Here is a 120,884-nt window from a genome sequence, read left to right as displayed (position 1 = left end):
CTGTTGTGATTATATAAACCATATAGCTCATTAGAGAGAACAAAAGGTACAAGAAATCGTGGATTGACAAAAGAACAGGTGTATTTGTATGTCCTTAGACTGTACTATGCAATTGTAGACCATTCTGAAGGTGCAGTACTGCAAGAAATCTATGAATATGCATCTGATAAAATTCCTGTCTGTAGCTTTGACTTCATTTTGCATTTTAAAATATATCTACACCTGTGATGGCTCAGGTGTAGGTTGCTGAGAAGATGAAGTTATGCTTCAGCACAATCATGTGACATGACTAATTACATCCCAATTTTTCTTCCATCTGAAACTTCCCTAGAAGCAGGGAATAGAACCAACCCCTTCACCAGGCACCATCTTGTTTTTATTATTATCCTAAAGAATCAGAAGAAACAGCATCTTACTAATCTATGTGATTAGCAATAAGGGTTGTTCTTCATTAATTCTCCATAGACAACATACATTCAGTATTCTTAAGAGCAAGTTATGGGTACAGAGTTAAGCCTAACAAGCCCTAGCACTGTTAAAAGCATGAATGATTTCTTTCCCTGCAGATATACAATAAATTACTCATTTATTAAGGAAACAGGAAATGACACCTGTAAACAAAAGTTAATGTATAATGAATAAGGAATGTAATCACATAAAACAACTACTCTACAGCTCTCCCTGCTACGAGTATTAAGATTTATGTATCATTACACTCAGAGAGCAATGATTTTAAGGAGAACAAAAGCACCCAGAAGTCACCATGCAATATGCAGAGACCATAATGAGAAAATAAGCAATTTCAAGTTAAGATTAAGAAAAAGCCCAAATACATTTTAAATAGACAACATTTATTGGAGGAAAAATGAAATGCTGAAGCTTTATTCAGCTTTATGATGCTATAGGTGAAGCATTCCCATTAGAGAAGGCCTTGTTTGAAAGGAGAAAACATCTTGGCTCTCATATAAGTAGCAGCATTAACAGATGTTGTCTGTGATTTTCTTGCCTTCCCTTCTCTTATCTCAGGCTGTGGCAGAATGCTTAAGAGGCAGCTTCCCTGAAGACAACTGTCTGGACCAGTATCTGAAAATTAATGCATTATGGCACATTTTTCTCAGTAATAATTAAAGCTATTGAGAACATCTCATTGCAGCTTCAGAATATTAACATGAAAATTAGTTATCTCAACTTACAAAATGCTGTCACTAACTGACTGGCAGCAGGAAGACATCTGTAAAATGGGGATGCATCTATAAACCAAGAACTGAACTCTTTCCCCTCTGAACATCAACAGAATAAAGTTAATTTGAGTTGATTATTTCAAGATAAGTAACCATGCAAAGACTAAGTGAACTGCCTTCTACTTGTTAAAGTATGACTTGATTTCATTTCTTTTTTTACTAAATAACAATTCACTGATCAAGTTCTCAAGCCAGGTTTTCTAAAACAGCACAAGTCCGGTATTTTCCATTAATTAATGTCTTTTACAGTGCCTACTGTATCTAAATGCACAGCTGGACAAGCATTTCCTGACAAAACCTCCTGCCCTCAAAGCATGAAGTCCACTGTCTGATCAACACCTCTTATGTGATCAGAATTCATTCAGTCTTTTCTTCTAAGTGTGTGGAATTGACCTCTTTGCACTTGGAGATTATGCATCTACAAAATCTTCTTCTGTCCTGCTGTAGTGCAGTAACTGGTCTTCTAATCCAAACGTATCTATCAGCTGAGTGAGACTCACTTTCTTGCCATCTGCAGAAAAGGCTGCCTGCAGTTTATACAGCATCAGCTGGGTACTGCTTCTCCATTTCACTATCAAGGCCTGCAGTTCAGACAGGTTGTTCTGAAATTGGGACAAACCAAAAGAAAGGTTATCATCTGCTGAAAATATGTGGGGGTGGGTTGATACACTGCTGATCTATGTTTATAAAAAGCCTTAAACTCAGACAATATACAAACACCACACACACAAAATGTGAGTCAGTACTCCTGGTTAAACAGGAGGATTACACTATAAGTTCAAACGATTTAGAAGTGCTTTTTCGGAGGTTCACCTCACCTTAGAGCGGTACATCTTCACAAGTTTGAGCCTTCGCAGCAGTTCTTCCTTCTCTTGCACTTGTTTCACCAGCCTTACTTTTTCTTCCAGCGACTGCTGCTGACTAAGATCAGCCTGTAGCACGTGAGCATTCTCTGCTGATCCAGAGAGATCACTTTCCTGTAAGGGACTTTTTAAACATGTATGTCCAGTGCTGTTTCTTTCCAGGTTTTCAGAACCATCCTGTAATCTGGGACAATCTGTATTTGTCCTTGGCAGGCATCCTTTGTCATCATCAGCAGAGTTTTTCTCCTCAGTGTCTATCTTGAGCCGCTTTGCCACTGTAAAATTAGCGTTAAACGAACGTCTTGTTTTCCTTAATCGCTCCCTCAGAGCTGCGCTCATTGGCTACAAAATAAAGAACAAAAACCCCAGAAGGATTAGAAGTCTTTAATCTCTGAGCAAATGTCAAAGAACTACAGAACTTAGTTGTAAATTATATCAAATGTCATGTATGTAAAGTTCATTGTAAAGCCAGACGTCCCACTTCTCCCTATAGCTTTTGCTAACTTCCTTTCACATGTGTTTGCAAACACAAATGCAAGACATGGGGAGACAGACCTCCACATTGACGAGGAACAAATCCTGTGTTCCATACTGAGATGAACCTACTCATCTAGTCTTCCTGCAGAAGATACACGGTATATTTCAACTTACATTTATTCCATCAAGTTCAATTTTCCCTCTGATTTAATGGAGATATGGGCAGGGAGAGGTTTTTTTGTCGTTGCATCCCACCACACATAACACACTTTCTCTAACAGCACTAGTATAAAACATCTGTATTCTACTTGAGAGTATTAGAAGTGATCTGTATAATTTTGACTTGTTCATGCTTTAAGATCCTTCAGCAATAAGCAGCTTAAGGGACTCTCTTTCTTGAACCATTTTATTTTTTTGAAAGTTAATCTGTGTCTCACATTTTTACCTGTGAAAATATACTAATATATGGGCAAAACGGATTAGTTAAGTAACACTTGCTAACTAGCCTTATTCAGCCAAGGTCTGGATGCTAAAGGTGGCAGCATCACTGTAACTCATGCTAGGATGAATTCCACGGTGGAGCTCAGCGTTACAGAGAACATACGAATTGGAAGCAGTGTAATTTGTTCAAGTGCAAGCAGAAGTCTCAGAAAGTCATTCTGCATACACAGCAACACATAAAACTGGGACCTGAAAAAAGCCAAGAAGATCTAACAACAACAAACAAAACCAATGGCATTTTTTGTACACTTCTCCATCACTTTGTATTCACAGCTAATACCTGCTTATGCAGCGCAAAGTATACCAATCACATGCCTTACCTGGACAACTTCATAACTATAGGTATAAGCTACCTATCTTTAGCCTTCCAGTGTCTCAGTGACTTCCAGCTATTTGATGATTTCACAACCATTTACAAGCACTTTTGTTGCTATGAAGAGTCACATTACTGGAAAAGCAAATAAGTTTTCATACCTGTTTCCCTGAGCCAGTCCCCTGTGGAGCTGCTGTCCCAGAATCCTTTGGAGTAGCACACAAAGCTGTCGATTTTTCAAGCACTGGTTCTTCCATTTTGAGATGGACAGCAGTTTCTGTTAAAAGATTGAATGAATTTTCACTTGATCATAATAAGCTGCATAGCTGCACAAATCAGTAAAAAGCTCTTATAAGAAATACTAATTTTCTAATTAACTTCAAAAATACATCTGCATTAATTACACAACTGTTTCATGAGCTAAGTATCATCTTGCTTTGAGAATGGCTTTTCTTCAACAGGAGGAACGACACTGCTAACTGGTATGAAGTATCTTACTACTAACTTTGTATGTTATTTTTCCCTCACTCATAAAGGTCTTTGGATTTTCTTAAAAATAGGAAAAATATTATAATACTTTTTTTTTTTTTCTATCTGATATCCTTCATGTGTTAAAAAGGAGCAAGCCAACTTAGGAAGCAATCAGACCCATTATAATATGTCTGCAAATCCAAGGTCAGATCCTGCAACATCAAACTAATAAAAAAAAAAAAAAGCTCACTCCAAGCAAACTATTTCTTAACATGACTGACCCTTACTGCTCATCTAACTCCAAGGAATAATCCTTACTAAACCAGGTTATGAAGCAACAGTACTTTAATTTAACTGCATTCCAAATTCTGATGAAAGTACTGTTGGGACCAACAAGTTTTTTATAATCTATAGTTATAAACAATCTTCTCTATAAAACAAAGTAATTGGGTACCCATGTCTGTGGAAGAATCCACTTGCATTTGATCCTTCTGGGGATGCTGCTTTAAAAAGTAATTACGCACAGAACCAGAACTTTAGATTAAAAGTAAGCTTCCCCAGTTAGCTCAGAAAAGCACCTTAATTAAAATGTTAAGTCATACCTCCCAGCATGTACCAACTTCAATTTGGATTTGGCAATGTTTAACTTAGATTGGCCCTTGTGATCCACCTGCTAATGACCAAAATGCAGCTGGAAAATAGTCAGCTATGCCTCTGTTTACCTGTAAATTGCAATTACCATTTCAAAACAGAAGCCTCTTTAAAACAAAATATCCTGCAAACAAATGACCATGCAACCCAAGACTGGCATAAGGGGATTTCTTGTCAGAAATGAGCCATACCAAAGCTTCAGAAGGCCACAGCCTTACTAACTCAGCAACCGTGGTCTTCCTGGCTCTGTACCAAAAGACAGGTCCTCATTTGTCTTTCACATCAAAATTCCCCCCTAGTTGTTCTAAACTCAACATGGGTGTTTTAGCAATCTGTAAATTAAACGGGAAGCCCACAGCACCCATCAAGCACAGCTCAAGTTATTACTGTATTTCCTGATGCAAGCAAAGAGCATAGAAAGCTACATCACACCTACACATACATCTCACAAATCCGTAATAAATCTTACCAAACAGCTAAATAATTTCAAGCCCAAGAGCCAGCCTCAACAAACTCACTGCACTCTTTCAAAATAAACCCTGTGACTCTCCGCATTTACCTTCCAATGTGGATTACTTGTCTTCAAATGACTGCAGTACTTTTCCCAATGGTTCCCTAACGGCGTTACTTTAACTCTGGCAGCACATTCACACGGGTCACCCGCACCCAAGATCTCAGCCGAAGAATCCCCTCACATTGTCAAGCAGTGACACGGTTCATCACACAGAAAAATAACTCTGTCCAGCAAGTCAGGAGAACTGGGGCCAGGAAGGGACGAGTCAATTTGGGACTTTCAGTATTTGCTTAATTTTGCACTTCGGGCGAGTCCCTGATGCTCCGTGCCTCGGTTTGCCTGCCCCTCACCACGCTGCCGAACAGCATTCACCCCTTTTACGTTCTCCTCTCACCAACCGAGGGCTCGGTCAGGACTGCGGCCCAGCTAGTTTTCCACGCAGGGAAGCAGCGAGAAGGCTGGGGTGCCGGTAAGCAGAGCCACGGATCCGGGGAGCCCTTTCCGAGGCTTCGGGCCCCAGAGACACAGCTGCTCGAAAGCCGCGGAGCGCGGGGAGGCCCCTCACGGAGCCCCTGGGAGCCAGCTGCGCCGCGACCCGGCGCGGGGGTCAAGGGAGGAAACAGCCCTAGGGGACCCCCGACCCCCTTCCCCCTCTCCCACTCCAACACCGCGAAGCATTGGGGGCAGAACCCACCCCTCAGGCGCCGGGGAAGGAAAAGGGCCCGAGCACTGCAAACCGGGCGCTTCAATCTCCCGCTTCCGGGGGAAAGGGGTGGGCCGAGCGCGCGTCGGCAGCGCGACTGCGCGTTCGGCGTGTGGCACGGAGCCGACACAGGCAGCTCTGGGCCTGCGCTTAGCGGGAGGCGGTGTGGGGTGGGCAGTAGCCGCGGGGTGGGACGCCGGTGTCTGCTTATCTTGGCCAGGCCTGCAGGACCTCCATTACACGGCATCTCTGGGACCCTCATTCCCCCCTTTATAGCAGCTGGGCTCGCAAAGCCACACCATGTCCCTCAGGCCAGCATGGGCCCGCCACCCTTGGGCCGGAGTCTTACCCCGGGGCCAGGTGTGTGTCGCTGCGAGTGTCCCTGTGCCAGGGAGGGGAACTCCAGCCTCAGCATAGAGTGCTCCCCGATGTAAGGGGCAGGGCAGGCCCAGGCACAGCTAAGGGAACCACAACTCTCCGTCTCAAGCCGCTCGTTCTGTTACCTCAGGCACTGCCCTTGCACACGAGGAAAAGGGAGAAAGGCACTGGGAGAAGTGTGATCTGAACAGCGCTGTCTTGGTTGTGAGGGAAAGAAGAAGTGAAAATGAAGAAACTTGACTGGAAAAATCAAGTAGATGGTGACTGTGACAAGGAGCAGCCCCAACTGTAGTTGCAGGCCTGCATTTCAGAGCCGAATTGGAGTGCCCTGGTACTCAGAGGCGCTGCTGAAGCAAGCGTGATTTTCCCATCTTTATTAACCAACTTCCCCTACGGGCTGCAGACCTGGTTTCCCCGTTTGGATTGACGTTTCTCAAAGCTGATTTGTACAAAATTTATTTCCAATATAACTGTCAGGACTGAGAAAACAAGCCATGTTGGAGCCATAACAGCGATAGGTCCCAGCCCACAGAGATGGTGTATCAGTGGTTCTTCCAGCTCTGCCCACAGAGACACTGCTCCATGCTGTGCAGAGGCCTTGCACAGCTGTGCTGAGTGGTGCACCCATATGGAATATATGCACCTGCATGCTCTGTCTGGATCACACTCTTAATTTGTGTAGCAGAAATGCATTAATTTCCTGCCTGGCTCTTCCTCACAATCACAGATGAGGGGGCTCAATTTTCTCTTTGCCTTGTATAACTCCTGTCTATAGTGAGACAAGATGCACTCCTGTCCTGAGAGGTGAGTAAACACTGAGTGTAGGTGTGATAATATGTTAATACTTGCTGTGCTTTTGACTGTAAGTACACATAGATTCACTCACTTCAAATAGAATTTCACAGCAACCTTTTTTCTCTCCTGTGGTAAAAAGGATTTAAACGTTCAAAGCCCACCTAGAACAAGTCACTTGTTTGGAAAACCTGGGGCATTTAGATTACTCCTTGTATAGAACTTGACTATGGCTGAAATTGATTCAAAATAGTGTTCTCAGTAGCAAATGTGGGAAGTTAGATTATGTGACTAAATTGTATGATCTTTTATAACTATCTAGCAAAAAACCCCCTTACGCAGTACCTCACCTATTAAGGCAGTTTGGAGGCAATTTTTTAAACCTTCTCCCATCTTTTTATTATTTTTTAATACCTGCAGCTAATTTCTTTAATATGTTAAAAGTGGACTCCAGAGTAAAAGTGTGAATAGAACTGCTGCTGCAAATGTGTCGAGTGGGTTGGATCTCAGATACACTGGAACTTAGAGATGGCGTGTCTCCGAGTTCACAACATAATTCCTTCTGTCTTAAGGATGGTCCCTGCTTTAAGTTACTCATGCTTTGCTGTACAGACATGTTAGCAGTTGAATTGCAAAAGAACAACAGAAAGTTTTGAGATTTTTAGATCGTTTGCCAGCTGAGATTCCAGGACGATTTTACAGGAACATAACACACGAAAAAGTCATCCTGTGCGTTGCCATTGCTACTTTACTAGAGCAACGCCCATGTGCCCCACCCCAGGTGAGGATTACAGTCTGCTTGAGACACTGAAGATAGAATGGTTCTACACCTTAGGTTTATGAGTTTAATATACTACACATAGGGTAGAGAAAAGGAAATACTACTGTTGGTATTCACGGATGGGTAATCACTCTAGGAAGAAATCTTGTTACAGGTTGGAAGTGTTTAGCTGTGTTTACCACGTTTACCTATGGGTTTACTTGGTGTTTACACATAGTACTGCAAAAGCATGACTTGTACAGGTCTGGCAGGAGACTGCTAACAGAGCTGGGAGCTAGTGTCTTCAATCACTGTGACTATCAGGTACCTCTACTGCAGAAACCCAATAGTGATGGATTTCATCTGCAACTTAATGACAGCAAGTGGGAATCAAACTAAAACCTTCCTCTGAAGGAAGGTGCACATCTGTTTCCCTTGAGGAAAAGAGGTTGTCCAAGTGTTTTGGGTACTGGCTTGTTTATGGCACATTGTAGAGCATTTCTCACACTGTTCAGTTAAGATCACAGGTACGTGCACACAGGTGGCAAGTTCGTTGCAATCGTCTGTTTTAAGAATTACAGTGCTATTGTTTGATTCTCTTTTTTTAATTCCTTTTGTGATCAGAGTAGTTTGGGTGGGTAAAATAAAGGTAAAAAAAATCATAGCCAATTGTGCCCTTGGTAATAAAATTACTGAGCTCTATTTGCCCAAGGAGTTGCTCCCCTTCAGAGAAACTTGTTTCCCCAAGGAACCAGAAGGAAAATGTCCCTCCTAGTTTTATTTTATTTGGTGTTTCTGTGATGACATTTTAATGACTGAATCTTTTTTTATTATTCATTTTACAGCAGTTTGTGTGCACCATTGAAAGATATTCTCTGTGTATTGTCTTTTTTATTATTCTTACGTTACCAGGAGAGCACCAGGGCTCACACATCAGCACTGATGGGACAAGAACATGTTTTATTTCCCTATAGGCAGCATCAGTAGTAGCAAAGCCAAAGTGGAGTGTAATAGTGAAGGATACTGACTTTGGGGTTAGAGACTCTAGTTTGACCTTTATGGGTTCTTCTCTTCCAAAGTGCCAGGAGCATCACAAAACTTGCATTTAGCTGCTTGCTGGGCACAACAGCCAAGTCTTTTCTCTCTAAGCATTGCGGATGAGTAACTGAGATGTTAGTCAAGATACCAATTCTTAAGGCACATACACATTACCCCCTTCTTTCATTTTTCTGAAATCTGTTGATCTTGTTTAGAGCCAAATGATGTTTCCTGACGCATGAAGTACACTCTGAGCTGCCTGCATATTCTCTCCTGCCTGAGGCAAGAGGGTGGAGTGTTTTTATGTTCCCAACCACTAACTGCTGCAGAAATTTTTAAAATCCTACCCACTTCAGCATGGGCCTGGGGCTGTGTTTTTGCTGGCTGCAATTCACTTCTCAGACAAATGTTCTGACTTGCTTTTAGCCATGTAAATATATCAAGGGAAGGGCTTTATGGACCAGATACCTGCAGTAAAACCAGTTTGTGACAACAGAACCTGTCCTTGGGAGATAGATTCTACTCTCATAATGGGGCGAATGTCCAGTAATTCTAGTGAAGTCACTGGAATGACATCAGTGTGAAGCTGAAGTAAAATTTTGTTGCTTTTTCTATTTTACATCTGGGGTTTGCTTAGACTATCCCGTTTTTTACTTAAATTTTTAAGGTACCTGTCTTGAAAAGGAAAACTGGCATAATTTATTGTAGCTGAGAGGCACTGCAATTTGCCATGAAAAGATAATGTGAGAGCCAGCTGAGATGAGCTTCCTAGTTCTTGCTGCTGCATGTGTAAATAACCAAGTGGGCGAGGCACGGTGCTAATAAAAGGGAATGGCATAAGACTGTCTCTTATTTTTGTGTCTGTTTGTGGGATTTTCTCTGACATAGTCATGACAAAAATTACAGTTTGAAGTCTTTATGAGACTGTCGGAGACAAAAGAAACAATAAACACTTTTAGTGTTTTTTGTCTTTGCTGGAGAACTGAGTGATCATTATTTCAAGAAAATTCAAGCCTTTTAAATCTCAGCCCTTGCCCAAACTAGTCCCTGATACAGCTTTTGTCATTTGTGATGGTCAGAGATTGGTTTTATGTTAAAGGTATTGGGATTGTGGTGGAGCTTGAGGAGTTGTTTCAGTTTCACACATAATACAAAAGTTAATTTCTTGCTGTGCGTATGTAACACTTGCATTTGTCAGTGCTGCTGAAGTTGGTGAAGCTGAGAAAGTGGACATGGTTTATTTGCTAGTGCAGATGAGCTAGTTTGAGGGCAATTACCCATAGTCTGTTGGCCTTGGGGAGACTCAGCAGATTAAACTGGGATACAAAACAAGTCATCCAGTGAGCAGGTAAGCACAGATGGACAAGCACGTCTTACCTTCTTCCTGTGCTCCTGGGGGCTTAACTGTTTCTCTGAATGTAGACATGAGTTAGAAGTGTCCATCACAACTTCAGCAGCATCACTGGTTATCATTTTGTTTTAGAATGGATAACCATTCTACTGAGCACACCTCCTTCCCTACCACACTGCAGCTGCAGCAAGCAGAATTTAAAAAAAAAACAAACACTTCTTCCCTGCTATTAAGGAACAAATTAGGTCATTTACCTGAGGCTAGTGAAAGCCTTATAAAGTAAAAATTTAGAGGCCTTTTCCTAAGGATTAAATATGTATGTGGTGGTCATGGGTGTTTTTAGACTCTGGGATACTGATGACAATAGTCACATCTCAAGGGCTGAGATTTCGGTGTTGGGCAGTGTTGCCAGGCAGTGACCATACTTTCATTGCAAACCATGTTCACAAGTTCATACACTCAAGTGAGAGCTGGCTTAAAGCTCTCCCCTGCTTTCCTGGTCATACAGTTAGTTTTAAGTAGTTCTGATGTGGGGGATATGGCTGTGTGTTATTTGTGCAAACAGAATGACGTGTCTAAGCACAGCTTACTCAGGTTTGCAAATTTTCACCAAGAATTGTGAACAGGTACAAAACTCACTTTAAGATAAAGGTTGAAGCAAATTTTTTGAAAGTGATAAGACATAAGTTACTCACAGGTGATGGAAATTCAATAAATACTTGTTTATAACTCCTACTTTCAGAATACTCAGCTACAGGGAAAGCCACAAGAATATGTTCTGTGCCATTTCCTTTAGCAAGTAAAATGTGCAGTGAAGCTTTTCACTTCCCCTTATTTCTTGAGTAAAATATGCTGTTTGTGCCAGTTATGGCTCATTTAAAAATTGATATTTCAGTGTTTGTGAGCTGTGTTGCTTTCGTTCCAGTTATTTCCAAAGTAATTGCAGGGCAGATTTTCTATTCACTTTCATGCCTGAAATAACTGTATTTTGCATCCTTTCCCTATATACTTGTACAGAAAGAGCTTTACTGGTGAGGGTGTAACTTTTTCTTACAACCCCAGTGGGTTGAAGTGATTATTCTTACGTTATTTTTACTGCTGTCATGCTGCCTTACTGCAGAAGGGCAGCTTAGTCCTCGTGACATTTGAAGTCATTGAGAAAGTTCCTGCTGAACTGAAGAGAAGCAGAACTATGCTGTCCTAATGGAAGTTGCTAGAAGTGTGGCATATGGAGCGAGCTAATGGTATGATTTCATGTGGTGCTGAGATACTGGAATTGCAGCTGACTGTATTAGCATAAGTGTTTCACACTGTGTTTAATGTGTGAGATGGCAACCAGTCTCCCCCTCAGCCCATTAAAGAAGCTGTATTTTGGGTGAAGAACATTTCTCTTAAATGGAGTCTGGGAATGCTGAGCTGATGCTAAGAGAAGGAAGAAAATTCTTTGGTGAACCAGGTTAGCAAGTGTCCCACTTTAACTGGGGACAGTTTCCCACCAGTAGCCCACCTAGATTTAAGGTTGTGTCCTGCCATCAGTGACCTCCATTGCATACATCAGTAGTCACTGAACAAGCTGTCCTCATCATCTTCTTTGACAGCCATGCCATCCCATTTAAAGTAACACTCCTCTAACTGAAAATCTCTTTGTACTTTCACAGCTGAAAGAGTTATTCTGTTTTTGATGTTTTAAAGTTTAGTGCATTTTTTCCTTCAGTTAATTACAAGTGGTTTATGGGTAGCATATGCCAGAATAAGCTATTTCGTCACTGTTAAATACCCGGTGGTAACACAACACATGGGTATGCATTGACAAGTTTTCTCTTGAAAGACTCCACCAGAGTTAGATCAGCAGATAGATCATGCTGGAATTTTAGCTAGCATATACCTTGCTGCCTCTTGAGCTTGTGAAACTGGGAATGACTAACCTCTAAATTGTCCACATCGATGCCTGGATGGGAAGCCCTACGTGGGATTCATTTTTCTAGGATCACCAGTGCATGTATGGGTGCACCCTACTTAATCATGTATGATACAAAGAGTAGTCAAGAATATCATCATCTATTCCTTGCAGCTTATTTTGCTTGGTGACAACTTTCTTTTCCATTCCAGTGAGAGATTCTGACTCAGAATTTTTTTTTCTTTGGAGCACAATTCTCTCTTTGTAATGTCCAGCCTAGAAACTGTTAAACTACCTCTGGTTTAATGCTTCCTTGTCCTAAGCTTTTCTCTCAAACCTAGATACTTTCTCACAAATACTGCTATAATGCCAGAACTACTATTACTTTGCATTACCTGTTAGTGTGCCTGGCTGTAACTGCTGATTTTCTGAAGGTGTCTAAAAAAATAAGACAGCAGGCAGAGGTTGGAAATGGCAGAGAGGCAGATCTCCAGACAGAATGTTTGTGTGTGTACCTGAACCTGTAGCTGGTAGGTCTTGGTTTTTGCTGTTGCCTCTCAAGGAGTTTCAGGTTACACTTAGAATAAATAACAGCTTTCCTCATGGATTTCCAGCTTCTCAGGTGCATCTTGCAGGTGAGAAGTACAAATATGTTTCCGCCAACACTAGTGAAATGCTGGAAGTTGATGCTGGTCTGCAACATCAGAGTCAATGCGTATCACTGCTGGGAAAACTGCAAATTGAATCTGCCCTTTCTGCTTAGACAGTGTCCCTGAGTTCTGCCAGTCTCACTATTTCAGGTGTAGTATGCACTTTTAACAGTCAAGCCTGCAGTCTAATTTTGACACCAGCCAACCTGAGATACAGCTCTCTGGAGAGTCCAACAGGCAGTAGAGAAGTTGAAAGGAATTTGAGAAGCTAAAGAACTCATGCTTTCCTTTTGTCATGAACCTGAGTCCACCAAAGATATGTCAGATTTCAGAAGCAGGCCAGAGTGGTGAAGTTGTTATGGGATGCAGTCTTAAAACTTGGGTGGGTCACTGGAAGCACAGGAGCAATGCCATCAAGGAAGAACAGAACAGTAAGGATGTGATTCATGTATATATATGTATTACCTAGAAACGAGAAGCCATAGAAGTAAGCCTATGTGCAGGAACAGATATGGTGAGGTTGCTATGACTTATCATCCAAATGTGGACTTTCAAACCCCATGCTCTGAAATCACTGTGATAAACTCTATTGCTGCTATTCATTGTTGCCTCACTTACTTTTGAAATGGCAAATCTCCAAGGGCCAATTTCATCTTATCTTAGCTGATTTCTTTGGAATTGATGATTTTATATCAACAATTAATTTCTTTTGATTCATTTTTAAGAGTTTTTTCCATCTGCATAATTTGAGTGGAAGAAAGGTAGGAAAAGTAGGATGAGATTAAATGCTCCTCAGGTGCTTTCTTTGTGGGAAACAGATGTGGGAGATGCAGCCTTCTTAAGTGTCTTGGACTATTAAAGCCATTACTAAATTGAATGCAAGTACAATCTAAGAGTCTCTTTACACTTATGTCCCACAGATGGAGCCCTGTTTGAACTGATGCTATAAGTGATTACACTATGATGTAATGTTCAGCATCTCGGGCAGAGGAATCCTGAGAGTTGTTCACCAAATCAGGAAGCTCTTTCATGAAGAGATGGGTATGTGTCCAAATCAGAGCGTCGTCAGGATATATTCCACAAATGAACATTGACTCAGTTTTCCCACTGATGTCTTAAAAAAATAATTGAAAGGACACTCCTAGCACTTTCTTTCTAATTCTCTAAAATCCTGCTCACAGTTGTCTCTAGCAGTTCCTGAACACTTGGCACAGAAATATTTTGTGACTGTTTCTCTTGCGTACAAGTATAAAACTGACGGTTCTCTTGTATTTGATCATAGCTTGTTTCTTGCTAAATTGTTTATATGTTGGGAGCTGTACATCCCAATTTTTTATCATACACTTACTTGTATTGCTTCTAGAAGCTGCTACTCTTTCACTAATTTGTTGTTCAGTTGTGCAGACACTGCGTTTGTTTTAGCTAAAGCAGAAGGATTCTGCTGACAAGGCAAATAGCTACAGTAAAGTAAACAAAACAAAACAGAAGTACGAGCCTGTAATTCTAACAGCCCCTTTAACTCCAACCAAACTATAGTTCACTGCCCTCCCTCCTGTGAGCTGATTGATGTTGACTCTGGCAATCGAACAGCCTCTGTTTCCATTCCATCTTCTTCCCACTTGGGCTCTGTCTCCCTGACTCTTCATTATGATATTTTGTGTGCGTGTATCAGCTTGTTGATGTCTTTGTTTTGCTTGACTGCATATGCTTCATGTGCATTGGCTGCCACAGATGCTACATTTTGTGTAATCTAATGGAGGGGAACAAACCTCTTTATTGATGAGGATGGGGATGTATATGTGTATCAGTGTCTCAGTGAGCATTAGGTACCAAACATGACTGTTTATTGGCAAAAGAATTTGCTTCTAGACATATTAAGAACACCAGTTTCCAATGCACACTGTTCATGCCTGCACTGTTAAGGGAATGCCTTATGAAACTCTAAGTAAACACTGCCTGTTGGTCAGGTAGATGAGGTTCACAGCAATTTGGCACTGGTTGTCCTTCGCCAGCAAAATATGGGAGTTTTTACCTGCAGTTACAAGTTTGAAGACATTTGCAAAACTGCCAGATTGTTACTATCAACAGAGTAATTAACTGAAGTGTCATGCAATTAAACTAGACCAGTGTGTGTTTGACAGCCTTGGGCAACGCTAGGAATGAGGTCCCTAGTTCAGCACAGTACTTAAATGTGCGTGTAGCTTTAGGGATGTGGGTAGTGCCCGTGAAGGCTGGTGGTAGTTCTCAGTGATCAGAGGTCTAGAAAACTTGATGTCTGAGTAAAGCTGCGGTAACAGGGAAAGCTTAGTCTGTGGTTGAAAACCCTAATGACACATATGACAGCAGCATTCAAATACAAAAATGGTGGTGGCAAGAAAGGAGGTATGTTACACTGAGAATGGAAGAGAGGAAATGATCCTCAGCTGAAGTAGGAGATACTTGGTTTGGAACTTGAAGACACTTTCTAATAGGAAGTATGGTGAGATACAGACCAGGTCACCTGAGGAGGATCTGAAACCTCATGGAAAGTTTTACAATTCTATTAAATAAAAACGTATCAAGAATAATTAGGGTGGAGCTGGGTCTTGGGACAAAGAGATTTGCAAGATACCTAAATGAAGGCCTCTTCAGCCTTATTTTCAACAGTTGTGTCATTTCATGTACCTAAAATTGCACATGTACATCAAAAAAAATGTATAAAGACTCAGAGTCCTTTATAGGGTAAGGCAAATATTATTCTGTCAGAAGGGGGAGCAATGGATCGATGTTCTTAGTGGGCTTCCTGTGGGTACCTCATCTTTCAAAAAAAACCCCCGGGGATTCAGTGAACTCTGTGTAATGAACTCCAGCAAATATATTTGCTAGTGAGGGTTCTTCACTTCAGATCACCACCTACCTATACAGTGTTTGCTGTCGTGCCATCGTACCTAAGAGCGATTTTCTTAGTATAGATTTTTTATATTTGTGTGTGTGTGTAAATATTTTGTTCTGAACTCATTAGTTTACAATGGAAACTAGAAACAGCTTTAGGCATTGTGGTTACAAAGGCTTAAGCTGACAACTTTAATCAAGTATGTTATTAAAGTAGAATCCAAAGAGCAGTTCTTTTGCAGGCACTAAGTAAGGAAGGCAGCCACCATAACATGCATCTGGCAACCCTGTGATAATGAGAAGTATATCCAGAAAGATCCATGACAGCAGGAACATCTGAAATATGCAACATATGGAGTAAGGATAAGCCCAGGGTGCCTTGATTTTAATAAGAGAAGGCTGTGTGTTATCACAGGTCTCACAAGCTGAACTTCTGATGGAAGCAAATTAATGAGAATCTGAATTGCTGTGAAATGAAAAGTTTGAATAACAAGTAGGGATCCAGCCAGTCATCTTGCTGAGAAGTGGTGACACACAACAGACCTGGCTTTTGTGCTTTGGCTAAGAAATGGGATGTTTCAAGCAGAGACATGAAAGTAGAGATGGGCACGGTCAGAAGGTTCAGAGCCAAGTCAGAAAAACTGCCAGAAACTGGAAGCAGAGGCGACTTAAATAGTTTGGATCCAAGTTTTGACTGTTCACTTGCAAACATCTTACTTAGAACTATTTTTAAAAAATAATCTGCTAGTCTGAAGTCAGTGTTTCAGTGCTGGTACAAGCAAGGCACTGAGCATCAAAGCTTCTTTTTTCCCCAGGGTTCTGCCCTACTGGATGAGCAGCTGGAGCACAATGTTCTTGCCATCATGCCACCATTTCTTCTTTCACTTTTGATTTTAAATTCCTTCTTGGCACTGGAGAAAAGCTGGTTGGTAAAATGAGATTCTCTTGCAGACAACGTTATTTGAAGGAGTGATAAAATCACCGATGGCCATTAATGGGGAGCAAGGAGTAAAAGAGTAACCCTGATCTTAGGAACCAGATTACATGGAGGCTTTCCCAGTAAAGCCAGGTACTGCTCATTATCTTTCTCTGAATAGTCCTTATTTATATCTTTGCTGTTACAGGCATTGAGACTGAAATTGTAATAACTCACCTTTTTCAAAACTGGTGAGCTATTCCAGGAGAAACCCCATTGTGCAAGGCTGTGCGACCCCATCCACTTTAGGATCATCTCTTCCTTGTAGCCATTGGGATAAACGTGTGAAAGAAGTCAGTAGTTAAATGATGGTGCATTCCTGCCTGGCTCCATAGAAATATGACTCCTGCTGAAAATAACTTCCCAATCAGCTGTGCATGTACTGGAGAGCTGGGCCTACAGTTGTCACCTTCACATTGTTATTTTGTTTGTAACAATGAGTTACGGATCAGTTAGATGACTTGTGATAGATGCAGCAACTTGGGACGTCTGGGTTCTCACTGTGCAAAAACTAACTGTAACTGTCATGCATGAAAGAGCTGCATGATCTCTATAGGTGTTACCATTTTTATTACTACACCACCACCAGTAAACGTGGGTAGGTATTCCACAGCCTGCATTGTACCTCTGTGCTCTTTGAAATAATATCGAAGGGCCACAGACCCACACTGATCTGTTCTCTTCTGGGTCACAAATCTTCTCTTTGTTTATGCTTCAGCAAACAGCTTTTGGTTGGAATTAGCATACCACTTCTGGTTTTGTGTGGCAAAAGTGTGCCTGGCTAGATATTCGCTTGCAGAAGCATAAGCTCTAATGAAAAGTGAGGCTTGGAGAGGTGTGAGGGAATGGGAGCATAAAGAAAATAACCATGAATGTTGCTGAATATGTTTTTTAAACCACATAAGAAGAAAGCTGCAAACTAAAAGATGTTCTAGATTAAAGAACACCAAGGGCCATAAACCAGATTGAAAACCACTTGTTAATGAGCTGCCAGCTATGACTTTTGACATCTATATTACTGCTCAAATACTTACTCTCATTCTAACGACTGATAAATTTTGTGTCTCTAACAGCTCTGTAACTCCAGTCACAGTTTCCAACTTTTACTTATGTCCATTCATAATTAACTTAGAGCCAAGGCAAAAAAGAATATGTGGGGACTGGTTAATTTAACCTTTTTATCTGGTGGGTTTGTTGTTTTTTTTTTTTCTGAAGAGAAGTGTTGAGTCTATGTGGTGACTGTTCACTATGGGTCTGTCTTTTGTTCTGTCTCTGGGAATGTATGGTCAGGAAGTCTGTGCCAGGGTGTCACGTGTAGATGTGAACCTTGATCATGATTGCTGAAATGCTGGCATATCAAAAGGGAAGTACACAAATGTTATATTTAATTTCAGCACAAGATACAGAGGAAAGGCACTGTGAAAGAGATAAATAATGAGTATTAATAAAAATCCATATATTACAACAGAATTTGAGAAAGACAGACCTTGTACCTTTTGACAAGATCTCAAAAAAAAAAAAAAAAAATCCCCATGTGGAACAAAGTTGGGTCTTTATTTCAGTCTGTGGCAGCTTCCTCACAAACCAAGACCTCTACTACCTCCAGGATTACGACCACAAGGCAGGATACATACTGTACACACTTTACTCTCTACAAACAATTTCAGTGACCAGGTTGAGCTAAGAAAGACCACTATGCTTTCTGCAGACCTGATAAAAAGGCATCTTTCTGGAAACAACTAGTTCACCTTGAAAGTCAGAGTAAAAGTATGTTCCAGACAATGACACGTAAGCCTTGCCTGTTGAAAGAGATCTTTGCAGACTGTGACTCAGCTTCAGATCTGCTGAACAGCATCACTCCTTTAATGCCTGGTTTTGATGTGTTCTTGTGGACAAGGGTTGCTTATCATGCCCAGCTATGGCATTTGTAGCTTTTATTACTCATGACACATAGTTTAAAACTTACTGACTGGTTCTGTATAGTACATCTGGACTCTATGATCTTGAAGGTCTTTTCCAATGAAAACCATTCTGTGATTATCTTTGAAGGACTGAAGGTCTGCTGTAGTCCTTCAGTCCATTCCATTTCCTAAGAAATTTCTTGATGAATTTTCAATGGCTTAAGACTTTCATCATATGAATTAAAGACATATAATATAGGAGGAGAAAGATACACTACTGGTGTGCCAGCGATTTAGAATCTGTGACCAAATCCCTCACAGTCTAATTTGATGTCTTCCACTGTGAACCTCCCATCCCACTGTTGAGGACAAAAGCATTTGCCCAGCCTTCAGATCTGTAGAGTGAAGCTTCTGGATGCAGTATTGAAATTTGGATGTGAGCTTCTGGATTGTATGTTTTCTTCAAGGTGAAATAAAAATGAAGTATATTTCTTACCCTCTGACGTATTCTCCCTCATCCTTGCCATAGGCCCTGTGTGCAGGATAGAATGTAGCAGCTTTGAACTTTGTTGTAGCCTCTTTGCTTACTGAAAAGACCATTTTTAAAAAAGACTGCTTTAGAACTGTTGTATCATTCTTTTATTCTGGACTCAGCTTTTTATTGGTGCCGTAAATGACATACTTCTTATTTGCTATAATCCAGTTCTACTTTTATCAGTATTTACTGAGGTGAAGGGATCCTGAGATATACATGAGGGGTGAGTTGGCAAAGGTGTATGGAGTGGCCTACAAACACATTTCTAAATTGACACTGTACCCAGTGTACTAGCTGACATTTCTGGATAAAATTATATTTCTTCTGTCATTAATAAGTGCTTATCAAAACAGGTGTTATGCACAACTTACCCTCTCAGTGTAGATCTGATGATATATTTGCTTTCCTCAAGGGGGTAAATGTCCTTCCAGCAGAACTCAGTAAACGTGCCTGGGATTTCTGGAAAAATGGTCTGGAAAGCTAAAAATATCAGCACTTGAAAATTAAAGCTTCAGGTATTAAATCAGGGAGTAGAAAAAAAAAGCACTGTATTTACAGAGTGGAACTGCTGATTTAGCTTAGAGTAGCACAGGTGAAATGAATAGACCAGGGAAAGGTTCTGAATTTCAGAAGCTTCACTGTCACAGCTCACAGAACTCTGCTGCCAGTCACGTGAATTGAAGTAACTCCTGTGGCCGCAGAATGTAGGAATTAACAAATTCCCACAGCTACTTGCTAGAAAGAGAAGATGAGGAAATTTTGTGAAAAGAGTAGAAAAGGATCAGTTAATATCTCTCTTGAAGAGGGTGCTTGGCAGCTCATGAAGAAAGTACGAGATAAAAACATGATGGAGAATGTTTCCAAAGATGAGACAACTCTGAAGAAGTATTACAGCTCTCAGAGAGATTAACTGATTCTTTACTTCAGTAACTTTTATAGTGTGAGAGAAAAGAGTCTCCAAGGCAGTTTCCACCTGAGAACATGGACGAAGCTTCTTGCTGCCACGTGAGGTGCGTTCTGGAGAACAGTTTTACCAAGAGTCATGTCCCATCTTGTGCTTGCAGTCCTGCAGGAGATCAGCAGTCTTCTGGCCATGTATACTGGATAATAATATTTTATGCCTCTGGAATGTATCCTCTAATAAAGGAGTGCCGGGGTGCCATTTAAATTGGGGCTTTGCAAGCCTGCACATGGCAGGTGAGGCTGTGTGCCCCAGGAAAAGCAGGTGCCGCATGACAGCAGCCAGAAAGAAGGATTCAAGCCTTTCTAAGGATGATTTCAGCAAATAAACAGAGATAGAAATAGGGAGAAATAGGGAGAAAGTGTTTCACGTGCCTTCTTGACACAAACAGTTACAGCAAGTGGTATGATGTTGCCTTCAGAACCAAAATAATGCTCAGATGGCTCTGCTATAGTGTGTGGTGTTAGTCCAGATCTAAACAAACACAACAGAAACAAGCACAGTCCAAATCCAGCTATACACTAGTGGTAACCAGTACCTTGATTTAAAACTCTTTTGCAATACTTAGATGAGCATATGATTGGAAATTGGTTTATGGTTGTGAAGCACACAGAAGAAGCTGATATAAGCTGAAATACCCATCCCTGATAATACCACCAATCTTGACTGTGATAAATGCCAATTCATGATAAATCCCCAGTAAACACTGGCAATAAACAGGGCTCACAGCAGAGCACAGTGCCATAGAGGAAATGCCTTAGTAGCCCAGCTGGGACTTTTCATTCTGTTTACTTTGGCAGTGGAAGGCAGCACCACCCTGAAATGCTTGAGAGCCTAATCACAGGAAGTACCTTCCCAGCAGAGGAGGAGGAGGATCATGTTGACAGGGACCATCTCTGGGAGAGAAGTCTTGTAGAGCTCTGTAGTCTGCCATTCAAAGCCTGACTCAGGAGATTTGCTGAATGGCCTCAGTCTTCATCATGCATGGGCTGCAGGGGATACTCAGAACCTCCCAGTATATACAGAGCACCACTGTTCTAACATGTTTGACCAAACCCACTTTTTTTCCCCTTGGAAACATCGCTACCTACGCTTGACAATTCCCTGCAGGTTCTTACTATTTTAAAGGAAGCATTTTCTCAAAGCCCTTTCAGCCCAGGACAGACTGATCACAGAGTTAGAGAGAACAACGTGAAAATCACAGGTATAACAGAGTATACAGGTGTTTGCATATTCCAAGTGAATATATTCACCACAAAAAAATTGGAATGTCTTGATTTCAGTTTCATGTGGATGTCAGGCTGAGGGGAGGCTCTTACCCCAGTATCTGCTATATCATTTGGTCTCAGGGGAGTTCAGTATGAGTACAGAAACTCAGAACCAAGTTACTACTCTTGAGTCTTAGCTATGTGAACCTGTCAGAGTGAATGAAAAATCGTGTTTTGTGGGATGTGTATTCTTAAAATGTTTATATTTGCCTGTTAAAGGAGTGGAAGTATGGTTTTATGCTTTCACCTCCCTATACTGCAGAGTGATCCAAGAAAAATGTTGTGGGGACAATGTCCAAGTGTAATCACACTTCAGATCTGGAAAATCAGCTGTCATATGCTTATCTTGTAATTTCTGGGTTCAGAATGTACCAGCCTCATTTAGCAGTAACTACAGCTTGAAAAAGTTAGCAAAGAGGGTTCACAAATGTGATCTATTTAAGCAAGAATTTTTGGAAGAAATGCATGGCTTGCTTTGTTTAATTCTTAGTGAGAGAGATTTTGATTTTAAATTATAAAAGTAAAAAAGAAATGTTGAAACAATGTTCTAAACAGCTTTGATTTTTTTTAAAAAAACAAACTAAGCAGAACACACACAAATACCCAAACATTTACTTTGGGAAAATGTGTATTCCCAGTGATTTCTTTTACTGCCCTGGAAAAAAAAGAGGAAAGGGACAAAAAGAACTTCCCCCTTTTTTTGTCATTTTCAAATTTTGTTGAAAACAAATATTTTTTCTTTTTTTTTTTTTATAAAAGTGTTGTGAAAAACAAAACTGAGAATTTTCAGCCTGCTAATGATTTTTCTCCATCATTTATTTTTTTCTGTTGTAAACAATGGAGAGAGTATGCTGATTCTGGATGTGGCTTTTCCCTCTCTCCTACCTGCCATATGCTCTTGAGGAACACCCCATCCCTCTTTAAGCCATACAAAATCTGCACTGATGTTGCTGGAATACAAATCCAGGTTTTCCTTGTTGTATTCAATGCCCTTTTGTTTTCTATTTGGAACTTACAGCAAAGGCAGTCTCATGATCAACATACACGTATGCACAGACGCGTGGACAAGCACAGGCACACCATCCAGAGACTGCAAAAAGCCTTTTGTGTGCAAACATAAAAATGGAAAAGTTCAAACATTTGATTTGTCTATTTTCTAAAAATGTTTTTCCCTTTCCTAAAGTGACAGGGTGGCATGCAATATAGGTGGGGAACAGTGAAGCTATGTCTTAACAAAACAGACAGAGTTTGAATCATCATTTACTTTCTATCCTGAATGCAAAATTGCTAGGTACTTTCCATGTGCTAGGAATGATCCCTGGAGAAGGGATCAGACCATACATAGTAAACTTGTCCTGCATGTTCTGTGCTTTTAACATGTTTTCTCTGATCTAATATAATAGTTTCCAGCCTTTTTCATCTTTTGCCGACTTGTAAAGATTTTCAGTGGGAGGGGAAAATCCCTCCATTGCAGACTGAAATAAATTTGCAGTATACCACTTTTACTTACCACATGTTCCTCAGAAAACCCGTGGTTGAAAATGGTGGGTGAAATGTACTTCATCACCTCAAGGCTGAGGATAAACCTGCCACAGCCATTAAGTCATTGACTTTCGCTCCACGTCCTTGGATTTATCTTGGTCTAGGAGTCATTGTGTCAACACAGCATTTAGGACAACCCAAGTTCTGGAGAAGATACACTGCAAAATGCTTTGCATATTGGTTAGAAAAATTTCTAGGCATGACTACTAGGCATTTTGGGATAGGTGAAAAATAGTGACACCTGCTTCTACTTAACTGTGCACACCAGATCCATTCGGACTGCAGAAACGAAGGGTGTTGGCCACTGCTGATGCTCTTGGCCTGCCCCCCATCTGCTCTGGAGCTCAGAGTAATGCTCTCTCTTAGCACAAGCTTGTGTGTAAACAGTGTGGGTAATGAGGAAATCTTTCATGAAAGCCAAGTGGGATCCTAACAATACAGATACAACTAGAGAGCTTGGGGATGGGATACAGAAGAGGAAGCACAAACAGTATAGAGGCAGTTGCAGTACAGCTTCTCCCTGCAGCAACAGTCCCTGCAGCGAACCCCTGTGCTCAGGCTGGTTCCTTGGGCTGGGTAAGAGCTATGGGCTTTATGTACAGTCTTGTGTTTACTTTCATTCTCTGTGCCCAGGTACTTGCAGGAATGTTTTTGCCCTATGTACAAACACCTGAATGATATAGCATCAGTGGCACTTTTGTTCCTAAAATCTCCTGAAAATCCTCTCAGGGCTGTGAAATATTCCTTGATTCAAATATGACCCTTTGAAATTTAGCAGGGAAAAATACTTGCAGGGAAGGAAATGTATGGAATTAGAAAAGGGGAGAGCAAAAGAAAACTGCTTTTGGAGCCCTTTCAGTCACCCTTCCATGTGTTTCCCATCCTGCTAACGAGAATCCCTCTCCCTGTATAGGAGGGGAGTTGCTGCAAGCTGTAGTACAGCTGGGCAGAGATTTTCCATCAGGACTTTTTTTGCCAATGTATGTTTTGAATGTTCTGTCAAGATGGCAGACAGAAACCAGGCTTATTTGCCAACATTTTCTGAGGCACATCTCCAAGGCAAGTGTTGTCTCCAGCTTTTGTCGTGTATGCACTGTTGCATTGCTATTCTCTGTGTGTTGCTTTTTGGAATGGTGCTTAAACTTGCAGGCTTTGGACTGGCAGCAGGTAGAGCAGGTTGAATTGTTTGTTTGCAGTACTAATTGCTTGGAATTTTTACCACTTATAAGGTTGGCGAGCAACTCACAAATTAAATCTTGTTTTCTTTGAGGCTGCCAGAAAGGCTTTATTTGCATGCTGCCAGTTCTTGGTAAATAGTTTGCTTTGACTTCTCTCCATTATTTATATTGGCAGCACCGCAGTCAGGTCATCTGGCACTGGTTGTGTCCCTCTGCTGCCTGGCTGACAAACATTTGATGTGTGAGGTTAGCAAATAATGCATTTTCTGGTGTGTATTTTTTGTCTAAAAGGTATTGGTGCTAAAACTGTTTTATGGGTTCACAGGTGGGCTTGCAAACAGTCAGTAGTTTTCTAAAAGCTAGGCAATTATTTGATCCTGTGAATCAGACTTTGCATAAGTAGAATTCTTAAGGACTTGTTTCCTTTGTCTTTGACCAAGCAGATTGGGCAGTGGGCTGGTTGTGAGTAACAAGCAACATCAAGCAAGCTGGTTCCACCTCATAGCTCTGCTGATGTACACAGCTTGTGTAACAGGCAATTCTTACCTAGAGGACAAAGTGAAAGGGATTATTCATCACACCAGCATTGGGAAGGAGAGGAGTCTTAGTTTAAAATCACAGGATACTCCTTGGAGTAGCAGTGATCTGGACCATCTCCTTCACGGCTCTCTTCCCTGGCAGAGGCTGAGGTTTGCTAGACAGCTGGGGCAATTGCTATGGGTGAGGGTAGAGAGAAGAGGAGCTGGTCACCTTTGCAAACAGGTCTGTTAACATCCCTACTTTGATGCTATTAGAGGTGAGTCTGATGTGGGTGATGACTCCTGGCTCTGCAGCCAACTCCTGCTGTGCAGACTGACCTGTAGAAGATGTAAAGTGTGCCCAAGCACCAATTTGCGTAAAAGGCTGTGCAGAGGACAAGGAGGCTTTAAAAGGTCATAGGTGTGTTTTGATTGGATCTGTCTGCCACTAAAACTTACCTTATCAGGAGCAGTACCAGGCACGTGTTCATCCCTGGCCTTGGGCTGCTGTTATTAGTAACTATGAGGCAGTTTTATTGCAGAACACAAAGAAAGCATCACTAGGGCCCTAGTGTCTGTAGAGGCTTGTCTCTGACCAGAGGTAGACAGCTGTCTACAGGTGCTGAAGAGTCCCTCTGCTCCTGCCTGAGATCAGCAAGCCCAAGTCTTCAGTCACTTCCTCCCAGTCTCATCTGTCACCAGAATAGCCCAGGGTCTCCTCTCTGGACCAGCACAGTTTGTCCTGCACTATTATGGATTAGTGTTTTATAATGCTCCATATGCCTATATAGCTTTGTTATTATTATTGCTATTTATTATTTGCACTGTGATAACCCTTAGAGGCTGCAGCAAACCTCCTGCTACATAAAGCCAGGAGAGAGAAAAGGCAGTTCTTATTGTACAACTTTTATATTAATGGATACAAACAGCCAAGACGTCTTCTCCTCAACAATGAAGTCTCTTGGTACCTGGCAGATTGAGTTACTAATATTTTTTTGCATCCTGACATTACACACCTCCCAGCACCCCAAAAGCAGTGATCAGTTCCCCACAAGGCTTTTATTCATGCCTGAGGTTACTCACAGTGAGTTTCCCAAGTGATGTGCAAACCATGGACTCGGGGCATTGAGTAAAGGGAGTGACTAAGGAGGCTCTGGTTGGTTCAGTAGCTGCCTGGTTCCATTGTGTAGAACCAAGGCACAGAGGTAACTGCAGTTGCTACCCAGAAATAGGTGTGGTTTCTTCTTCCCTGTGCAAATCATCCTTGCATGGGCCTGCAGTATTCTAATCAGCTTCTTGGCTGATTCACTAGCCATATAATTAATGTGTCAATATAGCCAGTGTACACCTTTATCCTGTGCTCCACAGCTCCCTTTGGAGTTGAAGATAACAAGTTATCACTTGGCTGTTTCTAAACCATGAACACACCTTAAGCTGCTAGAGGATGGCTATAACAAAGCCAGCTGGTTTAGCTTTGAGACTCTTATCTTTGGGATCCCCTTGCTGAGTGAGAAGTGAATCAGATGTGCTGTAGCACAAGCCCCTTCCAGGTGCAGTAAATGTGAGGGCACTGCCTCATCCTCAACTTTTTCAGTGCCACCGTCAGTTGCTGTAAACTTGTGGAGCATCTTTCATCAGAGAAAAAGGTTCTGTCTTCAGCTATGATTTGATCTCCATAGCTGCCAGACTGAGACATCAGTTGAAAGCTCAAAGTTTATGTGGCTGCTTCTTGTGATGGAAACAGGGAAAGCAGCAAACTCTGCATCTGGTGGAACATTCCTAGGTACACCCAGACGCAGTGTGACATTACAGACCTGTGGATTGGTGTGAATCTACAGACTTCACCTTCTACAAGCAAAACTGACCAGGGCAGATGAGGGGAATGGGAGAGTGGTCATTGCTACCTTCAAGAGAAGCTCAGACTACCTCCCCTGCTCTAACCACAAGTCCAGACACCACTACTGTTACTGCAGAAGTGGCAGCTGATGACCTGAAGCTGGGTCTGTTGCATCCATTGCATTGCCACAGCTAGACACCTGACTCTGTGGCTCTGGATACCTGAGACAATCACTAATTTCAGAAGAAGGTCAGGACTTCTCTAAATTATATCTTGATATTGACACTTGCCTGCTAGGAAGTGAATGAACCAAGCAGCATGTATCATCAGGCAGCATCTTCAACTTCACCTTCACCTAAAATTCCTCTTTTAAATGCATAGTCAGTTGTTGTCATGATGGGATTTATTTTCAGTTTCCTTTCAAGCCACCACTTTGTCATACACAGACCCCCACCCCACTACCACCTTTTTCTTTCTAATAAGAAATTGGTAAAATAACTCATGAAGAGACACTCCATGAACGCTTTGTTCTCAAGAAACATGAAACCAGTATCTTTCTCACTAAAAACATTGTAGGGATTAAAACACTGTAATTTCCTTATTTTATCAAAATTGTGATGGCTGCCTTTTGTTTTTATATATATATAAATATGAAGAAAGCTGGTAGACAAAGGTAAAAGTGGGAGAAAATTCTTCCAGTCCTGAGGACATTATCTTTCAATGTAAGTTCCCAGTGAGGTCTGTGAGCCATTCCAGTGGGAGTCTGTCATACTGGTGGCTTTTACAGACCTAGAATAGCCCAGTGCATTCAGGACTGTTTTTTCTTGGGCAACTTCTTTCTGTGAGCAGCCAGGGTACATCTGAAGTGCGCAGCTGTGGATTGAGCTGGAAGGACATGTGAAATTAGGTTCCCAAAGTGCGGGTTTAAAGTGCACTTGATAATAAGAGGAAGAGTGATGTGTCATGTTCAAAGAGCACCAAGATCAAAAAGCTAAGGCCACTTTTAGCCTTTTGGTCAGGGCTTAAGCCAAGTGCAGTCTGGCCAGGTCCCAGGCTGAGGTCTACATCTCGTAATGGTTTAATTACCACAAGCATCTTGTTTAGGCAAATAAATGCCTTTTAATTAGCATTCAGAAGGCAAAGTCATAGCTGTTTCCTCTATGAAGGGAGGAAATGATGCCTCATAAATATCTGTCTGATTAATGACAAACACAAGTTCCAGGATTTAGGAGATCCATCGATGGATTCTGCAGAAGTCTTGATCCCCATCAACAAGCACGGGGCGTAGCCTTTGGAGTGGCAGAGTAGTAGTGCTGTGTAGCAGTCATGCCCCTACACACCTTTGGAAATTCCCAGTATGGGACTTAAAAGAATAGAATGTGATCTTGTCAGTGCACAGCTGCAATCCCTCAAAAGGTCCTGGGTAAACATATGTATGAAGCACCAAGTTCTTTCCCATTCAGTGGTATGAATCTGTCAAAGTTGATGTAGGATGAGAGACTCCAAGGTGAATTCTGATTCTTGTAAGGAAGCACAGGGCACCAAATGGCACTGTCGTGCTCAGTGGGAGGAAAATCTTCACACAAGATACAGTTAAGCTGTGAAAATCTTTACTGTAGGACACTGCATATACTATAATGTTGTACTGATTCAAAAACTAATTGGACATATTAATGAACAAAATCCATCAAGGAGTGACTGCACTGCTGCTGCCTTTGACGAGCCTTCCCAGCACTGTTAATATGGGCCACGGTGAGACACAAGGCTGTGGGCTAGGTGGAGTTTTGCTTTGACAGGCAGTGGCTGTTCTGCTCCAGTTCCCATTCAGTGTGAAGTCTATGGGTTGTATCATGAAAGACATTTTGTTCCTTTTGGTGGGGTTTTTTTTATTAATAGTTCTCTCTTCTGAGTGGAGCATAAATATCCAGGGGATTGGCAAGCCAGTTCGGACCACTGACTGGAGCAGTTCTCACCAGTGTGGACTACCTGGGAGTTTAGCCCTGGTATTGCAAGCAGCAGAATACACTTAGCCTGCAGCCAGCTTTCCAGATGCATCAGTGGGGCCTGTGTAACTTTCTGTAAGAAAATGACAAAACAGATCTCTGATCATGTATCAAGAAGCATGACCAGAAGGGTTCATTTTTGCTGCCCTAAGCCTTCACACATTTGTCTGGGATCTAAACAGTTAATCTACCTGGGCAAATAGGTAGGAGCTTTTTTGCTTTCAATAAAATGTGATTCCTGCAGGCAGATCTTTTTTTTCCAATGAGTGTCAGATAATTGGGAGGGTAGGGTGAGGCAGGAAACCACGACACGCCTTTGTTGGGACTTGTTTAAGAGCAGGGGAATAGAAAAGCAGAAGGGTGAGAATAAAACAGGTTCAATAAAGAAGACGTGAACATTTTTGGATGATCACTCAGATTCTGCACACCTCTGAAAGGGCATGATATAAAGTGTAGGGGGCAAATTTTGGTAGAAAGGAAACTGTTGAGGAGAAAAAACAGATTTTCAGTTCAGTAACCAAAGCACTCCAGGTAAGTTACATTACTTTAAAAAGGGGGGGAGGGGGGGATGGGAAGTATCCTGTGTTTTCTCTTTCCAGCTGCTTGCAGAACAAGGCTGTGTTCCCAGGCAGAATAGAGGAGGTGTTACATTTTTCTATGGGGAATACAATGTAAAAATAATATTGTGCAGGAGCTGGGTCCTTCTGCTTTTGTGTTTGGCGGTGAATACATCTCTCTTAAGTGAGTATCAAGTGAGAGGAGTGTACCTGCTGGGAGATAAGGAATGTGAAGCCACGCTCTGGGTACATTTTTAATGCATTTTGTGAAGCTGCTGTGCAGATAGATAAAGTTTAGCTGAATTTTCTCTGTTCTGTAAGGGTACCAGCATGATGAAATGCAGATCATCTGTTGTCTGTTTTTTAAACTGAGCTTATTTGAAACGTGCTGGAGGAATAAGGGTTGTAAATTGAAGCTTCAGATGGTGGGTGTAGGGTGTAATATTAAGGAATTGATCTCTAGTTCTGAAAATGCCTAGAACTACCTGTGAGTGGAAGTTTGTGTTTCTGCAGGCAAGCTTTGCTTTGTCTCAGGTGGGTTTGTTTATCAGCAGTGACTCACTGATTATGGACTTTGGGTCACATGTTCATTGTAGATTAGGAGGCACTGGAAGGTGTTTCTGAAGCCTTGTCACAGTAAGGCGGAGAAGGAGAATTTGAGAATCATAAGGTAAAGATCTGTCTTCTTTTTCTGTCTTTGGTCTGATCTGTAGAGTGACTTTGGGAAAGTTGCTTGTCTTTGTGTGACTGATTTCTACATCTGTGAAATGGTGACAGCAGCACTCTCCTGTTCTACAAACATTTTCTGTATAAACCCAGATGGTTTATTTCCCTTTCTGTGCCAGAGGTGAGAAGCTTGTGCAGGTCAGAACAACCTTGCTTTGGCCTGCATCTCTTTGGGTAGCACAAGTAGGCACAGCGAGGACACATTTTTGAAAGGAAGGCACCTGGCAGTGTGGAATGAAGTCTGGGCAGTGCTCGTGCTTGTGTTCTGGGAAAAGAGCAGAAGCTGGTATCAAAGAAGCTAGGACAGGTAGTGGGCAGAGCAGACTTTGGTTCCTAGGCTTCAGTTGAACATCTTCTATTGAAACAAGATGATCTTTAAGGTCCCCTTCCAACCTAAACCATTTTATGATTCTATGAGCTGAACTGCTTACCTGACACTAGGCTAATTGCTGTGACTCTACAAAATGAGCAGATTTGGAAGCATGGTTTGATTGATTCAATTCTGACTGTTGGTTTTGGTAGGCTAACTGCTTTTGAAGCAGAGTGAGAAGGTCAGATTCCTTTATTGTGGGGTAAAAGAGAGAGAAGGGGCCATTTTTGAACCAGTTCTCTTAGTCCCAGGACAGTGGCACCTGAAAGGCTTGATTAAGAGGAACCTGAGAGACATTTGATATGATGGGATACATGGCATTTGCTTTTAATAGTCAGTGACATGTTATGGAGGCATGTAATGAGTTTCAGAGTATTTGTGATCAAAGGGTACCACTGACATCAAATATTATTAATCTCAGCACCTGCTGGTGCCTCTTTCTCCTATCGGAGTATATCACAGCAGGAGCCTTATTAATGGAGGAAGGAGAGCGCAGAAAGGATGTGCTGTGAGAGTGTAACAGCATTCTGACAGGAAAACTGGAAGGACATTGTGAAGGAATAAAAGAATCTGAAACATGTCTGCTTTCATTTTTTCCATTGAAATATGTCTTTGTGGCTATTCCGCTCCCCTTTAAAAAATGTCTGTAATAAGCTTTCTTACCATTGCACACAGTACCTAACTTCTAAAATAATGAGGGGTTTGAATGACTCATCTCAGACTGGTTTAGCATCCTTGCCAGATGGGCTATCCCTGCCCATCCACTGCACTCAGGTGCAGTGGGGTACAGGATGCACACTGCAGTGTCCAGCTTGCCTGGAAAGAAAGCACAGATCTAAGCACGCCTTGCAAAGCTGGGCAGCTATTACTGTCATGTTTTCAGTGCTGTATAAAGCTCCCTGGTTTTGTGGGAGCCAGAAGCTCATTACATACCCTGTGTATGTTAAAGCAACCATAGGGTTGCCCTGTTTTATGGTGCATGTACTGTTTGTGATTCCACAAGTTCCTGCTTGTTGCACAGAGATAATTGCAGGTGGCTTCTCTGATTCAACAGCGCCATTGCTTTGCCACAGACATAGCCCACAGCAATGTCTTAGTGAATCCAGATAGGAGCTGGTGAAATGAGTCAGTCCTGGCAGGCAACGGAATCGAGCTCAACCAGCCTGCTGGAGCCTGGGCTGACTTGTGTGTTCAGATGGGAAACACGTGTGCAACATTGATCAGAATGCACCATGTTCCAGGGCTGGGCAGTGGCATGTGTGGCTCCAAACATGTGGTTTAACCTCTTCTTGGGTTTTTTTTTTATGTGTTGGTATCAGAAGCAGATTTTCCTTTATCAAGGAAAGACAAAAATGCGTAAGGTGCATTCACTCCACAGTGGTGCTGGCCTCTTTCAGCATCCATAACTAGCAGTGTTTTCCATTGGCAGAAAAGTAGTGGAGTTCTGGGACTGCAAAGCAGTAGGAAAGCAGTTTCCAAATATAAAGCAATGTTCCCTACCAAAACACTGGCAAAGTCAACAGCACTGTAATCCAGACTGCTTCTTCCAGCATCTGCTTTTAGGGAAAGATCTTGAAAGATGCTTCCACTGTTGAAGCAATAATGAAGAGTAGCAGAGATACTGCCTTTCCTTGGAGTCAATGACCAGGAACCCTTCCATTGCAGGGGACTCTCATCCTCCTGGAGGAGGAACTCTGCCAATGCATATAGCTCTGGGCTCACATGTACCTTGGGATCATTGTCCTGGATAATCCCTTTGAAATCCCCAGTGTTAGCAAGCACTGTAAGGGTTGGATGATAGCCTGCTGCCAAGGTTGTGTAAGGACTTGGATGCGGCCTCAGAAACCCTGTTTACAGGGCTGTTTGGCCAAGCTCAGTGTCTGAGGTGCAGAGAGTAAGGGCTATGGGCACTGTGGGTGTCCTCTGCAAAGTTCAGCTGAGACTGGGATAGGAGGCTGAAGTGTTTTGACTGATTGTATGCCTTCTACTCTGAAATTGTTCCTGTCCAGCTCTGGGAATAGCAGGAGCTGTTCAAAGGCAGATCTGAATGTGAACTTCAGATACTCCTGCAGATTCTCTGCTGCATCCTGCCTCCTGTCATTATTTATACATGGGCAGATAAATGTAACAGCAAGGGAGCTACTTGGTAGACACTTTAGAGCAGGGTAGGTCAAACCATGAAGATCAAACTCGAATGGTAGCCGAGTTGAAGGGTTTTGAGTTCTGCCTCATCAAAAACTTGGAAGGAATTTTGTCCAAAGGTTTTTTATAGATTCATCCTGTTAAGTGTGTAGGTTTTGGGACATCTGGGCCTTCAGTTTTAAGGAGGAATCTTCAAATGACGTGGAGAGTTTTGGCCTGTTACCACCTTGTATGCAAATTAAAAACTCTTACTTCTCATTGTTTATGGCTGCACAAGATGAAATGGTCTTAGAGTACTGAACAACTGTATATTCTATTCTAACAGAAGTGTTTTCTCTTCTAGCTCATGTTTCCTTTCCATAATCATGTTTCTTTGAGGTAGTCCTGCCTTGACCAGAGAGGGATCAAAGTCATGAAGAAGAGTATACACAGCATTCACAACAGTGATTCCAATGCTGTGTAGACTGGCCTGAGCTGGCGTTAAATTAGATCCGTGTCCACAGCCATTGACAGTACCTACAAACCATCTCTGCTCTGCCTGTAATGCAAGATAAAGCATTTCCTACCTTAAATTCCTTGCTGCCAAAAATAGCTAGTTTAAACATACCTCCAGTGTTTTTCTGCTTCACTGGAGTCAGAGCTGTGGCTTTAGTGTCAGTGTACCCTGAGAATGCACAGTATTACTATTGAAAGCACAGCAGTGTCTCTGCTTAGGTTTTTCTGGGAGTGCTGGCATAGTGTAGGTATCTTTCTCCTGCAACTGCTTGCATTTCTAATCCTGTACTGTCGAGTCCTGCCCAAAACAGATGTGTGGGAGTGGTATTTGGATCCTGTGGTTTTGATTAAGCCTTTATAGGGGCACAGCTGGAGATCATAGTAGAGTGCCACAAAGTTTGGATATAAATCCAGGTCTAAACTTCTCCAGCACTTGGTGGATTTGCTTCAGTTGCCCCTATTTTGCCTGTTGGCTTTACAACCCCTCCTGCTGTTTCAGCCCTGCTGCACTGTGCAGCATGCAGTTTTGTAGGCAAGTGGTGCTGGTGTATTAGCAATACTCACACAGTTCTGGAAAGGCACTGTAACCTCCCTGGCATAGGTAGCTTCCAGGCAGTCTCGTTCCCAGCTGAAGGGAGAAAGGTGGTGGGACTTGTGGGGAGCTGTTGTCATCTGCCACTAATCAAGGAGCTGAGTGCGGTCTCTCTGCTTTCCCTGCAGGTGGCAATGGTATGGATCCTGTAACAAAGAAAACGAGGCAAGATGGATCAGAAGTTACTGAAAGACGTAAGGAGAACATTTGTTATTTTTACATCACCCAGCAGAAATCACACATTTTATTTTTACATCACACATCCCAAAAAAGTGCATGTCCAGTTTGGTAAGAGATTGAATGCTGACTAGAGGTCCAGAACTAAATTCTGCACCTGACCCTGGTCTCTCTGTTAAAGTCAGAATAAGGAATAGAACGGGCCAGACGTTTAGAGACATGTAGCATGACCTGATTGTTTAACCACCTATGATTGTCCAGTGGTTAGCCTTTCTAGCCAGTAGTGCAGACGTTTAGAGTCTCCTTCTACCTCTGATATCAGTGACCTGCATGGTCTAGAAAATGTTTTTAGATGCCTTTTTTGCCATGTGTAGAACAGAGGGTAAGTTTCCTGCTGGCATAATGGGAATTAGCTGTTAAGAAGCTGGTAAGAGGTCTGTTGAGGGGCTTTGCTGTTACAGCAATGGCTGTGGTTCACAAGAGCCCAGAAATAATAATATTTCTGTGTTTTACAGGGATTTCATACAGAAAAACAGTCTTTAATGGCAGTAATGTTCTGCATAACTGTAGTTAGAAAGGCCTGCAAACAACATGCAGCATTGTGTGCTCATGAGACTGCAGACCCCAGGCAGTGTGGTCTTAAGGGAGTTTTCTTTATTCTATTGTCTTTGAATGAGTCATGTTCTTCCACGAACAATAAGTAGAACCACCACAAATAATGATCTTGTTTGGCTATGTTAACGTGCCATTATTTCTGCCCCCTTTTCTTTCCTCAGTTATTACAGAGACTGTAACCACAAGACTGACGTCCTTACCACCCAGTAAGTAATTGTCAGTCATCACGTTACTTCTGTGCAGTGTCTGTGCCCCTCTGTGCTGTTTGACTGTGTCATTTCCATAAATCCCTGGGTACAGCAGGTCTCAATGCAGAAAGACTTGCACCCAAAGAAAGGCTACTTTCAGAAATGCCTCTCCCAAAATACTTGTCAGTGGAGAGAAGGAGCAGTATGTGAGAAGCCATCTGCATATTGTCAGAAATGGAGCCACACAGTCCACTAAGACTGGTAGGCCACTCTCCAAAGGCTTAACCTCAGATACAGGGTCTCCAGTGGTTGCTGTTTCTTGACATCAAGGATCAAAAGTGATGGGTTTGCAGGCTCCACTATTGGGGCTGCAGTGTGTTCCCCTGTCATCTTACCCAGCTGACAATAGTGAGCGAGTCTTTTTGGGTAATATCAGGTGATATGAGTGATTTGTATCTCTATGCAACAAGTAGGGAAGAATCCTCCATGCTCTTTATACCACCATATTCTTGATTAGCTGGTTGCAGCAGGATTGGAAAGGAATCACATCATATCATTTATGATGAGGGTTAACAGGAGTATCCTTCTGTTCAGATATGGAGTAAAACTTGACTACAAACCTGCTGGGTTTGCAGTGTGAATGCTTCTTCTGGTCTGCCAAGACACTTCTCTGCAGTTCTGATATGTTGTTAAACTTAGACCTATCCTTGCAATTGAGTGTGAGAACAGCTTTGGGTACCCCCTGTCTTGTATTGCAGTGTCCTCATTCTTTCCATCTTTCATCCTGAGAAAATCTCTTATTTTGTGCTCATCTCTTCCAGAAGGAGGAAGCAGCAGTGGGCTCAAAACATCATCCCACACTGGAGGGAGCGGAGTGGAAAAGAGATCTTACACCCATAGCAGCAGCTATGTGACTTCAAGTAAGGAATGAAGATATTGCACAGTGAGGAAACAGAGCAAAGGCAGCATAAATGGTCTAGGGTGAGATTCAGGGCAGGGAAGTAGGATAAAACCAGAGGTAAGGAAAACAGGGTTTATGAAAGTTGAAGTGGCAAATACTCAAAGCAAAGATATTCCTTTCCTGAAGCTGGGTGTGAGCATGGGTGAGTAAATGGCAAAATTCCTGTTTCACACAAGGAAAACTTGATTTCAGGGGAACAACAAAAAATGCCATTTCCAAGTGCTGAACCAATATGTGCTATCTACTCCATAAAATGGGGTTCTTCTCTAACAACATTCCTTGCCCAGCTTTTAGATTGTCATAGCAAAGTTTTCTGAAGAATTAGTTTCCTAAACCAGGTTTTTGGCACACCTCTCTTCTTGTCCCCATTGGGACAGAGTGTAGTCCTTGTAGAAAATATTCTCCATGCTCCAAATGAGCTGACAAATCAAAGGGAGTGGAGTGCAGTTTGGAAGCTCAACAAAATTAACAATACACAGTAGATCTGACAGACACCTCCATACCAATTAAAGGCCAGAGTGGAATCACTTTGCCTGAGGGCAGATGCAAACTAACTCCAGTGAAGATGTAGGTCTAGTTGTCTGGACTGGCACCAGTCTGAGAACTGAAGCCAGCCGTGCAATCTGGGATGACTCTTCAGGATTTGCAGTCATCCTTCTATTTCTTTTCAGTATGTGAAGAGAAAAGAATCTGAACTTCACAGATAACGAGTTCTTGAAGTATCACAGAGCATTTTCTAATCTGTGCTTTCCCACTCTGCTTACAGAGTGCTTCCAACAGAGGCCTACTTGTCACAGTTCTATCTGCTGAACTAAGTGAAAAAGTTACTGAACAAAGCAGGTCCTTTTAAATGGGAAAGTCAGCAGGAATACACTCTGTTGAGATCACAATGGGACACCCTTTTTGCAGTGATGGGTAAACAATATCTAGCCTGATCCTGCTGATCAGTGTGGATATGTTGTACTTTATCTCAGGGCTCCCTTTTTGCTGTACTCAATACTCCAGCATTAGGTTTCTTACAAGAGTATGAACACTGAGCAATTACGAATGCTCAGTTCTTTTTCCACAGCACTGGTGTGAATTAGGAAGGGAAAAATATGACAGCCACTAATAACCTCCAGGCTGTCTGAGGCCTGATGCACACTGCTGTCCCTTATCTCATGAACTACATCCGTCAGCATTTTGAGCTTGGTTTCACAATCTATTATAATAATCTAATCTATGATAATAATCTAATATATTATTACTCATACTAAGGGAAGATGGCTCATTTATCCCCCTGGGCCCTTGCTATCATGTGTATCATTTGTTTTGAAACCACAAATATAGCCAATACTCCTCCCCACACTGAATGCTGGGGACAGTCAGAGTTATACCCAGTGTGGTTCTTGCCCATCTCTAGTTGTGTGGTACCACTGCAAATTTGTCCAGCTCAGAAGACAGTGACATAAAGTACCAAGGGCACCTAGGGTATGCAACTGGGGCATGTCTAATTTGCTGAGGGCATTTTGTTTTACCTCTAGGTGGAAGTGGTAGACTGAATTCATCCTCATCATCTGGCTACAGACAAACCCAGTCTCCCAGTTCTACTCTCACCAAATCACCTGGCTCAACATTTGAAAGAAAAGCCTGTGTTAACCGCCATGCTACGTACGAAGGTACCACAGAACATGCCACAGAAAGGAGGCAACATGTTGTGCACTCCAAGGTTGTGTTAATGCAGGATTGACCCACATAGCACAAGAATTCCATGGCAGTTTTGCTAGGGAATAAGGCATCAGGGACACATGCTAATAATTAAGTCCTATTTATAGTAATGCTCATTCCTGAAAGGAATTGTGGCATATTGAAGGACATTAGTGGCTCTTTCAAGTAATCCTGAATAGTGCTTTCTTTTATTTTCTTTTTTTTAAATGGAATGTTTGTTGCCCACTGGGATTAGACAGTTACCAAGAAGATGTGTTTTGAAAGCTTTTAATGATCTAGTGCTAATTATTAATGAATACCTTTCTGTTCTTTGCAGGGAGCTCCAGTGCCAACTCTTCTCCTGAGATTCCCAGAAAAGAATTTGGTATGTTCTTTTTAGAGCTGTTCCTCTGAACAGTATGGCAAGGTCACCTGAGTTGGTGACTATGGTGGCATTTTGCGCATTGCTGTGTCTTGCTGTACCTGTGCTGCTTCCTGGGCCGCCAGTGCAGCTGGCTGGAGTTTGGAGGACTTATTTGGAACTTACATCAACAGCTGACAGCAGGGTCTTTAGTTGATGTATATTCAAACAGAGGGTGTATACCATATATCTGCTACTCTCAGCTGGTTTTGTGACACTCCCTATATGGCACAGGACATGGGCAGGAGAACATAGGCATGGGATGCTTCATAACATTTCCCCCCTCCCCTCTGCCGCAACTGGTAGAACAGCTCAAAGGAAGAAAGTCCTTTAGGATTTTGAGCCTTTGCTAGATATACTTTTCCAGTGGCTTCTTTGTAGGCTTCAACATGTTTATATGGAAAAATGTACTGGCCATCAAATGATATATTTACACTGAACATTGTCAGCAGGTATGAGCTTGCCCTGCCCAAACTGTGAGCTGGCTATTATACTCGGTGCACATAGTGGAACAACATGATCAGGCTGTCTTTCTGGCTCAGACAGGAGGCAGGGGTTCACAGCATCTGACTCAGTTGGTGGGGTAAACAGGCCTGTTAGCTTCCTTTTGGCCTATTGAAATGGGAGGTCATCATCTGTGGACAACATTTATGTGTGCAAAAAGAAACAATAAATGCTAAAGGTGATTGGTTAATACACCTTATGGTCTAAAAGTAACCTGGTAAAAATTCTTAAGGGTTCACTTCCTCCCAACTGTGCCCAAAGTTTACTGTTTGAATCTGAGCACTCTGAGCAAGATCTATGTGCTCATTGTTAGGGATGTCACAGGCAGTGAAGTCTAATAATCCTTTTCTCTCATTGCTGTTCATAGCATCTGCCACCACGAGAGGAAGAAGCCAAAGTCGAGGTGAGTGATACTGTTCTTTTAGAAGCCTCTCTCATTTTCTTCTGTATGATTCAGGGTATATTAAATGGACCTTTCCTTAGCTGGAATCAGCTAGTTTAAGTGTTGAGCAGTCAGATGAGGTATGTGGATTTATACCACTGCAGATGTGAACCATTTATCTGTAAGCAATTGCTTAAACAAGCTTGGTTTAAAAATTGGCCCTAGTGAAAGTCATGGTGGTTTGAACTACCATAAACTCAGTCCATCCATGCTCTGTGACCCACCTCTGACATATTCACAGTAATTATATTCATGTTCTGTCTAATGTGATCTATCTTACAAGCCATAAGGCCATACCCTGAAATGAACCCAGGCTGGTAGTGAGGAGATGGTGAGGAAATTATGGACTTGCTGTGGGCTGTTCAGCCAGCTCACTGTAAAAAGCTCTGCATTGTTTAAATCTTTCAACTCTTCTAATAATTTATTAACAGCATTGGGCAAAGAAGGATCATATTGTTCTTGAAGAGAACAGTTGCTTGAAGAGGAAACTATAATGTAACTTTATCCAAGTTAATTTTAGCAGTGGATATAAATCAATATGTGTTCTTGCACCCCCCTCATGGAAAGTTAGCAATTATTCTACCTCAGCTCTTCAGTCTCCTCTAGCACAGCACATACCTGGGCTCCCAGCAGAACTAGGCCGTACATAATAAAACCAGAGAATAAGCTCCAGCTTCTCCCATTAGTTCAGAAAATAATTCCAATCCATCAGCTTCTCCACACGAATGCCAAAGTTAGTGTTTCTTTTATGGTGTATGCACTGTCAGATTTCATCTTAAGGGCCATGTATCACATGTCCTGGCTGGCCAGTTTGCTTCTGGGTAGCAAGCTTAAAGGCTTGCCCCAACTAAATTGCATTAACTTAATAGTTTCTTGTGCTGGACAGTAAAAGTCAGTAATAAAATCAGGTGTCTGGTGAGAATGTTGTCTTACAACTGGCCTGGTTACATTCAGTGACCAAAAGAGAAGTCAGTAGGTTGTAAGCGACAAAGTCCTACAGCCTGCTGTAGAGATGACAGTGTGAGTTTCATCCAAGAAGTAATATGGAGAGCTTCTTTTGGCTCTCTAGGTTTTTGTCCAGAAGGAAGATGGTAATGATGATGATGATGATAATGATTTGATGGTGGTGGTGATGATGATGGTTATAATAATAGTAATAATAATAATAATAGGGAAAATCAGTGTGATTGAAGATGCATAATTAGGCCTTCTGTCTGTCTGGCAGTAACAGTGCTATTGAGTTCAACAGAGGCCCTGAATGAGTAAAATTAAAAGTAGCAAAATGAGACCCCAAAACAAAATGTCATCCACACCAATTTACAACCAATTCATGCGGGCCATGAGTGCTGCTCAGATCAAGTAGCAAGGCAGAAAGATGAAACATAGAATGCAAAGAGGAAGGAATTCACTTCATCCTAAAGATTCATTCCCAGTCCAGGACACAAATGCATCTCACTCCATATTCATGATCTGCTTTTTATCTTCCCAGAGAGTGAAATACGAGTCCGGCTGCAGAGTGCATCTCCCTCTGGCAGATGTAAGTGACATGGCTTTTATTCCAGGGGGATCAGGCATAAGATAGAGGGTGTTGCTGCTCTGGGCACGTCTGCAGTCTCTAGGACCCAATCTTCATGATGACAGGCAGCAGCATGTCTTTCTTTTTTTTTTTTTTTTTCCTGTTAAAAGCATTCATTTGTCTCCCCTTTCTGAATAAGGAAGCACGCTGTGGCTTAGATAGTGGTTTTGCAAGAATGTAGTTGTAATTAGTCCCAGAATGAGGCCCTGAAGCTTTGTTATTAAGTAAGTGGCACCCCCAGAAGGCCCTTCCTGAAAGTACAACTTCATAGACACAGGTAAATTCCACTGAAAAGTTTAGCCAGGTCAAGATTACAGATCAATGAAACAATGGCTTTGTGTAACTCTGGACACTTGTTTTTCCTGCCAGGGACAGAGCTGGATGATGTGAAACGTTTACTGAAAGGAAGTCGATCAGCCAGCTGCAGCCCTACTCGATCACCGTCAAGTACACTCCCGATACCGAAAAAGGCTGTGGTGGAGACGAAGATGGTTACTGAGAGCTCTCAATCAGGTACTTGGCAGATGACAGCTAGCAATGCTGGAGCTACTCTGAACTTTATTTGCCATAAAAATACACAGTTGCTAAGAATATCTGAGTAAGATTACATGGTCTATGTCTCAGACAGTGGTGGCAATACAGAAAAAAGGTCAGAATACTGGAGGGCTGTCCAGATGTTGCCCTAACAAGAGCCCTCTGGGATAGCTTCCTAGCAACTTCTCTCATTTCTGTAAAAATAAGCCAGTTCCTGCTGCCACCAGCTTTAATTTAGAGGTGCTTCTAGCAGAGACAGAGCTGTAAGCAAATGTGTCTTAGAGTGATTTGATCTCTTATCTCCAAGCAAGATAGAGATAGCACTGAAGACAGCATTTGGGTCAGTATTTGATGTATTGGTCTCACCATGTGGTTCAGAGATCACTAGAATTGGATAATAGTAGAAGCAGTACTTAAAATACAATAACCAGCTTTTATCATTTAGAAGCCTTACTACAGTGCTTGAGGCAGTGGTATTCACATTCACTCCACTGTCCTCCACCAGTATGTAGGAACAAGCAATACCCTTTTTCTTGCACATGGCTCAAATCCTGTCTAAAATGGGAATTTTAGTCCACTACACTAGTGAACAAATCAGAGTCACATGTGGGAAGCAGAAGTCACACATCCCATGGCTCATCATGATTTATTATGAGAAGTTTTTATTCTGATATTATAGCATCTGCAGTCAATGAAATCGCTTCAATGTGTTTTGTTCATGCTATCAGGTCAATCTTTATTCCATTGATTAAAATTCAGGTGATCTGTAATCAGTGTGCATTTGAGATCGATTACACCATGTTAATCTAGAGTCATTGTGTTGACTTCGCAAGGGTAATTGAAATTTAAGGCAGATTAAGTTGTTTGCCATGTAAACCTGCAGTGCATGCTAAGGCACAAGCCTGGTCTCATTGAAAACCACTTCTGTTTGATTTGTTCTTTACAGTGTCGGGGACGTATGATACAACCATTCTGAATACCGCCCTCCCTTCATACATGTGGTCTTCCACTTTGCCTGCTGGGTCTTCCCTTGGTGGATACCATAACAGCTCTTCCTTGATCAATGCTATGTCTCACTCTACGGGATCAGGTATGCTCCTTGGACCACCTAGGCTTGAAGGAAACTGGGTCAACAGCAGTGCTTCTAAAATGATGGAAGAATTCAAATGGCAGGGGATATGCTTGAATTTCTTCTGGTTTTCTGTAACTTGGTGTTCTCTGCTTCTACAGTGACTGTATTTGAAGATCCTTCTTTAGATCCTACTTTGTGAGGATCTGTTGTCCTGACTGTAGCTATCAAAAGTAGTTTTAGACTCTATTTAACATTGGATTATCCTGGCCCATTGTAAGAAGAACTGGGCCTAACCCTTCACTTATACACTGAAGATGTAATCAATTACTGTTGGGTGTGATTATACCTTGAAAGACGCACATTTAAATGTCAGGGATGCTGCATTTCCCAGCTGCAGAGAAAAAAAAGAGCAGTCTTTATGATAGCACGCTGTTAAAAGCTTTGCTTTCTCAGGCTGTCTGATGATTGCAATTTGTCTGGAGTAGGATTTTCTCACCTTTGTCAGTTCAGTAAAGGAGTTGTTTGGTGTCACAATTTTCAAGATTTTTCCTGTGTGTAATTATTGTACCTGTTCATTGACTGCATTTCCAAGTGACTCCAATTTAAGACTGTGCAGCTGACCTTCGGGAGCTGGATTTCTGGTACCACAGAGGTAGTGACATTTCACTTTCTCGTTTTGCAGTTTTTGGTGTTCCAAATAACCTGGCTCCCAGCAGTCACACTCTGAATGCAGGCCTGAGCACTTCCTCTACAGGTCAGATTTTTCTCTTTTTCACACTTTCATGGCACCTCAGTCCATGTACAATGAGATAATACCTATATCACTCTGTTTCTCCTCTCAGTGTCAGCAGCTTGTCTGCACACCCCAGTTATTCTTTGGTTACGGTGGATTTATTCTGAGTTGGCCCTGTATAGCTGATGTTAGCTCCTGGCCATTTTTACCTGTGAGGCAGGGAAAACTAGAGATTTTCCAAGGAGAATAATTTGTCTTTTGAATGACACCTGTTAGGCCAGCCCATTTCTGCCCTAGAACAACTCAGGGTAATGCCTTAAAAACTAAACGAATGTGTCCTAGTCCATAAAGCCCTACTGCTCCTCTGTCAGTTTTCCCTGCAGTTTCCCTTTCTTCACCTGTCTTACGATTTCTGTCAGACTCTCATCAGTGTCACCAAACCACTTCTCTTCCTTTCACAGTCATATGCACTGTGTCTACACAGCACAGTGCCATCATGCAGGGTCTCTGAATGGGTCTGCAGAGAGAGCAGGGTGTATGAGATCAGTCTGTACACTGCACTAATATGGCCACACTGATGCTGGCAGGCAAAAGTGCTGCATTCCAAGCTGTTTGTTTCTCTCTGAACAGTACTTTGACACATATTGTGTGCAGTTCTCTCTTTAATTTTTCCCTCAGCCAGACCAAGCCAGTTTTCTAAATTTACCCTTTCCCCACGTGTCCCACTGCAGAAATTTCCTTGTGTCTTATAGAAGTGGCCTCCCAATCTAACTTGGGATAATGTTTTAACATGGTCACCATTATTGTCCTGGGCCAACAATAACTTATACAGGAAAGTAATCTAAGGAGAAAAGCATTTCTGTTCAAAGATGTTCCTAACAAAAGGCTTTAGATCTGTGATGCCTCCAGTTGTCTGGTGAAATTTATTGGGAGAATTCATCATTATTATTCTTATTGGTTTGGGTTTGGTTTTAGCTGGAATACCACCTGCACTGCAGGACTTCTATGACCACCTATTGCAATGATTTCCTTTGCAGTGTTTGGAGTTCAAAACAACCTGTCTCCAAGCTCTTCAGCCCTGAACCAGAATGCTACTGCAGCCTCCGCAGGTCAGCAACAATTTAAGCCTAGAGAAAGTGTGAGGGTCCCAGTATGTGCTGCTTTCTCCCACCTTTTCTGTAGTGACTAGAAAGTTCACATTGACAGAGGCTCCTTTGTTACCTCCTTCTGTGGAGCAGTGTGGTATGAGTCAATATTGTGGACCATTTCCTCTGCTTTGAATGCGCAGGAGAAGCCCACAGTGCCTTTGTAAGCACTAGAGATTTGCTTGCTGGAGAAGCCCTTGCTTCTTTGAGTTGTCATAGGTACCCTGAATGAGAAAAGATTTTTTTAAAATGGTGTGGATCTCAAGGTTGGTGTGTGGGTAGCCTGTTATCCTTCATCTCTTTCATTATCAAATTTCCTCATTGCAGCATACGGGATGAAGAACACTTCTCAGAGCAACACCATGGCAAGTACTGGTGTGTCTGCCTCAGCAGGTGAGTGTGTCATTCACAGTTGTTTAGGCATGGCCTTGTACAAGCATACCATCATAAAAATGAGTCAGAGATTGAACCAGCTGACTGTCACCAACACCTGGCTTCTCAGGAGCATGATTTGTCACCAGCCAAGTATCCTACCAGCAAATTTCTGAAAAGAATGCAAATCAGCCAGAAGCTAAGAAGGAGCAAATGAGCTGGTCTGATTCAGATCTCTTCCACTTTGTGGTAACTTGGATGATTTAATTGCAACTGTTTCTGCTCAACAGGCAGGTAACTGGATAGAAGATCACATATGTGAAATTGTGCTTCATCTGAAGCCAAAACATTTGCAAGATTGCTCTTAAACATAGTTTTGCAGTGGTACCAGCCTCAACCACTCTACATCAAGGAATTGGCTTATACTTGGTCAGATGTATTTATTTTAATGGGGGAAGCCAAGGTTTCTACAGGCTTTTCATTCTTCCTTTTTTTTTTTTTCAGCTTTTTCTCCAGTTCTAAGAGCTATAAATCAGTCTCTATTTTTTTTAATGTAAGGGAAGCCAGGTTTCTTTTGTAATGCAAGGACTCCTAAAAATAAGGCTGAAAAGTAGATATAAATACCACATAAGTTATACTAACATTTCTAATACAGGTTTGTGCCAGAGTAATGGAATAATACCATTCTGGTTATCTTGATTTTTCAGTGTTGTGTCAATTTGCAAATCCAGGTTTGTACACCATTCCAGGCATACCTGGTAGTGCTTAATGGCAGAAGGGTGACCACACTGGTGTGTTTTATCCTTGTTTGGCCTGTGCCCAGCCTCAGTAAACCTACATTTCATTGCCTCATAACCATGCCTGGCTCCAAAGGGTATGGAATGCTTTGGGCTTGACAGAGTAGATCTGCTAAAGGTGCTCCTCAGCTTGACCTGTGCTGGCTCTAATGTCCTTTGAATGTGACCTGTGCTGGCTCTAATGTCCTTTGAATGTCTCTTTCAGACTGAGTTTCTGTGATTCTGTAGTGTGTTTGAGAGCAAAGAGGTCATTAAGCAAGTAAATTTTATATGTGGTTGAATTTCAGATGTTCTCCTTTTCTGGTAGCAGCTGCTCCCCTGCTGGTAAAATGCACATCTCTAAAGAAATCTAATGACACAGAAAGTTCTCTTCCCCACTTCAGTGAACAGTGGGTCTCTTACTGGGTATTTTGTAGTAGTGGTTACCCTGATCACAATGGAACTAGAGATTTTAATGAAGGAAAGTGTTGTGGCTTGTAGTTATGACTCAGGAGCCCACACTCATCAACTCATCTTTCCCATCTTTTACCACTACTCCAGGTGGAACCGTTTCAAGCTCCCAGGGAGATGAAGTTCTGCGCAAAGACTGCAAGTTCCTGCTGCTGGAGAAGGAAAATGCCCAACCAAAGAAGGAGATGGAGCTCTTGATCATGACAAAGGACAGTGGCAAAGTCTTTAATGCCTCTACCACTGGGCTTAGTGGAGGTAACATCTCTTGTTTGGGACATGTGGATATTCTGAGAGCAAAGAAATGGACACTGTCACAGGGGAGTTGGTTGTTCAGGACAATACACTAGACTCACCCCCCTGCAAGCCAAACAAGAAGCTCTGGCAGACAGTTAGCCTTTAACCATGCCAGCTGCACTCTAGGCCTAGCTTTTGCATTTGAAGCTCAAGAGTGTGCTTTGGATTATTTCAAAAATCTTTGAAAGCAAAAAAAAAAAATAGATCTGGTTTAAACAGACAGAGCTATTGTGTCTTCACAGTAAAAAACATGTCTTTTGCCAATGAGAGAAGATAGGCCTGTTGAACTTCTAGTGTAATGGTGCTTAATCATATTTGTTCACAATCCTTTGTAGAAGACACCTTGAAGAAAGAGAAGCAGGGATTTTCCTCCTCTTATGCTACAGATACCAGCCTAAAATCAGATGCAAATGGTAAGAGTTTGTCCCTGTGGAAATGCAGTAGAACTTTGTTCTTCTGCCTCCGTTACTACCCTCACCTTGCAAGCCCATAGTCTAACTTTCATCATGCTCAGAAAGTCTGCTAAAACCTCTCTACTCTTGTTAAAACAGGAGGACTGAAATCTGCACCAGCAAGGGACAAAGCAACGTATGCAGGTAAGTGATGCAGTTCAGACTTTCACCAAAGCACAGTGGACAACAAAGATATTGTTCTTGAGTGGCATGAGAGATCTCAGTGCAGTGACTTCAGATGGAGGGAATGTTCAGGAGGCTACTCTGTAATGGGCAGAGCACATGCCAGAGGAACTGGTACCACAGATTTGATTGTGGATGACTGGATAGGTTGGGTATTCTTTTATGCTGGAGAAAATGGGATAGCTGACAGCACAGCACCATCCTGCTCCTGGGACAGATTATTGGACATGAGAGGGCTCAGGCAGACCATGCATGGCTATTGCTGTCATTTATCGCTCAACTGTACAAAAAATTCATCCCAAGGGAATCGTGTTTTTCATATTTTAAAATGCATTTAGAAGAGCATTGTCCCCCTTGGAATTCCCATTGGGAATGCTGTTTCCAGCTTCTGCAGGGGCTAGAATCACACCCACCTTGTGGAGTGTAATTCTATGTAAAAATTTTTCTCCAGAGCCCTTTGTATAATAGATAAGACTTTGATGTCTTTAGCCGAACTAATTCTTGGCTCTGAAGTCAAGGAACTCTTCGTTAACCAGGAGACTGCTCCTCCTCTCTTCCAGAAATAAGAAATGGTGATATGGGGGGTGCAATCGGATCAGCACCATCCTGTGGTCCCTGTGGTTCCTGCTGTAGCTGGTGGAAATGGCTCCTGGGTTTGCTTCTGACCTGGTTACTTCTTCTTGGATTGCTTTTTGGACTAATTGCTCTGGGTAAGAAATAACTGGGGGACAAAATGTTCAATGGGATGGAAAGACAAACAGAGGGTGTAAGGTGGGAAAGAGGCCAAGTACCAGAGATATCAAGGCAGAGAACTGAGGAGGAGTGTATTCACCTCCTGATGGCTGTCACAAAGATATTGCAAATGGACAGAAAGAATGAGTAAAGAATATAAACTTTGACAAGGACTTACACAGTCTTGGGGTAGGAAACCTCCTGAGTTCTTGCTTCTGAGAGACTAACAGATTCCAAAGTTGTAATTTAAACTCCAGATATCTGTGCTAGAAAAAAAAGATACAAAGAACAACCCTGCAAAATTCAGTGGCCATAGCTGGCTGATGCAGTGTTGCCTTGTCCCTGCTATTAGGAGTAGTCATTTAGGGCACGTGTCTGTGGCAGCCTGTTCCTACCTCTTTCCTTTGACCTTCCAGCTGAAGAAGTGAGAAAGCTGAAATCTCGTGTGGAAGACCTGGAAAAACTCAATGGTGGCCTCCTGGCAATTAACCAAGGGAATTCAAAAATAGAAAAGGATGTTTCAAGAGTGGACTTTCTTCATGGCATTTCACCCTCCTCAACCTTCCCATATGAAAATGAAGAGTCAGTTTGGCTGATGGTGAAGAGCAGGCTGAACAAGGAAATGGAACGAGGTGAGCAGAGTCAATGTCTGTGATGCTGCATGAGACCAGGTTGTGTAAAGGGGAGTGGGAGGGTTTGATTGCCCTTTTTAAGCTTAAAGACCAGGACTTTTAGAGTATAGTGAAGTCTGTCAAAAGTAGTGCCCTCACCTGTCCTCAAAGATAGTCTCAGAGTGCTGCCACTAACACTGGTGGTACATCCCTTAAAGCCAACAGAAAAGGGAGAAGAAGGGAGGTTGTGGAAATGCCATGCTATGCCAGGATTTATCATGTTTTCTGTAGCAAGTGAGTTTTCCATTTTGAAAGAACTACACAGAAAAATGAATGCACTACTTATTTCTCATGCTACTTTTGTTAGCAAGGGAAAGATTATTTGCTACTCTTTAGCGGATGATGGAAATAAGTGAAGAGAGAACCCTGCATTCTCCCAGCTTCAGAAGTTTCATGGATTTGCAAATTTGCTGAGGAAACTGTACTTCCAAACCATGCTATGCTTCATAGCCTGTGCAGCCTGCACCCTCAAAATCCAAATAGAAGGATCCTTCTGTTTGAAATGAGTAGATACTCTGTTGTGTAATGGAGTCTAACAGCCTCTTTGCTTCGTGTTACAGGCTACTTCAGAGGTGAAAGAGGGGAACCTGGTGAGAAAGGTACAGCCATATAGTCCTTCTCTTCCTCTGTCCTATTCCTTGGCTCTGGAGGTACACAAGTTTGGGTAGATGTTGCCACAAAGGGGTAATTAGTAGTGAGAAACGTGAAGCTGGTTGATGCTTCAACAAGAAGAATGTAAAGCTAGCTTGATACTTAAGCTGCAGAGGTCCCAATCCTGAACCGAACCAGTACAGGAGTCCCAGTCCTGCATTGTGCCAATGTGACAGGCCAGATGATGTTTGCAGATATTGTCAGATATTGCACTGCTCAAGGTGTCCCCATTCACTCAAAACTTCTTTCATTGAACATGGAAGAGCAACTAGAAAAACAAAATGAAGTATCTCCAGGGTCTCCCCCAATTTTTTTTTCTCTTTTCCTAGGTGACATGGGAATGCAAGGTCCCAGAGGTGAGTCTGGAGTTACCTGCTTTCTCAGGCAGATTGGCAGCTTGTCACAGAGACTGGATTCTTGTTACTTCAGAAATTAGAGAAGCTGATGTATTCTGTAGTTCAGATATTGTTCTGATGGTTGGGGTTTTTTGCTCTGGCAAAGACAGTTTTAAAATTCACAGTAGAAGAGATAACACATCTCACTTTGAATCTAGAAACACCTTTCACCTGAATGAAATTAATTCCTGAAGCTCAGCTCTACCTGTTTTAATCAGAAAGTGCTTCAGAGGATTTTGTATGGTGTAAAGGATTCAATCCATTGTGTAAACACAAGGGAACGAACGGGACATTGCTGGAGAGGGTAGAACTTGTAAACATGCCAAGAACATAAACTCCTTTTTATGAGGATGGAGGGTGGGGGTGAGGACTGGCCTAAGTATCAAACAAGGAAGACCTATTCCCCACTGACTGTATTTTTTTTCTTCCTACAGGAGAGCGAGGACTTCCTGGCGTCCCAGGTGGGCAGTAGTACACTCACTCCCCCTTTCAGGGAGGACATTTAGTGACATTACACAAGAACAAATTTTGCACCCCGATCCCAGCTCGAGGTGGTTCTCTAAAACAGTCAATATTTAGCAGAGAGATGAAGTCACATGATTAATACCTTGGTGCTGAGCTACAGACACAGGTCGGAGGCTTGGTAACAAGAAAGGCCTCAGCCTGATGTCTACTTAGTTGAACGTGCCTAATTTGAGGGTGTGAAGATTCCAGCCTGCCTTTGAAAGAGGCCCACAGCTGCACAAATACTTGGTCCAACTTCCTTGTGCTCTTACATGTATTCTGTTCTTCTATAGCAATCCCTGTTCAAGCACTCGCCTTCCAAGCAATGTATTCTTTACCCCAGCTGATAAATCCTTCCAGGCTTCAGGTTCCCAGGTTCCCCTAATCTGCACGTTGTTCTTTCATAGGCAAGGGCTCTGAACATTAGTTGTGTCTTTCTTCCCAGGCATACCTGGCCCGATTGGGCACCAAGGACCAGAAGGACCGAAAGGACAGAAGGGCAGCATGGGTAAGCATCTCTGTCAGTGCTGTGAGTCACAACTGACTGACACATGGCATGGGAATACAGACACCAGGTTGGTGTGACTATTACCTTCCCCCATGGAGGTGGCCATGGATCTTCTTGCTTAAGGGCTCACTTAAAGACACCTTCTTTTACAAGGCATTTGTTTCCTATAGGTGATCCTGGTATGGAAGGTCCCATGGGACAAAGAGGTCGAGAAGGGCTACCAGGGCCTCGAGGGGAGCCTGGACCACCTGGATTTGGAGAAAAAGGAGATAGAGGTAGGAATTAGGTGACCCATTCTTGCATAAAGCAGAGATGGACAAAACCTAGAGTTTGTTCCCAGTTTATAAAACAACTCAGTCATAGAATTTGATTTGATTATTCAAATCCAAATTTCTTTTTAGACATTTCCTGGCACAGACAAATCTCTCCTAAAAGATTTTTTTATTGCTGAATTTACAGGGGTTGTTTTGTTTTGCCAGGTCTCACTGCCAGGTCTCACTGTCAGGTTTGAATTTGTCAGAACCAAAACCACCTTGTATCAAGGTCATCTTCTTCCCTGTCATCTAAGTCACCAAATCTGGGGGATTTGTCTTGCTTATCCTAAAACCCAGTGAGATGGGATTTTCTTTTTTTTCTTGGAAAGTCTGTTCTTATTTGGGTGTTTTGAGCACCAGATTATTCATGACACATGCCAGAGAAAGAATAACAGAAGGTGGCATAATGGAAAACTGGGATCACAATCGTATTTTACACTATTTATTCATGTTTTTATTCTGCAGGTGGTATTGGTGAGCCAGGTCCTCCAGGGCCACCTGGTCCCCCAGGTTCTGCTGGCCTTAAAGGTAAATATGAAGATGGACAGACAGAGCCTACCACACCAGTTAGGAGTAAATGAGCACTCCAGCTTTTCTGTTTCACTTTGTTGCACTGCAGTAGACAGAAAAGTGAAGAAATAGTCTTCATTTTAGATAAAATTTACTGTGGTAGGTGTACACAGCCTTTACAGCAGTAATTTTTTTTCAAGATTTTTAATGACAGTGGGGATTGGCAGAGGTTTCTCAAAACACCAATCTTTAAGATGTGTGATGTTTCCAGTTGTTTTTTCTCTGCTTTCAGAAATAATAAGGTAAACTCTGTATCCTTAACAGGCTTGTAACATAGTTACAGCTCTACAGTCCATTTAAGTGGGATAAAAATTGCACTATAAAAAATGAGCCCCACCTGAAGCACAGATCCCAGTGTCTCAGCCAAGATGGAAGGCTTGAGTCTCTCTACCTTTCTTTAGGGAAAATGACTTCCTCTATTTGACAAGCTCAAAGTTGTGTAGACTTGTTGTCCTGGTTTTTGACAATGCTGGTGATGCAATTCTTCTAGTGGCTGGGGGGAATTCTGATCTGCTAAACACCTATTGGGTTGTGGATGCTGTTGGGCAAACTGAAAAAGATTAATTAATTTTCTAATTGTTATGTTACTGTCATTATTCACAGGTCTGATGGGTTCCCCAGGCCCACAAGGTCCTCCAGGTGAGTGTTGCATTCCTTTGCTGTGGCATCTAAAGACTGGAGAAAACAAGAGTGTGACATCTCATAGTTTCTTCAGTGATGCATAACAGTGAGTGGGATGGATTAAATCCCCCATGTCATTTTTCTGTAGGTCCTCCTGGTCTACAAGGATTTAGAGGAGAAGCAGGTCTCCCAGGTGCTAAAGGTAAACTCCTCTTCCCCTGGCAATTACAGCAGCACCAACTGATGGGCTTTTCTAGGACTGCTCTGAGGAGCAGACTTGGTCTGAGCATGTAGCATTTCTAGGGGCAAAGAAAAACATGAAACTAAGGAAGGGGAAGGATGAACTAGACTTACTTAGAGATTGCAAGCAAATATTAAGAAATACAGGAGTCACAAAGGTGGTTGAGCAGTATAGGTAAGGAAACATGGTTGGATGGATGGAGCTGTATTGAAGGAAAGGAATTTCCAGTTTGAATTTGTCTGATATCAGGGTACCTGTATTATCCCCTATGATTTTCTTCGATGCATGAAATTCCTTTCTCTTCTGACTTGTTATTATTCTTCAATCATACATATATCTTTCAGGTGAGAAAGGAGCTGCTGGAGCCCCTGGACCCAAAGGTATGTTGATCAGTTAACTGTCTTCTGTAGATATTTTCTTTAGATTCCTTTAGATGTGGATACTGTCTGTGGGTAATTAGCCTTTCTTTGGCTTTTTCTTCTGTGCTCTTGTCAGAAAGCAGACTTTATTTTCTCTGACAGAAACATTTTACAAGAAAGAATCTCACAAAATCCTTTCCTTTTTTGTACCACAGGTGATCAGGGTGAGAAGGGTTCTCGTGGAATGACAGGTCAGTGGATCCTTTTCCTGGAGCAACAACCATATAATATACACCAGCACTGAATTTTCAATTAACAGTGTAGCCCAGCCAATCCCAATTAGTTTTCTGAAGAAGTAATCATGTTATTGCATATAAAAAATTTATTTTTCTGCTCAAGTTTTAAACAAATAGATCCCATTCTTCATTCTAGTAATCTTGGTAGTGATCTTTGTATTTAGCTTCTGGGAAATTCTCCCACACATGCCCTGTATTCACTTGAGCTTTTCTAATGCCTAGAGAGAGTTGTGAATCGTGAGACCTGAACATCCTGACAGTGCCATCAATACCAAATATTGCTGACAGCCATAAATTGTGCCTTCAACAAGATTTGCTTGATTCATATTTGTACCTTTTTGCTACAGGTGAACAAGGTGCAAGAGGAATGCCTGGTGCTCCAGGAGAGCCAGGTCCTAAAGGACCTGCAGGTGGGTATCAGAAAACAGTTGTGCTTATATGTGGGACAGTGTGACCTGAAGTCATACTGGTTGTGATCCTAGGTCTTTTCTCTAAATAGCCAAGATGAGTCTGTATACTCAGAGAAGATTACCATTAAGTTTCAAGTGAACTTTATCAGGATCTTCAGTAACTTTAGCCAAGGTTTCTTTCAGGTGCAACATGATGAAAAATTTAAAAATACTCTCTTGTGTTGAGGGCTGTGCTCTGCTTAGTAGGACAGGGCAACTGTGCTACTGTTTCAGTGGTCGCTAACAAACTCTTTTCTTTGGACAGGACAAGCTGGCCGTGATGGACAGCCAGGTGAAAAAGGTAAAGGATTCCTTTGAGGTAGAAGTGCAAGTACTTGCAGGAGGGTGATCTGTAAAATGGGTGGGAGAAAATGGCAGTAGATTCATGTTCAAGGATCTTTCTGTCTCAGAAGAATTGTAGAGTCAACCACAGAACTAAGACTAAGCTAGCTGTAAACTTGTGACTGAGTCCTTGTCACTACAGAACTCTTCTGCCACTGATGTTCTCCTCCCAGTCACTGGTGCTGGAACTGGCCAATTGGCTATGAGAATGCAATAGGTAGAAAGTGCTGCAGGACAGCTGGTGGCCAAGCTTGAATGGGTTGGTAGATTGTAAGTCAGTGACTTATGGCTTGTTAATGGTGATTATATCCCTAGGTGAACCAGGTTTTATGGGGATGCCAGGAGCCCGAGGCCCTCCAGGACCCGTTGGAGATGCAGGACAGCCAGGTAAAAGCATACAGAGGCCAAAAATACTTCTCAGTCAGAAAAAATATGTCTTTATCAACATTTTCCAGTCAAAGTTAAGGCTAGCAGAGGATCTCTGTACTGTAAGATAGTGGTAAAAGGAAAATGCACAGGGAATCTATACCTGTTGTGACTTCAGGATTGCACACACTGCAAACAAGAACATCAGCTGCTATGAGCCAACATTCAGTTTACATACCAGGTGCTAGGCCAGTTTACACCACTTGTGTGGTGTGCTGTAATTTTAAATAAATGTAATCTTTTTCTCCCTGTCTTTCCTTCCCCCACCTGGAATTTGTTTAGACATCTTAGAATTTTTTTCCTTTTTCTAACAGGTCTCACAGGACCCCAAGGACCACCAGGTAGGTTTTTCCACTGTGTTACAATTTATCAATGACACACTTTGACATGGGCTTAAAATCCCCTTATAATTTTCCCTCTCTGCTGTTCGGGGCTTCCAAAGTGATTTCTCAAGGTTTCTGCATCTTGCTTGCTTTTTGAGACAGGTTCTGGGGTTGATGTGTCATTTTTGAGGAATGTGGGTCCTTGGAATGCTTGCAAATTTACCTCTCCCAAACCCACAATTTTCAATAAATGACATATTACTGTGCATTACTGAAAAGTCTTTCTAATCAGAGAGGAGAGGATGTAGCTATAGAGGTGGAAAGAGAGGATGTGATATCTGCAAGAAGGGGAGGTTTGGGGGGCAAGACAGCAGGGAATTTAACCAGGAGCCTCAGGACAGGGAGCAGCACCTGGAAGAACCTACAGGTAAATTTAGGAACCAGTGCTGCCATCCAGGCAGCAGTGGAAGAAGGAAAGCCCTTATCTGTGCCCAGGGACACTACCAGCTTAGCCTACAGTCTACTGTGAATTCCTGCACTTGCGGTCAGGGACCTGCTTGTAAATGCTGAAAGCCAGGGCCTTGAGGAGGGAGCTCCTTCTCTAAACCCACAAGTGAAATTCAGCTGGGATACCTGGAAAAAATAGAACAAACAATACTCATACTAACCATTTGAAATTGTTCATCTATCTTGTACCAGGACTTCCAGGCAACCCAGGCCGACCGGGGGCTAAAGGTGAGTTTTGTTTCTTCCCTAATACTCCTATTTTCTCTCTAAGCACTACATTTTAGGGAGGATTATCTGCTCTGCTGACCAGTCCCTGAAACAACAGCGGCATCTAGTGGTTTTAGGAAGGGGAGGTTTGAGAAACAGACGGTAGCCAAAGCCTCCTTGAGCATACACCAAAGGCTGGACATCTGCTGAGGCATTGAACTTGACAATTCTCCACTGAGAAAACCTTAGCAAACCTGAGCATGAGCGTGATGCCTGGTGACTGGAACAGCAGTGTTATGCCTGCCTCAGATCAAGGCCTATTGCCTATGATGTAGCACTTCAAAAGCTGATCAGGGGATATCTGGATTAGCTGAGCTCTGCTGCTTTCCCTGTGATCTTCTACTGCTGTGCCAAAGAGAACAGAAATCACATGTTTAATAAGGTAATGTCATTGAGCTTGTGAAAAATCTTCTCTATTAAAGGTGTTAATCTTCTTTCTCTTTCTTTTCATAGGAGAACCTGGAGCTCCAGGAAAAGTCATAAGTGCTGGTATGTAGTGCTCAGAGAGTTCAAACACTTCTGCTTTTGGAGAATTTTCTCTGGTTTTTTGATATGCCTCCTAAATTCCTCTTGACTTTCAGACCTGTACTGGGACTCCCTGTGTTGGGGGAATACATGTGCTATAGATGTGGGCTTCCTGAGGGATAGATTTGTTACCATGTTGGCTGGCTGTGTGTGCATGTGTGCAAGTCTATGCATTTGTATTTCAGAGGGTTCATCAACTATTGCACTGCCAGGCCCACCAGGTCCTCCAGGCCCAGCTGGCCCCACTGGACCCCCAGGTGTTCCAGGTGAGGAAACTGCTCCTCTGATGTGTTTTTTGCAGGCAGCTTACACTGCTGTGCATCCAGTTTTTAATTTAATGTGTGATGTTTCCTGTCTCTGCCACGCTGCCCTGTCAGGGAGACAAGATTGCTCAGGCAGACTAGGTACTCATGGTCCCCACCTTTCCCTGCAGAAAGATCTTGGGCTGAGTTAGGGAGGCAGCAGCCTTAAGGAAGAAATGGCATATGATTACAGGGGGGCAGGACAGAAGGGATGGATGAGAAAATGAAGAAATTGGTCATAATTCAAAGTACAAAGTAGTGGTAGGCCAAATCCAGGGAGTGGAATTAAACTCTTTGACCTCTCTGGAAAGCAGACTTGTGTCTAATCCCTTTCCCAGCACTGTTACTGGAATCAGGAGTTGCTTGTTTTCCAGTCTTAGCTTTGAACTCAAGACAGCAGAATTCACATGAACATCTACAGAACTTTCACACAAACACACATACGTGGCTGTGAATGAGCTTGGTCCTCAGAGTCCTTTGTCCCAGGTCAGACACCCTCCTCCAACATGCTGGTGTAAGGCAGTAAGGTTCCTGAGCCCTGGCTCTCCTGGTGCTTCTGTGTGTCTCCCAGCTGTGTAGATGGGGCTAATTCTAGAGCTGATTTGGTAGAGTTAGCCTTGATTTGCAGCAGGGAATGCAAGGGGAGGGCTAGGCCTGTGGCTTTTCTGTTGTGGTCAGCAACGTTCTAGTTGTTTCCCCAGTCCAAGAGCAACCAAGCACTTTAATTGCCATGTGATGGAAAATAAGACTCTTCTCAGGAGCTTCAAGCAGTACGTGGGACACTGATGAATTCATACCACATAGCAATCCATTTACTTGTGCAGACAAATACATGATTTTATAGTCTCTGTTCTTATAAAAGGACTATTGATTCTTTCCTGCTACTGCAAAATACAATCAGGAAAATCTAATACAATCTGTTGGTTTTTTTCCTTTGAAACTAGGTCCTGTTGGACCAGCTGGTCTCCCTGGACAGCAAGGTGCGATTCTCTATCAGCTTTGATTCTGCTCCTTAAGAGAACTGAGTTCATTACTTTTCTTTTGTTACTAATTCTCTCAGCCCTTGGCAAAATCTCTCTCCCTTTTGTTTGCAGATTTCTTCATTTCAGCCCATTTTGCTGCATTATTTGGCTTAATTAATCTTGTAAAGAGTTTCTACTCTTTTTTTCTTTCCCAGGGGAAGAAGGGAGGTGGTAGGAGCCAGCGGGATGTGGTTGCTGCAAATGTCTTATGTTATTTTTTTCCTGAGGCTGGTATTTCTAAGGCACTTCTCAAATGCAGTTGCCTTTCTGTGATAGGGGGTCGTTGTGGTTTAACCCAGCAGGCAGCTAAAACAACCACACAGCCCTTTGCTCTCTGCTCCCCCCTGCAGCCGGAGAGGGGAGAGAATTGGGGGGAAAAATTTACAACTCATGGGTTGAGATGCAGAGAGTTTAATATGACAGAAAAGGAAGGTGATAGTAATTATTATGATAAAAGAATACACAAAACAAGGGATGTACAGCACAGTTGCTCACCTCTCAGAGACCATTGATGCCCAACTGGTTGCTGTGCTGTGGTCTCATCCCAATCCCTGGCCAGCTTTCCACAGGTTACATACTGAGCATCATATCAGGGTATGGAATGTCCCGTTGGCCAGTTGTGGTCAGCTGTCCTGGCTGTGTACCCTCCTGGCTCCTTGTGCACCCCAGCCCCTTGCTGGCAGGGAAGTATGAGAAAAGGAAAAGTTCTTGACTTAAACATGGCTCAGTAACAAACAAAATATCAGTGTGTTATCAATGCTATTCTCATCCTAAATCCAAAACCCAGCACTATTCCTACCACGAGGAAGAAAATTAACTCTGTTCCAGACCAAACCAGGAGAGGGACATAGGCCATCTGGATTCCTCCTGCCATTGTGAAAGGTGGGAGAACAAACTAGACCCAAATTAGAAACAATGTCCCTGTGAAGCAACTGCCAATTGGACAGGCATCTGTTTGGAGCTGCCTGAACAGAGCTGATTCCCAAGAAGCTCCCTTAGCTGGTTTTCTGTGATCCTCTTAGTGCAAATTGTGTGGTAATTTCCATACTTAAGTACATTGCTTCTCAGAGCCAGGGACTGAGTGCATGTTCCAAGATAACATAAGAAAAATCTGAACCTATTGTCGAGGAGGTAAGGACTGGCTGCAAAATGTCACCCTCTTTTGGTTAAATAATTCACTTTCCCTTTTTTTCCTGAAAAAGGTCCACGGGGTGAGAAGGGATCCCCAGGTGAAGCTGTGATAGAAACAATCAAGACAGAAGTCTCATCATTAGCATCTCAAAGTAAGTGGACCTGTCTTTTCATTCCTTTGCTTGGAGAGGTGCCAGAGGTCTCAAGGCCTGCTCACACTAGCAGAACATGCCTCTACCTCATTCCCCTCAACCTGAAGTAAAGCATGTGCATGTGTGTGTGTGTGTTTTGTGGTGGGACAGCAATACCAGCTACTTCTGCCCTCCTTCTCATCTGTGCATCCCAAAGTGCTTTCAGAATGAGGTAGGTGGCACCAGGCCCATGTTGTAGAGAGGAAAGCTGAAGAATGATGACTGGCAAAAAGTCCCCAACAGCAGAGATGATCACAGAGCTGTGAGATTTCAGCCTGACCTCTTAGCCACTGTGTTTGCACAAGGCAACTCTGTATGTAATATGAGCACAGAGCCATCCCTAAGAGGACAACCTCTTAGACATGTAAAAATCTCTCTGTGAATTAGAGGACAAACTCACAGGGGAGCAAACGCTATTTTAAGATGCAAATAAGTGGAGCAGAACAGAATGGTTTAGCAACATCCCAAGAAAACTGTCTGCTTGCTTAGGGCAATATTAGGTGTCTGGTGTACTTACAGGCAGTATTCCTTGGCTCTGGGACCTCTGCAAGTGTGCAGGAGAGGCAAGACAGAGGAGGGCATAAAATAGTCCTTGCCTGATCACCCTCTGAACAGGGTCATGTTGGCTCAGATGATGCCTCAGTACTGTCCCATCCCCCATCGAGGAGTCTGGGATCTCAGCATCACTGAACTTTGAGTTTGTGCCTCAGCCTAGAGGTGAGGATCCATTTCCAATCAAGATGACTCAGTGCAGCTACTTGTTAAATAATAGCTGCATAATGTTCTCCTTCCAAGACTTGCCCCTTATTGAATGACTCTTTCCACACCTTGAAAGTTCTTTCCCCCCTTCTCTAGCCTTTGAGTCCTTTGGTCTTTCCCCCAGCAACCATTACTCTCCTCCTTGTATGCACTATGTGGCCAGCCTGCTCAGCACTGTATTTTGCTTCATGTCCTAACCTGTGTGCTGGCAACCAAACACATCTCTTGTCTCCCCTCTCTGCTTGAACTTTGGCTCAGGTCACCCAGGTCCTTCCTTACTCCACCCTTGACTGTAAGAGCTTCTGACAGCAATGTAATGACAGTGTTTCCATAGGAGCAGTAGCTCCATAGCAACAATTTTACCTTTTCTCTGTGTGTTTCATTTGCACAGTGCTGACAGATTTACAAGGGCGAGCAGGACCCCCAGGCCCTCCTGGACCACCAGGTGTGTAATATCACAGAGCTCATTCCATAAGCAGTGGGATGCTGACACTTGGCATGTTCCTGGGCAGTGCAGTTTGCTGAGCAACTATTCTATAATCCCCCTGTGTCTCTTGTTATCAGGTGAATCAGTGCAGGGACCCCCTGGACCTCGTGGCCCTCCTGGTAAGATCTTGTTTCTCTGAAACAAACCTGTAAACTGGGAGGTTTTTCCTGTGCCTCCATCCTGTGCTTTGTGCTATCTCAGGTGTAATCTTGGACTTGGTGGAAGCTAATAGGGCTGACTTTACTGGAAGCAGAACTTTAGCTAGGGGGTCCTACTAATACAATTTCATTGCAATATAGTTTCACAGCAAGACGCTGCCCAGGAGAGGAGATTTGCATTGGCAGAGGTTTGGTAGTAGTAACTCAAAAAAAACATACTTTTTGGGAAGACACTCAACATCCTCAAGTCTCCAGAGGAAGTAACTGCAACCATTTCTGTCTTTACCTCTTACTTGTGCAGCTTTAACTTCCATCTGGGGACAGATGGAGTGGTTCATATCAGGAGGAATATATCCCCACTCCACATTCTGTAGCACAGATGTCCCTTTCACAGCCAAAAGAGAGGAGGTGCAGAAGGGCACGAGACTGGAGCTTAACCCCATTCCTTGCTCTCCACTCAGTAGCAAAAGGGAGCCAGTCAAGTGTGTCATTAAATGAACTTTCCCTCTCACTGCAGTGAAGGTCAGCTGGGATAGGCACTCCATACCACAAAGGAGTTTGTGCTACATCTGCTGTGATAAAAAATAATGAAAAATAACTAACAGGGATAGATATTTATGGAGAAAACAGTTATGTTAGCCTACACTTGGAAATATTTGAGCTATGGTCATGACTAGAGATGTAGCAGCTCTGTCTTTCATTTGCTTACATTGCTGTGGCTCATCTTTCCTGAAGCCTGTTTATGTCCCTTTTGCCTAGGAGAAGGATTGCCAGGACCTCCAGGCCCACCAGGGACACCAGGATCTTCCCTGTCCACTTCAGGTAGGTTCTTCCCAATCATTCCCTTGCTGTGCACATCCTTGACTAGGAGCAGGTGGAGCCAGAAGACACTTACATCATCTTCTGTTGGATGTCATGAAGAAACCTTTTCTTTTTTTAATTACAGAAATGTTCTTCACAGGCCCACCGGGTCCACCAGGCCCACCAGGCCCGAAGGGAGACCAAGGTGGGTGTATCCTGCTGCCTCACCAAGATGCTAGATGGATCTCAGCACCTCAGACTGAAAAGGAGGGAGGAAGGGCTTGGAAGAACAACATATTCTGCCTCTCTGTGACCATAAGAAAGCTAGTACAGTGGTCACTAAATAGGACTCTTGTCTGTTGCTGTAAAATAAGTCAGCCTTTTTCAGAGAAATTTATTGGCCTCCAATACTGGTCTCAAATCAATTGCTGTATTTAGGTCCCAACTTTGCAAGCCCATTAGATTCAGGAGCATCAGAGCTTCAGATTTGCCATTAAAGGGGAGCAATCTTTTTCCAAAATGCCATGTGGACCTGGCTAAGTCAATGCAAGGAGATGGCCTGCTCCCTTTACCCATTTCTGCCCTGCAAACTGAAAGGCATGTTGATGTTCTGCAGTATGGGCTGGGATGTTGCACATCAGAACAAAGCAAGTGCTAATGCTGTTCCTCTGCTCCCCTGTTCACAGGCGAACGAGGTCCACGAGGATTCACAGGTAAGGAGGCTTCCAGGAGGATAGCAGTGGGGTGCAGTGTAGCTTGCCTGTGTATATGACCACTCCCCCCTTTCTGTGTCCTGTGCAGGAGAACCAGGAGAGCCTGGCCTTTCAGCATTCTCCTCCCATGGTCAGTCTGTGACCCCTTTTCTCCTTTTAATTAATTTTCCCTGGGCTGAAACCAGGGGCAAAACCCTGCTCTACTGATCCTAGCTTAGTTTTAGTGGAGCCAGGATTTTGTCCACACATTTTTTTCCTATGAATCTCTGACTTTCCTTCTGCAATTGGCAGGTGAGAGAGTCACCCTGCAGGGACCACCAGGCCCGCCAGGCCCACCTGGACCCAAAGGTGAAGTTAAAAGTCTTCTTTCTTTCTTAGCTGGTGGCCTCACACAGCCAAGAGTGGTTGAGACTAAAGGGTGGAGCAACGTTATTGATCCATTGGGAAGTACAGCTGTGCCCACCCCTGCCTCTGCAGGCAGAGCAGGACCATGGTGATAGAGCTGCTCTGAGCAGAAAGCCCCATCCATGGCAGGTCACAGAAGGCTCAGGAAAGCTGGGGCTTCTCCCTCTGCTTTTTCCCAACAAGCTGCTAATTTGAGATAGTCATTACGAGGGCTGAGTAGCTGCTTCTCTGACAGCATGTAGCTCAACTGTTTTACATGACTAATGAAATAACACAAGTGCTAGCTATTACAATTGTCTGTCTCCCTCATTCTGCTTTCCAGGTGATGCAGGTGTCCCAGGAGCTCCTGGCATCCCAGGAGCATCTCGAGGTAGGAGCCCAGAACATCATTGCTCTGATATTATTGAGAACTGCTGACATCCCAGTGGAAACTTTGAAAAAGCTCCTCTGGGTTTTACAACCATGGATGCCAAACTAATGCTGATGGGATTTGTGTTCAAAGTTTCTTTTTTTCACAGCCTGTGTTAAACCAGACAATTTAAGAATGAAAGGTTTTCTGTTTCTAGCTTACTGGGAATCCTTTGAGCCTGAGTTTTTCCTCATGGGATGTGAAAGAAAGGCATCCAATGTTGGCTAACTGTGGTCCACAAGGCATTAGGGAAGCTGCATTGAACCTGCTGAACACTTCTGTTCAGACCCAAAGGGCTCAGTGCAAGCACACTTTAGCATTGCTTTGTCTAATGCAGCTGTGCCAAAACACTCTTTCTCCTTACAATGTTTTATGTAGGTGGATCCAGACAAATTCAGGGACCTCCAGGACCTCCTGGGCCACCTGGTCCTCCTGGCCCAGGTGGAAGTTCGTCTCAAGAGATTCAGCAGTATGTCACTGACTACCTGAAGAGTGAGTATAACAAGATTTTGCTGTGGGTCAGCAGATGCATGGCTAGCTCCCTAGCTCTCTCTTTCTCCCTGAGTCCCTTGTCACTCCTCCTTTAGAAGCAGATACCCCACTGCTCTGACCTTATTTCTGTTGAATACTGTGAAGTGCTGTTGCCCACTGTGGCTTCTGCAGAACTGTCCTCTTGGCCTGATTTTTGCCAGGGAAAGAGGGTTAGGTAATTGTGCACATGCCCATCGTCTTCTCTGTATTAATGTGGGTGTATCTTGGGCTTCCTACCTAGGTGACAATGTAAGGCAATATTTGACTGGTGCCCAAGGCCCACCAGGCCCTCCAGGCCCACCTGGAGTCATCACTACTGCGGATGGGATGAACTTGGATTATTCAGAGCTGGCTACCCGGGTTATGAGCTATATGAGAAGTAAGCACCACGTTGGTAAGCTCTGTACTAAGTCATGCTCTTGTTTGAGCTTGTGCAACACCTGGGAGGTGAGAACCAGAGGAGAAATAACAGCAGTATCCCAACCCAGTTATTCATCTTCTGCAGCCTTGGCCCAGGATTCACAGAATCATAGAATCATAACTTCCAAGATCATCTAGCCCAACCATCCCCCTACCACCTATCCCACACAACTGAGGTGGCTTCTGAGCCTTGTCCCATTTTGTTGGTTAGATTAACTAGAAGTTGACACTGTTTGAAAAGTCTCACATTAAATATTAGCTGCTAGACCCTGTAATGCCCCCAGACCCAAGCAGAGATGGCTCTATTTGGTTTGTATGATCTCAAGTCTTTTGGGTTTGTCTGTATGTTTGGGCCCTCCTAAAGTAGATGAAATTCTTGGAGCATTTGGAAGCAGCCTGGAATCTCAGTTGGAAAAGCACAAACCACACAGCTGTGGGGATGACCAGGCTGTGTGAGACGGCAGCTCATTCATGATTGGGGGCACGGGAGCTCATTCCACTGGTTAAACTGGATTAATCAGCTCTCCTTTATCCCTGACCCCTCTGTGCCTGACCCCTGTTCATCTTCTGTCTCATCCTGCCTGATGTAAAACCTTTGAACTCCCACAGGCTCTTCAGGTGGCTACGCATCATACGCCAGTTCAGCATCGACTACATCCGCTTTGTACCAAGAACTCCTGGACATGCTTCAGAGTAAGTGACCCTGGAGGGAAGCATGGAGGTTGGGGGTCAAGCATCCCAACAGCCTGGAGATTTGCCCTTCCCTTCTATTCCCATGCCTCCAATTGGAGCGACCAGCAGCTGCTTCAGAGGGCAAAGGCCTGCCATAGGTGCTGCTGAGTGACCTGGATGTCTCCCTCCAAGTCCTTTGGAGACAGATTTGTGTCTTGTACTGGAGAGTTTGCATGCTTTCCAGAAGCTATACTTCCAGACCTCTTTGCTCTTCATACTCTCTGTTCTAACTCTGAAGTTTCCTACTCTCTCTCCTCCCATTCCCTCCCTGGCATCTCTCTATGTCCCTCCTTTTCAGGAATTCCCCACAATTTCACCCAGTCTCCACTAAACTTTGGGCTTTTACTTCCCATCTCCGCCATGCTCTTAGGGTTCCCCCCATTCCTTCTTGCCCACCCCAAAGCCTTCTTATGTCTTTGTTCTTCAGCTGAGGAGGTTACCCAGCTCTGTATTCTTTTCTACACGCACTTGCACTGTGGACTGGTAGAACCAGGATGTCATTTTGCTGGGCCTGAAAGCATTGATGATGCTGGCCAACACTCTGTTCCTCCTGTGTGATCAGCAGGGGGTCAGTCACATTCCAAATTCCAAGCAGACAAATGGCTGCTGAAATGCCACCGAGCCCAGCTGGGCCGCTTTTTATTCCCTTTACCCAAGCTGGTGTCCAGGCTGTCCTGAAGAAACAGAGCACAAGGAAGTCCCTTTAACAATCCAGATTCTCATCCTCCTTGAACTCTGAGTTGTAGGAGATTCCTCACCCTGTCACAAATGTTTCTGACACCTTCCAGGGGGCAGTTCACACCTGGAAAAGGAGAGGAGAGGAGGGGAAAGGATCTTTGCATCCCTAAGTTTTGATGGTGTCTCTAGTGGTGGGAGCACAGCTCACAGGCTGGGAGCTCATTACACCTGGTGTCTTTGCAGCTGCTGGATGGTCTAAAAGATGCATTTTTTCATTCCCAGGAGAAGAAATCCGTCAGTATCTAGTTGGACCTCGGGGCCCACCAGGACCTCCTGGACCAGGAGGCAGTGGCGTGTCGCTGGATTACGATGAGCTGACCAGACGGTTTATCAGCTACTTGACAAGTAATGTCTTTATTAGTGTGCATTCCCCTCTGCTCCTCTGGGAGCTGAGCAGAAAGCTCATGCTGTCTGTGAAACCTCTTCCTGTGTGAAATGTGTCCATCCCTATGTGCAGAGACGTCCTCGCAGGGATTGTGAGACTTGGAAGAGAACAAAGCTACCCTGTAGCTAAGATGCTTCCACAGACTCTCGTAATGCAGCCTTGCTTTGCTAAAAACTGAGCCTGGGAGCATCGTTTCCTCTTAGCCATCTTAGAAGTCCCATCAACACCTTCAAATGCCTTTATAACCCTTTTCTTGTTGGCTCTGTGGCCAGGAGATAACTTTCTGTGGAAGAGTTGATCTATGCCCACTTTGAGTCCAGGCAGCCCAGGCAACAAACTCTTTAAAGTTAGTTGAAGCGAATCCCACCTCTCTGCTTCATTTTCCCATCTGTAGAAGGGTGATGTGGCATGGAAGAACTGTCAGACAGGACTCCATCCCCAGCAGCAGTGCTAAAGCACCTAATCCTGGTAGCTGCAGCCATCTGCTTAAAAGCAGAGCCTGGTCTGTGCTCACATTCTCCGAACTACCCCTGCAGACCAGATCTCACTAATGGGCTGCTCCAGAGACAGTAGGAATTTCCTCTTTGGAAGCAGGAAACTGCTGTTTTAACAGCAGCACCCCAACAGCTCAAGCAGGACAGCAGGGACATTTCATCAAAGCAAGGCACAAAGCTTTGCACTGGAGCTGCCTGTGGATAGGCAGACATGGGGAGAGCAGTGCATGCACCAGCCCATGGGACACAGCTGAGCCACGTGTCCTGGGATCCCCCCCTACTCCCTGATTCACAGTGTGCAGAGCTTTTGCCAAGAATGGAGACTTGATGCCTGCCTGTCTGCGAGTGCCCTGGTGTTGAGCAGTCCCATGTCCAGAACAAGGCTGGAGCCCTGGTTCCCAGCACAGTCTGCTGAGGGGAACTATTCTGCAGGAACGTCCCCTGCGCAGCCTGTGACCAAGCCCTGCAGCCTGTCTGCTCACTCTCATGTTTGATAAGGTGCTACTGTTGGGTCTGTTTGATTTTGCAGGTTCTGGGATGAGCATTGGGCTCCCTGGACCACCTGGGCCTCCAGGGACACCTGGTATATCTTACAGTGACCTCACAGCATACCTGCGAAGTAAGCCAACTTCTTTACTCCCCTGCCATAGGTCCCTACACACCCCAGAAGCTATTTTTACAGGATTAGTTGCAGAATTTCCCCTTTTGCCCATCACCACAAATATCCCTCTATTAAGCTCTGAAGGTCCCTCTGGCTTAGCTGCTCTGCGGGTCTCCTGGGCTCTGCACCACTGCAAGGGGCTGAGACACATCACCATGCCCTTGTGGAGAGCAGCAGCCACAATGTGCTGTCTTGGGGCTGGGGGAGCAGAGTCTTCTCCAGACCCTGCAGCTTAAAGGAATTTCTTCTGCCACTTCTTAAAAGTATATTTAAAAAAATAGGAATTTCTACCTTCTTTGGGATCTCCTGACTTCCCAATGTCACATCTGCACACAGGGAAGTGAGCTGCACCAGAAGGTGCTGGGGAGAAAAAAGCACCTTGTCCTTGGCTGGAGCTGGCACTACCTGTATTGTCAGGGGAGGGTCATCAGGGTTACAGTGGTTTGGGTGACTCCTTTTCTTCCCTTGTGTCTTACAGACTCTGAATTCAGTGGTCTTGTTGGGCCCCCTGGTCCTGCAGGGCCCCCAGGACCTCCAGGGATCCCTGGATCATCTGGCACGTCTCTGGAGGACGTCTCTGCTTACCTGCAAAGTAAAGTACTTCTTGTGTTCCCCACGGCTGGCAGGGTGATTCTGGGGGGACTGAGGCTGAGGTTTAGTTTACTGGGGACTGTGGAAGTTGGGGATGGAGTTTTTAAACTTTCAAGATCTTCAGACATGTGTGATTTCTTTGTCCTCTCACCATGAGAAAATAATTCTTCCTCTCTTTCAAGGTGTGGGATACTCCTCCCTCTCTGGAATCCAGGGTCCACCTGGCCCTCCTGGACCTCCAGGACCACCAGGCTTCTCAGGAACCGGCCTCCTGTCCTATGCTGACATCACCAACAGTGACGAGTTCAGGAGCGAGCTGATCCAGTACCTGAAGAGTAAGGGGACACGATCCACCCACCCTGCACACACCCAGAGCTGTGCTGAGGCTGTCCTGGGGGGAGCCTTCCCTGAATTGGGGCTGCAGCATTACCTCATCTCCTTGAGACAGCACTGGGCTGAGCTCACAGACCAGCAAGTCACCCAGGGCAGCCTTTGACAAACAGGGGCATCCCCTCACTTTGGGAGGATGCATCGCAGAATGGCAGCTTTGGCAGGGGTGCTGAAATTGGCCTGACAGGAGTGAACCCTTCTGCAGATTCATGGGACTTGTTTCTGAGATTGGACACCCAGTCGTGGAAGAGATAGGAGGGAGGAGGGTGGCAGCCGTGTGTGGAGGTCAAGGTTGACACATGTGCCTGCTGCCTGTGCACTAGCAGCAGATGAGGGGCACAGCTGTGGCTGGCAGGACAGGCTTTCACACTCCAGTCTTCCTTGGGTGGTAGCACATGACCTCTGCCATGTCAGGGGAGACAGGTACCCCAGGGTCCCTGAGGTTCCCACTCTTATGTCTTGCAGGTGATGAAGTTCGAAGCTACATCTCGGGGCCGCCTGGGCCCCCTGGGCCACGGGGACCACCAGGGTCCAAGGGAGACAGTGGCTTGGTGGCTGGGTCGATGTCTTCATCATACCAAGGGTTACGGGCTTCGGAGCGCTTGCATGGAGGATCTCTTGGTGCTGAGGGGTCCCACGGGGGATCAGAGGGCACAGGCAGCTCCTACAGCAGCTCTGTGAGCCGCGTGTCATCCTACAGCGCCTCAGTGGGCAGCGATGGCTTCTATGATGCCTCCATGGGCAATGATGGGTCTTTCGATGGGTTGCTGACAGGGGAGGAGTCCCACAGGAGGTCTGCAGGTTCAAGCAGATCCCACAGCAGCTCCTTCAGTGGCTCCCTGGACTACAACGAGCTGGCACTCCGTGTGTCAGAGAACCTACAGAGTGAGTGGAACCTGCTTGTCCCGACCCTTCCTGTCCCAGCCCCCAATTCCCCACCCCTGTGCCCGATGTCACGCTGTTCCCTTCCCTCACCCTTCCTGTTGCCTGCAACTCTCCCTCACACCTTCCCACCTCAGCGCCCAGCCTGGGTTTTCCCAGAGCTTCTCTCAAATGATGTTTTTGATTCCTCAGGCCGAGGTATTCTCCAGGACCTGATGTCTTACACTGCACAGGGACCTGCAGGTCCCCCAGGCCCTCCTGGTCCTCCTGGCATCAGCAGGGTCTTTGCAGCCTATGGCAATGTCACTGAGGACCTCATGGACTTCTTTAGAAGTAAGTGACATGCTGACTTGGTGTGTGTGGCTCATGCATATGAGATCTATCCAACCTCTTGTAGACCTGGAAATCTTTTCACTTTTGTGGGCTACAAAAATAGTCAAGATACAAAGCTGGGGGCAGATGGTCCTTCCATCCCACTCCTCCCTTGCTGGGGAAGTGCAGTCTCATCGTTAGGAAGGACACGAGGTTTTCTCACCAGGAAAACTCAGCCCAAACCCTGAAGGCCGCTGTACTTACAGCCCCTGTGACCCATTTTAACATGGCTGGGCTGGCACACATAGAGCAGCATGAGGCAGCTGCTCACGAATCCCCCTGAGCATAGGGCAGCTCCAGCCCTGGTGACACCCAGAGCATCCTGAGGGGGGTGGCAGAGCAGTGCTGGTGAGATGAGATCACCCTGTCCCCAGAACTTTGCTGCACCAAAACATTTTTCAAAATCCTGCTTTCAGTCAGTCCAATCCCATCTAAACCTAGAGAGGTGTCCTCTCAGTGTGACTCACCTCCAGACCGAGCCCTTTGCAGGAGGGTCGTGCCATTCATTCAGCCTCCTTCATTTCCTTTTCCAGCATATGGTGCCATCCAGGGACCACCCGGTGAAAAGGGGGAGAGGGGCTATCCTGGACCCAAAGGTAAGACCTGCCATCCTCTCTCTCTCTTTCTCTCTCTCAAGCCCTGTAATGCCCAGGAAACAGCCCTGTGTCCACATAGTTGGTGCCAGGCTGCTCAAGGTCACGGCCTCCCACAGTGGAGGTGGCTCCTTCTGGAGCTCAGCCCGAGCACTGTCCTGACTTGGTCATCCCGTGCTGGCCTGTCCCTGTTCATGGGCCAGTCATGCTCCAAGGCAAATCTGGATCTTCTCATTCTTTCAGGTGACCCTGGACCGATGGGCCCACCAGGACGTCATGGGCACAGGGGACCAAAAGGAGAGAAGGGAGAGAAAGGTATGAACATACTGCAGCCCCAGGGTGGAGGGTTTGTCTGCCAGGGAGTGGAGGGGTCCCCAAGGCTCCAGCCCATCTCTAGGAACTTGAGGAACTCTCTCTGGTTTGGTTCTTTTGGCTTCCCCCCATGACCTTTTCAAATAACCATCCTTTTGATGTTCCTGTCCCCAGGTGAACAAGTGTATGTTGGCAGAAGAAAGAGAAGAAGTGTTGGGGTTTAAGGGAAGAGCCAGCTCAGTCCTGTGCCGGGCAGCAGTCCCAGCAGCCTATAGAGAATTAGCCTGACTCTTCCCTGCCTTACAGCTAACGCCCCTCCCGACCAGCTGTCTGCCCTGGGCTGGGTGGCTCAGTGTCACTGCTGAGATCTGAATGGCTCTTCCACATGCCCAGCATGGCCCTAGCCCGGGTATTTGCTCCTGCTGCTCCCGTTTGGCTTAGCTCCCCACAGTTGCCAGGCTTGTGTGTGTTTGGGCTGACAGGAGTTCCTGCCTCCCTCAGTCCAAGCTGCTTTTGCTGCTCCCAGTGATGTAAGCGTTTCAGAGGTCACATCCAGCCCACGGGACAAACCCTGGGCCTGAGCTTGCTCACTGTGCTGGGGTTTCCTCTTGCTGTGCTGGCCCTAAGTGGGTGGACCTGTCGCAGCAGGGGCTGGTGGTACAGAGTGGGGCTGGGGCTCGGGGGGTCGCTGGGAAGGGACTCACTGCACTGAGACACCTGCAGGGGTCTGAGCCCAGCCCTGCAACCGACACAGGGCTCTGCCTTCCCTGCCCAGCTGTGGGGCGGTGTCTGCCCCTGCATCCCCAGGGAATGCTGTCAGACCTGGGCTCAGCACTCGCTTGCACCCTGGCCTGTGAGTCGCTTTGGGAAGCGGCGCCCTCACAGCACAGCAGCTTTGCGATGCGCTAACACGCTGTGGCCATTCCCCAGCCTTGGACAAGCTGTTACTGGTGGGGCACAGCACTGATGTGAGTACTTTGCAGGGTGCCTGGGTCAGCCCGTGCTTTGCCATGCCTGTTTCTAGCAGCACAGGGACCAAACTGACCCACTTTTAAACATAATTTGTTGACCTTTTAAAACTATTTTTGTATTGTTTTCTGTTTTTAAACATTGAGGGGAAAATTTTTTAATGTAAACAGCCCAATTAAAGTGTGTTTTCACCCCAGGCTGGTCTGATCAGTGTCACTGGGGGCAGTCAGGCCCAGCTTCCCTGGAACATTGTTGGGCAGACCTGGGGGGTTGGGGGGGGTCCGGGTTGTTTCTCATCACGCCACTGCCCCAAGCAGACACCAGCTGCATCTCTCTCAAGCACTGGTGGGGTCCAGACAGATCAGCAGGAGCCTCTGCACATCATCCTGGGTGCCACAGCCGTGCCCCTGCCCTTGCAGGGTCTCAGCATTTCATTGCCTGGGAGATGGCTGAGCTGTGCTGTGCTGCCTGGCAGAGGGGCAGGGGGCAGCCCCTCGCGCAGTGCTGGTCAGCACCTCTCATCAGCCACACACCCCCAGGTCCATGCACACACCCCTGAGGGGCTCCTTCAGGTCCAGGTGGCGGCCAAGGCTCACACATATCACTTTCAGTTTCACACACAGTTTCCATGAATAAAAGAGGCCATCTCAGCAAACTGATTTTATTGTATTTACAGCAGAATTATTACAATATTCTACAGAAAGCCAGGAAATCAAATTATTTTTAAAAACAAGACAAAAAAAAGAAAACAAACCCTGTTGTATGGCTGCTACTGCAAGTTCATGTCCATGAGCTGTACACAGAGCCCCTCAGCCAGTTACTCACCCATCTCCTGATTTTTGGTTGCTTTCTGTAAGGCAAAAATAACTGTTTGCAGTCAATGCAAAACATTCAACAGACTGGGATGAGGTGAGGTTGGACACCTCAGAGCTGTATGCTTTAGGACGGGCCACCCCGCTGGGCTTTCTTACAGAAAAGGGGTGTGACAGGTCACCACTGCAGGTGTCACTCAATGTCCCTGTCTCATTGTTCTTCCCACCTGTTTAGGTTTGCTAATCAGTACAAAAGAGGTTTTACTACCTAGCTAGGTCATTGGAAGAGTTTGGAAAATTAGAGCATCTCTGGGCTCAGTGACTCCCTCCTGCTCTCAGTACCATGGAAGCACACCAGCCCTCCTCATTCAAGAACTGGTTCTGAGCAAGTTGTTATTGAGGAGTTGTCTTCTTTCTCTGGCACCACTGCCTGCCCTGGTGCCAGAATCAGCTTCAGAAATGAAGTAGGAGGATGGAGACAAGAGGAAGGGAGAGAAGAACAACTAATGGCTCCAAACTATAGAGTTTCTGTTGCCTTCTCCTTCCCTTCAGCTGGGCTCATCTTCTGTGAGACTGAGAAACACAAAAAGGCATCCTGGCCTCGGCCTGCCTCTGAACAAGGGAGGTAAATTCTCCTAACCTCACTTTGTACTGCTGGGAGGCTGACAGTACAAGTCAGGGAACAGGAAATGTGCACGGACACAGCAACACAAGATCCAGAAACAGATTCTGCAGGAACATGACAGGATGGCAAATGCTAACAGCAAAAGCAGAGCGTTACCTGCACAGTGAGCGCCCTCTGCACCTCTCCCTGCCCCTTCCTTCAGTGACCTCAAAACCTTGCCCACCTACCAGAGGCAGATGAACCAAAGAGCAGTAGTTCGGTGGTAGCAACAAGCACTGAGCCCATTTGTACATTTTAGTCTGTTCCCTGTTTCCCAGCACTGGCGAGCGTTTCTGAGGTCCTCAGAGCTGCAGCTACCCTGCAGCTCCAAAAAGTGCGCTGGCTACGAGCGGGCTTAGGTCCCTGAATTTACTGAAACCTTTCCTGTACCATGTCCTGCAAGACAGATGCTGTTTCAGGTAGAGAATCAAAACTTCCTATGTGATACTGCCATCATAAGGCAGCCTGGTGTGGTGAAAGCGATTACATTGCTCCTTTGCTTGGCTCTGGCTTAGTTAAGGTGCTAGGTTTCCTATTTATTAAGGAAAAAAACAATGCAGCAACATGGAGCTACAACACAGAAAGCCCTCCAGGGCAGCAGGGCAGGTTTTTAAACCATGGAAATGGTTAGATGGTGAATATTCTTGAATGCAAGTTTAAAAGGAAATTAGCTTAAAACATTGTCTGAAGAAAAGAATGCAGCTTGGAAGGAATATCAGAGTTTAAACTGTGATATGAAAAATCAATTTGAGTGAATGCCATCAGTCTGGGCAGCACAGTGCTGCAGCATCTGTGAGTTCAGGTGTCAACTCCATTGACACCTTCTAAAAAAACCACCTTTAGCAAATCAGGATATTGCTAATCAATCCTAATGGCCTCACACCTCACCTGTGTGTGCCCACATGTGTCTCACTCAGTGAGTGAGTGGAGTCTCACTTCAGTGAAGTGCTTGGAAAAAGAAAAAAATACTTTAAATGGGAATCAGAGAGGGAAGAACCATGCTGGAATATTTCCTCTTTGACCAAGAGGAAAGTTCCCTTGGGACGTGAGGGGGCTGAGGGCCACGGTGCAGCTCATCTCCCCCACTGCAGGACACCCTTCCTCACGCAGCTCCCTTCAGCCCACACACAGGATCCATCAGAGACCAGAAGGGCAGCAAGCCCAGCAGAGGTCTGGTTGGCCAAAGAGCTACGGGCAGCGTGGTGTTAGAGCGGGACAGGAAGATCCTGCGAAGAGGCGCTGGGATGCTCGTAGAGCACAAGGCTCTGTCCCAGGAACACTGAGTGAGCAGGGGCTCAAACCTGCTTTGGAAGCTCGGGAAGAAGCAGCTGTGAGGACTGAATCTACTCGAGGCCACAGGCCTGCAGGGAGGTTTCTTTGCGAGAATCACCTGTAAGTACAGGGGGACAACCAAAACCTTGCCTGCAATTCACGGGCTTTATCCCGTGTTCCTTTCCCTGTGGAGTGTTTATGATGCAGCAAAATACAGAGTGAGCAGATACTGACTTGTGCCCATCTGCTGAAGGGCACGTGGGGAAAATGAGATCGGCAAACACTCAGTAGCAAAGTGCACTGTTTTGGCCAAGGAAAAGCCAGCTAACTGCCTCAGAGACAGAGTGTCTAACCTGTATCAAAGGGATGTGACAGGAGAGACTGGGTTTTGTATCTCAGATCTCCATCAGGCGTCTGTAAGACGAAAGTCATTTGAATTGAGTTTTCTGACATGGATATAGTACTGTACACCTCATTCATACTTCAACCCAATGTCATTGGTCTAAATGTGTAAGTACCCATGCTAGCTCCTGTTATCCCCCTGAAAAACATATGTTCACACTTGATACCAATTCTCAGCGTAGTTCACAAGGCTGCAACAGCTGAACAGCGCTCTGCAGCTGGGGACCTGACTGAACACCTGTGAAGGCTCTATCACAGAACTCAGTTACTTATCGGTACCATTTGCCATGAGATCAGATTGCAGGGGCTCGTGTGAAATGGATCTTCAAATAAAAGATTTAAAGGACACAGAGGGAGGCAAACAGTGTGCCCACGTGTGTCTGGCGAGCCGTCACTGGAACTGCCAAAAATACAGAGAGAAGGTTGACTTTTCCTGACGAGGATTTAACGTGGATGAAGGTGAAGATAATCCGAAGGGGAAATCTGCCTGCCCTGTCTACTCCCTGAGTAGAGCGCAGAGCCCACCTCACACAGAATGGCAAACAGCTGCTGCTCAGTGCAGATACCGGGGTTATTAAATGTTCTTTTAGTAACAGTCAATTGATGGGGGTGGAGCTTAAGTAGTAAAAGGCCTTCAAAGGCATTTGTTGCCCTGCCAAATAAACAATTTGAAGAACTTTGCATTTAGCAACAGATAAGAGCCTAGAGATATGGTATGTGAATTTACAACAGTACACAATACATATTTATATAATAAACCGCCAGAAACGAAGGCTTGCTATTAAAGTAATTATGCTACCAAAAAGTTACAAAACTTAAATTAAAACATGCATTTTCCAATTGTTTTTCCTGTGCTGTAAATTTTAAGTGTCTTCATTGAGAAGGTATCGGTTCAAGGTCCAAGGATTTTAGCATCCAAGATGTCAACTGCATCTGATCCAAGTCCTGTGTTAATTTGTAAGTTCATTCACATGCACCAACACTGCTCCCATGGAATGGGCGTCGTGCAACGGCCACCAGCCGCCCACTCACTGCAAGCCAGCGAAACAAAGCGCCTGCAGCTGGCACCCAGAGAGGCTACAACGCCAGGCCTCAAGCCACAGAAAGCAAATACTATTTTACAAATTGAACTCCAGCATACCAAGGTACAGCTTATAACACTGCCTTGATATGGCTCAAATCCTAACCACCAATAAGAGGCGACCTAATGCCGTGGCATTTCCCTACCAGCTATATGAGAAACATTCCAGACTTTGTCCACTGCAGATCAGTCAGGTAAATAACTTATTTTACATCTAAGAACCTGAAAAATAAAAACTGCCTATGTTAGTACGTGGTGACACAAAAGCAAAAACTCCAGGACATAGTTTGTCTATATATTTAACTTAAATCTTTCTATAAAATAAAATGACTAAAATAATAATAAAAAAAATCAAATCTAACACCTCTAATGGGATCAGACTTTAGCCATAAATATGACCATCCAGCTCAACGTTTCTGATGGAGTTTAAATGAACAGGCTTTGGTAAGAACAGAGAAATGGCTCTACCCGTCCCAGGTACAGTTAGAGAAACCACGTGCCCTTCACACACCACCTCCTAAAGAACACGTTCTACAGCTTCCCGATGTGTCAAACGAACTGCCTGCAACAGCTAAGGAAAGTCCTAAACTCTGCATTTTTAAGTTAGCATTTCTTCCACCTTTACATATTTTAGTGCAAAATATTTTAGGGTGAGGATTTACAACAAAAATGGCAGTAGCAGCAAGAAATCTTCTGGTTTGTACAGTAACAACAACGCTAAGGAGTTCTATTGTTTCAAATGACAAAACACTATCCTGTTGCCAGGATTAGCATATCTACGTGTTTCAGGCACTGTGTTAATTAAACTAGCACCCCGTTTCATTATGGAACTAATGGACAAAATATGTAATGGAGATCAGCTCAGTTTAATTCATGCCAGCGTCTTCTTTTTACAGAAGCTGCAAAGGCTTTTGCTTCCTACCAATCGTGCTTAAACATGAGGGTTTAATTTCTCTGATTATTGGTGTGTTCTGAGTTAATTAGTTTCAGTCCTGGCTATGAAGACTCTGCTCAACATTTTAACAATTTCAAGCCTCTCACGGCAGTTTCAGTTGTGGAATTCTCTCATGGAGAAATCAGATGCTTAAAAACACAGTAGCTGAACTAATATTACACTGTTTAAACGTTCACATGAGAAACCATTTTCTTGTGATTGGAAAGAGTACAATTAATAGTTTAGGCTTAAAGTCAAAACCATTGATAAAGTAGTTTTTGAGACTGAGACAAAAACCCCACTCGTTCCTGACAGGTCCGAAGAACGTAACGTTACCCTTACACACCAACACCGTTGTCCTTCTCTTCCATTCCCAGCGGTAAAGAAACTGATGGTGACACCGATTGTCTCCACTGACAATAAAATGTGCTAGGTCCTCTGATGTACACCACAGATTAAGTCAGGTGAGAGGATGAGGATGGAGAATTCCAAATATGAAAAAAAACCCTACAGCAGTTCCCAGAGTTACGACCCAGTGGAGTGAAGGCTGGGGATGGGGTAGAATTTGGAAATCCGGCTTTGCGTCGAGGGGTTAAGGCATTCAGATTCTCCAGTCATTTTAAAGAAAACTTCCTGTTCCTGCAGTTTTCTGGCAAATTCTTCTTCCAGCGTCTAAAACCCAAATCAGATTGCCACAGGATTAGAAGGCAAAGTACAACCCCCCTTTCATACTGGTGACATATTGTCTGATACAATGCCACCACGTCACACACCATCACAAAAGGAAAAAGTCTCCTAGCAATCCTGAAACTGCACAACAACCAAGGCAGGCAAGCTGAGACCATCACCTCCCTGCAGGACACTCTGGGCTGTGTGAGAATCTAGCACTTACCCTTTGAAAATGAAATACAAAATCCAACCTCCACCACACCCCACCCACTATTTAGCACTCAATTTTTGTGGTAACGTGCTGGCTTCTGAAACAGACTCCTAAAACCAGATTCACCTCCAGCTAAGAAGTTTTACTTGCAAATAGCACACAAGCCCTGCAAGAGGCAACCCCGAGAGAGGCTGACAACACTTGAGCTGGGTTTGTTGCACACGCCCTTTGCTCAGCTTTTGTGCATTTTTTAATGTCTTTTATAATTCAGTGAACTACAGGAGTTCTGTAACCTGCAGTAGCCTGATTCTTGTCCTCTGTGATACCTTTTGTACTGTCTTTATCTGCTAGATCCAGCCCTTGAGGATTTAGACTCATAAATTGCTCCGATTTACCTTTTTTCTCGGCCTCAATTTCTCTCTCCATTCCTTGAGTTCTTGGCTGTGCTCTTCATCTAGCTCCTTCAGCTTCTGAGTCTCATGCTCAACCAGTAGATGGCATTTTTCATTCTTAAAACAAGATAAAGATAATCCTTATGTAAAACTAATTCAGATTAGGCAACTCAACATTTGTACAGTGACATCTGTTGTCCTAATTCTTTTTAATTAGCTTATTCCGTGTAAATAGTGACGTGAATAATTACAAGATAAAAGTATGTTAGGAGGCTGCATTATCAAAAGCTGATCTTTCCATCAGAGCCAATTGAGATAAGAAATAGTTGTAAATCCAAATACACTGTTGAGTATCATTAAGGCAGCACCTGAGAGTGTTAAGAGTCAAAACTGGGTTTCGCTGCCTAATAATGCTGCTCCAGGTCAGGCAGCATTTCTGCTTTGCTTTCCAAAGACAGTTTGGATAATTTATTCAAATCAATTGCATTAAAAAGGAGGTTGTTTTTTGGAAATATTTCAACTCTCAGTGCCAGGGAGCTGAGACTAACAAACGGGGCTTAGAGAGGAGAGACATGCTCTTGCAGGGCAGAACTGTCCTGTAAAAAGGAAAAGGATAATCAAACCACTCATCAGCTTCGCATCCCTCCCAGTAAGGTGCATGTGCACCTGCCTAACCTTCAGGGGACTTCTGAAGCATGGCAAGGAAAAGAAAAACAAAAAGTATTTGGCTCCATCAAATCTTTGATTTTTTAAGAGCAGTTGGCACTGGCAGTGTCTCAACCCCATGTTCTTGTTTCCAGGGTTACGGCCCCAAATGGGTGTGATACAGAGTACAAAACACAGGAACCAAAACGACAGGCACTTGGCTAGACCCAAGCACAGCTAAGGGCCAGTTCTCAGTGAAGCTCAGAGTAACCCTAATCTGCTCAATTTTACTTGAGCTGAAACTCTCACAAGACTCCCACAGCACTTGGGGATTTACTGAGGGGTATTAGCAGCACAGTCAGGGACTGTTTATGCAGCGTGTGAGAAAGGGAATGGAGAAGAACCAGCTTCATTAGTCACTGGAAGATCTCTCTGCCCCAAGGTTATTAGTGAGTGATCATTTAAAGCTTTAACACTCCCCTGTTGTCTCTGAAACAGGAAAAAGCAGATTTAGTGGAAAAGAAAGTCTGACCCCTGGTATACAGCAGCAACTTCCACAAAAGGCATACCAAAAGGGATGCAAGAAGAGAATTCCTTTTAAGTTTCTTCCCAAAGCTCAAGTACGCACAGCAGCCTGCACCTCATCCCATGTATTACTGCAAACCTCTTGTGGGTAATGCCTGGTGCTGCCTACCTCTGTTCTGATTAATGGCATTACAGCAAAATCAGGTTAAAAGGCAATGTTGCCTACAGAAAATAGCAAGGGGAACTTGATAGATATTCTAGAAGTGATCATCTGCTGCTGGGTTCGTGCTCTTCTTGCATGCAAAACGATTTCTCATTAATTGATGGAAGCACATGAATCTGTTAGGCAGCACGCTGCAGGCCTTGGAAAGCAAAGTTGAAAAAAAATTCTAATTCTACATTAATCAATAAAAAGGAAGGAAAAGATGTTTCTGTTTTGCCTGCATCTGTTATTAACCTGCATCTTCCCACTGCATGCTCATTTTCTATCCTCTATTTTTAACCTGTAACTGGTGCAGTTCTCTGATGTTTGCTTCACACTGCAGCTGAAGGTCCCGCATTTGGTTTTCATGTTTCTGATGCTGAGCCAGTCTCTCATTCTTCTGTCTCTTTTCCTCTTGAACAGCAAACTAAAATGCAAAAATTAAAAAGATGGTTTATATTGTGCCCCTAGATCACAGAGCCATTAAGGTTGGAAAAGACCTCCCAGATCATCTAGTCCAACCGTCCCTTTACCACCTATATTACTTACTAATTCATGTCCCTAAGTACCTCATCCAGAGCCAAAAAACTGTAGGTAACAGAATGAATACGTAACAACATAACTGAAAAGAATGGTTTCACAAGATTTAAACAGTAACTGCTTTTCTTTATTCTTTCTTTTTAAAAATTCTTACAAAGTGAATGCCTTCATAGCTTTGTCTATCATTCCATTTCTCTGCCTGCAGTCCAATTTTTCCTTAAGACATGGTATGTTTCTCTGTCAGACTCCTGAAATAACCTCCCTCTGAAGGCAAGTGACACAGCAGCACTGCAGATGTGTCTGAGCAGTGCACAGGGGAAGGATGACTTCCTCTGATCTCATCAACCCAGTTTTCAACCACCCATGAACTCGCAGAGAGCACATTCTATCCCATCCTCACATTTACATCACAGGAAGCATTTACACTATTAAAACTGGGTTTATTGATTACCTGTTTAATTTTTTCACGATCTTGGTCTGGAGAGGCTAATGAATTGATTCTTAAACTTTTCTTAAACATAGCCATTCGGGTCTTGGCTTCACTTCGCTGGATTTTAGGCAGCCTCGCTCTTTCCTGAGTTTGCTTGTTCTTTAACTCCTCAATAAGGCGTTGATTATACCTCTGCATTTGTTCTGTTTCCTAAAATGTTAAACACATGGAATGTTACAGCATTAACTATTATGTTAGAATGCTTGCACCTCATTTTATCACTAAGTGTGATGTTTGAGTCGGCTTCTTTCAACAGAAACCAGTCCCAGCCTGTGGGATATCAATGGGGAGGAGGGAGTCTTCTACTTATCCCAGAGAGCTCTGGATCACACCCAACCCAGATGAGATTCTCTAATGAATATCAATGAGCATCTCTTCTACCAGCGGTTGTTCCGCTCCTGCAGCGCATTTGAAAGTCGATGTTATTCAAAGGGAGAAGTTGCAGAGCTGAACTTCCCCACCTGCAGCTGTGAAGGGTCAGCTTGTTGTAAAAGCTGGGGAAAACAACAGCTGCTATGGGGATGAACCAAACTGCACAGAAACACACTCCAGTCACCAAGAAGACCCTATGACATCACTCTATCTTTTCCTTTACCTTTAAAAAAAATCAAACTGTTCTGTTTAGTGTTTGGTGCATAAGCAGAATTTGGTATTTTTAATAGAAAAAGGTTGGTGGTGTGGTTGATTTGGCTTGTTTTAAGAAGCAAAAGGGAAAAACATGACACTTATACTTCAACACACTAATAAGTTACTAAAATAAGACATGAAGATTTTTTCAACAGAACATACAGAGTTTTGAAATACCTGTGTGGGTCTCACCAGTGCAAGCAGTTACCAGTGGAGATGGTAAAGCTACTTCATTTTAAAAAAGAAACAAGTAAACAAACCCAATAACAATATTATAATACACAAAAGAAAGTGTCCAAGTCACCACTAACTTTTTCATGCCTCTTGAGCAGCTGGTGTCTCTGCATGAAGTACTGATCTTTGAGTTGCTGTTTGAGGAGCTGGTGTTTCTCTTGCAGATGCCTCTCTTCCAGCTCCCAGATCGCAGCTTCACGAGCTGGAAAAAGGAAGATGGCTGGTTCAGAAAGCATAATACCCCATTTTCTAATCTGCCTGCTAGTGTATGTTTAGAAGAGGCCTGTGAGTGCTTTTTAAGAACAGTTCTATTCCATAGATATAGTTCTATTACAGTTCTAGATTAGTCAGGAAGGTCTTTGATTTCATAAATTTAAGACAGACTATTGTTTTATTAAAATCCAACACAAATGTCTGTTTTTGAAGAGACAGTCTGATGCTGGGTACCTCTCATGAGCTGCTGTTTGTTGTTGAGGCAATCTCGTTCAATAGTGGCTAGTTCTGTCTTCTGCTGCTGAATAATTTTCTTCAGAGATGCATCCAGTTCTTGTTGCTGCTTCTGCACAAATTCCTGCTCCTGGTAAAAACCAAGAGAAGTAAATTAAATTGTGTTCTTGTAACCACATTACATTTTAGTGAGTCTCCCAGTTCTCTCAGCATTAGTGATACATGAAAAAAAACACATCTATGAACATCTGAGCTAGTGTGCCTCAGCTATACAATTGGGCATCTCTTGGTTTTTCTATGGAGAGAGGAGGTTAAAGTATATTTAACATTTAACTAATTTAACCTTCAGAAATAAGACCAAAGGCAACAAACTAGCCAGGAATCTGCAATTCATTTCATCTCATCTCCCCTCAAAACAAGCTGTGGGTTCAAAGCTAGCACAGACAAGCACTCAAAGTGATTCATGGGTGTAAGGAAATAAAACTCTGTATGGCTGTTTTGCTTTGGACCATTAGTTAAAGGTTATTTACACCACTGGTTTTCAGATTTGTGCCTCAATCTCAAGTGGTTTATCTTGTCATGATTGCAAAGATACTGAGACTGGGAGTTTTGCAAGTCTGCTGTGAAGACACCTGATGGTTTCTGCAGGAACTGCATTCTTCAGGAGCTGGAAGCTTGTCATACAGAGCCAAGCTGGGTCCTTGCAAAGGTTTGCCTTCTTCCTGATGCAGTCCCTATATCACCTGCATTTTCCCATTACCCAGGGTGTATCACATCATGAAAAGCAGGCAGCAGTAAGCACCCCCTCCCATGCCCCAAGGCCACCCTGTTGCCCTTCTTATTTACAGCTATCAAAAAAAAAGGAAAAAAGGGCAAAAAGAGGACATGCCAGCATGCACACACACACACACACACACACACACACTTTAAGAACAAGAAATTAGAGCAGACGTTTCTACTGTGATGTAAAGGTCAAAAGAAAGGATGTGCAGTCTGTGGTCAGAGCCAAGCTGGGCAGCAGAAGCAGTTGCTGTTACACATAACAAAGCAACGTTAAAGGTGGTCTGTTGGAAGGGAGATGGGATGAGGCAGGAACACGGTTCTGGGCTACAGATTATCAGTGTAAGGGTCTCCCCAAGCTATGTATTTTTATTTTTTACTGACCCTGTGCTATTTGCCAGAAACATATGCAATTAAATGTTAATTAAAAAGTGCTTTCTATTACAACCAGGAGGATCCTGGCTTCCATCTTCACAGAAAGATATTAATAGATGAAGCTTTCTTCTCTCCCAGGGGACAGCAGAGTTACATTTAGACAGGTAATGGAAAAACAGAAGTGGAATAAGTTGGTGAAAAGCTCTGACAGTGGCAGACCTGAGGGTACAAAAAGAACTGGAAGGCCATGTCCGTAAATTAAGTCAGACATACCTAATCAAATATATATGGACTGATGAAAAACACTGTCCTGCTTCCCTTTCTAGATAAAAAGGATAAGAAAACTAATAACAGTTTCTATTCTGAGGGTGCAGATATGTAATTAGCACTTTGTTTAATTTGCCAACAGTTTTTTGATGTGGGGGGACCTGGGGAAGAGCTGTTTTAGTGTAGTCACAGTCAAAGAGCAATTATGCTTGAGCTTTACTCAAGTTTAAAGTATCATTGATGCTCTCTCTAAATGGTAAATCTTAAATTTTGCAATTTAAGATAAACCCAGCACTGTAAGATAAACCAGGCAACTTCTCAAAAACATTCTGGCTTTTCCACTTCTCACATCTACTCAGGTAGTACAGAGAATAAAGATCATGGATTCTGAGAACATGCTGCAAGGTGGAAAAAGCAGACAGCCCAAGACCACCCACCTTTTCAAAATTACCACTTGGTTTTGCCCGTTAAGTATCATAAACTCTATCTTTAAAATACATGTTTTCACTGCAAACACAGCACAGAAGTCACACATTGCTTCTCACATGTGCTGAACAAATCACACCAGAGAACAGTATTACATTGTGCTTGTGTGAAACTTCAGTGTCTTGCCTGGAGTTAATGTCTACTCTCATTTTGATCTTTGTCCTATGAATAGGGTGTAAGTAGGTAAATTTGTGTTAACTAGTTTGGAGATAGCATTGGCATTGATCAGCACATATGAGTAGAAAAAGAGAAAATACACACCTGAAAAGTAAAGGAAATAAACTTTTGTTGTTGTGCATTTTAAGACTTACATCCTGCATCTGTGCGTTGAAAAGCGTACATGAAGACAACTGAAAAGACTGAATCATAACCTGAGCAACACCCTGTGGGACACAATGTACCTCCTATGTCAGAATATAATGAAATACATTTCTGTTCTCAAAAAAAAAAAAAAGAAGAAATGAGATCTGCTGTATGTTAGTAATATACATTTAAAGTGTGAAGGCTAACCATACAAAAGTAGTCACTGAGAGAAGTTCTAGATAGTCTACAACTAAACACCTGCACCTTGTCTAGTACTTATCATTCCAAGTAAGGATATTTCACCTTTCAAATTGCCTCTTTCCCCTCACTTTTTTCAACAAATTGAAACCAGCATAGGAAACAAACTAAATCATTACAAAGACTATGAAAATTAAAGTATTTAATTGTTTCCTTAACAAGTCCAGAGACACATCCCCTTGCTATGAGGAGAGAGCTGCAACTCAATCACATTCTATCCTGGGAAATCCCCTCTTGAACTAAACACGTAATCAAATAAAGTTGCTATTATTTTCTACTAGGTCACTCACATAAACATTTAATCTCTAAATTACTCAACCCCAACCTGCTCTGCTGTGGTGCAAGCTCACTCTGTACAGGCTGTGTCCATCGTGGAGCCACTGTTTTGCTAAAATACCCTTTCCAGTGAGGTCATATAAAAGCAGCAAATCTGAAGGTGTGAAACTATAGATGATGTCTTGTAAAGTTTCCATACACCTACACTTTGACATTTAAACAACTTCATTTTACCTAATCTGTTCTGCTTCTACAAACAAGATGCCTCATGCTTACATATTATCTGTATTTTCCTCCCCTGTGCTTATATTGCTCAAAACTCACTTCCGACTGTAACCCTCGTAGTGTGATGGACCTATGGGGTACTTACCACTCATAAAAGCACTGTAAAGAAACTTGCCACAGAAAATTACCACACTTTCTCAGTCCAGCACACAAAATATTATGCTTAACAGCACACACCTGGAAACTGCTGCTCCTACATTTCTACACAGTATGCTCTATGGGATGTGGCATGGGAGTACTTGAAGAAAGAGAGCAGTACGTAGGGTTAGTTCGAGTTAAGTTCCATATTCACTCAACAACAACAAGAAGTGAAATCATCAAGCCGTGTGAATAGTGCTGCCTTTTGTATTTTAGTAGCTTGAAGCTGCTGTTGTTACCTGAGCATGCTGGCTTTGTGCAAGCTCCTCTTTCTTGCGTTTCATGAGCTCTTTTCTCAGCTCTTTTGGTGCTTTCTCCACTTCACATAAAACCTACAGTGTATATAAGCATGCAGAAGGTGGCAAAAAGAACACTTTTTCTCCACAGCAAGCAGTACTGTGAACACAGGACATGCAGGTCAAGCACTAGAGGTACTGGGAAGCGTGCAATATTTCAGTGGCAGGGATGTTAGTTCAGTGAAAAGAGCTTAATGAAAAGAGAAAGAACAATACGTGCTTTACATATGCCAGCGCAGCGCAGAAAGGTGGTGTATGCCAGCCTCTTTTTGCATGCAAATGCTGCCAGTGCTCTCGATAGGGCAGTCTCCTGCTTGCCTTTTCATGCAGCAGCTACAACAGTCAATAGTTGAGAAAACCACCACCTGCAGAAGTGGTATTTTTTTGAAGCACTGTGGCAAGAGGACTACACAGTGTGTTTACCCTTGTGGTAAAGCTGTGAAAAACTGGTGGAAGTTTAAAATATCTTCCACTGAAAACCTACTGAGACAGCTATTTCTGACCCTGTCTCAAACATGAATTTGTAAGATGCCATTGTTAGTGTCCAAAAATGACATCTACACAGGACATGCCTTTAAAATAACCATGCAAGCAACTAAAACATTACTTTATTGTCTTTGGTTCTTAAGAATTTAAAAAGAAAAATCACCAATAACCAAGTATGTTTTGAAGAAACTTTTCATGACACTTATGCTAGAATGGAACGTGTTTCAGTCCAAGGTGAGTCAGACTAGATTAGCAGAAAGATTCTATATATAACCTGGTTAAATCGACTGACTATTAATCTGTTAATTTGCTGATGTGATCTATTCATTTTTACGAATCATAAAACGGTAACACTGCACACTCCAATGTAGCATTGGGAGTCATAGAGCACCAGCTGCATTTCCCTTCAAACTGTAAATTGCCTTCTGTAGCTTTAAATATGAAACTGGGCACCCAAAACCAAACACCTATTTGTTTAATAGTAGAAGCATCATCAGAAAACAGAGTCCAAATCACCACATGCTATTCCTGTTTCCATGAAAGAACTGCTGTTAGCTCAGAGCAATGTGTAAAATTCTTCCCGCTTCCCCATACAGCACCCGATCACCAGTAGAGAGAGACTCAAAAAAATGCAAGAGGCACCGCAAAAGAAGAAAAATTGTTATTTACACATGAGCATATGGTTCAAACTGAATACAATTATTGTTGTTTTATGCACTTTTGTACTACAGGATCATTCTATGCAAAAGCACGGACAGTACAGATTTCTAAAGAAATCTCCGTGAGTCTAGGAACGATTAGAGCCATTTATACACAAGTGAGCACTACACAATAGATCTGAAAATGAAATAAAACAGCTTTTAAGGTGCAAAATTCACATGGAAACACATCACCTTTTCTTACTCTAATGCAAGCAAATTAATAGCATAAGGTGTCAGCGGCAAATGTCATTCATTTTGCCGTAACTGTATGACACATATGAAATTAACTGTAAAAGACAGGGTTACTGAGACTTCTCTCTCCTGGCTTTCCTTTTTGAGTTAAAAAACAAAATCCATATAACTGCTGTCACTTCACAGAAAAGAATTCTAAACAACAACAGCACACACTCAATAAAAATCTGACAAATTAACAAAAAAACCCACCCCGTCTTTGGAATTTAAGTGGTTCTCAGCAGTAATGAAGACAAGATTCTTTGAAATTCTAACTTGATAAATATTTACTAAGTCACTATAGCTGCATTTGCTTAAAGCAGAAATACATTTTTCACAATCTTTAAGAAAATACTTTCTTAATTAAATATTTGACAAAAAATATAACTATTCTGTGAAAAATAAAAGTCTTCTAATTTGGTGATGCTTACTAGATTAAGTCAATACCTAAATCTTCCTGTTAGCTGTTTGTATTTCACTTTAGGAAGTAAAACAAAGAAAATAATACTGACTCCTAGTACCCCTTTCACAACTCAGTATATAGCACATGAGGTTGACGAGACTTCTGTGAGACCTAATCTCAACCATTTCCTATGCCCATACTCCTTATGGTATATTATCATCACTGTGTCTTACCTCCTTTTTTTTGTTCTTCAGCATGTTCTGAAATTTGGATAATTCCTTCTCCTGTTCTGCTTTGATGCGTTTTGCTTCATCTCGTAAGCGATTTGTGTGCTCCTGTTCCAAGCGCTCTATTGTCTGTTTCTGCTGTTTTTCTAGATTTTCTATTTCTTGATCATACTGTCGCTTTTTACTCTGTAAAAATAAATTTGGGACCTTTTTTTAAGAAAACTGCTCTGTGTTCAGTGAAGTGCTGTGCCACAGCAGAGGATGGCCGTGACGAATTGTTCTGGCAGGCGAGTTCCAGCATACGAGCTGAGCATCCCACAAGGGAAAATATTGCCATTTATTAACAAGAATGAAAACTAAACTATAGCCATCAAAAAAGGAAACATCTGATTGCTGCTAGTAGTATTCTGCCAACTCCATCAAAATGTCATATTTTAAGAGCACCAAAATCCAGAAACTCACCGTCATTTCCTGTTCAAAACGTCTGTACATCTGCTCTCGCTGTTGCAGAAGCTTATTACTGAGCTGCTGCTGGGCCCTCTGCTCCTCTTTCTGAAGGAGCCTTAGCTCTCTTAGCTCTTGACGTCTAGTAATGAAAAAGAACACATAATGCTGATGGGAAAAGAAAGGAGAAAAGAACTGGCAGATTTCAAAAGATGAAGAAAAGCATCTACATCTCGGGTCCAGAAACACTGGTTTTGAATTGATCATCTTAGTAAGAAACAGTTCGCATTCCTTTCTAACCCAGTAACCAAAATTAAGCTCTATAGATTTTAGGCATAAGGTCATTTGCCCCCTTTTTTTATTCAAAGAGAAAAAATAATCAGCTGCTAACCTCTTGTAAATTTTACTTCTAAAAACACCTACCGTAAAAATCGCATTTCTTCACTTTTTGAGTCATTTTCAGTAACTATTTTTGATGTAGTTACACTCACTTCTACTCCATCAACAACAAACTTCCGAGTTTTCTTTAAAGTTTTCTTCTGTCTTCTAGTTTCCTGAATAAAGCATCGGTAAGTTAATCCATACTTAGTTAAGTTATATGATTTTATCCCTTTTTTCTTAATACTAAAGTACTTCAAACATTTCTGTGAGGCCTACTGTCTAGTAATCAGGAGGTCTTCTCTCAAGTGAGAACTTGAAAAACCTTCTCTGGTCAACAAGGGAAATTGCAATTACTGATCATCTAAATTGCCAGAAGAAAAAAATCAAAACTCGTAGATAAACCCCGGCCAGACCTGATGCAGTTTTGTTTTCAAGAGCTGAAGACAGCTGTGATTACTGATTGCTTTTGACCATAATTTTCCCAGTCACCAAAAAGATATTTAATTCTGAAAAACAGTACTGAAACAATAGCAATTTAACTTATTTCCAAAGCAGAAGTAGGCAGGCAAGTAAACAAGACAGTTTATTTTTTTTATTCATATATATTAGTAAAAAATCACGTGATGACCTTGCTAACCGAATTGGAGAAGTCTCACTTCTCAGAGCTGTTATTGTTTCATTATGAGAGAAGACAGACCCCTGTTCAAACTGCATCTCCCACATGTTAGGGCTACCGCAAACACCCTGAGAGCATGCTTGGCACAGCTATGCCAACTTATTATTTTTGTTTGGAGTTTGGGGGTTTGTTTTTTTAATTCAAACTCAGTTACACAGTCACTATCCCAATATGGCTATAATCATGTTAGTATAAAGATAAAAATAAAGTTCTTAATCTGGAATGTGCTTCCTCTGACTAAGCTCATTCATACTGGCATAATTGCATCAATATACTACAACCACAGGAGTACAGTGTTCAGAATAAACAAACTGGAAAGACTCTGCCTTAGATCTTCTAAATCTAAACAGGGAGACAGACAATGGAAGTGACAGGAATCCTATAAAAGATTAGATGTTATAAGATGTTATAAGGCACTGAGTAGTCTTGTTGACTATCAGCCCTGAACGAGATTCACAAATCTTCATCCTTAATATTTTTAGACTTCCTGTTACAGTCTATACTTTAAAAATACAGTCATGCAACAATGTAAGAATATAAATAGCTGCTCTGCAGCTTCCAGCTTTGCTGCATAACTGCACAAAATCCAGACACAGTTAGAGCATGCAGTTTAGAACACTTCGGTTTCTACAGTTTTGTATTCCACACTGTCATACTTATTTCTCTGTCAATAATTTTCTTTGTTGCAAAGGTAAAATTTAGAGATAACTTTATGGTCACATTCACATACACTTTTATATAAAAATAGATAATAGCTTATGCTTACCTGTAAAGATATTGATCCTGTCTCTTTGTTTTTACTAAGGAAACTAGAAATTGACAAGTTCAAATCAATGCTGCTATTATCAGCTGTAGAACCAGTGCCCGAATCTGCATCATTCTCCTTCAAGTTCTCTGATTCTAGCTGCTGCAAAGTTTCGGTATTCTCTTGATTGTCTGTTTTGACTTTCTCATTTTCTTCAGTGCTAATACTAATGCTGGGGACTGGAGTGGCTTCAGAGTCATCAACTTGCTCATCGGCAGTGTCTTGAAGCTTATTCTTCGTTATTTCATCAGAAGTAACTTCCAAATGTTCCTTGTCTATCTGAATGTTGTTATCCTGGACATCCTCAGGTCTGCACTCTTCTGAAATTTGGTCCTTAACAGGCAGTTTATCCATCACTTCATTAGAAATATCCTCAGGCTTGCTCTGCATTGCTTTCTGGTCTACATCGTCTTTTCCAGAGTCTTTGATCTCTGTTTCTTCCATGCTTCTTACATTACAACTATCTTCATTTTCACTTTCTGCCAGATTCTTGTCTACTTTGATCGCTTTATCTTGGCTTTCTGATGGAGTTTCTTCAGAGCTGATTATCTCATGGACCTGCTTAGCCTGACTTTCCACTGGCTTATCCTCCGTCTCAGGTATTTTATCCCCATCACTGATCTGTGTTTCAGCAGTACCACCTATCTCCTTAATGTTGTCAATTCCATGCTTTATTAGTTCCTCTTCTTCATCAGCAAGTTCATCTGCAGCCTTAGGTGTAGTTTCTGTGATGGTGTCTGTTACTGCCTCTTTATGACCTTCATCTTTATCTTTCTTTTGCTCTGTACTACTGTCTACAGGGACCTTTTCTTCCTTACTTTCAGAGAGATCTGTTCCGGTTTCCTTCTCTTCTTTTTCACCTGTTTCCTTAGAAATGACTTCTTCAGTTTCTACAGTATTTTCAGCTGTAGGCACTATTTTCAGTTTATCTTCTGTCTGTTCATTTCCCATGTCACTTTCTTTCTCTATTTTTAGGTCGGGTTCATCCTTTATTTCTGATTTTGTTACAGCATCGAGTTCTTTCCCTCCTTTCTGGGGTTCCATATCTTTTACCAGGTTTTCTCTAGTCTTTTCAGCTGACAATATTTTGCCTTGTTCATCTTCACCAGTTGGCACAGAACCATTCTGCACTTTCACATCACTAACAGTAGTATCACATATATTATCAGCTGTTTTCCTAAATTTAACGTCCTCAGATTCATCTCCAGCTGTTTTGTCATCTGGAAATACAGTACTGGCTTTGTCCTCAACTGTACTACTTTCTGTTTTTTCAGAGAGAGATTCCAGAACAGAGGCATTCTGTGAAAGTTTATCCTCTTCAGAGCTGGCAATACTGAGGTCAGAGGATGCACGCTTGTCTGCAGGTAACTGCTAAAAAATTGAAGGTAGAAAAATATTTAATCACCATTTTCTAACTTAAATAAATCACAGTTTTATTAAAGAATACCTGAACAGAGATGAATATTGTATTTACAGACAGATATCTATGAATGTTATGATCTCAGAGTACTTCATTAGGTGTTGCCCCAGAACAAGTGCATGAACACTCTTCCACCTTTCATAATTTAGTAACATTAAATCTAATTCTTGTGATTGAAAGGGATATAGTCAGCCCTCCACCTCAGTTTAACAGGATCCTCAAGAGCCTTTTTCTAATCACATTGTTGTCATGGGTTTTGTTTTGCTGAGTTTTTAAATTAGTTCAGTTCCACAGTATTCCCATCTACAGTTGGATTTGAAAGACACGTGTCTTTGTGTCAGTTAGGCTAGGTAGAAGCTGTGTAGCTGTATCTTTCCTTGGGTTTTTTGTTAAAAATGCCTGAAAAAATTTTGGTCTGTTTTTCAATTGTGTGAAATTCCAGTAAAATGGTGGAAACCTCCAGCAGAGATGAATAAGTAAGAGGCAATAGGGAACTAGAATAGAAACAGTTACATAACTGTAGAAATTGCTGCTGCTGGAGTATGAATGAATGTTATCGGATTACATACAGACACACAAAAGAATATACTAATAAAGTATCATTTTAACCACAATTGCCCTTTCACTCTTCAAAGTGACTGAGATATCTCTCTGTATTTACTGTTAGAACCCTGTAATTTGCAGATCAGGCTTCTGATCTGCATACTAGATTAGCCATTGCAACAAGCATGGTTTGGTTGCACCTCTCCTACCTTAATGTTTTCTTAAGCCTAACAAAACCAATCCTCTTGAAGTCAAAAATGCATTTAAAAGATTTCTTCATGTTATTGTTTTAGAAGCTTAGTGCTCATCTCCAAGCAGTTTTTAACACAACCACAAGTAAATGAATCTACCTCACAGTTTACTAACCTGCTGCTTGTGTCAAGACACTTAACTGAGTCACAGGGTAGACTTCACCCCAACCTGCCCGGGAACTGATGGCTTTACAACTAATCAGCAGGGAGAGGTGATGCCTTAGGAGATAGAGACAGTAAGTCCTGGAGGAGCTTGGTGGGAATGTACACAGGGAAGTCATATCCAGGGCAGGGGACTCGACTGGCTTGGTAAGGGGTGAGAAAGGAACGGAGGTTGTCTTTTTATGCACATGCGTTTGGCTTTGTTACCATTGCTGGTAATGGCAGCTACTGGTGGTACTGGTCACTGCTCCTGTTTACAGTGCATGAGCCAGTTAAGTCAGGGAGCATGCTACCTGTATGCTCTGCAACCTACTACCATAGCGCTGAACTTTATGGCTTCATCCTTTGAGGAACTGAATTTGTGTTGTAAGATTCTGAAGGATCTTTAGAAATACATACATAAACGCAACCTTTTCTTGGTAAAATACAGGGTTTTTTGCTTTTGTTTCTTTGACAGCCACACTAAAAATACAAGCATAGTTTATAGAATAATGGTCATATGCCTTCCTTAATGTTTTAAGCATCTTATGGAACACAAATATACGTTTACTTGTTTATCTAATAATTTTGCATTAAAATTATTTATATAAAAATCAGTCTCTGATTTTTAAAATTCTATACTACATGAACATGTAAAATATTATTAATTCTTAAGGAGTTTAAGAACATGATAATTTTTAAAATGCTGACTACTTATTTTGTAATAAGGTTACAGCATGTTTATGCCACTATTAGAAGACTTGACACAAATGTTGAGTAGTACATCAGAAACTTAGTTCTTCACAGGAAACTGGTGACTGAAGCTAGCTGCATATTAAAAAAGTAAGTTTTAAACTGACCAAAGAATTTTCTGTTTCTTCTTCTTCATCCTCATCTTTACCATCTTCAACTTCTTCTGTAACTTCAGCCTTAGCTTCTGCAATCAGTTCTCTTATTGGTTTATTGGACGTAACAGTAACAAAAGGGTGCTTGAGAAAATAAAAAATAAGCACAATATTAAGTGCTGACTTCATTGTACACAGTGGGAAAACCATAACTTGAAAGAAATAGAACTTCAGAGAAACATTATTTAGGTTCTCTCAAACTCACAGTTAACATTAATCATAACTGTCTTAACATACTTTTTTCTGCAGAAATTTTAAAATCAAAACATTTTTCTTCAAATATACTGTGAAAGTAGTTTAACAAGCTTGCTAAAAATACAAGTAATTAATTTATACTGACCTGTTTCAAAATCCAAAGAATAAAAGTAGAAAGATTTTTTAAAAGGTTACTTTTCCTGGAAATGGGTTTCATATCTTTTCAGCTCCACAGTTAAATGATTTTCTGATAAGCTTGATCTAGAAATACTCTTTTTAGAAAAAGTCTGCTTTGTTTTTAGAACAATTTGTCCTAACAGGATCATAGAATTCTACATCTTTTTCTATAAGAAGAAACAGCTACCTGTTCTTTTCCTACTGTCTGAATCTTCTCTGCTTGGCCCTGCTGCTTAAATCTATTCAACATATGCCGGATGTATTCTGGATAAAGTAAATGCGTGCTGACGTTAAACAGAATCAAATGTACCCAGTCACATCTACTCTTGTTTAGGTATTCTGCAGTGACAGCATTATGGAGGGTGGCTGAGTACTAAAGCCTTTAAAACACCTGTCAGCAATAGATTACTTATGTAAATATCTCCTTCATCCAATGTAAGTATCAGAGTATAATTTAAATACTCAAAGTAATTAGTTGTATCACATCAAAATATGTAAACTAAAAATTTTATCTGCAGTTGGTATCATTTAATCAGGTTTTACCAAATAAGGATTGCATACACTTAATTTGAAATTATGTAAATAGCTACTGTAATACAGATCTGCTTTTTCAAACATACAAAATGTACCTGGCCTTTCAACAACAGTTCTGAACAATTCACTCTTCCTACCTGTAGAAGTTGAGTTGCACTCCACCTGGCATCTACATTCTTTTCCAAACATTTCTTCAGAAAATCTTTAAAATCTGATGACCTACAAAAAGCCAAACACAAAAAGCAAACGGAGTGGTTTTTCTTTTCTCTTGACATTAGACTAGTGTATAGTGCAATACTCTTTTGCTTTCACATGCATCTACACTGCAACTTCAGGTCCTAGTACCGATTTCGATAAACACAAAGAGAGTATGGGAATGCAAGGACCAAAGGGGCACAAATACAGTCTTTAAAATGTTCCTCTGTTTATAGAAGAGTTTACTTTTGGCTCTGGATTCATAATACACCTCATCTGCTATGTCACTATGAATTGTTTAAAGATATTAAAATGATCAGATAGATAAATGGTTAAAATATTTTCTTAGCACAAAAGTACTTAGTTTCTTTTCTTTTTCAAGTGGTCTTCAGATCTTGTACTGCATTTGCTAAAATCTATTCTGCATAAATTTGAATGCAAATTCTGCATCATATTTCAGTATAAAAGCTTCTATATTGAGCTATGCCAAAAAAGCCATAGTCCCAATTGTATAAGGATATATACACACACGTACAGATCTATGTATACATGTACAAGCAGATATAGAACATGTACCTGACTTTATGCATAAAGCTAGTCCCATAAAGTTCAACATGAATGTACATTTAGCATGTACACAACTTGGCATGCCTCGTAGAAAAAAAATCTACAGATTGGATGGGGAAAGCTGTAAATCCCATACTCACCATTTTGAAGGCTGTGCTAATGTAGGCGGGTCAGATTTTGCGATTTTCAGAAGCACTCGCATTGGGTTTAACTCGTGATGGGGCGGCTCTATTTGAGCCATTTCTATTAAAGTAATGCCAAGAGACCAGATATCAGCCTTGTAATCATAAGGCCTGTCTTTAGAGGTCTCACACATTACCACTTCTGGAGCCATCCTGCAAAGAGAATGATGAAGTACCACATTAGAAAATGGACTCTTGCCTATTCTGAGAAAGATTCTAAATTGATAAATTCACGGAAGAATTTTGAGAAGCACATTGTACTCTCACTTGATACACTTGCACAATACTGTATCAAGCCATACTACTAATGACAAAGGTAATACTGATATATTAGTTCATAATAAAAAGTCAGCAAAACAGTGCACTTACCAATATGGTGTACCAATAAAAGAATCTCTTCTTTGTATTGTTCTTGTATTTTTAGCTGAGACTCCAAAATCCGCTTAAAACAAACAGTAAAAAGCTATTAACTGGGGGGTGGAAAGCATACTGTATTTTCCTATTTTACAGCTCTGTTTTAAAATGTTGTATGCTCCAGAGCAAATACTCTGCAGTATTGAAACTTCAAAGTGAGATAAAGATATTTGTGTTTTGATAACTGAATGCCAAGGTTCTGCAGCATTTCTAATAAAAAAATACTGAAAAAAACATTACTGTCCATTGCTAAAAAAGTAATGGTAGCATTGAGTTGTGTTGGACAAGACTAATGCATAAATTTACTGCAAGAATAAACAGTTAGAAAATAATTTCCTTAGCCTACAAAGGCTGTATTACTCAGTGCATATGAGCTCTTCATTAATTCAACAACTCATTCAATTTTTATTTTCAGAGCTCTCATTATGCTAGATTTTCCCTTTATTTTACGGATTTCTTCCCACAAGACTTTTCACTTTATATTAAATAGCTGAAAGCTGACATATGCACCACTGATGTTACATATAACCAAAAATCAACTTTATCTTTGCAATTAATATTGGTTGCCTAGAAAGCAAAAAAATCTAAGTAAGTGTAATATGCTTATTATAAATGTAACTTTCTTAAGGAAGGTGTAGATAATACAGCAAAGGGACAAAATAGCCGTATGTTGCCATCATCTGTACAAATTATTTGATGGGCTCAACACTTGAGAAGCCTAATTTTGCTCTCTGGAAAAAGAGGAAAAAAAAGGATTAAGAGAGCTATGCAAAATCTGAAATCTTGAGGGAATACATATAGCAATATAATAAAACTCAAATTCTTGTAAAAATAAATCATAGAATCACAAAGTGGTTTGGGTTGGAAGGGACATTAAAGATCACCCTGTCCCAACCCCCTGCCATGGGCAGGGACACCCTCCACTAGCCCAGGTTGCCCAAACCCCATCCAGCCTGGCCTTGAACACTGGCAGGGAGGGGGCAGCCACAGCTTCTCTGGGCAGCCTGTGCCAGGGCCTCACTGCCCTTGTAGAGGAGAATTTCTTCCTAATATCTGATTTAAATCTCCCCTCCTTCGAGCTTGAAGTCATTACCCATGCAATGATGGAAATTTATCTGCCATTCACATATTTGTAAAACAAGAAATTACTCATTTCTTTGTGCAACAGAAGCAAAATACAAATGGTTTAAAAGAAGCAAAATGCTCTTTCAAGGGATGATGCAGACTTTTCAAAACTAAAGTAAATATTTACTTTTTAATGAAATCTTAATTAGGAAATCTCAATACATCACTAAATGTACATGTGGAAGAATCCCCCTGTGGTCTGTACTGTAAAGTAGTATCTTGACAGTAGGCATAGTTCTGCCTATCAGCTGAGCTTGACAAAGGCTTAAAATAGTTCCACCATGTATGAGGAGGAGCCAGGTCGTATGAGGCAAATAACATGAGCAGAAACAAAGAATCTCTCTCTGAACATGAGACTCTTGATCAGATCTGTGATTTCTTTTATAGTAATACTAAAAAAACTAAGATAACGGTTCTGTTACAGTTATATATAAGGCCTATGAGACTGAGTCCATCAAGGTGTTTTCAGGCTTCCAAGAAAAGCCAAAATATTAGTTACCCATTATGAGAGATGCACATGCAAGTATATGTACGAGCAATAATCTTGTGCAAGGGAATCCATGAAAAAAAGAACAGATACACTTAACTGATCAATCTAGAAAAGAAGGTTCTTAAATATTCTCAACTTAATAGAGATGATGCACTATACCTTATAGAGACAGTGTGATCAATATGAGTTAGATAGTAGGTATGTGTGTGAATTTGGACACATCTTGCTTACATTTAAAAGGAACATCTGCAGCAAGGGTAGGAATTTAGAGCCCCAGTTCACTGTGGTGATCTGTTTCTCCTTATCTTTACTCTCTGTGTACAACTAATTATGTATGTCATGTAGAGAAAAGTTTTTGAACCTTGCATATGAGCTTACCTTACCACATCAGAAGGAAAATGTGGATGACTGCTTAAATTCAGATAAAATAATAGGAATCATCAATAGAAACCTTGTATTCATTTACTTCCAGACTGTTCTACCTTCATTTCAGTACAACGAACAATTAAAAAAAGACATGGAAAAACTAAGTTGAGTAATTAAATTTATTATTTTTCTCTGTTTCAAAAATGGAAGATAACAATACTAGGTGCTGTTTTTTGGTGATTAGTGAGTATGCTCATTTTCTAAACTAGCAACTTGGAAGTTCTGATGTTGCCCCATTATAGTAAGAAACAGTATGGACCTATGTCTGACTTTAAACAACTTGGTACAGTCATTGATATATGTGAAGTATGGTAAGGTTGTTTACTCAAGTTTCCACCCCACCTCCCTACTCTTTTTTTCTCTTCTCTTTCTTCATAGTAGTGAAACCACTTGTATCTAAAAACCTCTCAATGTTAGACTGGCATATAAACAGATAAATAATGAACCAGTCCAAACTACAGCCTAAGGAATATACCATTGTAAGACCATGCAAAGTTCTGGGAAAGTCTTTCATATGCAACATACTTACCTAGTTTAATGTCTCCATCTAACGTGAAAAGAATATTTCCAGCTTTTAGATCTCTGTGGATGATCTTATTTTCATGCAAGTAGTTCAATGCTTCCAGTGTCTGTCTGCACACCACTTTGATCTGCGGCTCTGTTAATGGCCTTTCAAGCTCTACGAGAGAAAGAGACAGAAATAAACACAACAGCATTGCACTTTGTGGTGTTGTATGTTGATAGCAATCAGTATAGAGGTATATGTGAAAATTCATGAATCCAGAGATTCTGAATATTGTATGTCAGAAAAACATCTATCTTAAAATATTTGCTCCTCTCAGTTAAAATTTCATTCCTTATTCCCAAATCCCTCCTCACTATGAACTATGTACACCTACCTATCTAAACTATGAAAAAGCTATACAGTTTAGAAATTGTTTCTTTTGTATGGTACACAAAGATGCTAAAGCCAGGATCCTTTACTTAGTGGTATTGGCATTCACCTAATCTGCAGAATAGGTACAGAAAAATCTTAACTTTTAGGTTGATAGACCATAAACAATTATCACAACATAATCTAGAAGATGGAAGGGGAAGACTGAGATCCTGAAAAGGGGTCATATAAAATATGTTACAACAACAGAGAGCTCCAGAAGCATACGAGAACAACTCTTCACATTCACTTAATGGATCAAGACAAAAACGTGTTTTCAAAATACACACTTCAAAAATGAGAGAAAATTAATCTATCTTGAGATGTTATAATGTGCACAGATATAGGTCTAAAATGCTAATTTAACCCCCCCAACATGCAACACATATAGCACACCAATCAAATATTTGCATTTCAAAACTATATATGTAAAACAAGTATTAAAAAAGCCATTAAATTTTAATATGTTATTAAGTTTATTATTTGAAACAACTTATTTACCCAACATTACTGCATCTACTGCTCCACCTGCACAAAATTCAATCAGGATCTGTGTATAAAGAAAAAAGAATACACAAATTACAAATTTAATAGTTCCACTGAACTGAACCATTGACTAAGGGAGCATTACTGGGAGACACGAGTTTCAGACTGCTTGGCCTTGACAAATTATTTCACTAACCTCTCTAAAATACTGGTACCGTTACCCACTAAAAGTAGGTCCATGCTGATCAAGCAATTCATTTGAAAAATGCTTGGAGATCCTCAGACAAAAGTTTTAATCCAAAATTAAAATTGCATAATAAAACTTATAAAACCTAATAGAACAGTCAGATTGAATCTGACTCACTGTAATGCGGTTTACGTAACCCCTGCAAGCTCATTTCTTGATTTCTAAACTATACTATAGTATAATCTCTTACTGAAAAGTCCAAGTACGGGAGCTACATGATTCTCCAGTAGCAGATGTTATCTCCTCTCTTGTTTCAGATGAGATGAAAATGTGGAAAAATACTCTTAAAAATTCAGATGTTTATATTCTTTTTCTTCCATTTTTAAACTCGATACCACCTAGAAAGGTATGCTTCCAGTCCAGAAAGCCAACCATATACTGGGCTGCATCAAAAGAAGTGTTAACACCAGGTCAAGGAGGTGATTCTGTCCCTCTGCTCTGCTCCCATGAGACCCCACATACAGTACTGTGTCCAGTTCTGGCATCCCCAGTAGAAGAAAGACATGGACCTGTTGAAGTGATTCCAGAGGAGGCCATGAAGATGATCAGAGGGCTGGAGCACCTCTCCTATGAAGACAGGCTGAGAGAGTTGGGCTTGTTCAGCCTGGAGAAGAGAAGGCTCCGGGAAAACCTTACAGCACCTTCCAGAACCTAAAGGGGCTGGAGAGGGACTGGAGAAATCTGGAGAGGGACTGTTTACAAGGGCATGGCATGATAGGACAAGGGGTAATGATCTTAAGATGAAAAAGGGGAGATTTAAATCAGATATTAGGAAGAAATTCTTCTCTATGAGGGCAGTGAGGTACTGGAACAGGCCACCTAGAGAAGCTGTGGCTGCCCCCCTCCCTTCCACTGTTCAAGGCCAGGCTGGATGGGGCTTTGGGCAACCTGGACTAGTGGAGGGTGTCCCTGCCCATGGCAGGGGGTTGGGACAGGGTGATCTTTAAGGTCCCTTCCAACCCAAACCAGTCTGTGATTCTATGATTTTCATTCATGCCTACATTATATCAAGGTTTTTATCCCAGAATCTAGTAATACTCAAACAACTCCATCTCCTGTTCTTAGCTTCCATTTGAAACAAAAATAAACTGCAACTATTTTGGGGCACAAATTATACCGACATGTAGGATAGAAAGAACATGCACAAAGGAGAAAAAGCATAGACAAAGGGAACGAGGGGGGCAAGAAAGAAGAAAGGTCATCCAAGACTAACACTGCACTGTTCATTATGTGTTTTTTCTTCTTCAATTTGAACTCTGAACACTAAATGATAACTTTCATTCTGACAGCTTATGCATATATCTTGTCAGAATCCTAACAGTTAATATTCTTGGAAATGATATCTTATTTTTTTTCCTTTAGAATACTTTTAAAATCAGAGTGTAATTGCCCATAAAAGAGGAAACCTCAAATTATACCTTACACCATAATACTTAGATATATACATCATTTATGCTACATATTACCTCAAATTACTAATACAATTAACCCTCACAACAATGATACTAATACATGTATTATATAGTGTAACTCTCTGTAAATCCTTTAAACCACTATTCCATTTACATTCCTCTACATACCTACTGCCAGGTAAGTTGGGTGTGAGAAAGCATAAAGAATTTCTTTCTCTAAAATTCGCTGTGTGATTTGGCAATGTGACAAAGCCCTCTTACGTGTGAAACTGTGTTACTAAAACTGGGAAGTAAAAACTTATTTTATGTCCAAGTTTCTTTCTCTTCCTTTTTTCCTTCACTAAACTCTGTTTACTTACCACATCATTACAGTTTTTCCTTAGCCACTTTCATGCCTCTGCATTTCACTGTAACTATATATCTACAATTATATTTACTCCTCTTCAATCTTTATTCTGCCAGTGAAGCCTATCCACTAATTTCATATTCCACTTTTATGCATACTTGCTCTCATGCTGACCTTTATGCATGGAAATTGTTTCACTACTCCATTGTTTTACACAGTATCATTTTACCCTGCATTCAGAGGACACGAAGTTTTCACAAAGCTTATGAAAATAAATCTACATCAGGAAATGTTGTATTACACTTCCATTGTTATCAATGCTTAAAAGATAGAGCTTAATTATAAGACTCCAAGGAAATTTTCTTTTACTTATTTCAGGTATCTTTTTTAATTATAAACTCTTTAAAAAATAAATCATATATTCTTTGTACAATTCGAAACCCACTTAGAAATGTTGCACTGGATCATCTAAAAGGAAATAAGGTATTTTCCTAGCTAAATCTATTCAGTGGACAGCATACAGTGAAAGAGTGGCATACAGTCATATGTATGCCCACTTCTATGGGCATACTTCTATGTACAAATACCTAGATTTTAAGTAAAATTATGGCTCAAGACCTGGCAAACTCTCCCTCCTGGAAGTATCAATGAATTCACTTGTACCTAAAATACATATGTCACTGCCTGGCCTTTTCAGCACATTATTTATTTTTCAGCTACGGATTCTGAATTTCACTCTAAGCTGTCCTAAAGTAATTAAAATCTGAGTCCCACTGTTAGAAATAAGCACTAAGAACTCTCTCCATACACCATAATGAACTGCCAATTTTCAAAATTTAGATTCAAACTCCTGAGTGACTCAGTGTAGCAATTTTACAGTGACACTTTCCTTTAAGTCATACTCACAATTTACAAATTATTTTTGAAACTGAGTAGTTATCACAATAGTGACAACCCAGAACAAATGTGATTGACAAATGATCTTTTAATAACGCCAAGAACAAACCTGTAATATCAATAAGCTTTTGAAATAAGTAAAAGCATTTAGAGAAGAAAAAAAATACCTACCCACAGATTGTTTTCATAGTAGAAAGCATCTAGGAGCTTAACAATATTAGGATGATCACAGGATGCTAAAATATCAATCTCAACCATGTAATCTTCAAGTTCTTCTTCTGATTTAGTATCAATCACCTTTGCAGCTGCCAGTACTTTTGTTTCTTTGTTCTGAGCCTGTAAAAAGAAGTCACAGCAAACATATGTATGTGAATGTCACCAGACAACCCACAACAGAAAAAATCCCTCAACATTTCTGTACTACTTTCCTGCCTTTGCTTCTTTACAAAAAAACCCAAAAAACAAAGAAAAAACTGCTGCATTTAAAGACATTCATACATTCTAAATAAATTCTAGCAGAAAAAGGGTTTCCTAACTTTTCTCAAGAACAAGAAACAATGAGACAGGCATGTTCTTTAAACCATCATATAATCAATAGCTTATGGTCTCTACTGTTTTGTACTGCTAAGATGTAATTCTGTGCTGCTCCTCAAAAAACTGCCCATTAACACTTGGCAAGGATCATTAGGCAGCCAGCACCCTCTCATTTCCGACTGCACGTTCTTGCCCTTCTGACACTGCCCACGTCGTGGCAGCACAGCTGTTCCCACAGCCGCACAGAAAATCAGTAGGTTACAGCCGCCTGAATTCAGCCATGGGCGTTTTCAAGCTCCCACGTTAAAAAGCTCCCAAGCCATCATTAGTTTGCTTGGGCATTTTATTCCCTTTGCTTTTGAAGACCAGGGCCAATCCCATAGATGGCTACTCACTGAAGCTGGCCATGCTGGAAATGCTGCCAGCCCCTATTATTCTAGTCCTTACGACTAGGGAGCTAGGAACTGCTCTAGTGGTAAGATCAACTGGACAGCTAGAATGATGTGGACTTGAAAAGCAAAAGAAAAGACCTTGGCTACCCACCAACCCAAAAGAAATCCCATTTCTGCTATGCATTTAAATATTCTTTGGCTTCTTTTAAACAAGAAATCACAGTTAGGGTTACTATTATTCAAATAGGAAAAAAAAATCAGAAACCCCTTGCTGTAAATACTTATTCCAGAATATTGCTGAGAAGCTAATCCAACTGCACTAGGCAAAGTGAGGATAAAGTAAATATTAAATGCACAGCATAAATATGTGTCTAATACTTTTCTTGTGAGTGATGTTCAAAGGAACACTGTAACTTGGAATTTAGTAAACTTTAAGCAAGAACATATATTTCTCACGTCATCACAAAACCACAAGTTTTTCAAGGCTTTTCCAGTGTTTAGCTTTTGCCTCTGAATAAAGGAAGTTGTAGCACTGAAATCTGCTTCACAAGTTACATGTACAGACCACGAAGAGCTAGATTTGCTCCACCTAGCTTTTGACATTCAAGTGAAGTTGAATGGGAAGTAAGGACATACGCTCTCCCCGAAGCAGCAAAAACCCAAGAACCAGCAGGAGCAATTCCAACTCCCGATGTGAAGCATCACAAGGTAGTTTGCCCTGTCTCTCTGCTGCTCTATGGGGCATCTCCACCAAACCTAGTGGAGATGAACCCAGGACAGGTCACAGCAAGAGTCCCAAAACCTGACTTCCATCACCTAATCTCATTATACTAATGCCAGACAAAAGCTGATATGAGACAGCAAATACAAATTCTTAAGAATGATTTCCAAGGTCTAAACACTATTACTCAAAGCCATAAATTCTCTCGATGTGGCAAGAGAGAATAAAAGGTTTAAAGATTAACGTTTGCGATAACATTCAGTATAACAGCAGCAACAGCAAAACACACTTACGAGCCTAGTCCTACCTCATTTATCACATGTTGAGGGTAAAGGTTTTCTGTAACATTTAATTTTATCTCAATATTCTTTCCCAAACATAAAAAACACCCAACCTCAGCATTTGCCCTCCCATTTTTAACAACAAAGCTAAGAGATCTGTTTCAGTATTTGAAAACAAACCAGACACATTCTAATAATAAAAGAGGTCTGCTTAATAACACAAACATTGTTTGTTTTGGTTTCATGTTTTATAGCAAGAATGAAAGACCAACTTTCCTATTCTAGAGCTGCACTGTAAATTAAACATGATAGGTGAAACAGATGTCTGTCTGTGGTGGTTCTGTCTCCACAACAGAATTACACTTGGTAACTTTACATGGAGGAGAAAAAAAAAAAAAAAGAGTTTGATAAAGCACCTTTCTAAAGAATTAAAATATTAACTGTAAATTTCCTTTCCTGAACCATGCATGTACCCACACCCCACTATACCTTACAAGGATACAAAAAAATAAAGAAAAAGTTCTGAAATTCATTTTTGCACAAATTTGCATGTAGACTATTTAATGGTAATATTTTGTTTAAATAACACTATTTTAAACTTCTACATAAGATAACAATAACAGATATTACTGTTTTCAAGTTTAGTTTCACCGTAAGAGAGCTGGGGATTGGTAAATGAGCATACATGATTATGTGCTAGGGAGTCTGTTGCATTTATAGCATATATATTTTTTCTGTTGACAGAATACTTTATGTTTTTATTTTCCCCAGATCTTGTTGCTTTAAGTAACAAGAAATCTACTTTAAGTAAGATTCTTTTATTTTGTCCTTGTTGTAGCTCTATTAAAACAGGTCATTGAAAAAGAGAAGTGATTAGAAACAGAATTATTGTCTTTATGAGTCTTAACATTTATAAAAGAAACAAACTCCTGCCTTTGTTCTGACTTGAGATAACAAAATTTCGTATGTCCTGATCCAGAGTTTTTTTCCAGTTCTCAAAAGAAAAAAGCTTTGGAATTAGCTTATTTCCACTGGGTATTTCTGAGGACCAATAATACCTTTTATGTATAGATCAAGTTACACTTGAAAATAAAAAAAAATAATCTTTATATATTTTAAACATGATTTTAGAAGTTTTCTAATAAGACATTATTCATCTCTACCCCACAATGCACTCTATAATAATAACAATTTGCTGTAAGAAGCACATAAGAAATATATTCTTCACCACTGTGTAGGAAAGGATTTTACTGTTCATGCATAAGATTTATGTAGCACAGTAGTGACTGGGAATAAAACCCCCTTTGGATTAAGAACAAAAAACCCCATTTACAGCTTTGTGTGGGCACGTTTGTTTTTCCTAGACTTTGGCTGAAGTCTTTCTTCTTCTACATAACATTCTCCAAAGGTCAGAGAAGGAGCAAAAATGTTTGTGTAGATGCAGGCTTGATTTGCATATACTCAATTTCCATTTGGGTACATGAACATTTAAAGTCAAACAACCATTCATTTTACCCAGAGGTTCTGCCCTTTTAAAAATATGTCCTGTGTCAGTAGCCCAGGAGTTTCTTCCTATATTTTAGCTCTTAACTACCAATTCATGTTAGTCCAAATGCTCTGCTTAAAAGCATGTGTTTCTGCTTCCATGGCAAATGATTTAAGCTTCAGTCCTATATAAGAAAAATATAACCTGGCATCTTCAATGGTTATGGTTCAGTCCTGCCATATGTGGAGACAAGAAAGAAAGTGGGTAGAAAGATTTTCTTTCTTTGCATTTACAATATTTGATGTTTTCAAGGGACACGCAGTGGTTGAAAACTGAATTGGAATAGTTTTCCCCCCAAGATCTGACTAATGCAATATGACATAGAGATTATTAACTAATATATGCAACAATACATAAATACTGCAATCCTTCTACCAAACCTTCTATGTGAATTATATATTTAAGATTACTGTAACAAACATTAACTTAGGGAGCATGCAGAGGGGAATAGCAAGCTGTATGTCACAGTTCTTGCACTGGATGGCACAGTCCCACTGGCAAATAAAACACATAAAAATATTCTTAATTCTCCTAACTCTAAAATAAAGTACGTTTAGAAACATGGATCGCAGGTTTGCATGGAATAAACATGATCTTGTAAATCAGAACTTGCAAATTACTTTCTGAACCTGAATCCTTCACAAATGGCGATGACATCTGATGCTCAAAAATGTTGTAAACACTTTTGTTTACTGTACAGTAACAGTACAGTAACGTAACAGTACAAGAAAGAATAACCATTTACACAAAACTGGGATCTGCCAGTATGTGAGGCTGCTGACGACTCCTCCTTATCAATGGTTGATTTTTGTTGAGCACCATGTATGCAAATACAAGTTCCTGAGCCAGAAGCTTTGTGAAGAGACTATTAAAAGGCATGTTTACTGGCTGGGCAATCTGCCAAGCAGTTGCATATCCCACCAGTCACGGACAGTAGGGAGAGAACAGCCATGGTGGTTCCAGAGTAACAGGATTACAACTCAGATATAACTCATATTCTTTCTGTAGATGGCCAATATGAAGTTTCAGCCTTGGTTGTGACGAGCTGTTTCAGTTTCCTATCACCAGCAAATGTTTCCTTCCCAACCATGCAGTTCCCCTTCTGTGATACAGGACGCAGGCATCAATAAATGAACTTTTTTCAGTTGTAAATAGTGTTTAAGTACATCCTTCATCCCTTGTTCAGCCAACTGGAAACAAAGCTGAGATAGGAGATAGAAGATTGCTCATCACCTTTCTTCCTGTCGCCTGATCTTTTCGAGATGTTATATAACCACACCACATGTTTTGCAGGCAGCAAAACAAATCAATTAAGAAGCTTTTCCTTTATGACTCATTCCTCTCAACAAAACTATAGTCAGAATCATAGATCATCACGGTTGCCAAAAAGCGAAAAATACGCCCATCCCCATTCAGCAAAGTACGGTTTTTCATTTAACAAGTGACACTTCTGGGTACACCTGGGATCGATGCATCTAGATTTCTGATACGCTTTCTGATGAGGCCTGAATAATCAGTACTGCTAAACCGGCCTTGCACAACATCAAGAAGAGAGCTGTTTCTCAGAGCTACCACAAAATAGTGAATCTCAGGCTTTCTTGAACACATGAACCAAGAGGGAAAAAAAAAAAAAAGCTGTAATTTCAGATTTTTAACAGCCCAGTCAAATCTGTAAGCAACAGTGTGGTCTACTGAAAAAGCTACACTGGACTTTTAAAAAATAAATTTACTATACCATATTTAACACTGGCCTGTGCATTTTGAAACTAAAATAATCTACACAACTGACCAGTAACAAATGTTCAAAACTTCTTTTCAAAACATGGAAAGGTAGCATTTATTAGTGATTTTTAGGGGGAAAAGAAAATTCTCCTTCAATCAGATAAAAGGAAGCATTAATTTTAACACTAAATATTGAGAAATGTAACCAAGAGTGCCAGTTTGAATTCAAGAGCAAATAGCCACTCCTGCAGTATTAAACCAGTTTTTACAATAGATAACAAATTAGGCCAGTGAAAGAGATGAAAACCTCCACAGATTTCTGGAAATTAAGATGAGCCTGGCATTCTGCAGGAGCCACATTATTTTTGTTACTACGACATTTTCAAATATTATGCAGGGAGGATGTGCAAAATAAAGAGGATTTCAGTTTTTTGATTAGTCATACATATAGTTGGTCCAAGAAATTAGAAGCCAGCTATGTTTAGTTTTGCCAGCTAAAACTTGTTGAAATGGCTGCTACAAAAGAACTATTCAAAAGATAATGGAAGGATAGTACCTACCAAAGCTGATGATACACCCTTAAATTACAGCTGATGAGCCCAAATCTTTCCCTGCCTGCACAATGTATCATTACTACCTACTACACACTTTCTTCTACTTAGAAATGTTTAATGCCAGGGAAAAAAATACTGACACGTAGATAAAAGTGTCTCTATTTCCTTCAAGTGAAGGTACTAGTAACAAATGTGGAGCCCAGGGTTCAACCCAGACTACTGAAGTACATCTTTATGGTGCTGTGGTCTGGTGCAGCCTTTGTGGCTATACTAGTTTTGGAGTGGTTTCCATGACAACCTCACTCTTTTAACTTATCCTTGTACTTCGCACTTATTGTGGTTCTTCCACTTCCCCCACAGTTGGTTTCTGAGGATTCCACAAGTTATTTTGGGGAATGGTATGGCATATAATTTTCATGTTTAACCTCATGATTCCGTTTATGTATTTTCATTAATTCTGCGGTATTTTGTATACTAGCTAAGCAATGTTTCCATCCTGATTCATGCCCTGTGTCACTGAAATCAGAAGGAATATTAATAGGCCTGTTTAAAAAGTGCCAGGGCTGAACTGCCAAATATGTGCAAAATAACTGGAACAGTCCTTTAGAGGAAACTCAACAAGGAGATTAGATCAGATTGCATCTTTCTCCTGATTGAAGCAAATCTGTTACAAAAAAATATAAAGTTAAGGAAAAAAATTGCCATGTCTTGGCAAGAAAATCTCCAAAATGTGCTGTGCTGTTTTATAACAACACATTCTTATTTTCCTTTCTCTTGTTGCATGATAAAAGCAACAGGGAAAACCATCTGACAGTATTCATAACTAAAGTATTAAGTGGTGTCAGAGGTGTAAGTGCAAAGGACTGGATTTCTTTTTTTCCTAAATTCAGTTACAACAACTGTACATACTACTTGCAAAAGCAGCAATTAAAATACTCAACTCTGCATTACAATCAACTCCTGTACTTGAGAAGGGGGAGGAGTGATAAATTAAGATTTATCCCTGCAGTACTAAGCTGCTTCGCCAGTATCTTTCATCTGCAGTACACTAATAGTTGCTGGTAGAGGTTCTCTCTTTTTTATCCAGCACCAATGTCGGCCCGAAACTGACTTAAAACTTCTCAGGAAAGACAGCAGTCCAGTGTATCTTCACCTTAGATTAGATATATCCTACAGTTATTTATTCAGGCTTGTCTCATTAGGGGGGAAAAAAAAAAAAAACAAACCACATTGTTCATTTACAAGTTTATTTTAATCACTACAGCCTAAAAATAATTCTTTATTCCAGCTCTAAACACACCTGTATTCCAGATGACAAATAAATAATGCTTCCAAGAACCAATGATATCAAGAAATAATTTTTAATCAAACAACAATTGCAAATTCTAACTGTTCACTATAATTACTTTTAAGACAAAACAAGCAAGAGCTGAAGCTGTCTCCAGAATGCTGGTGGGGTTTTTTTTAGAAAATTATCATGCTGCCAGGTTGAGATGTGAGAATTCTGTTTGCTCTTGATAACTGTATTATTTGATTGAACAAAGGACTTAGACAACCTCCGATTCCTTCACCTTCTATGTTATAATTTTGCTTCTAGTCATCTATCATCACTTGATGTTAGAGAGCCAGTGTTACTCCTGCTAACTGCTTTTCCCAAGGAGACATTTGGAGCTGCAAAAGCTCATTCCATGTTCTGTAGCTTTCTGCAAACAGATACACCACAGTGTTTTGGCTTCATGTAGCACTAAGTCATTTTGTTTACTAGCACTTTTACAGACTACATAGTGTACATTCACAAATATACTACACATAACAACCTAGAACACTCTTTAATGAAAGGGGGGGAAGAAAAAGTGGCTAGATCAACCCACAGTTCCTCTGTTTACCCTGTTAGGTTACAAACCAAAACCGAGATGTCCTCTGCCTTTAGCCAGATCAAATGTAAGATGGCTACAGCTGTTTGCTAACCCAGCACAGCTATTCATGTGTAACAAAGCAACAAAAAGAAGAGCATTCTGACTTGAGCAGAGAAAATTCTCTCTTTCCAACTGGTAAAGAACAAGTCAACAAAATAATAAAGAAATGTGACAACTTCTTTGGACTTTAAGAACCTTTCAACAAAGACCTTCTGACACGTTACTAGGGAAACTACATAGTCATAGAAATGAAATGTGGCACAGTCATTAAGATAAAAAACTTGCTGTCAAAGAAGTAAAGAATATTGCTGAAAGCTCTATGTTTCCCATAGCAGAAGGAAGGCATTTAAAGATCTGTACTAAGACAAATTATTTTATGTATTTATTGGAAAAAAAAAGATGGGATATAACAGGTGTAATTTAATTATCATTTAAAGTGTAGCTCAAAAATATGGGTAGTTTAGGAAAAGGTTCTGTATCATTTGATGCTGTAATATGAACCATATTCAAGTCTTAAATGAGCACAGCCAAATAGCCAGAGGGGAAAGATTAAATGAAACAAGATGAAGCATTATCACCCCGTTTCATTCTTTGTCCAGCTGAACGAACAATTGATAAAGTATACTTTGCGTATTTTAAGGTGGAAATATAAACTATATATGCAGTTTATGATACAGTATGCTATAAAAAGATATAGTTGTAACAATGGGAAATGAAACATGACTACATCAATACCACATTCAACTGGCAACAGCTCTTGCAAAACTATCAAAGCACATATTGTTGGTCCACACATGCTCTGGTCTGTTAAGATGAAACTTCCCCTATTTCTGAAGTAACAAAAAAAAGGAAGTCAAGTAGCTTTTAACAGCTTTCATAAAAGAGCTGTATCTCATCCCCATTTCTAAAGCAACTTCATTATAGAAACTAATTAATATTCTCTTTATGGTATTATTATATTTTTAAAAGAATAGGAAATTCTGGAGGGATGTTATTGCTTCCTTATGTATGGATCATTTAAACAATAACAGAAAACAACTGCAAAGGCAGAAACAACAACAACAAAAAAAATCAATGTTCTTAAGCCCCTGTCCATCAGCTGTCTTTAATGTAAAGAAGTTATTGGAGTCAATGACCTTTATTAACTACGAAACGCACTAAAATGATGCATGCTATTTAATGCTTATACAACCTGTGACTTGCCCATTGTTTTCTTGTGACTCGTAAGTAATGCCCTTGAAATTACATACCATCCTAGGCAAAGGGACATTTTCTGACACTTCGAAAGGGAGACTTGCATACAGTTTATAACAACATAGCTGTCTTTGTGCTGCAAGTATGACATCTCAGGAGATGAGAAAGAGCCATCTGAACACACATCTGGAATTCCTTGAAAATTGGCTAATCAAATGCCATAAAAATAGTATCTTGGAGTCTGCAAGTAAACTTCATTCATATTTAGCACAGTAGCACAACACGTTGCTTCTAACATTGCCTTGGAGAGTAACTGTTTTGTTTGTTGTGGGTTTTTTAATTGGTGAATTTAAACAATTAAGAAAACTGACTGCTCTTGAGAAATTAGTGCAAACACTATTATTTATCAGGCCATTTCAAAAGAAATTAGATTTAGAAGCATGTCACTGATGATAATCTTTGTCAAATTCTTACAAGTTTTTTTGCACTTGCTGCTTAACCATTTTACTGATTAGTGTAATTCATAAAGAATTTAACTAGTATGCTTCTGATAAATACAAATGGCCATTGGAATAATTGCATTACTTCAAAAATTATTATAAAAAAATCCAGATAAAATACTTCAACTCTTTGCAGAGCTTGATGCTTAAAATATGCAAAGGGTAAACAGTTGTTTTACTGAGACTTTCCATGCAATGTAAGAGTGATGTTCTTCCTATGACAGAACTACTATTATGATAATGTTAAATGCTGCAAACGGTTAAGCATGCAAAATGTTCAAGAGGAAGTACTGTTATTGCCTCTTAATAGTGTGGCAATGTTACTTTTAATGGAATTACAAAAGCTTTCTTTTGCCCCTGTCCCCAAGAACTGATGGCAATGAGGATGCACCAGTCATACTCTTAGAGATGGCTTCTTCCTTTCCCATACTCCTCCTTTTATCTCTCTTTTTTTTAAAATTCTTTTACTAGGCTTTATTCTTTTTCAGGTGGAGAGCTACCTTTTGGTGTGTATTTGTACAATGAAAGGGAATGCAGAATTCCATTCTTCTTGAAAAATTATCTGATCCATTTCTTTCTTCAAAACGCTCTGTTCACTCTGAAATTAAATTCAGCTTCAGTACTTTCCTCAATACAAGTAAATTTAGTGCCAAATAAAAAGTCTTTAATTATTTTCTAGCAGTTATGTATCATACCTGAATTAAGAAAAGAATCACTACCTGAAAATTGGAAATGGACTTTTAGGAAATTTCCAATTAAAGATGTGTGTAAAGATATGGCTACATGACAAAATTCTTATGGCATGGGTATCAGTGATGCAAAGAGACAGTTAATAGTACCAACAGCAGCATATAGCTAAACTGCCTTTTTATCAGTACTGTTGACAACAGCAGATGACTTCTACAACAGAAGGTCTACTTTTTCTTTTGTCCTCACAAGAAGTGTTCATTTGACATACCTTAACAACTTCAGAGCATCACCATGCCTCTGATGCTTCCCTTTTATAGCCATTTAAGCCAATGCTGACACTCTCCTGTCATTTTTCCCTTACATCAGCACTGTCACTTGTCTAGCCCTCCCGTGAGCTGGTCTGGGGAGCCAAGAAGATTACATGTACAATCAGCTTTTGGGTGGCTTAGTTCTTGAACCAGATCATCATGGGGTCGGCAAGCACCAGACCTATCATAAGGAAGGAGTTGGAAATGCACTGCCAGAACTTTGGCTGCACTGACTTGCACTGTCAGAAACTCTTGTGGAAAAGCCACGGTAAAAACCCAGCCACTCATCATCCAAAAGTCAATTCTGAATTTACTACTTCAAGATGCTTTATTGACTGTTTCACTTAGCATCATGGTTCCACACTGGTTTAGTGCTTTTCAGAGATTCAAAAGAATATTCTTCATACTGCACTGTCTCAAAGATGAAGTCCCATGCTGGGCCACTAAAGACTAAGAAGAAAGAAAAGCACCAATAAATATTAAAACAGACATTATAAATAGGAGAGCTAAGTTGGTATACTAGTTTATTTTTGTATTTCACTTTTAAATGCTAGGGGATTTGTGTGCAGAGGATTTTTTTTGTTGTTATTTAAGTGTAACATGCTAAATCAGCTAACAACTTCTTAGGGTTGAACCAGAACATCTATGTTTACTATTAAGAGACAGCTTAAAGTTCTTCTACAGCCAAAAGCAAGAGGGACATTTTCAGGTACCCCAGATATACTTGTCAATCAATAGGAAACACTTGACAGTATTACTGTTTATGTGGTTGGAGATCCTTAAGCGCTTTCAGACTTCCCATCCCAGGCGGAAGAAAAATAGCCCACAGTGCTTCCTTCTTTCACATTTCTTAGAAAATCAGTTAGTGCATCTTCGCAAGTAGTAAAAACTAGTTGGAAGAGGGAAAACAAGCTTGGCTTAACTCATTTCTCCATGCTGCTGGACTGATTTGAGTTCATTTGGGGTATAACTCCTGATCAAACTCTTCTGACCACATTCCCCAGCAATGATCAGTTTTCACAGTGTAATATAGCTGCATAGACCTAGGGTTCTGACCCATCACTATCCAGCACTGAAAACCAGAACATTTTGCCCAAAGAGTTAACTGACAGATTTGTGGCATCTCCAGAAATGAGTAAGAATGAGAAAAGAACAATTAAAATCATTAAAGGGTCAAGCAGTTGTCTTATAAAAAGCAGACTAAAAAGGTTGGGACTCTCTGATTTAACAGGAAAAGCTGAAGGTGGGGCAGGAACATGACTGAACTTTACAAAATAAAAAAAGGCAGTATATGAATTAAATAAAGCCTGATTGAGACAAAGGCTGAAAAGTAGATGAGGGCTTACTGCAACATGCTAATTCTTGCTGAAGCACTCAATTGACATTTCCCAATTACAGTTTTACTGCCTTCTAATTACAAAGTATTAAGTAAGCAATACTGGTGTAGCATTGCTTAGAAATACAATTGAAAAGTCATCTTCTAAAATATGAAATCTAGACATGTACTAGAGAAAAGCTTTGCATTTACAGCATAAATCTAGGTCATAAGAACCATTACCTACAAGATAAAGGAAGAATAAATTCTAATGCAAAAAAGTCTTGCCAAGCTATTATTATAGCATTAACAAAGTCCTAACTTCTCTCAGAACACTGTTTTCTGAATCATGGTTATGACTAAACATTTCTAGAGGTCCTTGAAGTCCTCTTTAAACAAGTCTCAGACAGATGTAAAATGCTGTTCAATGAGACATGAAGAAAGTTGGGGCACAGTCCTATCCAATTCATTACCAAGTCAGATGGATTCAAAATGATTCTGCCTTAGCATGTGGATTCACCATTGCTTTCATACCAAGTAAAATGTTTTTGCTGTAGGCACAATGTAAGTTCTGGGGTAACAGCTCCTCCAAAAACTTCAGCAGACTCTGTAGTTGCCCTTCCACTCATTTTGAATAACTGCATTAATACAGCTTTATAAGAACTCTTCTAAAACTGAAGCCTGCTTCAGTTTCAGATTTTCTGAAACAACCACCAACAGATTAATTTTTAAGACTGACACTAAGGTAACAGCTACTTAGGCTTCTACATTAAGATGATATGTAGAAAGTTTTAAATGCTGATCAATAAATTAATTTGGTTATTATAGTACAATCCTACTTTTTCACTTCCCCATAGAAAAATCTAGTATAACATTATTCTGGTAATCAGAATCTTCTTAAAGCCAAATCTTGAGTAGAACTTGATTCAGTGTCAATCTATGCATGAGCAATTTCTTTCTCTAGACTACAGATAATAAACTAAAATACATAAAATATAAACATGGCTATGTAAAGGAGAAAAAGTTTGTGTCTTTCAGCTTCCAAATCACCATTCATGCTTAGCAGCTTTAGATTACACTTTCTATACATACTGTAAACCAGTCTTAATGGAGAAGACTAAAAATAAACAAGAAAAAAACTATAACTTCAATATTGTAAGTTGCTTTTACATATGTTTAGAAGTGCTTTGAAAAACAGTATGTCCTCCTAAAACCAAATATGGCAGCTTAAGTAGGTGCATTAAATATACAAAGAATATTCCATTAGTATTTTATTCTGATTTTTTTTTTAACTTTAGGTAAATCTTCTACATGTACTTTAGTGGGTTTGTGTTATGACTGTAGAGGATATGCAACAATTTGAAATGCAAAGTGGTGTGATGTAGCCTTCCAGCTTTTATTGAATATTACTTTGATGACTGTTTTTGCCTGACATCCTTGAAATGTATTCTGCAAGCACTAGGTCTTCTTGCTCTCTAAAAATATTCTTTCCCATGTGGAAAGAAATAGATGCTTCTACATGACATATTTGAGAGATATTTGACAGTCAAGCATTCCACACTGTAATCATGGTATAAAGCCATTAAAAATTAGAGGGATTTACAACATATATTGTACATGGGTTTGGGAGAAAAAATTGAAAGATAATTCTTTTTTTCTTTCTCTGTGCTATTCTTTCAGTCTGCCTCGTTTTCTAACTGCAAATTTCCTGGCCTTTCCATCACTAAACACTGAAAACTGGAACAATCCAAACAGTATCAACTGAAAAAGATAGCACAGGCATTGTATTTGAGTAATTTGGCAGCTACTGTAAAGTGAGACAATAGGCAAAAGAGGTGAGACAATATGAATGTGGCAATTCTGTGTACAATCTGAATATAATTAAAGGCTATTGGGGGAGCACAAAGAAGTAAAGACCGAAAATGTAACTCATAAATGACACTTCAGGCACCGAGGTCTCAAGGAATGCATTTAAAATCTCAAACCAGAGAGTTTAAATACATGCTGCCTCTTTTGCACAGACACAGCTGCCTCTGAAGGAGAATGGTGTTTAGAATCTTACAAGATCCTCAAAACGTCGGTCATGGCCCTTGAAATACATTAAGCCCATTCATAACTGCATTCAATGAGAAAGAAAAATTTCATACTGGGGATTGTGGCATTTGCAGATACAAAACCAACGAATTATTTCTTCAATATTGGTTACAGAGTGGTCAAAACTAGACTTGTGCCACTGCCAAAAGAAACTTGTGAACTACTGCCTTGCAACAGTAGCATGTATGACTGCTTGGAGGACTGCATTACTGGAAGAGTATTTACCTGCCAAAGATAAACTTCAGAAGGTCTAACCAATTTGTCTATAAAACCTGTTAAACACAAACAGTGCCACAATATTTATTTTTAGTTCCTCTATCAGTTAACTAAACAGACAGCAGCTGACTTGGATATGAAGAATTATTTCACTAAGTTAGAAAAGATAAAAGAAGATTCATTCTGTAATCTGACATTCAAGTTACATTTAACTTATACTTGAAATCCAAAGTTTCACTCTCCATACGGAAACCAACAGTCCAAGCACCTACACAAATAGCCAAGAAACATGAAATCTTAGATGACATAAAAAAGGGAACTTCTATAAACATAAATAAAACAATGAAATCCAATTTACTTAGAGTTTTAAACGGTTTATATAACTGTGCTCACACCTTGGAAAAGATGACTGCCTTACCGAGGAGTCATCATGAGCATTCTATATTTATCCTCCACAAACTTGCTTTAGTTCCGAATTCAACAGATAAGCAATACATTACTCATAAGTTAGGTATTGTGATGCTGATTAGCCGATGCCTAAAAAGTGAGACATGAAACATGTGCTGTATTTCTTATTTCTTAGGAGTATTTCCTTGCTACATAAAATAATGGAAAGGAGATACTACCTTCTGCAAATAGCCGTTTATAACAAGAAAATTATCCCGGTTTACCGTCTACAGATGCCTTTCTCGCACTACCAGTTCCCTCCGAAAAGGCAGCTAGAGTGACAAAAGGTGTAAAGAGCTCCGTAAACCTTTCCCCTTGACACATTTCCCAGGGTTTTAAAACAGTGATAGTGCCTTTCCCTTATCTGGTATCTTCAATATGATAATACTGCAATAGTGTGAAAATAAAGATAACATTATAGAGCAACTCACCAAGCTAATCAGCGAGACTAAAATCATTTGTCTTCTGTGAATGGTCACATCTTTTTGCATCTAGCAGCCCTAAAATACTCAGGCTACTCTTACAGAAATTACTGGCCTCAGCAAGCTTTAGGTAAAGTTTTAGGTCTATTTTACTTAGCCTAAATATTTAAAATTGAACATTGCCATCGTATATATTAGTCTCTTGAGGAGACTAAATCAACTCTCTTCTCTATCTACTAATGCCTCTACAGCTAAACAAAGCAACATAGCATTTAAGGGAGTATTATTAATTCAGATCTCCTGAGGACAACTGCACTATTTCACTGTTCCATTTTAATCAGAGGTCAACTTATATAGCCAGTTATGAATGAAAATAGATTAGAACAAAATATATTTAGGATAGCAAGTACTTTTAATTAAAATTGCCACAAGTTCTGTACTGGTTCATTATCACGTATTAAAATTCAATATAGGACACTTTCACTTGCTTTTTCTTTCCAAGTCCACGGCAGAGTCCCACATGCAACTTCAGGTTCACAAAACATAGTATTTCACTGGAAAATTTCAAACATTAAATTATCTTCCAACTAGCATCAAACATACAGGATGTCAGACAAACTTAATATCCTTCCCCAAGGAAGTTTATCTTTTATATAACAGTGTTTAGGAGTTCCAACAGCTCTAACAAATTATTCTAAAGAATTAGTGAAGCTAATGACACCAACTAAATCAAAAGATAAAGAGCAGGCAAAAATCAGCGTAACAGTGTTTCAGCTTAAATATTAAGTGGTGAAAAACTGTTCACATGACTGTTAAATTACAGATGTAAATGATATCCATCCACCCTAGCAGGCAGCAGGATACATTACTATCATTAAGATAACTTCAGGTTGCAATACCACCTGTAGGAATTGTTTAGAACAATGTGCTGTAAGGCCACAGGAACTAGGAAACAAATTCTCCCTGCTCTGCCCCGATTTTGTTTTCAGGTCAGACTAATTATAGTATTTTCTAGGATCAGAAAAATAAGTTATGATGTTAATAGTATGCAAAAGGTACTTGAAGCAGCCATCACTTGGCAGTTCATATTTTAGCACTGAAAGAAATCAAGGCTGCATTATCATTAAATAGTATAATTGGTCCAGTCTTATTAAATCACTATTTAAAAATTCTATTTACTTCTACCTGCTGTAGAAGGCATTAGGGAAAAAACAAGCTCTCCTGTAAGTCATACAGGTACATTACAGGTAGGACTGTTTTAAATTCAGAAACAAGCTTAACTCAGATGAAGCAACATCATTAATTTATTGGACCTGAAGAAACACTATTATCAAAAGTCCACTATAATTAGCCAGAGTGAGTTTGTATTGGCTACTATTGCAAATATACATATATATAAACAATGTAGTTCTAATTTTCAGAAGATAAGACATTTGGTTCGCCACAATTATGGCTATCAGCTTCCACAACACCTCTTCTCTGAATCTGAAGAGAAAGCAGAATAGGTCTTTTAACCAAGCACCAGTTAATTGCAGAGAGTTGGAAAACTTGTCTTCATAACTTTAGATGAAATACAAATATTTGATTTTCCAAATTCCTATGAGAGTTGTGTGTACACAACACTTCCAACATCTTAGATTCAGAGTAGTAGATGAGATACTATAAATGGCAGAATATTATAATTCACACTGAGAAGCAGGGATGCAATTCAAAACCAGACAAGTACAAAGGATTGTCTAATAATAATTTGTCAACCTATATTAAGATATATATACTATATACATTCTATATACACATACCATATATAGATATCCTATATCTTATATAGTATACTGCTACATATATTCTAGCACTATAGAATCTGCTCCCACAGGAGACTTCTAATTAGTGCATTTTTAGAGATGGTAGCCATAATTCTCATAATGATTGCCAAAAAGGCCATTAATTTCTTGGAGGAGTATCCTCTAGTGAAGGTCTTGTAAATGGCACCAACTAAACACTAGGAAAATGTCTTTCTGCAATGTAAATGTTCTTATGCTAGCGTACTAAAAAAAGGTTGGCAAATTTTACTTAACTATATTCCCAGCACTTTATTTCACTCAAAAGGTTAACTTAAGAAGTTATCTGCATTTTATTTAGTTAGCCTGCATCTGTATGATAAAGACTCTCAATCAGGAACTTTACCAAGAGCCACAGAATATCATCTGAACATTAACTTCTGGGAACTTATAAAACAGCTTAAAGATGTGGTTACTTAAAATGACGATAGTTTAACTCTGATACTAATTTACCTTAATGTTTACTAAGTGCAGTGAACTGACATTTGATACAATAGGGCAATATATTATTATATCATGTTACTTTATTGTAAGTAATTTCTAAAGTAAACTGATTACACTTAACACTGTGAGCCTGAGATTTTTCGGGGTCTTAACCTTACCAAATCCAGAGCACCTTCAATCTCTCTTAAAAAAAGAAAGTTTGAGATTTAACTGCTAAATTTCAAAGTTGAAATCAGTCTCCAGTGTTAATATTTCGCTTCTTCAGCGGCTTTCAGAACCCTGGTAGCCCATTCAGTAATTCTAAATAACCCATAAAAGGTAATTTAAAACGATTGAAAAAAAGTCTATCATCAGCAGCCTCAAAATTCTCTTTGTAAGGGCCATCCCCTGATACTGAAGTACTGCAAGGGTCTATAAGTTGAATAAGGAGGAAAACTACACCATTATTCATTAGCCAAGAGCAAAAAGAAAAGAAAACAGCCTCAAAGTGCTCTCTTTGAAGAGGCTGAAAAGGGCTAGAATGAAAAGTCCTATACAGCTATAAACCTTTGCCATCAGTAGTCTGCAGTTACATAGCTTCTCTCATCAGAAGAGAACTGCAACAGCAGTTGAAACACTTAGGAGTATTTCTTAGTTCACTAAGTTAGTGACCAAAAATGTATTAATTGTGAGAGCTAAAAAAGCTTTAGAAAACTAGAACAAACAGTTTTAAAGAACACAAGTAATTTGGCTAATAAAGTCATTAAAAAAAAAAGTGAGCCACTTGAGATTGGGGAATGAATCCCAAGTTTGAATCACATACAAAACTGGTTATCACTAGACATAGCATCTTTTATGTAAATAATTTAATCAGCTCGACTTCATAATACTGTCAGAATAATTTAAGAGCTGCCTTTGGGTTTTTCTTTAAATAGATGATACTTTGTCCAGAAGACAAGTTACACAACTAAACCAAATACTTCACTGTGGGAACACATAGCATGTAACCAATCTAACCTATGCTTTATTACAAGTCCAAAGTATACAAAGTCATATTTATCCGGCAATTCCATTTTATCATGTATCTAACAAAACCCTGTCACACATTTGATTCTAGGATCTTAATGACAACTGTAGGTTTGGTCAATGTAAACAACACCTAAGGTGTTTGGGCCTTTTTCTGAAAAGCAAACCAAAAAACAACAAACCAAAGGCAAATCAACAACAAAATCCAATAAGAGACAAATTCTAAACAAACCCCCTGCCATACAAAAAATTAAAACCCAGGCCCCACACACTTTCATTACTTAAAGCTAAAGTCTTCAAAGGTTGTCAGTTTTCGAGTTCATAGTTTTGATTCCAAAACTTGAAAAGGTATTGAATGGTTATAATCCTGCATTTTCTCAGTTGAGCTGTACCTCCCAGAAAGAACAACCTAACACACCCTTCTTTCGAAACAGTTTCTTGCCAAGCATGCTCAGATGCAGGAGCACACAAGCACAGTATCTGTGTGTAATCCTTGTTCTCAAACTAGATGGAAACAAAATGAATGCTGCTGAATACATGCAGTAGGAGATTTTTTTTTTTCCAGAAGAACTAGTACCTCTTAATTTTCACACACCCTACATTCACCAAGTTTACCAGTTTAACTGCATGTGTATTTACAACTGCTGTTATTTTTAAAATAGAGCTTAATTTTGAAAAATTATATTTCAGCAATTTACACTTTGTCATTTCACATTCAACATTAATCTCAAAGTGAAAAAAACACATCTAACTGGAAAAAATTCTTCCTGTACACAAAGTACACTGAAATGTAAAATTCACCAGTTAGTTGTCTTGGTCAGACACCCTCCTCTAGAGACTACTAGCAGAGATGCCTACAAATAAACATGGAGCAAGAGGTACTTCAGTATTTGGTGTTGTACCTTTGAGGCTTACCAAGTCATCTCTATGGGACAGTGCATTATATTCATTAAAAGGAAATTAATACTGCAGTGTAAAGTTAAAAAAAATGCAAATGCTGTTAGAAGCAACACTGTGCTTTTGTAGTCAAACTTTACATTACTACAACTTCAGATGTATCTCCCAGTCCTTTCAGTCAAAACAAACATTACTCCTCTCTCACACTCACATAACTACCACTGTCCAGACTATGCATTACACCAACATCAAAATAAACTAGATGCTCTTAAAATAGAACATTGACAAATTCCTAGGGTGAAAAAAATCCACCTAGCATTCTGAACTAACTTTGGCACATTTGCTCCAATTTAAACACAGGTAGCACCATTGTTTTAATTTTATTGTACTCTTTCTACCAAAAATAGCAGAGTTTTCATGTGCCCCCAGATCTCAAACTCTGAAATGCAGTCCTCTCTATGTTTCTTGACTGAATCAGCTTTCAGAAACACTGCAAATGCTATTCTTATACTATTCTAGTCTCAAGAACCTGTTCCAGAGTCTCAATTCGTGTCAGTCTTCCAATTCTCTCATACTTATACTCTGTGAGGTTTTTTCAGCACCGCACCTAAACCAAATGTGGAGCATTAATGCCCTTTTAGAAGGGGGAAAAGTAGCTAGAGATTTGCCTGAAAGCTAGTCTGGTCAAGCACTGGCAGTGTTATATCTGTGCCACCGTGCTCTGCTTTGCTTGATAAATTCTAGATAAGCATCCTTAGAAACACTACTTAGAGATTTAAAGATCAAACAACTGAGACAAGCTGGGAGAACCAACCCAGGAAGCCTGCCATGTAAGGGAAGACAAGATAATAAAACTATTCAATTCAATTCCATACGGAACGAGAAATGAGAAGGCCCACTGAAAGCGATTTGAGCTTGGCCCTGCAAGCTACACGGGGCACAAAAGTCCGTTTCACTGCTCAAAGGCTTCCTTCCGAACAGAAACTTTAACGGAACAGAAGCATGAACTCCACACCAAAGAAAACACAGGTTTTCATGGAAACCAGCGGCCCTACCGCCCGTGAGTCCAAACACCCCCCAACAACAACACAAGGGGAGCAAGCGATTCAGCAACTGGCAGGGTGGAGCAGAAGGCGGGACAATGACCTAATATGTCTCTTCTATCTTTAGTTTCAGGAGCCTCTGTAGAGGCACCGGGATCACACGGCGGGCGCCGCGAGCGGCACGCCGCGGGAACGGGGACGCGTCCCTCGTCCCGGGCGGCAGGTGGGCGCCGCTCACCTGCCCAACCAAGTTCTCCGGAAACTCGGTGCATCCCGACAGGCATCCCACGGCGACAGAGCCCAGCTCCGCACAGCGCTGGGCTCGGAACCAGCGCCAGAAGTTATTTTTTGTTTAGCACCGAGCAATACAAGCGGTTCGAGTGGCGACTCGCCCTTACCTTGAACACTTTACCGAAAGCTCCATCTCCCAGCTCTCCTATAATTTCCCAGAACTCCTCAGGGTTCAGATCCCTCTTGACGTGCTCGTATTGTTTCTTCTTCTTCTCGCCACCCAGCTTGAAGATCTTACGAAAGTTGAAGAAGGACATTTTTCCTTCGGCCGAGGCAGGCCAGCCTCCAGGCGACCAGGCGAAGGGAGGCGAGGGGCGGGCGGCGTCTGGCAGTGCCCCCCCTCAGCCCGCCGTGACCATCCGGAACGGGCGGTTCTGCCGGGCGCGATCCCCACGCGGGCCGAGGAAAGTCCTCACGCACGCCTCCCGGGAAGCCGTCACCGCCGGCCGCTGAGGGGAAACAACACCCCGAGATCGCCCCCGGAGCCCCCCCCAAAGGGGCCGGGCCCTTGACGCCAGCCGCAGCGATCCTCTCCCGCGAGGGGCTCGGCGGTTCCTGCCTACTCGGCCGGGTCGGTGACCATCGCGTCAGCAACAAGTGCCGGGCTCCCTCCTCGGGACAGGCGGCTTAGCAGCGGCGGGCAAAGGACGGACCCTGAGGAGAAGGGGAGAGGCGAAGAGATCACGGCTCCCTCTGGAAAGGGGCAGCGGCTGCGCGCCGGGCAGCGGAGGAGCGATCGCCGCGCTGTCCTCAGAGGACGCTCCCGCCTCGGAAAACGGGGCGGATGCAGGGAGGAGCAGGGGCTGCCCCGCTCCCGACTCCCGGCCGGTGCCTTCGCAGAACGGAGCCCCGCAGCGCCCGGGGGTGGCAGAGCAGAGGAGGACGACGCTTCCCTCCCGAGCTCGCTCCCCCTCTCTCTCTCCCGCGGAGCGGGGCCCAGGCAGCACCGTTTCCTGCGGGGCGGGGCGGACACCTCCTTCTCCTCCGCTCGCCGCCGGCGCGTGCGCGCGCTCCGTGCCCCCGCCCCTCTTCCCGCGCTCCCGGAACCGCCTCCCGCCTCGCGCCCCCACCGCCACCACACCGCGCCAGCGCACGCGCGCCACCGCCGCCTCCTCCTCCGGCGCATGCGCACACCGCGTACCAACACTCGCAGCCGGCAGAAGCCGCGAGGAGGCGGCGCTTTCTCCTGCCCGCGTGACGCGGCGGGGGCGGTGCGAGCCAATAGGCGCGTGCCGAAGCTTCCGGCGGGTAAGTTGGTGACTGGCTCCAAGATGGAGGGGGAGGGCTCCCTCCCCTTCCTGGTACTCAGGCCCTGGGGAGGTGGTGGGTGGGGCGGACGAGTTTCCGTCCTTTTCCCCAGGTTTCCCTTTGTGGGTAGGTGGTAGTTTGGGGAGAGGGAAGTGGCTTTGTCCCGTGGGAGCCAATGGGGGAAGGGGCTGTGTGGAAAAGGGGTCCTTTGCTCTCTGCTGAGTCCCGTATCCCGAAGCACGCTCTGCTACTGTCGTACTTCCTCACTGCAGGTAGATTTCTGACTCCCCTTGCGTTGCTTTTTAGTCTGACTGGGAGCTGAAGGACACGTGAGGCCTTTTTTTTCTGCCAGGAGGGTTGTGATGGGCTTGTTCAGCTTGGTGAAGAGAAGGCCCCTGCAGGGCCTTACAGCAGCCTTCCAGTACCTGAAAGGTGCCTGTGAGAAAGCTGGGGAAGAACTGTTCACAAGGGCATGTAGCAGTAGGGCAAGGGGTAATGGTTTTAAGCTTGAAAAGGGGAGATTTAGTTGGATATTAGGAAAAAGTTCTTCTATATGAAGGTGGTGATTCACTGGAACTGATTGCTCAGAGA

The 120,884-nt window shown here is 41.7% G+C and overlaps 3 protein-coding genes across 3 annotated transcripts; 1 reads left to right on the top strand and 2 right to left on the bottom strand.

Moving 5' to 3' along the window:
• Positions 1-1,651: 1,651 nt before the first annotated feature.
• Positions 1,652-3,652, bottom strand: SFR1 (SWI5 dependent homologous recombination repair protein 1; the record flags this gene model as incomplete). Its single annotated transcript, XM_084265188.1, has 3 exons — positions 1,652-1,843; positions 2,060-2,446; positions 3,557-3,652. 3 exons carry the CDS (start codon positions 3,650-3,652, stop codon positions 1,652-1,654), a joined length of 675 nt encoding a protein of 224 aa, XP_084121314.1.
• Positions 3,653-33,211: 29,559 nt separating this feature from the next.
• Positions 33,212-68,078, top strand: COL17A1 (collagen type XVII alpha 1 chain; the record flags this gene model as incomplete). The annotated part of the gene is given in 56 exon segments (XM_084265081.1): positions 33,212-33,266; positions 34,026-34,070; positions 34,874-34,972; positions 36,537-36,671; positions 37,037-37,084; positions 37,992-38,027; positions 39,556-39,603; positions 40,012-40,155; positions 41,123-41,266; positions 41,931-42,002; positions 43,019-43,090; positions 43,454-43,519; positions 44,836-45,011; positions 45,377-45,452; positions 45,591-45,635; positions 46,235-46,384; positions 46,823-47,038; positions 47,638-47,676; positions 48,058-48,084; positions 48,558-48,584; positions 49,073-49,135; positions 49,306-49,410; positions 49,915-49,977; positions 50,623-50,658; positions 50,789-50,842; positions 51,226-51,261; positions 51,456-51,491; positions 51,884-51,946; positions 52,251-52,286; positions 52,643-52,714; positions 53,068-53,094; positions 53,776-53,811; positions 54,304-54,339; positions 54,561-54,641; positions 55,622-55,657; positions 56,902-56,982; positions 58,172-58,225; positions 58,345-58,386; positions 59,191-59,247; positions 59,372-59,431; positions 59,913-59,939; positions 60,028-60,069; positions 60,231-60,287; positions 60,667-60,714; positions 61,132-61,245; positions 61,526-61,663; positions 62,314-62,397; positions 63,397-63,519; positions 64,583-64,672; positions 65,193-65,306; positions 65,488-65,640; positions 66,161-66,580; positions 66,770-66,910; positions 67,483-67,545; positions 67,786-67,857; positions 68,029-68,078. Coding segments are annotated over 56 exon segments (4,530 nt in total).
• Positions 68,079-74,513: 6,435 nt separating this feature from the next.
• On the bottom strand, positions 74,514-119,302 carry SLK (STE20 like kinase; the record flags this gene model as incomplete). Its single annotated transcript, XM_084265241.1, has 20 exons — positions 74,514-74,660; positions 75,264-75,377; positions 76,934-77,059; positions 77,624-77,812; positions 78,601-78,725; positions 78,971-79,100; positions 81,190-81,261; positions 82,378-82,470; positions 84,489-84,668; positions 84,945-85,068; positions 85,350-85,480; positions 86,750-88,159; positions 90,004-90,132; positions 91,092-91,173; positions 91,857-92,051; positions 92,268-92,340; positions 94,883-95,032; positions 95,789-95,837; positions 98,847-99,011; positions 119,153-119,302. 20 exons carry the CDS (start codon positions 119,300-119,302, stop codon positions 74,514-74,516), a joined length of 3,834 nt encoding a protein of 1,277 aa, XP_084121367.1.
• Between the last annotated feature and the right edge of the window lie 1,582 nt (positions 119,303-120,884).

The sequence above is a fragment of the Gallinula chloropus genome (genome assembly GCF_964237585.1).
Source record: "Gallinula chloropus genome assembly, chromosome: 5".
NCBI classification, from domain to species: Eukaryota; Metazoa; Chordata; class Aves; order Gruiformes; family Rallidae; genus Gallinula; species Gallinula chloropus.
This window is presented reverse-complemented; position numbering and strand designations above follow the sequence as displayed.